Source organism: Pithys albifrons, chromosome 1, assembly GCF_047495875.1.
Source record: "Pithys albifrons albifrons isolate INPA30051 chromosome 1, PitAlb_v1, whole genome shotgun sequence".
Taxonomy (NCBI): domain Eukaryota; kingdom Metazoa; phylum Chordata; class Aves; order Passeriformes; family Thamnophilidae; genus Pithys; species Pithys albifrons.
In genome coordinates this window covers 85,333,839-85,475,450 of record NC_092458.1, presented here as the reverse complement: position 1 = coordinate 85,475,450, position 141,612 = coordinate 85,333,839, and the positions used below count along the sequence as shown (strand labels likewise).

The following is a 141,612-nucleotide window of genomic DNA, read 5'->3' as shown; positions in this document are numbered from 1 at the left end:
AGACAGATCATAAGAAGTGTAGCTGCTTATGGAACAAAATAAATTTACAGCATTCTCTGTGAGTCAGTGCACATACTTAATGATTGCTATTCTCAGATATGGACCAATGTTAGAATAAAACAAGATAAATAAATAAGAAATGAAAAAGGCAAACACACACATATATAGTTCCTCTCTTTGGTAGAAAGCCTGGTTTCACAGGCAGCATCAATCAGAAAGAAAGAGCAGGCTTGTGGTCTAGATGTTGGTCAGGAGTCTTTTTCCAATCAAAACAAAAGAAGAGGACAAGGCCTGAAGTGTTATAGGAAGTGGGACTAGGAAACCGTAGATTACTTTCTGGGGCTTGTTAAGTCTCCTGTGTAGCACCGAGATAGGTAAACGAAACAGAATTTTCAGTGGTATGCTACTGTTCCTGGTTTACTCTGTAGCATGTAGGTTTCTTCAGAACTATTTATTCTTTTAATAGAAGTTACTTCTTCTCTGTGAATATTATTAAATATTGGTTTCCACAGACGGTTTTTTTATAATGGTTACTTCCCCTTTGCAAGCAATTGTTAAAGTATTAAAAACTTTTTACTTCAGTGATTTGATTAACTGACTATGTTTATTAGCAAAGATTTCAGATATCAGCTCCAACCTACACTGCACAGTGGTAGAGGGCAGATTTAAAACTGACTTTGGTTTAACGATATGATTTCTACAGTTCTATGTCTATGCTCTTTCAGTTGGGTAATACTGTAACTTTCTTCTGTACCTCTCTGTCTGTTCATCTTTTCTTTCTACTCACAGGTTATCCTGTTTGCCTCTGGTATTTTGCTACTGCCTTTGCTTCTTTTTTCCTCCGCCTTGCCCTTCTAATCTGCTTTGGTACTTGCTTTATTTGCCTCATTACCTCTTTTTGTTTTTGCCTCCTGTCTCTCCATTGGCTCTTTTCTCACTCTAAACCTCTGTTGTTTACCGGCCAGCCTACATCCCACCCATCCTCTTGTTTCTTTCTTTTATCTTTCCTCTTTCCCTCCCCCCCACCCCCACTCCGTCTAACCTCCTCTCAACAATAAAAGTTACTCATGGCTTGAGGGGGAAGCATCTGGCCCATGCTGGCTCTCATTCTCTCTCCTTTGTTCTGAATGCTCTTTTGTTATAAACACAACAAACAGAAAAGCACAAAATCAGCTCTCAAGGCAAACACTGCATAGTAATCCTCCTTGTCCCCGCTCCTCTTATCTCTGAAGAATTTGTTCTCCAGGCAAAATAAGAAGAAACATGAGAAAGAGCTCGCTAAACTTGGAGGCATAATAGAGAGACTAGAAAGAGCTTCATCATATGGGGAGCACCACTGAACTGAAAGCTGAGCAGATTCGACAAAGCAGGTAATGTAAGGTGAAATATAGCTTGCCAGGAGCTTGGACAGCACAGTGGTTGATCAATTCCTGTTGATCAGTCTCTGTTCCCATTAGGTTGTGGAGGCATGGTCAGGATCAAAAATGTGAGGTTTTGCAACACCCAGTTTTTGGTGCCTCCTCCTTATTAGTGCCTTGAGCCAAGGCCTTGTGTATATGAAATGTGTTTGCCAGAGAACTATACCTGCTGGACCTGCACTGGCATTTTCAAAAAGCCACAGCAAGGTGATTCTGTGGGATCACTTGCCAGCTCCAGTCTCTTGTGATAAATTAAAATAAGAATAGGCTTGCCCATTGCTGTGGCTCTTGCTTAATGTTAGATACAGATTCTCTGCCTAAACCAGCTTTCCTCAGAAAATATAAGTTCCCTGGAAATGAAACGTTAGTTGGCATGCACTAGTTTAGACATGCAAGTGTTCTCAAAGCTAAAAAGAAAAAAGCTTGTTAAGCAAAAGACAAGTCTTTCCCAATCCCCATAGCTCTGTGGTTAGGATACTGGTGTTTAATGTGGGGCAGCCAGCATCAAGTTCTATCTCAGACCGGTTCTGCCTGGCCCTTCCCTTAGCAATCTTATGTCTGGCTGTCCACATGCAGTGGGCCTCCATCCTAGCCAGTTAATGCATTTTGCATAATTACCATTATATTCACAAAAAGATTAGGTGACTAGTTTTACTTGAGCAGTGTCAGATAGCTCTGCTAAGGAGGTGTTAAGGTACTTCCCCCAACAATGATCTTCAGGAGAATTAGCCGTGATGTGGGAGGTAGGTGTGTGTCCTAGGACAGAAACGAAACTGGTGTTTAGGAGGAACAGCCTGTGATGCAAATTTCTAATCTAAATATATAAATATCAGTCGACAGGGGCAAAACTCACTGAAATGGGTGTTTTCCCCACGTTCCTTGAGAAAATTTGTGTTTCAGTGATGCATTTTGAGCTTGTGTCTCTTTTTTCTACTGTTTACTTTGCCAGCTCTGTAAAATAAAGAAGTACTACTCAGTGTGTTTTAATTTAATTTTCAGCTAAACTCTTATTGCTTCTAAATTGGACTGGTAGTTATGTATGTACGTATGTAATCTAGTCTTGAAGTTTGGATTGCTCAGCACTAGCAACAGATTATGTGGGTTAAGAACAAGAAATGAGGACATTTCAGAAGATTGCAGTTCAAAAATTGACACTAACCAGTAAATTAGTATTTCCAGAGCTAATGCCAGAGTTTGAGAAGGCTGAGTGATCATATTCGAGGTGGAGTTTGCTATGCTTGCAAACAAATGGAAAATAATCTAGAAAAAGGAAAAACAAAGGTGAGCCAAGATTAGTCAAATGAAGAGTGTTAGGGAATTAGACTGGACACACCTCCTTGCTCCTAGGTGCAACGAGTAGCAAGGCTGACCATGTAGACACATGCATAAAAACACACATACACTACATATGCACATGTATATACACAGCTGCCACTTGAATCTACATTGACACACAGTGCATTTACACAAGCAGCATCAATGGCCTCATGGAACAAGCAGGATGGGGGTCCAGTAGTGGGAAATATACATATGTACATATGTAAATATGATAAAGTGAATCCTTCCAGGAGCTGGACTCAGTCTGACTCCAGATACCAGTTTCCCTGATGCTGGCACAAGGCTGCAGCCCCACTCCTGTTGCTGGTACACACATAGACAGACACATGGATCCAGGTGTGTGCATGTCTGGCCAGGACAATCCTGTAGCCAGTTTGCCATGGCCTCACCCTTAGAAACAAGCAGACACCAGTGGTTCTCAACCCTGTAGACCCCCAGACCCCACGGTCTGTCCAGCAGCTGGCTGGGATTGTCCTGGTCCCTCCAACAGGCAGCTCCTCCCTCACAGGCCACCCCTGCACCCAGGCACTTCACCTTCTTGCCAGCTCTCTGTCTGGACCTTTATTAGTGCTCATACCATTGCCGTACTCGATGCGCCCTGGGCACAGGGGCCACTGTGACCCGGCACTCAGACCTCCATACACAACACCCCACCCCTAAATAGACAGCATCTCACCAAGGAAAGATGTTAGAAATAGAAATTAATGAGACAGGACAAACTGTGCTAATCAAGTTCAGGACAAGGCCAGACACTTGTATTTGCCAGCTAAGAGTTTACATGCAACTGTCCCCTTTTTGCCCCTTACGTCTCCCTTTCCCCTCTTTGTTTTCTCCCGTAAACATCCCATAGTAAGTCCTGTGCAATCCCAGAATTCTCTTTCCCTGCATCCTGTAAGGTGTCCGGTGCCCTGCATGTAGCATCACCTCTCCCCCAGTCTGAAAGGCGCTCCAGCTCTGGCTTTGTGATGGGTTTCGCACCTGGACAATGGGGCTTATGGCTCTCCTGGGACGGCACCTGGCCCAGGCAGGGTGCCCCTTCCTCTGAGTCCTTAATTCTAGGTTGTCACCTGGCATTGTGCCTCTTTTCCTCCGGGTGTGTGAAAATGGGGTCTTTGATGTGCTAATGACTCTTGTGATGGGTCTCAGAGTAGCTGGGCCAGAGTCTTAGCTGGAGCCCTCCTGCCTTTGTCTCTCCATGCTCTTTTGTGGGTGTGAAGAGGAGCTTTTGTCACATAGCCGAAGAAAGAGGACTGTGCAGGCATCCCTTGCCTTTCTACACAACTCTTTCCGCTGGGAATATTTTAACAACACACAAACCTAAAACATAAATGTTCCACGAGTATTTATGAATCACACTCACCCTTATAAATGCCATAAAATAAAAAGGTTATTTATGAGGGTGAGTGAGGGAAAGCTTTGACCTGTTAATTTCCAGTTTATGTGTGGCCAAGTGACCAAGCCAAATAAACAGCAGAAGTGAATTTAAAGTGTGATTGTTTCAGCTCCCTAGAATCTGATTATAGAAGTGTCTGGTCTCAAGGTATTTTTTCTATCAATGAAAAAACAGGATAAGTCAGCTTTCTCCTGATGTCCTTTCCCCCTCCCTGGCTCTCAGCTGTTGCCATTTTCTGAAGTTGAAGTCCTTGACAGGTTCTTAATGCAGTGAAGACTTTTATTGTTTGACAGCAGTTTTGCCTGAGATTCAAAGCACAGCCCTTCATTATTCTCCTGGAAGAGTTTGGCAATTATTTGACTTGAAGGATAGACAGTAAATGACTATGGAGCACAGTAGAGTGGTTTGATTTAATCACAGAATGGTTTGTGTTAGAAGGGACCTTAAAAATCATCTAGTTCCAATCTCCTTACCATGGGCAGGGACACTTCCTACTAGATCAGGTTGCTCAAAGCCTCATCCAACCAGGCCTTGAACACTTCCAGGGATGGGGCACCCACAATTTCTCTGCACAATCTTTGCCCGTGCCTCACCACCCTCACAGTAAAGACTTTTTTCCTATTATCTAATCTAAACCTGCCCTCTGTCATTTTGAAGCCATTCCTTCTTGTCCTGTCAGTACATGCCCTTGTAAGGAAGGGTGCAAGTCTAGGGCTAGATGCAGCTTCAGCTTTGCCCCCGTAGATTCTAGCATCTTAGGAAAAAATATTTTAAAAACAAAACATGCAACCAAACAACAGCAAAAAAAAAAAAGTCCCCCCAAACCTAACTGTGCCTCATCCACAGCTTTGGGAGGTGGGATAAGCACGCACAGAGCAGAGCACTTGACTTCAGGCTTCTGCCCGTGCTGTTTGTGTGGCTGACTGCACCGTCACTGCCGGCCTTGCTGCTTTGGCTTACAGACTGAATAATAAATATATTTATTTTTTCAATACAATAAATAATAAAGATGTTGCTTTACGTCGCGCAGCTGCTTTCTGCACAAACCACCAGCATTGTACCATTAGCCAACGTCTGCGCGTGGCATCCGAGGTGTGGCGGGTCCGGGTCCTTGTCCTTGTCCCTGCGCTCCCTGCGGAGCGGGACGCAGATCGCTCCATGGCCGCGCCCCCGCCCGCCCCCCTGCGCTCCATGACCGCCCGGCCGCCCGGCACGCAGATCTCGTCAGAGAGTGGTGCGAGCTCGGAGGGATGTTTCGTGATTTTTGGGGGTGTTTCTTTTTTTTTTCTCTCGCAATGACAGGATGCTGGGCAGCCCCGCCCCTCCCTCCTCTCCCTCCCGCCTCTCCATGGCAGAGCTATAAATCCGCGGTCGGGCGCGGGGCGGGTATGCACCAAGTCTCGGGCGTGGGCGGGCGCGGAGCCGCCTCTTGTTCGCGGGTTCCGTTAGGTGGGGACGGGCGGCCGTTCGCCCTCAGTCGTTATTCGGAAGCCGCCGACGATGGATGACAAAAAGGTGAGATGAGGAGCGCGGGTTCCTTGTCGTCCTCTTTTCCCCCTGCCGCGGCAGTGCGAGGCGATCCCCGACGGGCAGCCGCCGCTCGGGTCCGCGGCCGCTTCGGCGGAAGGTCGGGGAGGGGGGGATGCGGGGATACTGTCGCGACCGACGGGCGGCCGGGGTTCCTTGCCGACTCGGTGACCGGTGCTGCCGGGTCTCTGTTGGTTGCAGTGAAGATGGATGCGGTGGTGGTGCCGACAGGGCCGCTGCTCGGCCCTTCGGTCAGTGCCTCTGGATAAGCCTCCATGTGCGGGAGCACAGGCGGCGGGGACGGTGGGGGCGCACAGTTTAGAAATGGTTGTTGCAGGTCGCAAGATCGATTTAGTTTTATGCGCGTGGCCTGATGATGCACATGATGCTGCCCGTGTTTTAAGGTATTGATCACGAGGTTTGTTTTGCTGGCAGCGCCGCACTCGGCTTGTCCCAGCGTTTAGGATGCTGAAAGGACGATTGCTCTTGAAAGCTTTTTTTTTTTTTTGGGTGGTGGTGGTGTAGTTCATAAAGGTATTTTTCAATTTCAAGAAGGTGGCAAAGCGTATCCTTCCCCTCTTTCCACTGTGGAGAGTAGGGGACATTTGTCGGTATCGTAGTTGCCCTGCAGCTGTGAGTGAGCTGTACAGCAGTGGCGTGAGCTTGTGACTGCGTGTGTTTGAACGTATCTAGCGGAACCGGGCGCGGGATGCCGGGGGATTATAGTTAGACGCGAACAGCAGAATCGGGGAAGGCCGAGGCCTTCATCGCCATATTGATGGGAGATGTGGGCAGTGCGGGAGGATAAGGCAGAGAAAAGAGGAGCGTCCGGTCAAGGTCGCTCAGAGGAGTGCGGCGGGGCCGGTCCCGCCGGACTCAACAAGTTGTACAGCTCTGAGGTTCCAGTCAGTGGAGGCGAACTGATGAGGAGCATCTCCTGGATACTGAATGCTCCTGATGCCTGTGGTCGGAGGGAGGGGTGGTGGTTTGAATTCCTTGCTGGTGTACAGACCTCAGTCTTGAGCCTTTAGATAGAGTGGGTGTAGCTGTACTATTTCTGAGCTCCCTGTTTGCCTTTAGGGAAGTGAGGCACTTGCGACAGTAACAAATGATCCATACATTAGATCACGGTCTGGGTCTGGCTCTCTGGAGTGGATAGGTCATGCCATGTGATGACTGGGTGGTTAGGATACTGGGTAGGAGGGCTGGCAGCAGCCAGGAGAAGGAAGTATGAAGGAGGGTAGTACAACTAACCTCCTCATAGCTTATGTATGTACAATTTAGGTAAGGGGTACCCTGTGGTCCCTGCAGTCAGAAGAAAAGGGCCAGCTGTGATCACTGCGAGCCATGACAAAGCAGAGTGCTGGGGGAAGGTGCTCTAGAGTTGAAGATGTGGAAAGCTGAAGATTTTTGTTTGAAGCTTAGCTATACCTGCTGGCTACAGATGACCTGGCCTAGGGTCCTAAAAGTGCTTAGATACCGTAATGCCCTTTTACAGGCATCCAGAGGCTTTGACAGAGCTGTGTCCTTGTGGTTCTGTGCCACATTTCCTCAACACAAAGATGAGTGGAGCAGTCATAGGGTGCCAGGGAGAATGCCTATAGACTGCTGCCAGGGTGTGTTCCGGTGTGAATGCTGCCTCAGTGATTGTCTGGCCCCTGGCCCCTCTTCTCCATTACTGACCTCGGCAGGAAGAGAACTCGGCCTTGAAACATTTACATGAGTAGGTGGGGGAAACCATGCCTGAGAGTAATTTCCCCAGTTTCTCTTTAGTGGGGCCAAACTGGTAGATGTCTTAGGTTTGTGCAGGCCAGAAGCACATACATGCTTGACTTGAAAGATTGGTGAAGGTGGTATGAGCACTGGCAGAAGCCTATTGTCAAAAACCTTTTGGCAATTTGGGCAATTTTAGGAGCTCCTATTCCTAGAGCTGGACCAGAAAGTGAGAGACTGGAAGAGCTATGACAGTAGGCCTTTCCAGGTACTTTATTCTGCCAGTTTAAGTACAATATTTGGTAAGTCTTTGAAAAGGGACAATATTTTTGGAAAAGCCTCCAATCCCTCCTGAGACAGAAACATGATCTTTCCAAATTGTGCCAACTCAAACACTGGTCGTCTAAGTGCCAATTCCTGAGTCACCTGCTCCCCCACACCTCCCTCACTTAGAGCTGGCTGAAATGCCACAAGCTTCAAAAATGAATAAAATGTCAGATGCTTTTCACTGACATATTTCTCAGTATGTGAAACTTCTGAGGGTTGGACCTTCAAGCTTTCTCCATGGTTCTGAGGGCTCAGCAGTTTTTATTTTAGTTTAATGGAGATTCACATATACTGAAATTCCAGGGAGTGTGCTTCATTTTAAATACCAACTATTGCCACAGCGTCAAGAAAAATAAACGGGAAGGTTGGCAGCAGCTGCCACCTCTGAGGCAGGCTGCTGTGCCAGCTGCCCTGGGGCAGGGTTGGGAAGCTCTAGCCTGGGAAAAACAAGCCTGGTGCTGAAGAGTGCATGTTGTAACTGTTACGAGTGACTGCTAGTGTAGCTCATGGGCAGATCTGAGTTTATGGGAACTTGTCTGCTGTCACAGGGAAGTTGGACCCTCCTTTCATGACATGCCAGAGATCAGCAAAAGCTTCTGCAAAGCAGATCAACTCAAAATAACAGCTACTAATGCAGCCAGTGTATTCATTACTAATGAGCTGAGAATAGTTGCTGAAGGTCAGGAGATAATAAAGGGGAGGCCCTGACAAGCCTTCCTACTTGTAGTCACAGAACTTTTTTTCCTTCTGTACAGTTGCATTTCCTTTTCCAGGGCGGGGGTTCCAGGGGATGCTACTGGTACTCACACTTGCTGGATAAAAGCCCATTCCCTGCCCTCAGTGCACTTGCATGTGGCACTTATATGCTGCAGATGCTGTTTATGCTGAAGAGTAACTCAAGCTGTATAGAAAGACATATTAACAAAATAATTGTTTCCTCTCTCCTTCCACAGAAAATCACAGCACCTCTTGTCTATGCTGTTTGCATTGCTGCTATTGGATCTCTCCAGTTTGGGTACAACACTGGTGTAATCAATGCACCTGAGAAGGTGAGAAGAATGAGCTTGTATGAGTGAGGGGCTGATGGGAAAACAATGGTGTACAAAGGAGAGGAGCTATCTTCCAAGCTAATAATTTGATTCTGGTTTATGAACTCAGTAAGACATTTTAATCTTCCCTCCCCCCCCCCCCTCCAAATACAACAATGGACAAGAAGGGCAAACTTGGGGAGGAGATAGAGAATTAACCTCTCTGTGTGCACTTAATTAGGAGCAAGGGAGGGCAGAAGGGCTCCATCTGCCATATGTGGTATGTGGAGGAACGTGAGCCACTTCATTTTTGAGTCAGAAAAAACCAGCCATGGCAGAAGGAATGTAGAGAGCAGAGTGCAAAAAACAGTTAGGGTTGGTAGGGATTACAGTTGCCCTAGTTTAGTTTATTTCAGGTTTCTTTATTTTACTTGTTTGTTCATTCCTTGTGTTAAGTATAGATTCAGTGCTTGCAACAGAATTGTGACTTGGGTACTCTGACCAAGTAATCTCATGACTGTAGCCTAAGAAGGCGAGATGAAGAAAATGAGAGATGTGGTTTTCATGTAACTTTAAGATGGTTCCTTCCTCAAGAACTGAGTCACATCCACCCTGTCTCCGGGAAGAGATGTCACATCACCGGCCAATGGGGGATGGGGTCGGTCCTCCCTACCTAATGTCCTGCTGCCATCTGCTGGGGGCAGACACTCTGTCCCCCCCTAGCCCATGCAGAATTTCCCTCATTATCTAACAGGGTGCCTTGGAAATCAGCATCATGGCCCTGTTCCTTTTCCACAGGACAACAAAGGGTTGTTTTAAATAACGCCTTTTTTCAGGCTTACTTCAGTGAAGCCTTGTGTCTCTAACTATTTCCTTACCAGAAAGCCCATCTCTGCTGCTGGTGTTTTGGTTTTGCCAGAATGTTCTCCCTTCCATTCTCTATTCACATTTTCTTTTTCCCTTTCACTCCCAGCTGTCACACCTCCTCCCAAGAACCACCAGTGACTCACCCGATCCAAAATATTCAGAAGATAAGCCTATTATCCCTAATAAACAGTTCTGTCCTGTGTGTCTCCTGCCTGCCCCCTGCATTCAGTGATGCAATCACTCCCTCATACTGCTGCTTCCTCTTTCTGTACCATCATCTTCCCCTCATATGACTGGTGCTGTCTACTGGGTTTTTTGGGGGGAGTACGAGGTGCTCTATTGTTGTTTTCATGGCAGTAAGAGGCAGAAGGAAGACAGTAGTCTCTGCTCTCCCCAGTGCAAAATATCTCCCTCAGGATTGTGACTCTGTCTCCACCTGATCTCTTGCAGATCATCCGTGCGTTCTTCAACAAAACCCTGTCAGATAGGAGTGGGAGCGCTGTCTCCCAAGAGCTCCTCACCTCCCTGTGGTCCCTTTCTGTGGCCATCTTCTCTGTAGGGGGTATGATTGGCTCCTTCTCAGTCAGCCTGTTTGTCAACAGATTTGGCAGGTAAGCTGGGGAGAGGGATACAGTCTGTAAAGGTCTTTTTCCCTTCTATGATGAAGTGTTGGGAGGAAGAGGGCAGAGGTGAGAGGAAGGGAGAAGGAGATGCCTAGGGAGGAAACAAGAATGTGTAGGCCGCAAAAAGAAAGAAAGGGTTTCAGGGCAAGGTGGGAGTTGAATAGGAATTATTCTGTTCTCTTCCCATCCCTGAGACAGGAGATTATGGTCAGGTTTATCCCTCTCCCAGTGATTTTCCTGTTGCCAGTTTAAGTTCAGTCTTGACATCTTTATCCTTGCAGGAGGAACTCCATGCTACTGGTGAATGTCTTGGCCTTTGCTGGTGGCCTTCTCATGGCCTTCTCTAAGGCAGCAAAAGCAGTGGAGATGCTGATTATTGGCCGCTTCATTATTGGCGTCTTCTGCGGTCTCTGCACAGGCTTCGTGCCCATGTATATCAGTGAGGTCTCACCCACCAGCGTCCGTGGAGCCTTTGGCACCCTCAACCAGCTGGGCATTGTTGTGGGCATCCTGGTGGCTCAGGTAGGCTTGCCACAAGCTGATCCTGCTTGTGGAGGAGGGAAAGGAGGGCTGGGGGAGGATGAGGGGGGTTGTACTTGCCGTCAGGTGCAGTATGTTGTCCTGTAATACTGCGGTTGGAGTGAGGAATTAAGGTGTTTAAGTCACTCATATATCTCTCCAATTCTTGGTGTAGGTCTTTGGCCTGGAGGCAATCATGGGGACTGAAGCACTTTGGCCACTGCTTTTGGGGTTCACTGTCCTCCCAGCAGTCCTGCAATGTGCAGGTCTTCTATTCTGCCCTGAAAGCCCCCGTTTCCTATTGATCAACAAAATGGAAGAAGAGAAAGCACAAGCGGGTAAGAACTCATCTCAGGGGCAGGGCAGTGTTCTGGCTCCCAGCCTGCACTGAGCTTGAGTGGGAGGCCAGGACTGACTCTGGAGCCTGTGGCAGATTAGGGTGTGACTCCCAGAGGGCATCAGGCCTACCCTCCTATTCTTCAGGTTGCCAGAAAGTATGAGAAATCTGGCATTCCAACAGATGCTCCAGGTGGGATTAAGATGTGAGGAGTGGCACCTGGCCTGGTGGGAAGCAGCAGGAAAAGCTGCTGCTACTCTGCCACCTCCTCCTGAAAGGCAGGAAATAAACAAGATGCTTGGAGGGCTGGGATCAGCTCTGGCAAGAACATGAACAGAATTTGGGATCAAATATAAGCTTGGAGATCAATCAACATGAGTAGGGCCTGGGGCTGATTTCCATGCTGATCACGGCACCCTGACTTGTGTTGAAAAGATGAGCAAGGCTGCATGCAGAGACTTAGTCCTTCCCATGTAGCAGCCCCAAACACCAACTGGCAGGTGTTCCACTCTTTCTCTTGTGCCCTTCCTGAAATAACAGGGATGGATACACGCACCAATGGCCAGTAGGTGTGTGTATGACACCTGATGTTTTTTGATTCCTCCCTCCAGTTCTCCAGAAGCTCCGTGGTACACAAGACGTGTCTCAAGACATCCAGGAGATGAAAGAAGAAAGTGCTAAAATGTCTCAGGAGAAGAAAGCAACTGTGCCAGAGCTCTTCCGTTCCCCAAACTACCGTCAAGCCATTATCATTGCCATCATGCTGCAGCTCTCCCAGCAGCTCTCGGGCATCAATGCTGTGAGTTATCTTCCTGTTCCATCGGCTGGACCTCTCTTGTCTCTGGCTAAACTTGCACTTGCCACTGCTGCAGAGAGAACTGTACTTCCAAAAACCTTTCTGTGCCTTGACTGGAGGTCTCTGTTCTGTCATATGGCAAAGATGGCTGAAATGGAAGGTGGATATTGGCCTTCACTTTTCACGCACCCTGGCAAGACACTGTAGCCTTGCACCAAGTGAATGAACCTTGACTGGAAGCATGCTCTTTTATACTGTGGAGTGCTGCTTAGAAGCTCCCTGTTGGGGTGTGCAAGCCAATGAGGCAAAGAATGAGGGACGTGCTCTGAAACATGAGATCATGACTGTGCCTAACTTTTGCTTCTCTTCTCAGGTATTCTACTATTCTACTGGCATTTTTGAAAGAGCTGGCATCAAACAGCCTGTGTATGCCACCATTGGAGCTGGTGTGGTGAACACGGTCTTCACTGTTGTGTCGGTGAGTGGAACAGGGGCTGGGTCTCTTTAGGAGATGTGGCTAAAGACAAGTAGCCAGGCCATGGCAAAGCACTGAGCTATGCAATGACCTGTAGGAGCAAAGAACAGAATGCATCAAAGGCATTTGTGGGAGGAGAGGTGGGCAGATGAAAGGGAAGATGAAAAAGCACACGGGGGAGAAGTGATGAGAGAAAACAGTAGCAAGAACCAGAGCAGAAAAACTTGGGCTAAGGATAGAGCAGCTTGGTGACCTGCACTGAGGGTTACAGGCAGATGAGAAAGAAGTGCAGGACACACTGAGCAAGGGAGCCTGTCTTGCTCTTGCTACCAAAGTAATGGATTTTTCTTCTTCTACCATTTTCCCAGCTCTTCCTGGTGGAGCGTGCAGGGCGCAGGACCCTCCATTTGGTTGGTTTGGGTGGCATGGCTGTGTGTGCTGCTGTTATGACTGTAGCTTTAGCTCTGAAGGTAAGTAATCAGTGCTTCTGTCCATGGTTACCCCAGCAAAGGACATATAAGACTTTGCTCTGCTTTGCTCTGCTGCCCTGTAGGCAGGTAGAGCTGGCACTAGATCTGAGTGTGCAGTAGAGTGCAATTTTCTAACTCTGGGAGCTGCTACAGTGTCCACAGTGCAGCTGAGTTAGTTGTGACACTGGAGCTGGCATTGTGTTGTGCCATGTTTGCCTCAAACTGGAATTTTTTTGTTCCCTTGCAGGACATAGTGGAATGGATCAAGTATATCAGCATTGTTGCCACTTTTGGCTTCGTGGCTCTTTTTGAGATTGGCCCTGGCCCTATCCCATGGTTCATTGTTGCAGAACTTTTCAGCCAGGGCCCACGGCCTGCAGCCATGGCAGTGGCTGGCTGTTCGAACTGGACCTCCAATTTCTTGGTAGGAATGCTCTTCCCCTATGCAGAGGTAAGTCCTGGTTTATAGAGCACTGTGAGAGCACTGCAGACTTGGAATGGGTGTCCAGAAATGTGGTAGAATCTCCATCCTTGGAGACTTCACCACATGACTCCATGACCTTTATTAACTTTACCTCACCTGGAAGCTGTCCCTGCTTTGAGCAGAGGGCTCGTGCGTCTTCCAGAGGTCCCCAGGTCAATTGTGATTGTTACTGAAGGTTAGCAGTGCTGTTGCTGGTGTCTCAAACAGTTGAAAGAGCCATCTTAGCATATCAAGGCTTTCCCTTTAAAAGCCTCAATTTTGATCACCCCTAGGAACATTAAAGTTTTTCACAAGCCCATAGGAGCATGATTTCATTTAAAAAAAAAACTCTGTGATGAGAAAAACTAAGGGCATTGTTGGAGAAAGTTGTTGGAATGTTGCTCTGTCAACAGCAAATGGCCTTGCATTTAGATTTATTTTCAAATTAAAACCTCCTGGTTTTGTCTTCCCTGCAGAAACTATGTGGCTCCTATGTCTTCCTCATCTTCCTTGTTTTCCTGGTAATCTTCTTTGTCTTCACATTCTTCAAAGTGCCGGAGACCAAGGGCAGGACTTTTGAAGACATCTCCAGGGGCTTTGAAGGACGAGCAGCATCCAACCCTACATCCCCTTTAGAGAAGAACCCCATGGTGGAGCTCAACAGCATACAACCTAACAAAGTTGCCTAAGATTCATCAAACACCCATTCTTCAACTCTTACATGCTTAAAGAGTCATTAAAGGAATGAGCAAAGAAAACCATGAGAACTGGGACATTTTTCCCCTCCTCAATTGCTGCTATTTTCACCCACATGCTCGCCCATTCTGCCAGGCTTACCAGCATTAAGCAAATCTGATATGGGTGATCTGCCATACTGGAAAGCACCTGGCATTTGCAAAAATAATCTCATCTTCCCTGTCACAAATATCAGGAGAACAGAGAAGAGCTGGCAATGTTTTTTGCTTTTCTCACATAAAATTGCCATTTGAGGTTGACATCCTTATGCACACAGCAACCATTATGTATTTGAATCTAATTACTATTTTTGTAGTGAGTTAAAGTGACCCGTTAAACAAGTCCCCAGCCCTTTGAGTCTATTTTGTGTACATGTGTACAGTGTTACACTGGAGTTTAGCAAGCCTACCAAAAAGCCAGATTGCTTTTTCCTATCCAGTGTGCACTTTTTTTAGCCTCAGGTAAAAGGGGACCAAGTCACATGCATATTTTTCCTGCTCTTTTATTTTTTTGTATAGACAAACTGAAAACATACTTTTACTTCAGTTTATTTATTTGTATGTCACTTTGTAAATATTTATTTTTTTAATGGTGTACAAAAATGTACAGATAAAGAAATTGAAGACCTTTAAGAGAAATAGCTAATCTAACAAAAGATGCTGTAGACTTGAGGTGCAATAAGACTGTAAAGGAGAAATGTGGTACTAAAAAGGAGACTGAGCATTTTGGGTGGTATGTACAACAGAGTTAATTATGCACATTACCTTTAAGTTACTTGTGCCCTCCAGAAAGAAATTCAAAGAATTGTGTACTTGTGAGAAAAGGTATGTTTCTCCACCAAAATCCCTGTTCTTAGGGATTTTTGGTGGCTATTTGAAATAACTATTCCCAAGTGTTTATTAGAAAGTGTGGTATTGCAACTTACAATGGGTGTTGTTAGAGTATATTTTCAGACATGGTTTTAAGCATTCTATGGATGATTGAGGGTGGTAATTGCTAACCAGAAGGTAATTTTTCCTGCCTTCTCTTAATTTTATTTTGTTTTTGGCTTCTCTGTTGTATTCTAGTAGGTCATAAAGTCTGAAATTTGCAGATTGTTACTTAAAGGAGCGCAAGGACAAAAATTATTTTTCAAAGCTGTATTTTCTTAGCAATTGTTCCTATAAATATTACAGAGGCCTGTAGCACGACCCTTCTGGACACAGGCATGGTCAGTTATGGTACATGTAAATTCATAAAGGTAGAGATGCAGAACTAGAGAACAGAGCTACTGAAACTTGATAGTTTAGTAGTATAAAAGATCTGTAGTGCTCAGTCCCCTGCTTGGTCGCAGGCCAAATGTTTTTGCCCTGTATATCCTCTCTGGAAGATATGCATGATGTTGTGGTGCTCACCAGTGTGCTGTGTAGGTGTGTACAGCTCTATAATAGTGCCTCTGTTAAAAGGGATGTGGCAGACAATAATTGTGCATCAGTAAATGTCAGTCTCCCTGCTTGTCATACTGCTGAGAGTGTGTGTGCACCCACCCTGGCTGCCCAGAGAGCACAGTTCAGTTCAGGTAGGCAAAAAGTAGCACGTAAGTTATACTTGCAGTCAAGGGGTGGAAGCTTTACTTCAGTAGCTGCAGTGCTGTGTCAAGACTCCAGTTGTGTGCCTGTTCAGGCCTGCACAAGCTGTCTAAAGGTAGCACAGAGGTAGGTCCAATTTAAACTCCTGCTTTAAGATCAAGTCTGCATCCAGTCTGCAGTTTTGGACTTGATCAAACTCAGGTCTACCTGCTGGAATTTGTTTCTGGATGTCCTAGAAGAGAGGCAGGCGCAGAGATTCTGATGTAGGTAAAAGGAGGAAAGGCTCAGAGGGGTAGGAAGGACAGCAAGACTTTTGTGGCATGGATAGGCCAAGCTTTGCTGCCAACGTACTGCTTCAGATCAGGTTAGAGAAGTTCCCATTGATGTATATTCTGGGGGGTCTGTCTGACATTTTCAGTAACTAGTGATGACTTTTCTACCTTCCCTAATATGATACAGCTGCAAAGATCAGTTAAACTTGCTGCTGTGAAATGCTTCCTATGAATTAATTTGAAGTACCCCAGCTTTGCACAATGGAATCATATTACATCCACTTTTACCTAGCTTTTTATCAGGCTTACATGCCAGATATTTATTCTCAGAAGACTTCTGTCCTGACTTTGATATTTTGGCTCAGTTACATAGATTTCTATGCCCTTCCTTTGACCCTCCAACACGTCCAGACATCGTATTTCTATGTGGGGTATCTGTATGTTAGGAAATTACCCCTATGGCTGTGCATAAGAGCATTCCATACTTTGCATCAGATGTGTGTTGGCTTGGACCGGTGTGTAGGCCTTTCTCACATGGTATCTCTTTATTTTCTTTTTCTGTAACAGCATTGTGAATATTTTGGATGGATTTTATATGCTTATTAATGTGGTTGTTTTCTGGTTTTGAAATAAAAAATATGAAATAAGTGTCTGATTTGGATTTTGCCTTTACCCTGTAGGTCTTCTGTTTCTTATTCCTTTATCACAGCCTGGAACTACACCCTGAAATATCATCAGTGTCTACCCTGCAACCTTTTTGGCTAGGTCAGTACTCTGAATTTGCTGTTTTATTCCAGTGGAAAGGATAATTCCTCTCAGCCTCCATGCAAATCAACTTCAGTTCCCTTTCTATTATTCCTTAGGAGTTTTTAAACTAAAAACATTTGCACCTCTGGTTCCTGTTTGCCCAAATCTTTTTGTTTGCATGCAAATACTTTCCTAGTGTTTCTCAGTAACAGGGAGAGGGGATGTGGCTAGAGGTTAGGAATCTTCCCCAGAGCTAAATTACTCTGCCCCTGCTCTCTTCTCCACAGAGCAGCCAGTTCCCAGGAGCTGATCCCACAGCTCAGGGACTGGAGCATTCCTTGGCCCATTATTGGCTCTATGGACTGCTCTCATCCAAAGCTCTCTTGCCCAGGGAGCACTGGGCATCCACTTATTTTCCAGCAAGTCCGAGGAACCTATGCCTGTGTTTTATGGCTGAAAACTGTAAGAACAATTCATTAAAAAAAAAAAAGGAAATAAAATATGCTTCATAGGAAAAGTATGGATTGAAGTGAGAGGAAGAAAATGGTGGCAGAACCCAGGGTACCCTAGAGCAGGAATCTGGCTAATGTAACTCTGGAGTCAGCAGGCTGCAACAAGGAAACAGTAGGGAATAATATAAAGTCTGACAAAGCTCAGCATAACAGAGATCCAGTACAGACTTTTTGAAACCTGATGTTACTGGCTGCTGCATGTTGCTAGCTTGTCCCTATGTTTTGCTAAGTTTGGTATGCAACCAGCATTGGAGCTGGGGAGTGCTCTGGGCTAATCTGTCTAGGATTGTTTTTCAAATCTAGCTGAGCTGAAAAAAATAAAGCCTAGCCATCCAAACTCATAAGCATATCTAGCTCAAACTTAACTCTTAACATTTCGGTTTTCTTTGTCAAAATGGGAAGCAGAGAGCAAAATCATTTGAGGCCAAAGCATGTGATTCACTGAGCCCTAAATGTTCTGTGTAGTTTTTGTGATAAATGAGGCTTGGTTTTAGATCTGGGTATTTCTGAAAATTGCAAGGAAGCTTCAAAAGGAGAACCTGTTAGCAATTAAATGGTTTGAATACATGAAGATGTGTTGGTTTGGGTAGAAACTGTTCATTGCATCCAAGTGAGCATGTAGGTAATTCTTGTGGTCACCACAATTCACCATAGAAATGAGAAATTTGAGAACCCTTCCAGGAGTGAAATTGCTGCTGAGTGGACAAGAGAAGGCCCCATGGGTCACAAGTGACAGCAGGCTCATCAAAGGTTTCAGTACTTATTACAGGCTAGAGCATGATAGTGTCACAGCATCCCTGTCAACATTTGTCACTTTTTCCTTGTGCTGTTTCTGTTGAACAAATTTGTGTACCAGGCAAGAACAGCAGTTTATTTCTGTGAGAAGAAATGTGAAAAAACCCCACTGAAATAAAAGCAACCACCACATTTTATGGGAGGTAGGTTTCACTGCTGCATGTCCAGTGGACAAATCTATATATTTGATTTTGTGCTCTAAAAAGAGCACATTTGAGTTGCAGACATTTCAGTAGCTGGGCCTGCTTCTCACTTGGGAAGGTATCTGGCTGAGAATCCAAGCAGGACTGCAGTCTTACCTCCACAAAAAGTTGCTAAGCCCTTCATTGAGGACTACTCCAAGAAGGAACATCTGCTAGTTTGGTGGGGAACTGTGCCATCATTGGTTTCATTTGAGAGGAAGGAAGGCATGGACACACTGCTAATGCCATTGTGATGGCCCATGATGGAGCAGTAGCACAAGGTGACTCACTGCAACCTTCCTTTTCTCCTGCTGTACATACAAGAAAGGTCCTGAGACCAGGCAAAACAAACATGCATTTTGCTGCACAGAAAATTTGCGTTTTGGCTTTTTTTCAGGTTTTTTATAGACAAGACCAAGGACACAGTTCTAATGTTTTCTACACTTTTAAAAAGACACTGAAGACGTGAGATACTTGCTGGAAAACCTGGGGTACATGGCTCTGGTCTGTCACTTATGCTTTGGCCTGGCTCTGTCCTTACCATGTAAGTTACCAGACAAGAGACAGTTGTCTTCATAGTGTGCTGCTGGGAAAGACAGCACTCAGACTGAGTCAGACGAAGAAAGAAAAGGATTATGCTTCTTAAAATATATACTGCTAAGACAATTTAATTGTTGTTACTTGAAAGTATGCCATTTCTAGTGGAGACAGGCTGTGTAACTTCTAAAATAATTTGCTGTGACAAATCTTGTTTCTATGCTTATACCTCTTGAAATTACACAGTGTTTACAAGAACTGTCTCTTCTACAAGACACAGCTTCATCATGCCTAATAGAAACGACTGACCCGCTAAGTCTGTTTTCTGCTTGTGTTGCACAGCCGTTTCCTGTTTAGCAAATGGGCACATGGATTTATGTAAGGCAGTCACTTCAGTGCACCAGTCACTGTGGCGTGCAGTGTGGGACCATTGCAGATCATGTACTGACCAGTAACTGGTCATGCATGCAGTGATCAGCCTGATAAAACTGCACCCAGTCTTTCATCTCTGGTCTCTGTTTCATCCTGATTTTTAGTCTACTCCATCATGAACAAATTTGCCTTCCATAAACAAATTTGCATCTCCATCACAATCAAGCTCAAGTGTTTCGTCCTTTATTGTTGTCACCAACTGCTGAGTTTAACTTTTTGCATTAAATTCTTCGTGGTCTAGACTAGCTTTGTCACCCACCCTTTTGCTTTGCTGCATGGTATGGATCAAAGTTCACAGTGACAACCCTAGTCTCATAACTCAGCTTTGAGTCTGGTCTGTGACACAAGTCTGTGACCTAAAGAGTCCTCAAGGTTTAGGACAGAACAATAATTTTCCACTGAGGAATGCATAAGGATACAGAACCAGGAGAAGATGAAAGCTAGGATCAGTGGTGAAGGTGTGGAGGGACATGGACACAGTGCTGTAGCAGAAGAAATTTATGATAAATGGAAGAGCCTGTAGGTGTCTAACTATAGAAGGGAAACAGTGCAAACTGCATGTGAAGTAATCAGTAAGAAGAGAATGGTGCATTGCTGACCAAGGACAGAATCACAGAATGGTTTGGGTTGAAAGCTACCTTAAAGACCATCCAGATCCAGCCCCCCCTGCCATGGGCAGGGACACCTTTTACTAGGCCACGTTCTCAAAGCCCCATTTAACCTGGCCTTGAACACTTCCAGAGATGAGGCAGCCAGATCTTCTCCAGGTAACCTGTTCCAGTGCCTCATCACTCTCGCAATAAAGAATTTCTTCCATGTATCTAGCCTAAACTTCCTCTTTCAGTCTGAAGACATTCCCCATTGTCCCATCACTACAGTTCCTGATGAAGGGTCCCTCTCCATCTTCCTTATAGATCCTCTTCAGATACTGTAAGGTTGCTATGAAGTCTTCACTCAACCTTTTCTTCTCTAAACAAAGAATGAGATGCAAGGTAAAAAATCCCCAAGATGCAGAACGAAGATGAGGCATTCATAAGTGTGAAAAGGTGAAAGATGGTCTGAGAGAGAGGGACATGAACTTTGGCAGAAGCAAGTGGAGACTGAGGAAGAGAAGGACTGAAGACAATGTGTCGTAGAAAGGTGACAGCCATGGCACCAAGGTATGGGCCCCTCAGCTGCATGCAAAATAATATGAAGCCCAATAGAACTCCAGTAGCTTATGACTTACAGGCAAGGGGTCATCAGATCTTCAGGGAAAGAGAAGTAGAAGTGTTACCTCCACCATGCATGTCTGTGAGTATCTTTGTAGCTGAAACAATTTAACAATAACATCATCTGAAATAGCTATGTCAGGGTCGCAGTGTTCCTTGCAGTAGAACCTTATCTCTTGGTCTGCAAAGATTGAGTTCTGCTTGCTTGAAAGACAGCACTAATAATGCCTCTTAAGAGCCACAGACAGGGAAAACTGATGGGCATGCAAGATACAGCTGTCTCAGCTAGAATAAAGTTGTCAGAGTGGCATATCAGAAGCAGCCTTGCCATAAGTACAAAGCAGAGGTATCTTCTTCCCTGTGTCAGGTATTGCAAGACAAGATTCTGACAAACAGAACCAGCCAAGGCCAATGTCACCAAAGCCCAGTGTGGGCAGACACCACCACTGCACTGAAACCTGCAGGGACTTGTCCAGCTCAGAAAAACTGTCAGTGCACAAGTGTCAAGGGAAATACTTTCCAGCTTCCTCATGTCATGCCAGAGACAAAACTTGAGGGGAGTGAGGAAGCAGCATCACACCACCTATATGCTCTGACTGTTTTCTCATTGTGATGCAAGAGTATCCTTCACACTGGTCACACATAGCTGATAGGAATGGTGTGTGTCACAATGCTCTGGTCACATACACAAAACAAAAAGGTTAGAAGTAACATATTAGTGTAAATCTGGGGTGTTTCCAAGAACATGGTTCAGAGCAATTTTGTTCTGTGAGCAAGTCTGGTACCTTTCTCCAAATGTAATTGAAACCAAACCAAACAAACTCTGCAACCTTTGCCCACTCTGCCGTCCAAAATAAAACCAAAACAAACAAACAAACAAAAACCCCCAAACAGCAATCAAAAGAACCCAAACAAAGTTAAGAAAAAAAAGAGGGAGGATGGGAGGAAATAAGTAGAACTAAAGAGAGAGAACTATTTTTCCTTGGGAATGGAAAGTCCACTTCCTGGCTGGCTGTGTGTGTGACAAGAGCTGCCAAAGCATGGACACCAGGGCTGGCTAGAAATTAAGCTTTAGCAAAGATTTAATGCACAGTGTTGGCTCTTGAGAAGGTAGTTACAGCTTTTTTCCTTGACCAGATCTTAACTTTTCATTAACTAAACTGATCTGAGAGAGCATGTTTGGTCCTGCTGAATGCAGGGTCAGGACAAATTAGTGACAGTTTAAAAATACCAACTGAGAAAATCTGAAGCTCATGGGAAGCCTTAAATTTGTGAATTCTTCTGAGAGGTTTGGTAGGGAGGGAAAGGTGGGACTCATGCCTGGAAATGCTGACAGCTCTTGGGAGTCAAAACCAGCCACTGCAACTTAAACTGGGGCAGAAGAGCAGGCTGGACACACCTCAGTTGCCTGGAAGCCCTCACTGGACTGGAGGCCAAAAGGGATACAGGAATGGGCCCAAATGCACTCACTTGGTACCAGATACACAGTCACCAGATGTATTTTCTTGTCCAGTGCCCCCGCACAGAGACTGCAGAGACATAGTACAGCTCATCATTTCCTTATCTTGCCTGATGTGGAAGGGCAAGGTGATGAAAGAGAAGCACAAAGGAAAGAGGTTGTACTCTCCCTGGTACCAGTGCAAAGGACTGCAGGACATGCCAGGTGATTGGAAGGTCTGGGAGACAAAAGGGTTGTACTGCCCCTGCTCTCAGACTCTCTGAACCAGGTGCTCCCAGGAAGGTTTTTGGAGCACAGCCATAAAACCAGGTTTGAAGTGGCTTCCCACCAACACTGCAAAACCCAGTCAAGACTCATATTAATAAGTCCAGTCTTTCTTCTGAGATAAAAAATTATCTGATGTGTGGTTTGTGGGTGCGAACACTTTGGTTGCACAGATACAGTTTGCTTGCTCAAAGTAGGGCGTTAAAAGTGTAGTTGGGATAGGAGAGGTTTTAATGTTTAAACCAGACTTCCTAATGCTCCCATTTTTAATAATAACATCACCTGAAATTATGTCCTCTTGTCTGCCCCCTTGTTTCATGCTGAACCCATGAGAGACCTCAGATATGAGCCCTCAGAAATATTATCTCTTTTCTTACTGGACTCCAGATGCCTGAGAAGTGATGATATCTTCTTGGAGGAGATAGATAACAGAGGAATCAATCAGATAGACACAAAGACCAGCTGCATGTAGCCCTTTACCATCCCTCCCAGACTGAATGCCAACACTGTCCTTTCAGGGTTCAATGCTGTAGGTGTCTATGTTGTGACCACTAATGCCAGAGGTAGAGAGTAAGCAGTGTCTCAGGGAGTGAGGAGGGACTGAATGAGTGCTTAGCAGCTAGGTCTGTGCTTATTATGAAGAAAAGCACTGTCTCTGGAATGGAAGCTTAAGATGGACAGGTGGTGAGCTTTATGAGTGGATTGTGAGAAGGCCTCAATACTGGAGAAGACTTTCTCATGACCCTACTCTACTTCCTTATCTCTATTTGCCTATTAAAATCAAGTGTTCCCCCAAAATAGTTCTCCTACCTGGGTCTTTCCATTCTACCTTGATCATCCTAGAACTGAGAGCCATAAGCTTCCTCCTCTCCTTTTCTGTCTGTACCTTTTATACCAGCTCCTCATTCTCAGTGGACTGGAACAGAAATTTGAAGATGAGGCTTCTTTGCAGTAATGAAACAACAATGGCTATCTCTTTAAAGCACCCTTTCACATGGAGCAGAAAATGGACCAGTAGCTACTGTGGGGTCTCGTCTCCAGCCATTCCAGACCCATATTAACCTGAAGATATTGCCATGCTGCATTTTGTCACTCTATCTCACAGTGTCTGACCCACCTCCTCCAGTATCACTCTTGTCCTGTTCCACACCCCAGTGCACAGAAAAATGCTAGTAAACCTGTATGGCCTGCTCCCTTAGTTCCTACCCTCAGTACTGAAGCATCCTGTTGACTGTCCCAGCATGGCTATCACTGTACCAGAAGAGGCTAGTGGGCCCAGCAGCTTCTGCCTAGATAATGCACTCTTGGGGTTTTCTTACGGAATAGCCTGTGACTATTAAGTATGAACTGAAGGTAGTGTGAAGACTCTTTCTCACTCTGTCTCCCTGATTAGGAATTCTCCATTGACATATCCTCTGACCTCATGCTGCTGCTGAATATTTCATGGGCAAATGCATCACTACACATTATATGCTCAAGAAAAGCAACATTTAGTGAATGTATATCAACAGACTATCAGAAGTATATGATAGCAATAGATGGGTGTTACTTCTGTTTCCAGATATTGCTCATGAGAGGGTTAGGAGAAATCTGCTAATATTTGGCCAGTTGATTATGGGTTTGTATAGTCTATCTATCTGTACCTTTGTCTCCAGGTCAGTGTTCAGTGCTATAGAGTATTTTATTGGACAATCAGTTGGTGTAGGTGCAACACTTAACTCTCTCTGATGTATTCGACCCTGTGTCAGGGTGTGAAGAATGTGATGGGTTGCTCAAGACACTCTTTGGGCAATGTCACATTGAAGTCAGAAGGATCTCCCCAATTCCCAGTATGCTGAATAGTGGTTTGCTGCCATACTTTCCCCTCCTTCCAAAGGAATTATGCTGTGCCTACAGTGTAACTCACGTCAAAGTATATCACATCAACCACTCTCCCCTAATACATACAGCCAGCCCTATCATTTTAAAAGACCGTCAGTTTGCCCTTGGTAAACCAGTATCAACCTTTCCTGATTACCTTCTTATCTTTGGAGCATTTGGCACTGACTGCCAAGAGGACATAGCACTGAGGTAAGAATGGCTGGTCCAGGGTTCACCAAGACATCTTGTTTTCTTTCTGTACAGTTGAGGGCAACATCAAGATTTTCCAGCTGTCAGAGACGACAGATGAAAGACTGGTCTTATAATCACATCAGGCAATTCTTTCAGGAGCTTTGGATATGTTCTAGCACCCTTAATGTGTATCCTATACAATCTCATGCATTGTAATAAATTCAGCCTCTCTAGGTAGTATCAAGTCTGCTACTGCCCCACTCCTGGCAACCCCTCAATTTTCCAAACCATTATGATATGTTTGGAAATCTGAGAGCAGGCTTTGTTTCTACAGACTATTGCAAGAATGGCTTTGAGTATTTCAGCCTCATCTAAGGCTGAGGCATTCATCACTTGTTTGTCTTCCCCATTCCTCAGCAGACCTGTATTATTTCTGGACTGGCTACTAGGGTAGTTACAGAATCCCTCCTGACACCCATCCTATCTCATACAAGTTTTTGCTCCAGCTGGACTCTGAGAGGCCTCTCTGATTTTGTCCTTTAGTACCCAAGCAGTGCTTCTATCCTCTCCTTCATAGCCAATCTTTTATTTTACCACTTGCATACCTGCTTTTTGTACTTGAATTCATTGTGGAACTGCTTCCTTAGCCAGAATAGGTTTCATCTAAAATTACCAGTCTCCCTGCACAACAAAATAGTTCAAAGATGCTGTCTTTCACATTGCCAGCCAGGGTAAACAGTTGCTGATGTTGTGTCACTGTCTTCTTACAACTCTCCAATGCTGTAAATCAGTGAAAGAGTGACTGATGGCACAACTAGAACTGTGGACTTCTGGGACACAAACAGGTACCTACCTTCCTTTCCTGGTGTTGTTTGACTGTAAACAAGAAGGAGGCTGTCCATACCAAAGGACAATGTATTCCCAAAGCTCAGCAGCACTTTCCTCTGTCTCAGAGCAGTCACCATGGAGCTGGTGGATCAGAGCAAGGTTGAACTGAAATTGAAGATGATATTTTGGAAACAGAGTAAGAGGAAGCCAAGGAAGGATGGAACAGAGTGAAGCACTGAGATCATGCATCAGAAGGCCTGGCAGAAACAGTGAGTGATCCCAGAATGGAGTCCTAGAGCTGGCAGTAAGTGGTCACTGTAGTGAACTAGTCACAAGGATTATCCTATGCCCAGAGCATGCCACTTGCTGGCAGTGTGTCTAGCAGTTAAAGCAGGAGACAGCAGGGAGTTGTCTGTGTTAAGGAAACGGAAGAAGTATGCAGTGAAAAGTGGTCAGAACCACTTCACCTTTAAAGGCAAAAATGATTGAAAAGACCTTTAAAAGGAGAATCCCTGAAAGTGGTGTAGCCATAAGAGGAGCTGAACAAAGTGAGGTGGAGTAGCCACTAGATAGTTTTAGCTACCTATTAGGTGTCTTGGTGTGAGACCCTACTTTTTAGTGATGGGAATATGACTGCATGGTGGGTTGGAAGCAAGCAGCTGGGAGGCAGAGGATGTAAATAAACTCTAGCCTGTATTCACCAAGAATGTGCAGCTCAGCACTTGCTGTCACCCAGCAGTCTTTGTCTTTCTGTCACCGTGCTCCCTCCAAAACAGTTCTCTCATGTCCATCCAACGGTGCTCTGTGGGTACAAAGATGGCTGCCAAGCACACTGAGGTGGTGGGAATGAACTTTTGATGAGAAAGGTGGAAAACCATCAGTGAGCTTGCAAACATATTGGATCTTCAAGTGCAGTGCTGAGTCTGCTGGTCAAAAGCAAATAGCAATGCTAAAAGACACAGCATTTGTTTGAAGCTTCTATGCACTTCTTCCAACAGGTCAGAGGTAGGGGAATACAGGAACAAGGAAAGGGATGGAACAGATAAGGAGTGGAGTGGTGGCTGGGTATTTTGGGTGCAGCAAGAAGTTGTGCCAGTGTGCATTGCCTTTGCTAGGCTTTTGACCTGAGCAACCTTGTTGGAAGAAGGGACAATCAGGAAGAAAGTTTAGCAAACAGAACAAGGTAGATGACTTAGGTCTTATCATGGGGTGTTGCTTCTAACTGGAACTGCTGGCCTTGCCCTGTGGTTGTGCAAGAAGCTCGGGAGCTCCTGGCAGCAAAGCTGGCAGTGCCATCTCCTGGACAGAGGAGGGGCTTCGAGCAGAGAACCTTGTGTCTCATTCTCCTGCTGACCAGCTGAGTGATCTTGAGCAAACCACTGCTCCTCCTTGCAGCTGGATATTTTCATGAGCAAAGTGACGGCCCTAGGGAAGTGGGTGAGCAAAGTTCCTGCCTGTCTAAGTGAGATCTTGACACTGTCAAATGAAAGTGCAGAGCTACACCTAGTTGCCAGAGGAGAGGAAGGACAAATGTTGCCTGAGTATTTTCACATTTCTTATGGAGTTTCTGTACCCAGGGGTGATATATTTCTTGTCTGTGGATCTTTTTAACTGGGCACCCACCCTGGTGATATTTCCAGATATAATAGAGCAGATTTTCAGCCATTTAATGGCATTTTATTGACACAGAAACTGTACTGATTTTAAAAAGTCAGCACTGTCAAGTTGTAAAAAACGCCACCTATAAGGGTGTGGTAGGAGGTGACAGATGGCCTTTGAAAATTTTCACTAGCACACCATAGCTATATTTTCACTAGGTTATGAAAACAACACCTTTAAGTCTGTATCTTATCATCCATGTAGTCCAGATTGCATTTCAACTGCCCCACAGGATATGAGCAATCAACGTCTTCAGAAAGTTACTCATATCCTGCAGACCAGAAATCAGGATCCACAATTGACTGCAGTATGAGATTTTTCACATGAACCCAGAGAGAAACATGACCAAAATGCACACTTTTTACACAGCATCAGCTGCTGGAATTTATTGTCATCTGCCATTCAGAGCAATCTGCACAAAGGGCTCAATGGAAACTGACAAAATGCACAGGACCTCTTAAGAGCCACAGGCAGGGAAAACTGATGGGCATGCAAGATACAGCTGTCTCAGCTAGAACAAAAGTTATCAAAGTGGCATATCAGAAGCAGCCTTGCCATAAATACAAGCAGAGGTACCTTCCTCCCTGTGTCAGGTATTGCAAGACAAGGTTCTGACAAACAGAACCAGACAAGGCCAATGTCAGCAAAGCCCAGTGTGGGCAGACACCACCACTGCACTGAAACCTGCAGGGACTTGTCCAGCTCAGAAAAACTGTCAGTGCACAAGTGTCAAGGGAAATACTTTCCAGCTTCCTCATGTCATGCCAGAGACAAAACTTGAGGGGAGTGAGGAAGCAGCATCACACCACCTATATGCTCTGACTGTTTTCTCATTGTGACGCAAGAGTATCCTTCACACTGGTCACACATAGCTGATAGGAATGGTGTGTGTCACAATGCTCTGGTCACATACACAAAATAAAAAAAAATGAAAAGCATCATATTAGTGTAAATCTGTGGTGTTTCGAAGCACATCATTCAGAGCAATTTTGTTCTGTGAGAACAAGGAAATGTAGAGCTCATGGGTAACCTTAAGCAGTGATGCATACTGGATGTTCAGCTACTGGGTGTATTTGCTTGTGCAGTGCCCTGACATGAAGGAGACTGCAGAGGCATAACACAGATTGTGGTTCTTCATCTCTTTATCTCACTTGACGTGGAAGACGAAGACTGTGAGAGAGTGATACAAGGGAAAGGGGTTGTACTGTCCTTGGTGTGAGAGCCAAAGGCTGCAGGACATGGCAGGTGACTGGAAGAGCCAAAGGGATTGTACTGCCCCTGCTCCCAGACACTTTGAACCAGGTGCTTCCAGGCAGGTACTGGAGCACAGCCATGGTGACCACATATGTGGTGTTTGATCTGTGAGTGTGAGCACTTTGGTTGCACACACATAATATGCTTCATTCTTGCTGGTAGTGTAATGAAAATTTTCACTAGCACACCATAGCTATATTTTCACTAGGTTATGAAAACAATACATTTTAGTCTGTATCTTACCCTCCATGTAGTCTAGATTGCATTGCAACTGCCCAAGGTGTACAAGGTGTCCACACACCCAGCCATGTCCAAGAAGGCCTTCAGAGACCCTTGATCACAGCTTGCAGATCTGCATCCTCCTTTCTCCTGCAGGGAAAAGGAAGACAAGTCACTATAATCATACAACCATGCACACAAGCCCAGCTTTGCAATGCTCTTTGTGTGTGTCTCTGTGGCAAAGGGTTCACAGAATTCCCGTTGAGCCTGTAGTTTGCCTCTGATGTACATGGTGACTTGCAGAAAGAGCTCAATGCAGTGCAATACAAAGCTCTCTTCCAGCAGCAGCCAGAGACCTGAGATTGTGTGTTTCCATGAGAAAACCTCTATTACTAGATTTGAAAAGACTGCATATTCCTTGCTAACACTGTCTTAAGTTATTTGTCTACATCAGTGGCCCAGCTACCACAAAAAAGGGGCCAAATCAACACAGTGCGTGTGATAGAGGCTCTTCTTCCGTTCAGTGGAGAAGAGTCTTTTGTCCAACCCCACAAGCACCTCGTCTCTCTATAAGCTGAACATGATGAGGCACCAACCAAGCCCTTTCTCTGCTTTCCATGATCTCTCAGGGCCTTGGAAGTGGATAGAATTTTGCTCTTCCAGCTCTCATTGGCTCTTCTTGTTCCTCACAGATTCTCTGATATATCTGTCTCTGAATGTATTTGTGCATGCCCAGAACTAGGGATCTATACACTTTTGGGGTGATCTCTTCCCACTTTCACCAGGCTGACATCTCTCAGCCTTAGAAATGGCAGAGATGGATAAACTGAAAGTCTGAATGGAGATGGGCTCACATTACCTGGCCATCTTTGGGTTCTCTTTGGTACCTCAATACTTCCCTTGTGCCCCTGAACTTGCTTGGTCCTTCCTTCTACTATATGACATTTTTCCACTGCTTCTTGATACCCCCATTTCTACTGCAACTCTTTATGCTTCATGTCATGTGTTGCAGGGTCTGCCTGTATGCAGAGCTAAGGATGACCTGGTGTTACACTCCTTCAGAATTTTGGGGTGTCATCTACATTTTTCCTGATGTTTCAGCCATTTTCTCCTGCCCTTCCCTACTTCTCTTCCTCATCACCCCTTCAAGAGCCATTCTTTAAACCCTGCTTCATGCTACTCTTATTCCTGTCTCAGGTTCTCTTCAAGATGTATAGCCCTGTGGACAATATTTGGGGGTATAATGTGAAGGTTTGAGGCACATTATCCTGGGCAGTGACTAAACTTGCCTTAATCCCATCCCAAACTCTGCAGGACACAGCAGCCCTGCTGATTTTAAATCCATTTTAAGTCTCATAGGGACCATGGCATAGTGGATGCTCCCACTGCCATCATTGCATACTTCAAGTTCTGCTTAGTGCAAGGTCCCATTACCATGGCCTCTGCTATGTTGAAGAGTGAAATGCCTGGCAGGGATGCTGGCAGGACTGCCATTGGAAGCAGAGGTTTCTGCTCATGGCATGTTTGTGCCACCCAAGGAGCCCTGCAGCTTCTTTAGCACTGCTCCAGTAAAGCTCCTGAGCCTGGAGCTAGAAGAAACCCAAAGGGTTCTGCTTATGTTGGTAAGCCCAGGCAACTTCTGCCACGTGCTTCTTCTGCAAAAGGTGTTTCTTTACCGGGGTCCCTAAAGGATATCACAACCTTATTTAAAAAAAGTCTTTCCTGCTTTTGTTCATGCTGAGATTTCCATAGGCTACCAGCCTCTCAGTCCCTCTGTTTTCTTCCCAATGAGTTAACATTACATCCCCAAAACTGATTACCTCTGAGCCATGAATTTCCTCCTTGCTCCTGAGGTCTCCCATTCCTGCTGCAGCAGTATCCTGAAGGAAACACAAGCTACCAAGTGCAGCCTCACTGGAGGGTGCTGAGTATGTGTTACCATGTCTGTAGCCTGGAAATACATCAGATTATGTGGCTGCACACTAGCACCATGTATGTTTCCCAGGAGCCTCATACTTGCAAATAGTCCATATGTATAAACATATGTGGTTTGATATCCACTCCCACCCCCACAATTCCCCTTGCAAAGCTTAGATTCATCTGCATTATAGTTACCAGCAAAAAACATTTTTGAGCAACTTATAACTCATAGAGGTACATCTTGATATGCCAAAGCACAGGGTACTCCAAAACATGAATGCCATGCCACCACACCACAAACACACAACCCCTTCACTGCCCCCCAAGCCCTCCAATGCCAAACCACAACCTCAAAAAGAGTTGCTCAGCAGCAACTCTGTGGCTCCTGGTGTGCACCTGAGCCAGAACTACAGGCTTCAGAGATCAACGAAATTTTCAGCGGAGTTTACTGCCTTGCCCCTGATTGCCCTGCAGAGCTAACACAGCTCTTGTGGGAATGAGACCCATTAACACCATTGTTTATTAAGATCTAAAAATGATGTGACTGATGTACCAGTAAAGCCTGCTGAAGGATCACCCGACATAACCAACACTGATGGGGCAGAGGACCAGACCTAGCTTGGCCCTCCTGCTCATCCCTGTTCCTGAGTGGGCTGGTACACAGATGAGATGGTTGTGAATAACTGGCAGAGCTGAAGTGACACGCAACCTTTCATCAAAACCCCATCTCCTGTTGTGCCTGCCAGGTTAGCTCTTTCCACCTGTCCTCACCTGCTTTGGAGGAAGGGCAACTTGAGTGGAACTGGCAATGGGAATACCTTCAGACAAGACAGATCTCCCCCTACGTGTAAACAGAGAGTAGATCCACAGATTACTTAGAAGGAGAGAGGATGAGATGCTGCAATTCAGGTTTAATACTCGCTTGGCAGAGAGAAGTTATGTTCTATAACACTTCTGTGCCTGCTGCTCTTCCCTGGGGTTTCTCTTTCCTCCTCATCCCCTCATTTTGCAAGGCATACAAAAGAAAATGTAACCTTCTTTGTGCGATCTCACCATAATTGTGCCTAAGACTACCCTTTAGCTCTAAGACAAAGGCTTCCTGCAATGAGAATCTGGTGTTTCTGCTGAACCAAGGAGTGGCCAGTGCTACACAACAACAGGCCCTTTCCTGAGCCCATGTGCTGCCTCCGTTTTGCCCATTAATGAAAATAAGGTTACAGAGATTTTTGTCAAGTGATAGCATGTCTGCAAAACAGTATTGCTGTTGCCTGAATTTAGTATACCTCAGCTGGCAAACATGCATTTCTGTTGCCTACCCTTTATTTTTTTTCCTCCCAAGCTGTGCTTTCTAGACATCTCCTTTTGAATACTTATCTTTGGGATTCTTTCTCTTCAGGTGCATGACCAGCTCCCATTTTTTCTTCTTCCTCCCTGCCCAAGCAAGATAGGTTCTTTTTGCATTATTTCTTTGTTCTCTGTGGTATTTGCAACACCCTCCCAGCCTTGTATCACCTGTGAATTCCATTCCTCCTGGTTGTGTTTTCCCTGTCTTTTCAGCACTTAGAATTTCTGACGAAGCCTTTTATGCTGAAGTTGCTGCAATTGAACCTGATACTTGAAAGAAGGAGAAAAGGCTGGAATAAACTGCTCTGATGATTCATCCCCGGGGCTGAGAGATTTGCTCCTTTGATACCAGCCCCTTGATCAGAGCTCTGCTATGTTATCTCTGTCTGGGGAGACTTAATTCCTGGCACATTTGGGCCGGTGGAATCCCAGATACCAGAGCCAGTGACTGGAAAAGAAGCACACTGCATTCTTCTTCCTGTCTTGATATGTCAGTCTTCAAGGTTTGATACTCCAAGGCCTATAACCCCCTTAAGGGAGCCCTTTGTCTGCATTTGATGCAACTGAGAAACCTCTAACTTTCTTCCCCCTGCCAAAATCCATCACCTGCTTTCTCTCTAACTTATACCTCTTGCAGAGGTGTCCCAGTATATTCCTTATTCCTTGTCCTGTGGGCAGATTGCCCTACCAGCTCATCCTCTACTTGTGTGCCACATACTCTCAACATATTGAAGACCCTTTCACCATTTCTCCGTGACACTGCACTAGTCATGAAGGAAGATGGGTGAAAACCATGAAATGAACATGGAAAGCATAGCTTGAGCTCACTCTACCTCAAATGTCTTGGTCAAAAGCCTAATAAGAGTGAAATCTATTCCCAGGTATTTAAAGAACTGGAAGAAGAGCCATGGAGACCTGCAGATTGGCAAACTGGGCTTAAGTGGGAATTCTTTGGTAAATTTGCCTGGGAATAAGTTGGAGGGATGTCACACAGGGACCACATATCTGTAGATGGGTTTTCAGTAGTGAGAAAGAATTTTCTCTATATACACATTTAGATTAAGATGTTGTGCATTATACAAAATAGTTAAACATAATTTGAGATTTCAAGACTTCAGACAGCTTAGTGCCATGGCAATAACCACCATCAAAAATCCTCATAGCTTTTGTTAAAAAGAAGGGGAAACAGTTCAAGTACTAAAAAAAAAAGTTAGCATTAGAAAAACACTTATCAATTTTCTTTTCAGGGAGAAGATTTACCATGGATAACATTAATAGTTAAGATACACTGTTCTAGTGGAATTAGACATGGCAGACCTGAAGCAAAACCTTGCAAACTTATTTCTTCAAAGTCAAAACATGTATTGAATAAGAGGAAAGTCCACCTTCCATTTCTAATACTGGACTCTCACATGTTTCTGTTGGTGGCACACACATGGTATGCATTGAGAGCCTGGGAAGTGGAAAACACACAGCAACATTAGGCTGGCCATATAGCCAGAGAACTTGCTGTGGCCAGTAACCACAGATGCTTTTTAAACTTGAAGATAAGAGACAGAAGGTAGGCTGAAAAAGTTTTATGAAGGATGTGTGACAGCAGAGACTACATTTCAAGAGATGTTGGAATGAGACTGAAAGTGGTAGACATGGCCTTATTGTCCAGGCCTTCCCTTCTGTCTACACTGTTCACATATTTTTTTAGTAAATTGGGAAGTAAAATCCAATGGGTGAGACCCAGGAGACTGTGGGAGTACTGGCAACACTGGCAGAGTTCATTTCTTTCAATTTCATCTTCTTTTTGGCATCATGGTCAAACTACTCTTCTTTTAGAGGGCTTTGTTATGTGAAGCACTTCAAGAAGGATATATGAGCAAAAAATCCATCTCATGATAGTGATCAACAATTTATCCTAAACTGCTTTGGTGGAAACTAAGCCCATACATTTCTTGGCCCTTACATTTTTTTCACTACACATATTAAAAAAAAAAAAAAAACAAAAAAAAAACAAACAAGGGAGACAGGGAGAGGATTTTAATATATATGTATACATATATGGGTGTGGCACAGATTTTAATTTTTACCTTTCACTGATTTTACTGAAAAATTATGCACAGCAAAAAAATTTGAACTTATATTACTCTGAGTAATTGAAGAGAAGGGGCCTCTGCAGACTGTTCCCTTCCTTCATTAATCAAAAACATGTGAAGTTGTCTCCTAAATTACATTTGCAGAAGGAAAAATTGAAGGCAAGTAGGAAATACTTAAGAATGTTATTTAAGGTTTGCAGACCTCCTAGCCCCTCCCCCAGTCCTTTTTAGAGAGGTGTTACTATAGCTCTCTTTACATCTTTCAGCCCTGAGGGGTTCTAACTTACTTTTTTTCTGGCTCTGGCTCGCTGCTATGTACAGTAAAATACCAGTTCTGGCCAGGTTTAGGCCCAACATAATGGAAGAATAGAAAGGAATTCCTTTTCATTTTTCTTTGTGATCACCCAACTGAAACTTTGTTATATTCCTACACTGGGAATTAGTTTCACTTCTTTCAGAATTTTTTAGGACTAGCTCAACACACCTAAACAAGCCAAGAAGTAGCAGCATATTTATGATTTTTTTGAATAATTTTCCCTTTCTGCTGCGTGTCCTCAGTTCAGTAAGGACATATGTGTAAGGTCGAAAAATCTCCTTTTCTGGTGCAGACTCATGAACAGTATTTACAAAGAGGACAAGGTCATTGTGACACCGGGCAAACACAGGCATTTGACCAGATTGCAGCACAGTCTTACAGAAAGCAAATTAAAAAAATGTAGAAAATCATCAGTCACCAAAAAGGAAAAGTCTTTGGAGAAAAATATGATGCTTTAGAAGAACTAAATTCAAGTTCAAGTTAAAGAGTTAACATGCTGAACCTCTGCAAATGTTTAAATAAAGTAGAACATTTGTTTAAGACTTCAAAGAAAGGAGAAATACTATAAAACAATACTGTCAAAGTCTTTTTCTTAAAACAACTGCGTTAACTATCTTTGAATAATTAACCAAAACCACATTCAGCAAGCTCAAGGACTGAAAAGCGCACTTTTTTAAAATGCCAACTTGGACAGAATAAAATACTTGTTTTCCAATATTGCTATTTGCAGAAAGAGACTGTATGGCCCCAAAAGACTGTGGAGGGTCACCAGATTCTCACCTGTAGCACAGGTCCCTATGGGGAGAGGTGTTCCTCATGCACTCCCCAAGTAGGGTCTGGTGAGGCCAAGCCTCCAACAAACCTGGTGTTTTCCTGTTATAGTGGTAGCAATAAGGACTTCTAAGCTGTCACAGCCCAAACTGCCACAGCTCTGCCAGCCAAAAAGGAATGCAGATGTAGTGATACTTCTTGTGATGCATCTACTGCATCTCCATACAAGAGGCTGCAGGGCAGAGCTACACTAAAAAGTGGTGATCCACAAGGACTCAAACTGTGACTGAACATCTAAGTCTACTCAGGATGCCGTCAGGTTTAACTTTCAATTCTTGCTTTATTATGTCCACGCCGAGCTGTCATGGGACACTGCCAGAACACAGCCATCTCAGATTCAGGTCCACCCAGTATCTTTATTCAGACCTGAGCTTTTCCATTTAACCCTCTCTGATTCCTTTTATAGGAGAAACTAATATCCCAGAGGGACCTGCTCTGCAGGCTTATCTGGCAATTGATAGGCTACTGTGTGATTGCTGTGACTGTTGCAGAGTTCAGTGCCATCTCACGAAAAGTGAAGGACTTAACTGTTAATGACAGATCATGGTATTTACACGCCTGTGGAGAATTTACCCTCTTTTTAATGGAGTGCATTTTCAGCTTCATGGTACAGAAGAGCAGACAAAGGTTGTATAAGGAAGCTCTCTGAGTCAAAAGCAAGAGCCTGGGAATGGTTTTGTGGAGATCATTGTCAGATAATGGTGAGTATTTGGGTGCAGCCTGGAATAAGACAGTACCAAACCAACCCGGAACTGATGCCAAGTCACATCTCTGTTACATGCTACGTGGGGGAAATAAGTTACTCCCTCAGAGGTGGTGTTGTTCTGAACCCAGGGGTGAGACCCTGAGGTTCCTTCAGCTTCTCTGCCCCTCAGTCCCCCTCCTGCCCCCAGGGAGGTGACACCCTCTGCGCTGCTCCACTCACTAGTCCAGTCGGGCAGGTGGCTCTGCTCCCGGGAGCAGCACCACCCTCCTCATCAGCTTCTGCCCAGAGGGACTTTGTAGTGCAAGTGACTAAGTTAGTTTATTATGGCCTCTGGGCATATTGTAGGAAAGATCCCAGACACCTTCAGAAGTAGGTGAAATCAATGCGTTCAAGTGTGAAGTGCTCCACCAGTGAAACTTCCAACAAGCACACAGACATCCACTGCCACCCATGCCAGCACCCACCATGTTTTCTGCCAGTTCTTCAGATTCAACAATCCTAAAGGAGATGTTGATATCCTCTGGGTGTGCTACCTTATTTTCATATTCTAACTGCACCTAAGGCCATGAAAACCTGAACACCAACATATAGTATAGCTCATGTCATTGGTGTCTCTTGCTTTGCTTAATCAGCTAGGGCCTGGGAGAGATATGAGGGGCAGGGATCTGAGCTCTTGTGGCACTGAAGCTCTGAAATGTGGAATGATTCAGAAGGGAGACATGAGCCAAAACCACCTCGTAGAGGCTGTGGCAGCATAATCAACATGTTCAGGACGCTCTTGGGTTTTTATTGAGGCAGATGTGCTCAAAAACACATTTTTGCTTTAAGTTTTTCAGGTAAAATTAATACATAAAACTGCAGTTCTTGTGCAGAGATACGTCAGTCCCTGCAGTTTGTAGTCATACGAAAGTATATTAAAACTGAGTATAAAGAGACCCCGGTCTGCACCTTATGGAAAAGTGGACGGCCCCAAGGCAGCAGAATCATGCTGTGATGTGGCAAGTGAGTTGAATGGTCTGCCTGTGATGGCTTACAAGCAGCTGCATTGATTTTCAGGTTCACCCACCATCCAGTCCTGCATTTCCTCTTGGTATCCCATGTAGGGATGTCAGAAGGTTCCCAACTTGCTCCCTCTCTATAGACAGGGAAGCCAGGACTAGTAATCTGCCATGGGGCACAGAGCAGCAGCAGAAGTCCTGGTAGAAGTGGTGTTCTGCATACTTTTAGACTGATCTAAATTCTACTTTGTATTTCTCTTGTTCAACCCCACCCATCTGTATCTTTTTCCTGCTGATACTTGAACGTTCTCACTGCAAACAGGTGCCCCTCTCTGGTCTGCTGGGCAGGTACTGGGGTGCTAGCACAGGCTTGGGACAAGCACCTGTGAACAGTAAGGCAGAGAGGTCTGCAAGGACTGTCCAGGTTAAATCATTTTACACTTCTTTGGATTGGCATCCTCAGCTCTGAGCTTCAGTCATGAGGAATGCACATGTCCTGGTGCCAAGGCAGGGCTGGTTCTAGCAATAAATATTTTAATTAACTCTGGAACTTCTGTTTGTGCATTGAGAAATAGACATTAGTGAGAGACTCAGAATATCTTTTGAGATTAAACTGATGAATTCTGTGACTCACTTACCTCTAGTTATTTAATGTACAGCTCTGAAGGTGCCTGTCCTCCTGGGGTAGGCCGTATGTCAGCAAATATCAGCTAAGCCTGGCTTAAAGGAAACTCTTCATCTCCGTTACTCCAACCAACTTGTAACATCCTGGCAAAGGCCACAGCCAAGGCCACACAAACAAAAGGATGTGCCTTTAAAAGGCCCTGGGCAAGAAAATCTGTATCTGTGGACCTTATACACAGTAGATCTTTTCCTACCTCCATAGTGAAAATGTCTCTTCTGATTGTCCCCTTGTAGATCAGCCAGCTGAGATTTCTGAACCTGCTCTGCAAAATGAGATCCAGTGCTGGATGTGACTTGCCCAGTGTTGCTGAGTTTGCCCTAGCAGAGGCATGTCAAAGATGGGCCAGACACTTTTTCAGCTGGCTCCCTCAAATGCCTGTGTGAAGGAATTCTTTTCTCAGTTAAAAAAAAAATTTAAAAAGCAGGTTCTAGCCCCCAGGTCTAATTTTTACTTGTTTTCCCCCTTGTTCCATCTCTGACATCTGCACCAAGACTGTGGGAAGTGCTACCAGGTCAAAGGGTGTGTGCATGTGTGTGTGGGTATTGGAGGGGTGTCATTGTGACACAAGTCACAAAGTAAAGGTCTCAGAACCCTCCCCCCAACTTGAGACCAGGGTTTGGGTTTGCCCAACACGGTACTGAGCAGCTCAGCACCAGAACTACCTCCTGTCCACTACCATGTGGAGGAGATTGGTTGGGATTTGTTCTCCCAATGCAGTGAACAGCTGTCTTCTACAGGACATCTGTGCTTAAAGGATTTTGAGATAGGACAATTTCAGCAGAGCCCAAAGAAGCAAGCAGAAGTTTTCTTGGGCCTTTGGACCAGACCTTGCTCAGGTGTGTCTGAGGAACCTGCAGAATAGGAAGAATTCAGAGAGGACATATTTCAGTCCTGATGCCATGTCCTACTTTCCCTCCCCCCTGCTCTGTCCCCACCCCACCGATCAGCTTGTTTAACATGACAAAGAGCCTGGAGGAGCGGGCGATGGTGAATATTGCAATCCCAGGCAGGGAATGGCCAGCTATAAAGGTAACTGCCTGTCTGCGCTTCGGGGCTACCTCAGTTTGTTAGTGGGACCTGCCCCCCAAGTGAAGGTGGCTTTTGTCAGAAGGTGAGGGATCCACCCCTTCATCTGCTCCCCATGAGCGCACACTTGGCTCTGCCCCCTTACCAGACTTACCCCAGCGGGACTGGCATGGGGTACCTGGAGTTTTACTGGAACTCGGCGGGGGAGGCAGGACATGCTCCCACATCGGCCGGAACAGCGGGAGCTGCCAGTATCAGGCAGTCTCCGGAGACAGGAGGGAAGAGGCACATAGCAGGTAAGGAATTTCAGCTAAGTCGGGGAACTGATCCCCAGGATACCTCTGTTCCTAGGTCAGCCACTCGCTAAAGACTTTGAGCAACGTCTTCTCTCTCCCTGCCCAGGTTTCCTAATATGTGACCTAGGTACAGTGCGATGTGGTAGGCAAGGAGGGTGGGTGACCTTGGGCAATCACACCGCCTATTCGTGCTACTTTTCTTTGGCGACTGTGAACTGGTTTCCTGAACGTCAACAGAGACTGCAAGAGCCGAGACACCGGCAGGTCTGCTCCAGGGTGAAGGGCAGTGTAACAACGTGGTCTCGTGGAAGTTCATGGTTCTTGGGGCAGGGCCTCCTTTTAGTCAAATGCTGTCATGTGTGTTATGGAGAGGAACAAATCCTGAAGATACTCCTTGTGGCATCCCTTATCCCCTTACAAACTCCTTGCACCTTTCATGCACTTATTAAGCTTGAGTCAACGCCTGCTCTGAATCTCTGTGCCGGGAGATTTGCTTCCTTTAAACGTTGTCACATTCCGCTTCTTTCAGTTTTACATTTTCCTCTATTTACATCTCTTTCTGTGCTTTTGTTGCCTTTCCTTTCTCTTTAAAGAAGTCCCAAACCCCACCGCAGTGGCATTTTCTATTCCTGCCATTCCTCTCCCACTCCAGTAAGTGGCAATAGAATAGCTGAGGAAAGCAGGTTTTCGCCCAGCCCCGTTGTATGGTCAGCCAGACAACACTCTAGCAAGGTAAATGGGTGGGAGGAGAACGAGATTTTGGAGTGTCAGGTTCAAGCTGTCAGTTGCTATAGAAAGCTACAGGCTCAGCCAGAGTGACTGGTGGCTACCTGGCATATGGTTACCTGCCAAGTAGTTTGAAGAAAGGCTTAAATTCTCTACATGCTGTCTGCCCTACAAATGCAGCAGGCAGATGGACTCATCTGTGTTCCCAGTGAGCCTACTTTATAGACTTAAAACCCATCTTGAAACACTCTCCTCTGTTACTGCTCTCTCCAGAGAGAGTCCAGTCTGGAAGTGAAGGTCTACAGATGTCAGGGGCTTGTAGGAAGGGGTATGTCACATGTTTTCATATTTATGTCTGTTGTACTGCTGTTTGTGTTTTTTGCTTCCTCTCCTCTTCACTCCTCATGGAAAAGGGAGTGCCTTTGTCCTGAGCTCGAGCTGCATATAGTAAATTACATAGGGGATTGGGATGACAAGCCAAGCAGGAACGTGTGGGACCTTTAGTTCTATGGTGTCTTGCTATGGTTCCTGTTTTCCAAGCCTGCATTCCCATCATAGTGACTTCCCACCCGTAAGACATTTAGTGCACAGCCTTCAGGAGCCAAACATCCTGTGATCTTGCACAAAATTTTACCTTCCCATGCTGCCGAGTCACAGATGTTCAGCTTCTTAAGACTCTGTGGTCTAGCCCCATGCACATAAAGGCTCTTGCACCTCTTCTGTTGACAGCCTTTCCCCCCTTGTAGGCAGAATCCCTTTGTAATCCTCATGGCCCTGTTCTCCAGCACCAGAAACCTGCCCCACTACACACCTGGCTGTTCATTCAGCCCATGCTCAAGGTGGTGTAATCTCCTAGGGATAGCGAATGGCCAAGAGCAGGCAAGCCTAGAGTGGCAGGCACCACAGAGACAGGCGTACCTCTGCAAGGAGCATTATGAGGGAAATGATGTCATGGATGTGGCCACCTTTCTGAGGTCCACAGCACCTCAAGGCTTTTCAGTGATTTACTAGTAGCCTCTCAGCCTAGGACAGAAGTAGGAAAGGTTTGGTAGGGTTGATGGGAAACCCATTCCTTGGGGGAATGTCAGTACTTTGCACTGGACATGCATTTGAGAGGTTGAGGAGAGTGTCCCAGTGGGCATCAGTGTCACAGCTCTCAGGGTGACTGGGAAGGAGGCTGGGAGATACTGGTTGGGCTCAACAGTTGGAAGATGTGTACTGTAATGGCACTGCCCCATTCACTGCACCCCCTCTCTCCTGAAATGTCAGTAGAAGGAGAGGGGATGGACCATGCAGAAGGGTTTGCAAAGGAGTAGCTGGAGCAAGGAGAAATGGGCAGATTTATCATTGTAGTTATGGGGAAGAGGGCTGTCTGGCATCACAACCCTTCAATCAGGAGGGCCTGAGGAGCTCTCAGCCTCTCTCAGACCCCAGTAAACAGGCATCTGACAGAAAGGTGCAGGGGTAATCTCTCTTGTCTGCATTTTCTTATTCCTTCAGCCTGAATGACTTTGCATCTTGGCAGCTTTGGTCTGCACTAATAGCCCAGACTGATCAGGAAGGTTTGTCTTTAGATCTTTATCTCAACTTTGTCATCAGCAGAGACCCCTTAAGACATGTACCAGAACAAATGAGAAGGGGCTTGGATGCCTTCCTCTGCACTCTTGAATTTTGTCCCCCATTTCCCTAGTGCAAGATTAATGGCTTTTCTCACCTGGCCCACACATCAGCATTTCCTGTCTCCTTTCGCACTTCCATGTCCAATTTCCCTCCTTCATTCCTCCTTTGCCAAAATCCTCCTTAGCCAAAAAGGAACCTCCATCTATACATGGGTTTCCAGCAGTGGCATGATCTGTGGTGGAAGATGCAGGCACAGACAGAGCCTGATGCTCTACACCCACCACCCCATCATTGTAAGCATCATTGTAAGCATCAGCTGCTCTGCTGCACCGTACACCCTGGTGGGAGGCTGCTTTCCCACTGACTATCAAATGTCTTGATGTTGCTGGGCAGGCAGTTTTGGGGAGCCCAGTCACCAACCCAACGCTATGCTTGTAGTCACGACCAGGTCTCTTTACGCCACACCAAGAATGAAATATTATTGAGGCCTTTTGGAGGAAGACAGGAACACTGCGAACCAGTGTGCACCACTCTCCCTTCTTAGGCCTGAATTTTCTGCCTGGTGAAAGGGAGCCACAAGCATCCCAGAGGGGACTGAGCTGGGAAATTGTTCATTGCCAGTGCTCACAGATCCATAAAGAAAGGAGGATGACACAAGCTTTAGCTTCAAGAAAGCTTCTGTCTGGTAGACAAGGAGCTCTACAGCAAGCAAGGAGCATGCTCATACCTATATAGCTGTGTATTATGTCTTGTATACCTTCTCTCATTGTCTTTTTATCTGTAGAAGTATCCCCAGCTTCATCCAGTTCTGGGAATTTCAGCCAAATCACACCAGATTCAGCCACCAGTCCACATTCGTCATCTTCATCCCCACAGCCTACAGCTAAATCTCAGAAGAGCAGAGAATATGGTGTGGAGGGGATAAGGAAGACCAAAAGCCGCACAGCTTTCTCCAAGGAGCAGCTGCAAACCCTGCACCAGCGGTTCCAGAGCCAGAAGTACCTCAGTCCCCAGCAAATCCGGGAGCTTGCTGTTGCCCTGGGACTCACCTACAAGCAGGTGAACACAGAGACTTTGATCCATGGTATATCTGCCTCACAGATGTTGAATGGTCACTTAAGACAGCAACAGGATGGAAGAATGAGTCACCAGCAGAGATTAGAGCCAAAGGTGCCAGCTAACAGTTGCTCTCCTGCTTATTCATGCCCAGAGATCAGAAGTACTTTTGTGGATGGGAGAGGCACTGGCACCTCATCTGGGGCTTCTCAGTCAGGGGTCAGTTAAGGATTCTCTTGGCAATTCTTGTAGTAGAATTGCAAACCCCATGATGAATATGTTTTTTGCTGTGAATAGTCTCTACTCTGGGCTTGACAGCATTTCACAGCTTTTTCCATGCACTATGAGCTTCACAGAAACACTGGCATGTGTCAGTTCTCTGAATCACAGGGCTGCAACGTGCTGAAAGCTATTGCTAGTGTTTCCCAGAGCTGATCTTGTCCAATATGTAATAATATTGCACACTCAGCACTGCCCAGCTGCTTGACACCTGTTCCCTCTTCCATGTGGGTATTGTGAAGTTCACACAGCACAGCCCTTCACAGTCTCTGCTGAGTTCCAGGTAGGTTGTAGTAGTGAAATCATGCTGTCTCAAATGATGCCCTCCTAAAGCAGAGGGGGCTGGGCAACGGGGCACAAGTGCTCACAGTTACAAGTCCAAAATATGCCTGGAACCTGGATACCCTGGGACTAAAAAGTTATATGTGGACCATAGGTGAACACGGAATAGGCACACGCTGATCTGGTTCTGTCGGGAACAAGACAGGTGAGACAGTCTGCTCTTTGCTTCAATCCACATCCCTACAAGGCTGCTTTCACAGTGCAGACACAGCCCTGGGGGGAAACAGCTCTGGAATTCGGCCCAGCAAGGAGCTTTGAATTCGGGAACTGCTGGCTACGAGGAGCAAGTCTCTTTCTTCCTTCACAAGCATGCAGAAACAGGGTCTTCAAAGTTTGTCTGTAGTGCGGGGGTCTTGTAGGTGGGTCTGATTTGCAACAGACAATAACCTCCATGATGGAAACGGGTTGATTTGTCACAACCATCACTGTGCCTTGACATAAAGCCACCCCCTCCCCCATCAAACAGTTGCACTAGCCACCTGCTGAGGCTGCTAGACAGACCTCTCCCCTTGGCAACAACGCCAGGGAGCTCTTAAAGGCTTTTATCTGCTGCCGCCCTTGTATCTACGCTATCTGGTCACTCTCTCCCTGGTTCTTCCTGCTTGTGAATTTGGTAACATTTGCTCTTCCCTCTCCTTTGCTGACGTTTTCTCGGCTCTCCCTTCCCCACCCAGGTGAAGACTTGGTTCCAGAACCGGAGAATGAAGCTGAAAAGGTGCCAGAAGCATAGTCTGTGGACTGAACGGGCTCAGTGCCTCACACAAGTAAGAACACAGCACAGGGCTCATCATGGCTCTTATATCTGGGCAGATCAGTCCTGTAATGTATTTCCTCCCTGTGGGCAATTTAAGCATGCCCTGCCCTCTGCTTTGCTCAGCACAGAGGCACAGACTTGGCATGACTATACATGTATTGTACATAGCCTAGGCTGACTATGCCATGGAAATCTCTTTTCCTCATATGTATATATATGTATATTATATATATATATATATATATATATATATATATATATATGATTGTGTATCCATCCCTGAGCTATGGGGGTGGATGTGATTCTCCTTGCCCTGCATACAATGCTGCTGATCAAGAGACAAGGTGAAATGGGAAGGGGCAGAATACCAGAATGCATCAGGCCTGTGTACACCAGGCTGTGTTCTGACTCACTGTCTTTCCCTTTCAGAGTGGCTTGCAGACCAGTACCTACCTGGATGTGCACCCCAAATTCCACCAGGGCTATCCAATCACTGCAGCTGGCAACATCCAAAGCATGCCTGCCCCTTGTCAGCACTATGGAGCAGGGCAGAATGCTTACACGCTTGTGACCAGCAAGAATGGAGGAGTCTTTGGCAAAGGTGGAGGTACCTGCAGTGTCCAGCAGACAGTGGGCTTCATTGCCCAGCACAAAGTAGACTTTTATCACAGCTGTCCTGGCAATGTAGAATATCCAGGCTCAAAGACAGGTGATGGCTGTAATTTTCACCACTCAACTACTATGGGGTCTCCTTTCCCAACCACTACTAGCCACCATCTCTATCATTCCTAAGCACTGTGGATGTGGGGTACTTGGGCAGGGAGGAATCAAATCTTATTCTCATCTCTCCCTTTGTTATTCATGTGCTCTCCAGCTCAGAGGCACCCTGTAGCTAGAACCTGTTTTGGCATCTGAATATGTGCCTCCAAGCATGTGTAGATGCATGGACACCCATTGGCCCATACATAGACATACAGCCCTTCATTCCTAGGCCCTTACACATGCACACACACACACTCCCTTCTTAATTGGCACAGACAACCAAGTTCTCTTACTGTGAGACCTGAGATCTGGCTACATAGCTTATCTCCTGGATCTTCTAAATTATAGATCTTTTAACTTGTCTCAGAGGAAGCACAGATTCCTTTAGCAATCTCATTTATATGTACCACTGTACATGTGTATACATAACACAGAAAGCCATGGGCTCTATGGAGACGTGCTGGTCACACACCTTTAACTGAAGTTGGAGAAGTTATTGCCACGTGCCAGTTATCCATCTGATGTTTAGACTGCCAGTTCTGTAGGTCAGACATGAGGTATAGACTTGATGAAGTTTGTAGTGAAGGGAGGTGTGACAAGAAGTTTACAGAAAGGCTGGTAAGATGATCTTATGAGCATCATGATCATAAATAAGCCCTTCCTTCTAGTGTGTACCTTTCTGTGCCTCCCCTTGAGAAAATCTGACAGGGCATTCAATTTGGCCAATCAAAAAAATATTTTTTTAAGATCCATTATGTATTTTCTGAATGATTTTTCCCCACTGCAACAAAGCATTGCAATACAAAGAGCAGATCCAGCATAAATAGCCATAGCAACCCTGTGCCATTGTTGTTACTGATTTGATGCTGAAACTTGATCAGCTTCATGACTCTTGGCAATGACAAGTATCTACAGTCAAAAAACCACGGAACTACCACCTACCTTAAGGATTTACCTTACCCAGCAATATTGAATATTGGGATTGTCATGGAAGTGCTATCATTTCTAAACTTAAGACCATGTAAGTGTCTAAATACCTAAAACCAGGTGTGTGTAGCAAAGTATACTTAATAACAGGCCTCAAGTTCCCTGGATCACAGGTTTTCTATCACTTCTTGATGATAATGACTTTTACTTAATGCAATGAAGTACTGTCATGTTTTAAAAAAATGATCATAAATGGAAACAATGATTTCTGTGACTGGAGTAATGAGGCATAGTTTTCTAGTGGCCAAGCTGATTTACCTCTCTGAGCCTCACAGCTGATTGTTCCCTCTCCCATTCCCTCAGGCAGACACTCTTTGACGCTACTGTATATTGTATGGTGTGCTGGTTTTGGCTGGAAGAGTTAATTTTCTTCACAATAGCTAGGTTGGGGCAATGTTTTGGATTGTGCTGAAAACAGTGTTGATAATAAAGAGATGTTTTCATTAGTGCTGAGTGGTGCTAAGTAGCGTCAAGGCCGTTTCTGCATCTCCTTATCTCCCTGAAAATGACAAGGTTGGGGTTGCACAAGGAGTTAGAAAGAGACACAGCTAAAACAGCTCACCCCAACTGACCCAAGGGATATTCCAGACCATATGACATCGTGTTCAGTGTATAAAGCTGAGGCAAGAAGGAAGAGGGGGACTTTTGGAGTTACGGTATTTGTCTTTCTAAATAACCATTATGCGTGATGGGGCTCTGATGTGCTGCAGGTGGCTGAACTCCTGCCTGCCCATGCGAAGTGGTGAATTAATTCCTTGTTTTGCTTAGTTTGTACGTGTGTTTTGCTTTACCTATTAAATTGTTTTTATCTCAACCCACGAGCTTTCTCACTTGTACTCTTCTAGCTCTCTCTGCCATCCCAGTGGTAGATAGAGAGCGGCTGCGTGGCTGCCTGGCATTCAACCACAACATCTGGCAGGTATGATTTGGGGAAGGGTAAGGCCTTCTGGATCGTGAATTTCTAAGTCATATAATTTTGTCACAGCACCCCGCCCCACACCCTACAGCCAGCAAGTGGCTAAGATTGGGAAAGACGTGTTCTTGCAACCAACAGAGGGATGGGGATCAATTAAGTTTACTGAAAAGGTGCCGGTTAACATTTGAAGATGAACTAAATAGCAGCAATTATCAGTGTTCTCACACCTGCTTAACGATTTTTTTTCAGTCTTTCTGGAGCCAACAATGCTGTTTACACACTTGAATATCATCTGAAAGCTTTCCATGCCACCCCGTCAAGGGCAGCTGTAGGTGAAAAAGTTGAGTTTGTGACTGCTTTTCACTAATAATTCTCTGGAAAAGGAGACGGGTATCATGCCCTACTCCTTCAGAGGTGCTTTAGGACAGGCAGAATCTTGCTGAGAATTCTCTGGGACTGGCTTGCAGAAAGATGCTGTCTGTAAGAGCAAGGGTTGTGATTTCCCTGCTATTGACCTTCACAAAGTAATGTTAACAAACACTACCAAATTTGGCAGTTTCCTTAGACACATAAAATTTTTCGGAGACCATCATTCAAAGACAGACCTTACTGTCAGGGGTGATTCTGGAGTCCAAGAGCCTGCTGCAGTTCCAAGGGGCAGGTAAGCAGCTTTCAGGGAGTCCATTGATGTCTGCTATATCAGGAGCTGCATTCTTAACGTCCTGTGTAAAAACGTCAGAAATGCAGCTTCTGTTAGATGCAGTCCCTCAGCCACAGCCAGCCAGAGGGTCACTGGGGACTTGGTTTCTTTTCTGGTCCTTCCTTAGTATCTAAGCAATGGCTTGGCTGGATCTTGGGGCTCACCCAAGGCAGAAGTCCCAGTGTTGTAACTGGTAAAAAACTTAATAGTTCAAACAGCCCAGCTGTGAAAGGCATCCTGTCAGCAGATGGACTTCCATCAAATGGGAGAAATTAATTCTAGCCTGGTTATAAAAGAGATTCACAGATCTGACCTGAGGTTGCTCTTCAAATCTTTGGACAGCATAAAGATAACATGGCCTTCACAGGAAAGAAAAGACTTCTTTAAAAAAAAATATTTTTAACGTCTAATACCAGTGTCATGATTTTGGGTCCTTCATGCCTCTTGACTATTCACTATCAGCCAATATGCTGCTGCCCTCTTATGATGGGCCAAAGGAAGAAACATGTGGCAACACTTAACCGAAAATTTCCCAAACTCTGCTAGCTCAGCATTTGAATCATGCAATGTAGTTAGATAACTAAATATGTTTACATATGCCTGTAGGGAAGAGCCTATTAAAGCAAAAATCATGACTTTTATCTGCACTGGAGAGAAAACTGGGGCACAGAGCCCTTGTTCATGGGCCACTCACAAGAAACATGGAGCTTGTAAAACATCACTGCAGGCCATGTTGACACGGAGAGCAAGGAATCAGGTTGCTTGCACCAATCTACTTGCTTTATGTTTTGTCCGTGGGCCAACAAAGGCTGGAACTCAGTAAACTAAAGAATAAACCCTGGTGTACATAATATAAAATAGATCTAATTTCTTCTGTTCGGGTGGGGTTCTCTGGATCACTGAAACTACATCTGCAGCATTGACAAACCGGAGTGTTGACACTGCAGAAATACTGAGAAAGCACAGTGTATTCCCACAAGCTGTAATACATATGAAGAGCTCCAAATGATCTTACAGCTTGATCCTAGAAAGAGTTGCTGGGGAGGCATATCCTATTTGAACCTGGAGAAGTCACTGGTACACAGCACAGCCAGGAGAAACAGTAGTCCTAACAAGAGATGTAATGTATCATAGCCAAAAGAGCTTTTGCTGGCATGGACTTAGTTACTCTTGAGGAACTGATACAACTTTTGTGCAAGTGTGTGTCTGGAGGGATTTGTTACCTCTCCACCAGTTTTTGTAGTAGTACCCATTTACCTGCGTAGTGTTTCACATGGTGATGTTATTCAGGCATGTCAAGGTAAAAGAGGAGACTGCCAACACTGGGGAAAGGCAGAGTCCTACTTAATTCTACAGCCTCTAGAAACACTTCCTGAGCTATTAGCAGTCCTTTCCAGCCCACCTGCTAAAATTCCAACAACAGCTGCTCTGCATGTTCCCTACAACTACATGTGTTTACCAAACCTGCATGCAACCCAGGCTGATCAACCAGGGGATGTCCAGACCTGTGAAGGAACACTCCATTTCCACAGAACACTCCCGTGGTAAATGCAGTAACACAAACCACAGCATGCAGAGCAATCCATCTCAGCCCCAGGGCTGTTTTAGCAACAATATGTGTTTCTGCAGAAAGCTCCCTCTACTGGCAGATGTCCATCTCCTTACCTCTGGAGCAGAAACATGAAACAAAACATATCCAAGCAACAGAGGTAAGCTGCAGCAAGCATCTTCTGCAATCATTCTGCAAAATCCTGTATACCTTGGATATTTCCATAGAACTAAAGATTGCATCTTAAAAAACAGTAAATGCACAAGCTGCAGATTTCAATGCTGAAAGACAAGGCTTTAGTATCTATGACTTTTGTAGGTGTATGGTTCAGCTCTACTTTTCAAGGAAATTGTTGAAATTAATACTATTGGTAGAGAATTACCAAGAATTCCTACAAACTGATGTTGTGATGTGAATCTCCAGTCATGATGAGGAAGGGATCTCTCTTCTGTAATACAGAGGGCATTTCCCCCCTCTTCCAGGCCAGATTTGCAACTTTTTCTACTGTTTAGGGTTGGCAGCCTGTATGCATGGATGACTCAGCTTTTATTCTTCTTCTACAGGCTCAATCCTCCACTCTCTCGTTCCTGTACCTATTGTACTCGCCCTTGGAAGCAGAGAATTACCATGTTGGAAAATGAAAGGGGTTATGCCTTGACACTCACACAAGCAGGTTCTGTTCAGCAAGGGACCTGTAGCAGTTTGAACCTGAGCAGTCAGCTGTCAGTTCAGCTAATTATGCTCGCTGGGAGTACCCACTGAACCGCCCCCCTCAGACAGATGAAGGCTTCAGTGGTGTACTGTACTTTGAAGAACCTGAGATTAAACCCAAACCACATAATTTCTGCTAGTTTAGACTATGGCTATTAATGGGAGCTTGGTTCTGTTTTTGTTTCAGTGCTGGAGGCAGGATTCAGTTACTGACCCAGACTTCTGTCCATTTGAGGTTAGCTCAAGCACCCCAAGAGAGCTGCAGCCTCCATGAAGCAGGATCCTAGACCTCTAATTGTGTCCTTCTTGGAGCAACAGCAGGTTACCACACAATCTCAAAGACACTTTCTTTTGCTCCTACCCTCATTCTTCAATACTTCTTTTGAAGCATTAGTTTAAGGATACTACCAGCACATTACAGGGCTGCCCATTACTTCAAGCCAGCAAGCTTTGTCCTTTTTCCCAGCACTGGACCAACCCCCCCCCCCCCCCCCCCCCGCTAGCACTCCTTTTAAACAGTTGCTTGATCCTACTTCTGGGAGAAACACAGTAAAGTTACTTCATTCCTTCTTCCCTTGCTACAGGTCTAACCTGCGTAGAATAACATTTCTCATAGCAGTCTGTTTCAATGCAAGCTCGTGGCACAATTTTAGCAGTAAAATAAATTTATTTTCAATTCAAACAAATTGGTAATAACATTAAGAACATTCAGCAGAAACAATTTAATAAAAGACAACATGCACATAACATAAAACATGCTTGATATCACTGCAAAAAAAAACAACAAAAACCGCATACAATGAAACATTCTACAACAATAAATGTTTGCATTTTTTGCAGAGAAAGCTCTGATTCAAGACACAGGGCAAGGATCAGAGGTCACCTGCTAAACAGGCAGCAAAGGAAGTTGAGTCTTGAACAACAAACAGACCTTTACAACATCTTCTCGAAGCTGTGGCATTGCACACTGCCCTCAGTGAATGAGGTTTCATCTTATCCACATGCAAAAAAACCAACCAAACAACACTTTTGCCAAGAGTTAGCAATGGCTAACTGGCTAACACGCAGTTTTAAACTGAAAAATAGCCCAAGGCAGCAGGGTGCTGAGCTTCTCCTCCGGTGGTTAAAGCAGGAGAAGGGGCAAGACAAAGAAATAGAATATGTATCCCTGAGCCAAGACCCTGGAAAGCCCATGAGCGAACACAAAACAAGAAAGCAAGAACTACTTAAGCATGAGACTCATAACCACTCTGGGTCCCCATGGGGTGCCAAGGGACCTGGCATTGGTGCTGTATAGAAGAGCTCGATAATGGTGTGGCAGTGTCAGAGGTGCTCTGGAAGCCGTAGGTGTCTTCTGACTCCAGGCTGACATAATCCACATTGTCAGAGTAGCTGTGATAGAAGTTCATTGGCTGGCTTAATAAACCCACAGCTTGCTGGGTGTTGCAGCTTGTTCCACCTTTTCCAAAGAGCCCTTCATCCTCCACAGCCATGAATGAGTACAGGCTCTGCCCATTCCCGTAAGTCTGTCCATTGCTGTAAGCCTGGTGCATGTTGGTCATAGCCTGAAGGTTTCCGCTGGCACTGACAGGGAAGCTCTGGTGAAATGTGGGGGTTATATCCAGGTATGCAGCCTGACAAACTCCATTCTAGGAGAGACAAAGAAGGTTGTTCAGTAATGCAGAGCACCACATCAACTGCCCATTCTTTCGGATGGGTCCTTCCATTTTCACCCGCCTCTCCTCCAAGCCAAACAATAGCACTCATTGTTCCCCCACAGACCAGTAAATGCGGAAGATGGCAGGTTCTCAAATTAGTAATGTTCTGCTCAATGGGTCTGAGAGCACCATACTGAGAAGAAAACCAGTAAGTAGCTTTGCTGGCACTCTTCGGCTGTATCATTTATAACTCAAAACTAGGAGATAAGTAGGCTGGAAACAAAGCACTTTCAGTGCCAAGCCAAGCTTAAAATAGATGCCATTGTAAGTCCTACTGCAATAAATGCTACTGGCTTGGTAATACCGAGTCCTGTACATTGTTTGAATTAGCATGTTGGACATTGTGCACTTCTCTCCCCAGATTGAAGGAGCCATGCCTGGTGGTGACGGGGAAATTTACTCACCTGTGGTAGATACATCCCTTTTCCCACCCACTGGCTCTCCTTTTGGCAACGTTTGAATTTCATCCGTTGATTCTGAAACCATGTTTTCACCTAAAAGTGATGGGAAAAGGACATAAGAAATTAGAAATTCATTATCAAACTTTACTACACATCCTAAAGATGTTTTTCCTTTTGCTTGGCTTTTAATACTCTACATAATTTCAGCAGCTAAAAACAGGCAGCAGACAAGATAGCTGGGAAATCGCAGAACTGACACTCCTACTTCAAAAATTCTAGCCAAAAGACAGGCCAAGTCAACTGCAGAAACAGCTTACACAGCATCATCTTACTGCTGTGCCAAGATCAGTACTCAGGACCTCAGGAGCGAGTCGTTCCTTCAGTCAAGACACGAGCAGCTGGTGAGGCAAGGACCCTTTCACTAGGGAGAGGCCCAGATCCACTCTGACCAAGAAAGGTAACGTGCATACGCAGCAAGTGTCTGACTTTTTACATCCAGAGATAACACATGTCCATACAGGACAGTAACCTGACTGTTCATAGCCCTGCTTTGCTGCTCTGCGTGCCCTTTCAAACACCTGCATGGAGTGGGTGGATAGCGCTTGAACCAAACACAAAAGGAAGACTGAGTCATAAGTTTTGACACCCTCTTCTCTCTCACGTAAGCAATAGCACAAACAAGATAATGAAAGAAACTTATCTCTGGGGTCTAAGAAAAAAGAAAACCACCCAAAACTCCCAACACTTGGCTTGCAAGGTCACTTCATGCCGAGTGCAACTCAGCTGCTCTGAGCAAGATGGTCACCTGCTTGTAGGTGAGGTCAAGGGCAGCAGCCAGCTCCCGAATCTGCTGAGGGCTGAGGTACTTCTGGCTCTGGAACCGCTGGTGTAGGGCTCTCAGCTGCTCCTGCGAGAAGGCTGTGCGTCTCTTGCCCGTCTTCACCACACCCTTGCCTTGCGCCTTGACATTCTGGAGAGAGGAGTGGGGAGATGGGCTGGCCGCTGTGGTGGGGCTAGTGGCAGAGTCAGGGCTGTAGTACTGGGTTAGCGTCCCAGAGGTAGAGGAAGCTGGAGAGTCATCTGATGAGAGAAAAGAACTGGGGTGAGCAGAATCAGGCGGGAAAGACTCAACAACTTCAAAATCCAGTTTCTCGGGGGAACTTAAGGCTGTAGTTGCCCTGGGGATCCCCAGGTGCTCCGCAGCCGTGGGCAGCGGGCACAGGCAGCCCCGGGGGCAGCGAAACCGAGACCCCCTCGCTGTTCGCCCCTCTGTCCCGTCCCACCCGGGCAGAGGTGCCACGCTGGGGCCGCCGGCAGCAGCGCCCAGCTCTCACCACTCCTCCCCACGCATCCGCGCCGGGGCAGGAGGCTGCCCGCAGCACCGCATCGCCCCCCATCCCGCAGGCACGAGGGGCACGGGACACAACCACCCCAGCCGAGGGCAGCCCGATCGCTCCGCCGGGCCCGTACCTGAGGGGCTGGGCGTCTTCGCCGCCGCGGGCAAGGGGAGGCCGTCCGTCGTCGGAGCCACCTCGGCGGGCACGCTGTCCGTGTTCCCTTGAGAGAGCAAGTAGTAGTCCCCATACGGGACCGCGCCGGGGTAGGGCAGGTAGGACGGCATGGCCAGGTGGGTGCTCATGGCCGGGCCAGGACCCCCAGCCCCGAGCATGCGGTGATGTGTGGCGGAGGCAGCGGGCAGCCCGCGGTCAGGTACCCCATTGGGCGGAGGTGGGGGGGGCGATGTTTTAAGTCCTCCCCAGCCTGGCCTTGGCTGGAAGGTATTGTCATAGCCATTGTCATGTTAAAAGTTGGTTGATTGGTAGGGAGGGACTTTGGGGGTATTCAGTGACTGGGGGAGGGCTGGGACACGCAACTTGGCCCCTAGATGACACGGTGGGGATCAGTACACCCCTTGCTGCTAGTGGGGGGGAGGAAGAGCCTTGTTTTCCCCTTGGGGCAAGAGGGCCTTACCAGAGTCGCCTGGTGAGTTGAACAGGGCTTCGCAGACACCCCCACCCCGTACTTAACACTCTTTCTCTCTACCTCCGCCTCCTCACCGGTCTCCACCCAAATACAAAGAATGGACCCAGAGGCCGCCGCAGGGCATATGGAGATTTTGTGCGTCTGCATTGCAGATCGCAAACCATCACTGCAAACAGATAAGCCCTCCATCTCCCCGCCAGTGAATCCGGACGGGGGGCAGGGGGAACGGCGCTACAGAGCGGTGTCTCTACTGCTGGGAAGAAAGCTCAAAGACAGCCAGGCTGCTTCTCTCCGAGGCTAGCCCAAGGCTGTCAGGCAGTCCTGCTCTGCAGTGGCGCAGAGAAGTGGCACTTCACTTTTCCCAAATTTCTTTCCCCAGCCATTTGAACTTTTAAAAGAAAAAAAAGTGACAGCTTAAAAAGAAAAAAAAGTTCTTTGTGCAATGCACCAGGGAGAGGCAAGAATCACCCGTTCAGATTCAAAATGAAACGAACACTGTAGCTGTAAAAAAGTCTTGTAGATCTTGAATTTGAAGTCGGGGCCTAGAGACTTCTCGGGGAAGATAAACTGCTCCCCTTTCCCCTTCCAAACATTACAAATTACTTTAAGGAAATTAAAAACTTATCAGGAGGATTTCACAGCCCAGGGAGTTACAAAACCTGGAAAACCACATGGGAAGTACAAATGAGGGCATGTGATTCATTAAGCAAATTCTTCACCTCTACCAGTGCAAGGAAACAGGACACAAGCACCTACCTGTGTACAATGACAAGATAGTAGCTACTGTCACGTTGCAAAACATCTTTAGAAGCTGACAGAGAGGGCCTTCTTTTTACTTCCATTTATCACCTCCTCCCATTTTGAGTCATGATAAGAAATGAGCTCCAGCTGGTACCCTGAGCCAGCTGGAAGGGTTCTTGCCAGCCCACTCGATGGCCTCCTAACTAATGGTGATTTCCTTTCTCAGAATCCGAATCGGATCCAGTCAGACAGATGATTAGGAACGGGCAGAGAGAAGGAAATTATAATCGGATGAGAAGGATGACATACAGAGCTAGAGCCCCGATCCTGCTTCTGGCCCTGAAGCAAGCAGTGCCAGTCCTGGGGCTGCCCCGGGCTGTGCGTTTTGGGCAGGCCACTTGCTCGCTGCCACCAGTCCAGATGCGTGCACGGAAAGGGATTATCTCTCGGACGAGAAGCCATCGTACTGCCCTTTGCGGCACAGGGGGTCGTCGGTCCCCATGGTCCCCTGCTGACAGGGCTGCCCCGGGACACACGTGATGCCTGTGAGAGCTCTCCGAATTCACCGAAACAAGTCCTTTGCAAAGACGAAGAAAAACGCAGGGTCTCTACAAGGCACAGCCACTGCGTTCGGTCGTCCCAGAAGTTGCAGAAGCCCCCGAGTCACCTGAGGGGACACGGCTGGCGAGGACCATCCGCGGCAGAGGGGTTTGAATTTTACAGAGCGAATAACACCGCCTTCGCCAGCAAATCCTCCCTCGGGGAGCTGGGTATGAGCGTGTGTGTTTGGAAACGCTGCAGAACTGCTCACAGTTTGCAATTTTCATACACAGACCCCTTTTCATGTATAGATCAGATTCTGTTCCGCAGTTAGACCCGCTTTATAGTGCACAAGGAACGTTTTTTTATTTTTTTTGGCCTGTGTTCATATTTTTTCATCCCACTTGTCCTCCATTCCCTTTGTTTTTATGCTTTAACCAGGAAATCTCTTTTCTTTGCCATATAATCTATTCCAGTGAGAATAATTTGCTCCATCTCGCCAACCATACCTCTAATCAAGTGACTTTAACATACGTCATTGTGAGTGAAACAAGACTCGTGTGAGTGTATAAAACCATACCATCTAAAGTCACAATTTATTTAGGAAAAGAAGTCAAGTTATTTTCTCCAAAATAAACGATACACATAAAAACACATTGGGAAGATAAATCCAGAAGTTACACAGATACAGAGAATGTTATGGGAAACGTGATGTGGATGTTTGGGAAGCCCCCCAGGGTGATCAGGTCTGGAACATCTGCTTGTGACACCATCAGCCTTCAGACTGGCTATACTGCCTATGAAAGTCTAGAGCTGCTATTCTTTAAAACAATACCTGTTGAGAATGACTCAGAGCAGATGCAAATATCCACTCATGTTTCTTTTGGAGCTGTTTTCAGCTGGAGCAGCAACACAGGTCAGATTTAGTCTAATCCTGTTCTTGCCAACAGGGCCAAACACCAGAAGCAATTTCAGTTTTGACCCAAGGCTATGTCCCCCTCTCCCTATAAGTTGGCTTGTTAAGTATGTGGAAGTGAATGCAGCCACTCATTGGGCTGTAGCATGCCCTAACAAACCCTTTCTGTAGCACTTCAGCAGCAAAGATAGAAGCTCATATCCAAAAACAGTCTTGGCATCTTGTCCTAAGCAGGGTGAGACAGGACTGTTTTCATGTTTTCATCCAGCAAGTTCCCCCTACAAAGATCCCCCATTATTCTCAGTAAGGGAACTCCTTCACAGGACTGGAGCTCAACCCTCCTCTGAAGTGATGCAAATACATCGGTGTACATAGGCTGGAGCTGGGGAAACGGTAAATACTGTAAATCCAGCTCTGGTGCTCACACCACTGAGTCAGAACTGCTATGGGTTCCTACCTCAGAGTATTGCTAAACTCATTTACACGAACGGGATAATGTTACAATAGTAGAAATTGTCTCAAATTTTACATAGATTAGGTTCTCTTCTGCCCTCCTCTAACTAGCTCTAATGTGTGTCGTTGTATCATTCGGCTCGTGTTCCTGGGGCTCAGTGAGGTGTCAGGCTGCTGGCTTGGTATTAGTGAACAGGAAACCACGGCCTGAGCCCTATTGCCCCTCGGAGGTTTTCCTGAGAGCCATGATCCTGACAGCAATGTGTGTGGTTTGGGAAGGCAGGTAGAAACCTCTGCTTGTGTTTTGTTGAGCTTGTCTGAGCTTTTCTCCCAAGCATGAACGTTTGATTTTATTATTTTACTTTTTGTTCTAACTGAGTATTCCTCAAGTTCAGTGTATGAAAACACTCCTGCCCTGGAGCCCCCAGTATTCACTCAGCTCTTGGCTCTGGACAACCTGTCCCCTGTAGCTTGGTCGTAGCTCACAGTCTGGACTAAAAATTCCAGATTGTGGAAGGAAGGGAATCAAGAAAGAATAACAAAAATTAGACTCTCATTCATATTAAAATAGTTTTCATTTCTCTTGACTTTAGGGGAGCAGGTAGAGAAAAGGACAAAGCTTTTGCCTCTCACTGACAGCCCAGCCTCTCAATGCCCTGAGAATTACTGGAGGATGTGGCCCACTGTTAGCAGTGGAGAGGCAGACTGGTGCAGAGGAGCCATGATACAAAACAAAGTGACTCCCTGAAAAGGCAGAAAAGCTAGGTGTAAAAAAGCAGGTGGGAAGCAGGTTATTGAGACAACCCAAATTTCTGGGATTTCATGGGTCTGTTCTTTAAGAATCGTTCATCCATGCCTGCCGTGTGCATGATGCCACAGTGCTGTAAGCACTCATCTCAACAAGCATTCCTTACCAGAGCTCGTCAGCTGTTAAATGGAACAGTCTCCCCAGGGGAAGTCTTGTGAGTAGCTTGGAGTCAGGGTTATGTGAAGTCCTGGGGAATATGGGGAACTGTGCATATCGGAAAAACCCTTCCAAGCATCCTCTCTGTTTGAATCCTTTCCTCTTCCACCTAGCCCTAGTGTGGTTGTTTCCACAGGCTCAGTTAGAAAATGCTTTCTATCATCTCCCCCTTAAAGGGTGGGGGAATAGCAAATCCTGTGTTTCTCACTGTACCAAGGCCATATGCAGCCTCAAAATATGAACCATCTCTCCCACTCTCCTCCAAAGGATAATCTGCATGAGGCATGTTGTCCTTCATTCTCCAAGCACACACCACTTATGAACTTTGAAATGACACAAAACCACTTCTTTTTTTTTTTTTAATTTTCCCCCTGAGGCTTCTTTGTTTTTCTTCCACACTCTGATAGGGACAGTTTCCTACAAAATCCATTGTTGCCAGAGCCTTCGGTTCAAGTGGGACACTGAAGAGGTAGCTAAATTTCATGCTCTCTCGAATTCACTGTCTATTGTGGCACTTACTTTCTTCCACATCTCTCATCTGAAGAGGAACCCATATATTGTCACCACTGTAAATGAACATCACAACAGGACTAATGAGGATTACGTGCCAAGTGGGAGACTGAGATTACACTTGCACAGGCCATAAGTAGTCTAAGGACCATAACTGCTGCTAACACATCCCACCAAGCAAGTTTTTCCAAGTCAGCACATACTTTTCAAGCAGATCACTGTGTCAAAATCTAGGCTATCTGGATTTTTTTAAGCCCCTCGAACTCCCTACAAGAGCAGTTCACCTGTGAGGCAAGTGTGCCGATTAGAGGGAAAACCTGGACTAGGAAAAAGGTGCTCATTTTTCAAATCTATTAGGGGCTGATACGGATCCCCTTGCCTGGCCCTTGCCCGCGTCTCTAAAATCACTTCTTTTCTCCAAGACTGGTTCTTGCACATGCATTCATGAGTGATTAGCAGGTGTTTGAGCATGAGGCTCCCTGGCTGGCCACCTGCTTTACATCTGAATAGTAGAGCTGGTAAGCCCAGGGCTGTGGAATGGGATCTGCAAATGGATGTTGTCTGGGACTGACGGAAGAAAAAGATTTACCTGCTTTTGTCTGACAATATTTAGTGGCTGACTTGGCTGAGATGGAAAGAGAAAGAGACAAAGAAGAGACAGTGAGAGGCTGGAGCTTTTTAAACTGGGTGTAATTTGTCTAGGAATTGAATCCAGTGAAGAGTTAAAGCTGAGGAGAATGTTGCCAGCAGCTAGCGGTGTAAAAGTTAAAATTATCTGTGCTTTATTATCTTTAAATTCTATGGAATTCCTGCTCCTATTAGACTGTGAAAGCACACTTAGGGCAGCAAAGAAAAAAAGCAAAGAGACTGTATTATGGACTGCTTCTTTTCCCTGGGTGCAAGGTCAGGAGAAGTCACAGAATCATATAGTGAAAGAACTCCAGACCCCAGACTATTGTGACAAAATAAAAATGCTTCTCAGGCATAGCTTAATTATGAGGGAGCCATGAACTGTCTGTTGAGAAAAACATTTTGCTAAAAATTGTTTTTCTAACCCCAGTTATGTCCTTCATGCAAACTCTGGGGCTAACATGGGCCTGAGAACAACTTCTCTTAACCTCACTCATGACTATATCACTTTACTATAGCTGTAAACAGCCTAATAATAGTGTCAAAGTGCCTGCAGATGCAAAATAACCTTGCAGAGTGTTGCATGGCTTTGGTGCAAAGGTGCAGGTGTTGACTTGTGATCCAGCAGGGCTCTCTGACATGGCAAAACCTCAGATTGTCGCTCTTCACTCACTGCACCAATCAAACCTCCCCACCTCTCCAGCAGAGATGGTCAAGCCAGATGTAATTCATCTCTCCTCAGCCACTGCAGTCCACAGACAGCATGTTGATGCAAAGCGCTGAAGATTTCAGTTTCTATCAGTACCCACCCACTCTGTGAACCTATGCATGGGCACTATTTTTCTGTGATTTCATCTCCAGGGGATAGGTGTACACTGGTCCTCACAGGATTCAACATCTGTTGCCTGCATGTGTCCTTCAAGTACTGACCTTTCAGTGGCTCAAGAGAGCTGCTTGGAGCACCTGAAGCAATGCTGAATGATGCAGTCATGCAAATGCCAAGGGCTGCTGGCAGCCTGCTTAACAGCAATCTGCTACAGCACCAGGAACAGGAGGAAAAGCAAATTTTCAGAATCTGTCTGTTCTATGTAGCATCCTCTTCCTAGCTTTAAAACTTCCCATATGGTGAAACATGTGAACACCTAGTTTCAACCTCCTGAAGTTAAGGCAGAAAGAGAGGAAATCAGTCCAGTAGCCAGGTGTTGATTTCTGTTCCCTCTGTGTGACCAGGAGAATTGCTCAGCAGGGAGGGATTCTGGTGTCATGACAGTAAAAATACACATTGACTTGGGTAGCACTGAGGTTTGAGTTTGTTCTGTGCTTGTAAAAGTGTATCTGAGTGCATAATTTGACCCTTTATTTGTGGCAATACAGACGTTCCAGGACAGAGGAAAAAAGTTAGATATAGTGAGAAAAAGATGAGCCACATTAAGCAGAGGGGAGGAAAGAGAAAAAGAGAACAGAAAACCATTTTATTAGGTCTAGGTTCCTAGATTGCCTTCATCTATGTCTGAGCATTTTCCGGTGAAGTATTCAGTGCCCTGACTCAGATCTGCCACTTGTGGTTCTTTGTCTCTTTCTCATCCTCTCCACAAGGACGCAACTGTATGTGTTGTGGAGAAATTAATTTTAGTTTAGCAGGCTTGGTTTAGGACTTGTTCATAGCATGCTCACAGTTGTTTGTATCTGAGGTGTATGTTGGAGATGTGCACCTTTTACTTGAAAGCAAAGCAGTGAGATTGGGATGTAGCACAGGCTTATTATGGTCCCTGAGACAACTCTGCTTCATGCTTAGACTAGATTTTCCCAGGGTTAGAGAGCTCCCTGCTATTAGTGAAGTGAAACTGCTGAGATCAGTAGATGTCAGCTTGTGACTTCAGAGCTGTAAAGAAAACTATATAGGCTGGTCTGAGACAATTGGGTACATTGAGGAGATGGTGAACTGGGTTGTTTCATACATAAGGGCCAGCCTCAGTTAGAAAACACAGCTCAGATACAAGAAAAACAGGGGTGGGTGAAAGACACTCCAGTCCTGTCCTTGTGCTGTAGTTGACTGACTTAAGGGGCTGCCTATGCTGTTTGCTGACTGATATTGGGAGGGAAGGAGAGTTTCACTTTATATGAGTTGTCAACAGAAGGATAACTGGGCTGATCCAGTAGTCTGGGGAGCAGTGCACTTAGAATACAGTAAATGTCCAAGCTAACTGGGGGATCTCCACCATTCCACTGTCCTGAGTCCGTCACAAACCCATGTTCCAGCAGACTCAGCTCTAAGCAACTTTGTGTATCAGAGAAAGACCCTACCTTACCCCAGGGACCACTGTTCCAGGGTACATCTCCAAATCAGAACTTAACTCTGTGGTTTGATTATGGATAATGATGGAATTTGGACAGTTTGAAGCCAGAAAGCTCCAAAACCCTGCTGAGATGTTGGTTAGACACTCTGGCAGAGACCTGAAGGAGTGGTATCCGAACAGCAAGCAAATGCAATGTGATAATATTGGGTAGTTCTGTGGCAAAATGATCTACCCATGACCTGGCTTGGCATGAACTAAATTACTGGCTATGGGGAAGGACTGAAAATAAAATACATCAACTCTTCAGTATAACTGACAAAAGAAAAATCCAGTCTTAATTAGTTGCTTCCCACAAACAGGTCACTGCCTACCTCCCCACCCTCAAGAGTGCACATAGCAGTGGGAAACTGCTATGACTTTTGTTTGTTTTTCCTCCCCACATGTCAGGAATCTGAGGCACAAGGCTGTGTGGTGGCACAGCCATCCTGCCAGGCCTGGAGCAAGCACCAGGCAATTCACATCTTTGAAAACTTGTGTTCTTAGGCTGAGCAGAAATGAAGATCTGTATTCTGTGTAAGTGAGGATTACATGCTGGCAACACCTCCTGTCCAGACTGCAGTTTGTATTTAGGGAAGGAGTATCCAGGCCTGTGACACTTCTGCTTTCTGTGCCCCAGCCTTGGGCACCGCACAGTCGGGCATGAGGCTGTTTGGGTTTGTTGCATACGTGCCTGGACAGCGTCTGCCACAGAGCTTGGCTGGGATGGATGCGCCCCGCCAGAAGAGCAGGGTAGGAGCTAGCTACTCCCTATCCCAAAACGCAGCTACAGGGAGCTACGGCGCTTGCCTTGTGTGCTCCTGTCTTGTGCTGCAGCCCAGGGAGAAGGGCATCCTGGCCCTACCCGGACTGGAGCTCAACTCCCCCCAGACCTCTGAGGGAACGCCATTTTAGGCAGTGAGTGAGTCACTTCACATCAGACCAAATAACCGCGATGACCTGAGGACGCCGCTCCTCAGGGGGTTCTGCGTTATGCGATCTGTTCCATCCCACTTCTAGAGAGAAAAAGGTATAACTCTCTCTGCAGCCCAGCGCCGTGGCGTGGATCCCGCCCTGGCTCGGGGTCTGTGAGGGAAAGCCTGGGACACAGCAACGGGTGGAGAAGAACCTCGAGGTCAGCCTTTTGCAGATCAGGTCGCATCTGGGAAACCTGATTCTCCTCCGCCCCGGGACGGCAGGTTGCTGGGACACGTCGCGGGAAGGCTGAACTCGAGGGGCCGGGCGGTCTCTCTCCACCGCGGGCTCTCCTCTGCTTCACCGTCCGGTGGCCACCGAGCGGCAGCAAACAGTCGTGACGGGAGCGGCGGGGAGGCTCCTGCAACCCTTATCCCACCTCCCTTATCCCGCCCTTCCAGCCGACAGCGGGCAGCGAAGGAGGGGGGGGGTCCATCCTACCCCGCTGCCCCAGCATCCCCGCAGCCCCCGAGGGGGCGAGGGCCACTGTAGCCCCACCGATGTCTTCGTCGTCGCTGAGTACGTGCCATAAGACTCCCAGACAGCGTTGTGAACCCGAACAAGATATGCAGTGGTATCAGCCGTAATAGCACATAAATCCAAGAATTTCTATTTTCTCAGTTTTGTAACCAAAATAAAAACTTGAAAACACAGATGCTCCTCCTGCACAGCGTTTCTTGTGCCTCTCTGCAATTCTTTTGCTTGATTTCCCTTATTTAGGTTCAGAGCAAACACCTGTACTTTGGGCAGGATTTTCTGTTGGTGGCAGCAAATCCCAGACACAACCTCTATAAACTGGCATTTGCACTGGCACCAATGTAACTGGCTGCAAGCTGGCCTGGCTTAATCAGTGCAAAACGCACATCTTTGCTTGTCTGTGTAGAGGGAGGGAATATCATCCTTTCTAGGATGACATGCCAAACTGTAACTGTTGTTTTTGCAAGGGAAAGACTGAATGTGACACTAGAAATCTTGCAGAGGTTCTGTCTTGGCTGTTCTGTTCTCATTGGTAGATGAGATATTTCTGTTGTGTTTCTTTCAGCATTACACAGTTACCAGCTCCTGGCTTTACTGTAGGCCATTCAAATCCTCCATGGATGCTGTTTTTGCTGCCTGTGCTGCCGGTAAGTAACTCGTGCACTAGAGTTTCCACTAGACAGATACCTGCACAATAAAGGCCACAACTGAGAGAAATTCCCCATGCAAATAAGCCCTTAAACTAAAACAAGTTCTGAAGATGTTAATCTGTAGATGTAAACCTCGAGTGTATGTGGTCTAGTTTCTGGAGGGCTCATTAGCCTGGGAATCAAGCAGGCTATACAAAGTGAGGCTGAACTTTCCATCTTGTAGGATAATATTGTTGCTAACAATTCCCAGCAGGGCTGGGGCATAAGCCAAAATCCAGGCTGACAAAGATTAAAGGCTTCAGTTGCACTAGTAAAAGGATTTCCTTTCCCTCCACCACCTTTCATACTCTCCTGATCTGTGTCCCCTGCACATGGACTGAGTGAGCCTTGTAGCAAGGACTATCTAAACTTTTCTTTCCCTAGCACTGACAGGATGGAAGTGTGGCTATCTCTGGTCTATCACTGATCTCTCCTCAGGATTTTTTGCTTATTCTTGTTCTCCGTTGTATTTGCTTTCATTTCTATCCTGCATTTTTCCTGTTAATTTTCTTCTCTAGATGGTCTGCCATTTTAAATTCTTATCTTCCTATATTTTTTCCTTCATAACTCTATCTCCTTTTTATGTTTCCATGATTCTGTGTGATGTGCAACAATCTGCAGCCACTAACCAAAGCAAGCTTCATTTGAAGACAAACATAAGCCCTAAGAGAGCTGATTTTTAAGCACTGACTGCTTGCAGTTGCAACCGTAGTTGCCACCAGATATAAGGATGTGAGCATCATTTTTATCTTTTTTCATGGAGAAGGAGAATTCTTTTGTGATTTTACAGTCCTCCCTCATTATTGTCCATTTATATCATGGGAATAGTTAGGTGCCCTCAGCATGTGGGGTATTGGCGCCAATAAGGACATCAGTGCTGAGAACTTTCCACGAGCCACATTGCTGCGATTGTTTCTCTGGCATGGTGGAACTCTCTCCAGTCAAACTAGGGAATAATATCAACCTGGCAGCTTCATCTGTTTTCCAACTCTGCGTCCTAAATCACAGTCAGATTGCATCACGCTTCTTCTGCGTGTTTGAAGGAGCCAAATTAACAATAGCTTTTTAATCTCCCACCTCCAGCTGTTTCAATGCTTGCATGTGTGCCAATGCTCTTTTTTTTGTGTCAAAATATGTTGTATCTTCGAAGAAAGCCTCACAGGTACTCCTTTCCTGCCCAATGGTAAGGATGGCAGGATCCCAGGAAGGTTCTGTGGCTGTAGCACAGTGAGGTTTAGGAGTTCATAGATATTCACTGTTGAGGGCAGGGCAACTTTCCTACACTGGAATGTTGAATATCCATACCATTTTCAGTGTGCCATGGACACTAACCAGCTCAGCAGTCCCTTTAGCTGCAACAGTGCTCACACTTTGTCTAAAACTCAGAGACTTGCCCTGGGGAACTGTCCTACCCCAGTAGTAGTAATGGGCAGTAGGGTTGAGGGACAACAGAAGAAGAAATGGTATGAGCTCTACAGTATCAATGTCCGATACTATATTTAAGAAAAGCCTCAGCCTTCTGAGGAAGCTGTCAAAAAGTAAAATTCCAGCCTTGTGTGGTCAGCACTATCATTCATTCTCCTCAAATAAAGACAATCCACTTCTGCAGCCCTTTGAGTTGCTTTCTATTTTGGAGACACAGCAGTGCATGTAAGAATGATAGTTGACCTGGCCAGGATTGTTTGCCTTTCACAGAGAAAGTTTGTTTGTACAGAATCAAAAGGTTTCCGTGGAAAGACGGAGATTAGCTGGGTAGCCATTCTTGGATCAGACTCAAGTTCATACCTCTTTTTAAGCCTGGCTCTGTGGCATCCCAGCTGCATGCCACAGGCTATCAGCTGTTTCACAGGACAACACAGGATGTGGGGTAGAAGCCAGTGAGAGTGGGAGGGAAGGGAAAGAAGGACCCTATTTGTGCTGTGAGTCAGAATAAAAGCATCTCATTAGAGCAATGCTTTTCAGGAAACCGAACTGCTGGTTTATGGCCAGCTGTCTTCAAGCTTGGCTAAAGTCAATCAGGGAAGGTATTTCTAGGAAAACAGAATTTCCCAGATTTGTGGTACCTGATTTTTTCATATAGCATTTTGGGTTGCTGACATGCCTGGTTATTTTTTGCCAAAATCCATCTGTTCCTTTGCAGAACTGCTCTCCAAACTAGTTTACTAGCTTCTGCAAAACCGACTGAATTAGAATTAAATATTCAAAAAAATCTATGAATGAGACCATTCATCCTGTCTTTCCCGATAACAGAACTGCAAGAATGGTAACTGGCAGCAGAACAGCAGTAAGAAATAACTGGGGATAGTCCTTCTGCAGTCCTATGAACAATTTGTGCTGTAGTAAGTGGAGTCATCCTGCTTCAAAACATCTGCAAAAGTATGATGCAAGCCCAGAAAGCAACTTGGACTGTTTGGGGATTTGGGCTTGAGTCTATTTCACAGCTCACCCTGTTCCTTCTTCCTTCTTCTATTGCTACAAAATCCCAATATAAACACAATCTGTTGTTTGAATGCAAGATAAAGCTATCCTGGCTCATGTTGTATTTTTCTAAGGCTGAAGACTGGGACAAACTAGGGTCAGGGAGAAGAAAATGAAGTTTTCTTCCTCGTTCTGAAGCAGAGCAAAACCCAGAACCTAAAGAGTTATGTAAAATAACCCTTAAAAAGTAGTTAAGACAGGAAAGTACCCAACATTTAAACAAGCCAGGCGAAAAAGATAAGGCTTGAGACTCATCCAAAACAGGACAAAATATGCATACCTAGATATATAACAGAACAGACTGACCTGAAGAAAGAAGATAAGAAATTCAAAGCACCATTTTTGGCAAAGACCCATCCTAAAGTCAGCAAAAACCAAGCAAAGTTGAAAAGTTCACTGAGGATGAGGAGCTGAGATATGACCCCTACCAGAGGAAGTAAGAGGAACCCCCACTGTAATATTCCTCAAAAAGGATGACTCTGCCCCAACTCCGCCCGAACTCCACCTGTTATGAATGTTATAATCAAGTGTTGCAATAACGTGAATATGTATGCAGAAATGATGTACCCTCTCACTAAAAATATGTAAATACTGTGGCTTTGCACTGTTGACTTTGGAACTCTGCTGTCCGATGCTAATTGGAGAGTTCCCCAATGTTGCATCAATAAATACCTTTTGCTGTTTATTGACCAAAATTATGTCTCTAAACAGTTTTATTCTTCCTCTTTGGGCATCAGTTCCTTGTCTTACAGTAGATTTCACTTGAATTGTGATTTTTCTTTCCCCTTGCCTTGGGCTTTGCCAAACCGTTTTGTTCTAACATCCCCTGCACAGCCACCATGCCCTTAACCAACCTCTCTGTTCCCATCTCTCCTTTAACCCATCTACAACACACTGCTGCAGCTTGAATTTTCCTTCCAGAGATGCACAGATTCAAGAGAGGGTATGGACATATGGTGTCTTAGGGACAGAGATCAGATGCAAACTCCACTACCTCGATACATCGCCTCTGCTATTCTCACATATCTGTGTCTGAAAAGAAGCCTCATTAGGCTAGAAGAACTCATGAGGGTTGAACCACAGGGCAGGCAAGTGTTTCCCCAGAGCTACTGGGGCTGCTGCAGCAAAAGGCTGTCTGTAAGCTGGAACAAAATGGTACATTTTTAGGCTGGGGATTGATAACAGGCAAAGCTAGCGTGGCTTAGTTGATGCACCTTGCCCTGAGTTGGAAGGATATAATAAGCCTAATATTTGTTCTGCCTGTTTTGCTAGAAAAGCATTGTAGAAATACTAGTTAATAACATGTTCTGTTTTAGTTACCTGGACCAAAGTCTTCTCATCATAGAAAATATTATGGAGTATATAAAAGAGACCACTGGGCTATGAATCACATAACTTAGATCTTTAAACTAGATATAGGAAGGCTTAGAGCCAGGACTTTCTACACTTGAAGCAGCTAGATCATCGAACAGAGAAAAGTAAAGAAGTCATTAATATGTATAATTCAGTGTTGCAACCATGCTTCTAAAATGTATAAAATGGCTTGCTTTGTATCCTCAAGTCGAGCTAGTGTGTCCAGCGAGAGCTGGTTATCTTCCAGCACTGCAATAAATACCTTTGCTGTTTAAAGATAAATTGTCTATAAACAGTTCCTTATTCTGAGGTTTGTCAGCTTCATAATAGGAACAGCAATGGCCTCAGCATGCTTAGGCAGGCTCCCCACTGGCTGTGCCAAGTGTGGGCTATCCCAGAGGCAATAGCAGGCATCAATCCTGCCTAAATCTTCTTAGCTCTGCTGGCTGATTCCTCATACTGCTGCGCCAAGGTTGTGCAGGGAGCTGTGTGCTACTTCTGTGGTGTCATGGAAGCTGGGTAGTGCTGAGGGCTGGACTGGCTTCTGTTACAATAAATGTCTCCAAGAGATTCCTCTAGTAATGGAAGGGCCTTGCAAATGGACAACTAGAGCAGCATGGAGATGTGTTGTACCCCAGCCTGGCTTTCTTTGCCTTTGTCTCACTCACATTCTCTCTTTAAAAGAAGAGTTTCCTTGGCCAGCTAATTGATGTGGAGTAGCCAAAGGCAGTACCACTATTCAGGGCAGTTTCTCAGCAGGAAGAAGTGTCCAGATAGTGCATGGGTGATGCAGAAAAAAGAGAACCTTCTTTGAAGAGTGAGGGACAATCCTTTATGTTATTGAACTGCTCAGGCAGACTTCCTTCAAATACCAGTTTTCAAAAAAGAAGCTATTTCATTGTCTTCTCCCATTATCAAAACTCTTTGAAAATCATTAGGGAAGCATATGCTTAGTAAATCAAGGAAACAAGCTTAATAGCAGGGATAAATAATTTTTCTGTGGTATTTATTTGCCTCTTGTTTTTTGAGCTCTGAACTGTCCTTCCTGTTCTTTGTCCCATGGGCCTGAACAAATATATAATGTCAGATGAGTGGCTGTGACGCAGGTCTGAGGCTGGAGGGGCTGAGATACAAGAAAAGACTTCAGAATCTGACAGGAAAGGTCAACAACATCCAAGAGGCTACAGAGAGATGTACTGGGGAATGCTGTAGTTTTTTGATACCCTGATTCTGGTGACAATTGCCTCCTATAAAGCTGCTGGCTTGTATGGATTCTCCCATCCTATTCAACTGTGAGGTGATAAAGGCTCCTTAACAAGATTCATAATAGATGTGAAGTCACAAAGGCCCAGCTGTTGGTGGACCAGCATCTAATAGGTGCATAGGAAATATTCCCTGATATTCTGCAAGCTTTTAAAATTGGAAAATAAATCACAAAAATGCAATTATGTTTTGGCTTCTATTTCATTGATTAATAAAGATAAGGAGCAGCATAATGAATGGGATAAATTGAACTAAGACATTATGACTCATGTTCCATGACTGAGCTGTCAGAACAAGAAGTTTTTTATTTCTGGTTGAGTTACCGACATGCTGATGATCTCACATCATGTTTTTCATTCTCATATCCAAGGTTTCACTGAAATAACAAATATGGCCAGAATGCTTAAGAGGCAAAATGACTGTGGGCACTTCAATCAAAGTCATCGTTTTTCTTTTTTTTCATTGGCTGTCTACCAATCTAGTCACCTAACTTGTTTTATTTATAACCCCATCAGACCCCTGTAATGAATAATGCTTATTAATTACCCAGCAGACTCCTGACCATTAATGCCAGACCCAGGCACTGCTGTTGGTGACTAGTAGGTGCTGTGGATTTGTTCCAGCTCAGGCATGGGTCTACAGCCATTTTCTGGCAGGGCCCTGCAGACTCCTCCTAACTGTGATTCTGTTCCAGCATATTTTTGTGCCATGACCTGCACGTGGGTAGCTGATGATCCAGGTGGCACTGAGCATGGCTTGTGCTGTGCATTGTGAGGGTGCACTCCTGTTGCAGAGAGCAGATGTTTGGGCAACTTCTCAGAAATTAACTGGCTGTTTCTGAGGGCAGACACTATCCCATGACACAACCTTAATTAAAGACATCCCATTCTGTGGTGAAAGGGCTAAAATGTTAACTCAGCAGTTCATCAGGTCATTTTCATTCAGTTCTAGGACACCACAGCTGCAGGAGGAGGCGGTTCAAGCCCTGGATGTTTGGAAACTGAAAGTCCTCAGCAGCCAGTCTTTAGTTGCCAGCTCACTCACAGAAATTTAGCCTGTGGCTTGACAAGATGATGTGGAGCTGTCACAGCACAGCAAAAGCATACTGCCTCCAAGCTGTGGAAAATCCAGATTAGCATGCCACACTGCTGTTACAGTACACAGGAGGTGATGAAGCTTGGAAGACTGAAAGAAAACCTGACCTAGGAAATGTCATCTTCTTGTATCTCAGGGTGCTAGTTTCATATCCCTGTGTCATGCACTAATGCTATTTGCATAATGGAGAGTATTTGAGTGGGAATCACAGGTAAATTTATTAATCCTAAGAAATTATAGCTGTTGCAGTTTATGTGAGTGTGTGTCTGTCCACTAAGGACTTGTGGGGTCACAGATACAAGCCATATGGTCTGTGGAGCTAAAGGTGAAGAATGAGAAATGGCATCTGGAGAAGAGATATAGGCATTGCTTAGTTTCAGCCCGTCACATACTGCTTAGATCTTTGGAGGAAGCTGTTGACAGGCACATTCTAAGAAAGAGAGCTGCAGTTTAAAACAGTACTTATCCTATCTCTTTACTTTATCTCAGGTGATGTTTATTGCTGTCAGAGCAGGGTCACCAGAACGGATCATGGAAACAAACACATATCGCACATTATCCTGCAGGAAGCTTTCTCATCAAATCTCCACTGAGCCCATTACAGGCTAAGTGCTACCATCTTATTCTAAAAGTGTCATGCAACTCAATCTGAAATCTACAAAGAGGACTGTTCCTCAGTAATGTTTTTCAATCAAAATTAGGTGAGTTTATCACAACCCTGAGCTTCATGAATTTCCACCATGAACTTCCATTTGTGTTCTGTTTCTGTGAAAGAAGTGCATTCCTAGCAGATATCTCCTGGTAGTATCTGTGTTACTTTTCAGCTTTCAGAAAGTTGCATTGTTGCCACAAATACTTAAAATGCATTTACAAACAGCCATGTAAAAATGAAAACACTGGTCATGCACACCTTGACATCCTTTTCCAAGCCACACACAAGGTTGCCCATCAGGTTAGGGTGGTGTACATTGGTTATCCAAGATCCCACAGTCCCTTACAGAGAGATACAGTTTCTGACGCAGCCAGCACTCAAGCCAAGTGGGTTAGACAAGCTGGTGTCAACATCTGGCATTATCTTCAGCATCAGTCCTGAAATTACTGAAACTCCTTGTCCCTCAGAAGAGAGAGGGCTCAGCACTATTGTTCAAGTATTCCATACAAAGAGAAATGGAAGCTAAAATCCTCATACTGTCAACTCATGCCATTTTGGGATATCCCAAGTAATGGAAAAAAAATAAAAAGCCAGTTCCTGGAGGATCAAATAGCTCTGTCACTCTACTAGGCCAAAGCTGGCCCTTCCTGGTCTCTTTGAAGCCACTTGGGTCCCATTTCCTGATGCTTGCCTGGCTCCTAGTCTGAGTAATGTGCCTGCACAGTCTCTGCAGCACTCCCTCTAGACACTTCTGGTCCCTGCTAGATTAAGCTTGGTATCCCATGACAGTATTTGTGATGTTTCCAGATCTGATTGGGCATTGCTGTGCCTCAACTGATGAACTCAGCCAGGCTTTGCAGGGAGCCAGCTGAGCTCTCTGCACTCACAGTGCAGTTAATCTCCAAGCAGAATATGCACTGCCAAGTGACTGGTAATTGTAGCTGTTCCTTCAAGTCATCGTAGGATTGTGAGTCTTGCCAGTTTGGTCACATTTTTGGAAGGGGGCTGCCATTGTTGCTGAGCTGCACTGTGTTCTTCCAGCATAGCAGTTACTAGAACAGCAGTAACTGAGTGGGACTTGGGAGCAACTATCATTCCTAAATATTTCCATAAGAAATTCCTATATTATAACAATATTTTGAGTTTAACAATACTCAAAAATACCTTATAGAAAAGGAATGTGAGTTTATTTTACAAATAAAATAAATGGATTTTGCCCTCTTGCACTCATCCATATGCTCACCAGCACCATAGGATCATAGAATATCTTGTGTTGGGGGGGACCCACAAGGATCATTCAAGTCCAATTCCAAGTTGTATGCATCTCAGTGGCTTTGCCAGGATCATTTATGTGCAAGAGAGGTGATGCAGGGTATGTAGTGGTTCTCAGTAAGGAAGGCCTGACAACACATGACTTAATGAACAGCTGTTTTAATAAGACTGAATAAGAAGAGGAATATAGACAGGAAGTAAATCCAACACCACTTTAGGTGCTGGGCACTCTGTGTTCAAGCAGTGCTGGACAAGACCATGGCTGGATTTCCCCACAGCACATTGTGATAAGTGAGTAAGATGAAATAAAATTTGCTTCTCAAATTAGGTTCCTAATTAAATAAAGCTTTGAATCAATTTGATAATTAAATAAAGATTATGCTAAAGTAGGGTTAAGTTGATTGCTAAAATTGCAAAATGTTTGAATGCTTAACCACAATGCTTAACCGGCACAGTGGGGCTCTTTCCATATGAGTACATCAGAAGACCTATAACAATGGGAGGTGGACATATGTGGAAAAAGCTTGCTTAGTTCATGTAAGAGATATGAACTACGCATGCGCAAAGTACCTGAGGAAGACCGGCAATCTTCATCCCACCACCACCCAGGACCACGCAAAAGAGGAAGGACCTTCCTGGTTTCGTTCCTTAATTCTTGCAAGATCAGCGACTTTGTGTGGGGGTTGGGAAACGAACCCAGAGGGGGGGAGCTGCTGAAAAAGGGAACTGGCAAAGTGTAAAGTTGGCGAAGAATTTGTAACCTTTGCGGGCCTGGCGGAGTAGGAAACTCCTCGGATGCCCAGCGTGTCTGCAGCACGCTGCTTTGCTCATTTGCCTACCTTAATAAATTACTAAAATCTAAATTCTAAAATGTGTTGACTCAATAATTAGGTCTAATCACCTATAACAACATTGTACAGATCCTGCTTGTGAAGGGAAGCTGCCCCCATTTGGTAATTTGAGCTATTATAGATTTTGTTACAGGGGCACACTTCTGTTCCTAAGGGAAGTTCAAACTGCCTGCTGCACATAGAGCTAAGCAGTGGCCAGTGACTGCCTAATGGGTGGTACAGCCACTGGTGCCAGGCAGGAGCTGCCCCAGGCTCCCTTGTCACGATATATCAGCTACATTTCTCCTGCAGCCAAGGGTTCTGTGCAGCCTGAAGGCCACGTTGTACATGCAGCATGGTGCAGCACAGACCCGTGTATGGAAATGACAGATGAAATTAGTAATGTGTGGTTTTCTCAGACCATAAGCATGAGTGAGCAGACACAGTCTGTTTGAGACAACCAGCTCCTTGATGCTATGTCTGCTGCATGGCTCCCAGTACATGAACCCTTCTCTTCGCAGGGGAGAGTCTCCTAGGTTTGGTAGTGATGCCGAAATTCCTGGTAAATCCCAGTTGATAAAGAGCTGCTCAGAGTTTTGCTCTGTTAAGCAGCAGGTATTTGCTTTTATTAACGCCAGTGGGGAGAGATGGGTTACCTATGCGTGACCCACTCCTCCTCCTGTGCTGTGTCAGCTTATGCATTTACTACATATACAAAGCAATGGACTAAGGAATGTAATACATATGCATAGAGAACTCTTCATACATATGTACATCTGGGCATAACTGGAGCAGCGCTTTTATGTGCGCCTGCTCAGTTCTATTCTTGCGTGGTGGTCTCGCTCTTCTTTAGCCTCATTGGGTGGTCATTTCAGCACTTCTTCCTCGCTTCAACTTTCAACCCTCTCTGCTGGACGCACGCTCTGTTCCGTTGCTTTCCCCTGGAAAGTCCCTAGCTTGTTTTATCAGTTCTCTAGCTGTTTTAGCTGCATTCTGATTGGATAACCTTGAATTAAGTTTTATTTTAGCTTCTGCTAGGCCTTGTGGCATCTGGAAAAAGATATATTTTCAGCGAGTGAATTCCATAGCTTGTAACTTTTCTCATATGTACAGTAGAAAGACCCCACCCTCCTTAACCAAAACTTAAATCTTATAACTAAAATCCCCAAAGTTATACCAACCCAATCCCCCAACTCCTCCGCCCCTCCCCAAAAATTATTTAGGCTGAAGTGTCTTATTTATACAATTTCTTATCAGTAGGGAAGGTAAGCTTTGCCGACAGTTTGTGTGTAGGTCTCTCATCAGTAGTGTTTGTGAACACTTTGTCCTCAACAAAGCTGTAACAGCATGGAAAGTTCTGGCAACATGTGAGGCAGAACCACTGTGCTTTACACAGAGCTGAGCTTCAGGTTCTTTGGAAGAACAAACAGCTGCACCCCTGGGAGGAGTGTCCTACACATGTTACATAAGTCCATTCTTCTATTAATTTTTATACTTCTTCCCTGTTATGTAAGTCCATTCTTAAATCTAAACTTTGCAATTATTAGTTCTATAGGCTATGTATCTTTATTCCAAAAACAATGAGTGGTCAATTCTACTTAGCTTTGCTAATTCGAATCCTTGATACGCAGATTAAGATGGGAGGGGGTGAGGGGGGTTCCAAGCAGCATATATGGTCCAGTAACTTAACATACATGGTCCAATAACTTCTTGGCAAGGTATCCATGTCTGCATACTTCAAACACAACGCTCCTTCACAACTCTACACACTGTGCCTCACAATTTTCTACCTTTACTCAAGGAACTATTTATTTTATACAATCAAATCGATTATTTTATCACAACTACTTCTTCTATAAAATTAAGTCTTGATTATTTATCAGACTATTTGCAACACACGGAGGAATAAATCTCATTTTTCTGCCAAGGAAGCATTATCATCCCTTTGAAACTTAGAAGCAGGCTTCAAAGAGATTGTTCAATTATTACGTTTTTTGACCTGAGACGTGTATCAGCCCTTGCTGCGCAGCGTAGGGGTAAAGGCAGCGGAGAGAGCACTGAGAACGGGAGGCATGTACGGACATGTCATTACGAGGTCAAGCAAAGTTTTCCTGTTTCCTCTTACATCACCCTGTGCCAGCGGAGCCTGGGGTGTGCTCCATCACCGGCCGTGCGCGGAGCCCCGTCTACAGCAACAGAAAGGAGGACAGCACCGGGAAGGTCCACCGGGAGAGGAGAAGCCATGTACAAGGAAAAGAAAAGAGGGTAAAAGAAATTGATGACTGAAAAAAGCAGCTCAGCTTCCGCTCTGTGTTGTTGTTGCTTCAAGCCACTGGGACCCCTCGCTTTGCTGTCCCAGGGGGATGCTTTCTGTCTGTGCGGAGTCTCTGCCTTGCTTGGGGAAGGGTGAGGGTGAGACTGGTGCTAGATACCCGGGTAGGAACCCTGTCTGCAGAGTAACTGCGCGGGACGAGGGGCTGCACCCAAGTCTGAGCCTGTTGGGTAAGTTCCCAGTGGCATAAAAGCTGTCACGGGAGCCATAAACCAGCGAGAAACAAAAGGCACTGACAAAAAAGCAAAGATGGGGCTGTGCTGAGGAAGGACTAAGGCAGACTCACCCCCAAGGCTGGGCAGCAAGAGATTCCAAAAATACCTTACCCTGCTCGACAGTTTCGAGGGCTTGAAACTGCCTGACAGAAAATAGTGGTGACACAAAATAGTGTCAGACCAAGCATTTTCTGTTCAGTAGAAAGGAAAAAAGTTTTCATGCAGAGTTTAGTAAAGAAGTGCCTCGGTTGTGCAAAGAATTAGCAAGGGAGGAAAAAATGCAGATTAAAGAAGTTTTGACACATCTATGGTCATGTATTTTTAGACATTATCATTATTACTATTATTACCTTGCAATGAGCAGAATTTTAAATAGTTTCTAATAAAAAGTGGTAGAGGAAGGAAGGAAAATTATGAAATATCTATAATGATACAGTTTATTACACAAAGTTTTAATAAGAGAGATACGGTTTTTTGGTAACATTAGTACATTTTGAAATAATCTCATTGCATTCCTGTTCAAGTTAGGGATGATGGGATACAATGGGAAATGTATAAATAACGCATTTTAAAATATATTTGTAATCAGTCAATTTAATTTTCAGGTTTCAATACACACTTACATAGCTGCATATTAATGATAAAGGAAGTAAGGCCTAGGAGATAGTTATGTTGGCTGACATCCCTCTGCCATTTTTTCCCCTAACTCCTCTAAACGTTTTGGGGTACAATCCACCTTTACAGTCTCAGTCACTTTCTCAGTCACTCTTTACACCTGGTGTACTCCCCTCCAGCTCTTAAATTTTGAAAATGTTTTAAGTTCACCTTCATGAGATTGATGAAGCAAATTCAGTAAGAAAACTAAAAATGTTTTCTTTTTATTTATTTCATTATTCACTATCTCTTAATTTTGTGTCATCCGTATCAAGGAACCATCTGTTAAGCGCTTGATTTTTTTTGAATTAGGCTCTGTGTGTATATGTATGTGTATGTATGTGTATCATACGTAACACTGCTGAACAGGAAGGACTGCTTGTGGTAACTGTAACAGGAAAAAAAGGAAGTGATTGCACAGCTTTGGGCAATTTATTTGTAAATTCACACTTTAAGTATTCTCTTACCTGGTTTGGGGACAAAAAGGAATAGGTGCTGTGATTGTGTATATGTTCTATAGCGTGTGAATGTTTTATGATTGTTTTTAAATTTGTTGTCTGTCCTTCTGTTAAAGCTGTTTAAATTTACATTGTTATTTAAAAAATAGCAAGTTACCTCTGTAGCAAACACTTTATGAGTATACAGACTTTTGCTTATATTGCATTAAGTTGATTACACCATACAGTTCTCTTGGCTGAACATGTCTAAGGTGGCTGTGTCTTGAAGATTAGTGTATTGCAAGACGGAAATGACTTTATGTCCCTGAAAATACTGACAGGACACCCACTTACCCGAAGTGCAGTATTTTATGGTCAAAACACAGGCAAGAGGGTTTTTAAGACCAGTTTAAGTAAGACTTGGGAGATTTAACTTGTTTGTTTGTTATAATCAGATGGCAACATCTACATATACCTCTGAACAAATCAGATCTCTGTAATCTGTTGTAACATTGCTTTCCAAAACCTTAAAGATACCTTCTGTAAAAATTAGATTAACTGATTTGGCTCGAGTATAGGGAGTTCAGTGTGTTTTCCTTGATGAACTCTGACCAGTCACACCTATTATGTATTTATTGTGAACATATGATATAATTATGTATATATGTTCCCTAAAAATCAAGTTTTAAGGAAATTTTTGCTAATAGACATTAACTTCCAAATAACATAAAATAAATGGAAAACCCACATCTCTTTAACACCTCAAAGGAGAAAGCATAAAAATCAAGCGTGTGCTTGACGTTTGTCTCTCTTTGTTGTTCTTTTAATTACATACTAAAGAAATTATGTATAATAAAAAAGCTTTTCCTGTACTGGAATGAAACATTTGGTGACATTTACATTTGTTACATTTGCATAAATTCAATAGAAAGTCTGATAAAGGAATCTGCATGCATGGTGTCTGTGGTTTATATAAATGGAGTTTACATGAAGAAAATAGAGAGATAACATTCTGTGGTTTATAAAATGGTTTGTGTACATATGTATTTTAGTGTGTAGGAGGCTCAGCTGAGGTAGACAGGATAAGAAGACAGAGACTTTTGATTGACTCAGATAAATAAGATGATTTTTAAATAGGTGATGAGTCTTGCAGTTAGAGAATGTGTGACAGTTACTTGATCTGCAAGATTTCATTTGTACTTTGTTCAGATTGTGTTTTTCTGGTGGAGGATTTTTTTGTTTGTTTCATTATTTGTTTGGGTTTTTTATCAGGAAGTGCTAATCTATAAAACAATCTACAGGCTTATTGCTTCTCTGTTAAGAGTTTGTTCATTTGTCTACTAGGCTTACTCTGAATTACTCTAATGTGGAAAAATATATATATGACGTGCATTCTCATATAAATCTCTATACAAGGCAATTGGGCAAAGGTGACAAAGGGCCTCTGGAGACTTCATATATTATTTCTGTATTCTGAAAAATTACCAAATATAATGGATACATTCATGACCAACGCTGGCAGTCTTTGTATAGGGACTTAATTGACAATATTTACAGGTCCTTTCTGAACTGGAAAGGACTGGATTTAAGAGATGGACTATCTGACAGAAAATATCATTCCTGGGAGCTGCATCTTTTTGTAAAGAGCACTTCTTTTTTTTTCCTCTCACATAGGATTGTGCTGACTGCCGTAATCCTTATGAAAATACAAAAGCAAGAGAAACCAAAGTTTATCAGTCTCCTTGCCTTTCCTTGTCTTTGTCTTCACCTTTTCACAATATTTCCAACGGCTCCCTACAGTGAAAAGGGCTACATAGGGGCCCTGTAAAAATTTTTGACAGAGAAAAAAATACACTAAGTTTTTACAAATGCTCATGCTGATGAAGAAATGACAACCATAGGGAGGGATGAGGCGGTGAAAATTCTGCAGACAAAGTGAGGATTAGTGGTTTGGGATTTAGCTCCTTTACCCTGCCACGGTGCCTACCTCTCTGTTCTCCCTGCACTGCTCTCTCGTGTTTTGCCCTTGTCGGTTCTCCTCTCATTTCCTCCCCTCTCCTCCTATTTTATATACTGGAGTACTACTGAAAGCAAAGTTTTAACCAGTAATTCCTTAAAGTTTCTCTTCTGTTTCAGGTGGCACATACCTAAGGAGGTGTTAAAAGAACAGTTTGATCCCTCTAAGTTTCCTAGGGAGACATATCTACTATGTAAAATCCAGTGGGGTGATACTGGCACACCTTGGATACACTGGGTCAAAAATTATGATGATGATCGCCATGCTGAAATCTGCTTCCTGGAGGATGTCTTCCTGATGAAAAGATCCAATAATGTCAACTGTAACATCACCTTGTACCTGTCCTGGAGCCCCTGTGCAGACTGCTCCCACAGCATACTGGATTTCTTAAAGCAACACTTGAATGTGACCATAGGTATTTATGTAGCACGGCTGTACCGCGTAAACGCTGAAGAAAATCAAAAAGGTCTGAGGAGACTTGACCGCTCATCACAAGTAAACCTTAGAGTCATGGAAATGAGAGGCAAGTGCTTTGTGGGACTGGGGAAGGGTGAACTGGTGGACTTTGTGCATGGGTGAATCTGTTATGGACTTGCTTCTGTGCCCAGTGTCCTGCACAGCCTCTCTGAGGGCACATCCATCACTATTCAGTGACCGAGCATCACATCCAAAGAATGATGTTAAAATATTGCAGGAGAAGAGGGACAGGATTCTTAGGAACCAGACCTGTGTGAAAATTCTCCCTTGTTTAGAGACACCATATTTATGTCACTCCTGACAGAACAGGAGATAAGGTGCTTCTCTCTTGTCCTGGGGGACTAAATGCAGTTACTGGGGTAAGACAGGCTGAAGGGCTCCTCTGCAGTTAAGAGAGGGGAAAAAATGGCCTGGAGAGAATGATATTGGTTCCAAATATGAAGCAGACAGCATCCATCAGCTGACCTATCCCTCGCTAAGCTGTCTTTATGACATGGGCACAAGGAAGAGGTTAAAAAGTCTTGTTTCCATGAGCTTTTTTGGTATCTGAATAAACTCAGGTTAATCATCTTGCTTCTCTTTCTCCAGACTACAAGTACTGTTGGCGAACCTTTACCCGAGGAGGTGATGCTTATGATTTCTGGCCTAGAAACAATAAGGCAGAGATAATTGTGAATTTGGTTACTCTCCACATCATCTTAGAGGTTAGTAGACTCTGAGGGGTAGAGGGAACCACATGAACAGATTTTCAATTCAGGATGACTGAGCTGTAAAGAGCAGGAAAAAAACCATTCACATCTAATTGGAGTTTAAAGAGTGCTGCAGCAGGCTTTTTGCAAAAAGTAATACAGTAAAATCATGGGAACTATCCTGTCCCATTGGGAGAGAAGCACTGCTTGATATTATGAAGCAAAGGCTAAGAGTGCAGTTTTTCTCCTTCAGGCTCTGGAGTGGGAAATCCCTTGATTTTTACCTGAAACTCCAGTCTCATCCCAGAAACCCTACACCAGATTCTTTTCTAACCTGGATCTGAGCATGGGTTTCAGTTCACCAAATGGTGCTACTCAATCTCCTTCTGTCAATATCTGCAGTGGTCTGACACCCTCCCAGTCACTGGGCCCCTCTATAATACTTAACTGAAGTCCTTTCCAGATTCTATTCAGCAAATTCCATGACTGGTTGGAATGGTACAGTTTCTGTGAGATGAAAAACACTGTTCAAAACAGGATGTCTGTTCCCTGGGAAAATGCAGCCTTTGTTTTTGTTTTGTGCCAGACCTCATGAAAGGCAGGAGACAGAAGAAAGAGTGCATTCAACAACAATGTTGAAAGTTTGTGCCCTTGGAGACAAGAGGCCATGTTTGAATGAATAAGTCCAGATCCTTGGCCTGGAAGGACATACCAAAAAAATAGTATAAAAAAAATCTAGCAAAACTAATATAAATGCTGCAGCAGTTTGAGTTCACTGTATTAGTTTTCTCACAAATGCTACTTTTAGTGAAACAGAGTGAAAGAAATCTATGGCTAAGTGGATCACTGATTATTTGGGAAATCCACTTTATATGGCAGCTGTGGAAAAATAACATTCTGGGCTATTATAGCTAATAGACTACTTCTGCTAAGTCCATTTCAAATCACAGCAGGTCCAAACTGTCATACTTCTATTTTCATTTCAGGATCTTATTGGTAGAATAAAACAGTCACACAATAACTCAAGTTGGGAGGAACCCAAAAGGATCATCAAGTCCAAAGCCCTGCTCCTTGCAGGATGGCCTAAAACTAAGGAATATCACTATATCATCACTATATATCGCAGTATCATCCAGATGCTCCTTGAACACTGACAGTCTTCGTGTCATGACTGTTTCCCTGGAGATCCTATTCCTGTGACCAATCACCTTCTCAATGAAGAATCTTTTCCTAATGTCCAGGCTGAACATCCGCTAATGCAGCTTCATTCCATTTAACCCAATCCTATCACTGATCACCAGAAAGTCATCTTCAGGTTTACTTCAACTTCAGAATTACCCTTTCCCAACTGGATCATCCAAGACTTGCTCCTGTTAAATTTCATACAGTCAGTGACTGCACAGCTCTCCAGTCTATCCAGATGTCTCTGCCGGCCCTCTCTACCCTCAAGGGAGTCCACAGGTTCTGTTAGTTTATTATAGTGGGCAAAATTACTTAATTTTGATTCCTGCATTTGATTCCTGCATGCCAATAATTTATAAAAGCATTGAAGATCACTGCCTGTAAAATTGAGCCCTGAGGAACCCTAGCAGTGACCCATCACCAGCCTGTCACTTTTTGAGCTATCAGCCAATTGTTCACCCAGTGCTCTATGACCTTGTCTAGCTGTGTGCTGGACATTTTATCCTGCAGAATACTGTGAGAGTTGTATAAAATATTTGCTAAAATCCAAACCCACCACATCTACTGGCTTCCCTTGGTGAACTAGGTGGGTGACATTTGTAGTAGTTTTAGCTAGGCCTCAAATTAGTGGGCTCAGAGAATCTACATAGATTAGGAGAGACAGGTATCACCTGACTTTAGTAACCAAAGAAATATTTCATACCAGATGACGCAAACCTAAGATATGAGTACAGGAGTAGGAGGTGTTCACTCAGTTCCATCATGTCTGCAGTAGAGGCAGGACACCCTGCAGCTGTCCTGCTGAAGTGGGCCTTGCTGTGGCTGCTGCTACTTTGCATTTTGTTTGAGTTCAGGGAAGTAGAAACATTTTGTTGTTACTCTTTCTGTTCTTTGCTGGGTGTCTTTTGGTGTGCCTATGGATGTAGAGTGATGGAATCTGCGGTGTGAGGTAGAAAATTGTTGTTATATCTAACTTGTGTAAGCATGTGTTATATTGTAGTTTTTGTTTTAATTTTTTCTGTATAAATATATATAGTTAGTTTTAAGTTTAACCTGTTTTGAAGGTTCTTTTTCTTTTCCTCCCTTTTCTTGGTGGAGGGAAGAGAGGCTTTGACTCTGTGTTGGGCAGTTGGCATTGTTGCCAGCTCAACCCAAGGCACCTTATAATGAAATGAAGTTGGTTAAGCTGGACTTCCCCCTCGTGAACCTGTGCTATGACCAAGGACTGCATCCTTATGAGAGACTGAAAACCTGAAAGAGTTAGTGTGAACCTGAAAGAGTTAAAGTCTCAAACATCTGGCAGAAGAGAAAAGGAATGTTACCATGCCAAGGAGACAAGGTGAGGTTAGAAAAGGGGGTCTTGAGAAAGCAGGATAGGACTTTTCTGGATCCAACAGACAGCTTGTCACTGGGAGTCCTGAATATACTGGACACTGCTAAACATCCCCAATTAGAAACTTCTGGATGTGAAAATGGAGGCAGGTAGCAGCTAGAATGGGGAACAGTGTCCCAGGCTGAAAACTCTCCTAGTTCTTCCTCTGATGTGGCCTAGGATGATGAGAAAAGGGTACTTAAAGAGGACCACTAAATTAGCACCTGAACAGTTGATTAATTTACTTTAACTGAGCCATTTTGATGAAAACAGACAATTTCCTTCACTGAGGAAAGATTATTCTCTGGCAAGAGAAGGTCAGGATGCCAAAAGGAAGATCTCTGGAGGCTTGCTGTCCCTTTGGCTAGCCTTGTCTCCTACCTCATGGTGCAAGAGGAACAGAAACAAACCTGAAAGGACAGAAAATGCCCCATCAGGGCAGAAAGCATAGTCTAGACACCATATTTAGCAGTGGCAGAAGGAGATGTTTTTCAGAGAGAGCAAACAATCCTGACCACTATCTGTGGCTCATTATGATCCTGTCACACCACCTTAATACTAACAATGACTGTGTTTGGGAACCTTGCATCTTAGCTTTAGTGTCTGTATAGGGACTTTTTACCATGACTTTCTCAGATCTATTTTGACCCTGTCCTGCCATCTGCATCCACAGTTTATGAGGCAGAAGTTTCCAGAAGTTCATAGTTAGCCATGTAAATAAGCAGTTGTCTCTGTTTTAAACTGATCAACTTATCACAGTAAGTGTCAGTTCTTGCTATACTGATATTTCATCATTAGTCACTGAATCAGTAGTCTGCATTTTAAAGACTATGCTAACCTAGAGAATTTTCCACTGACTCAGCAGGAGCTATAGCATATAACTAACAGCAGCATTTGATCCTAAAAGAGCAACTTAAAAAATCCACAGATGCTCCATTTGACAGAAGGAAATCCTCCATCCACCAAAAGGTGTGACTGAAATGATAATTACAGTATCCATAGTCATTGCATTTCAGCATCTCCACTCAGCTAGCTAAAAGAAGTGAGAAGGTATTTTTATCTGCTAGTTCATCATAGAACTGGACCACTAGATGTATCCACTGAAAACCCCTTGAAAAACAAGTCTCATTAAGCTGCACAAAGAACTGTAGGAACGCAGCTGTATTTCTTGCGGTAATCAAGCTGGGTTATTGCTGCTCTATCCAGTTTGTTCCTCTGTCATGTGCAGAGCTACATGCCCTGCTTTCAGTGCTGTGCTTGGGAATAGAACCTCTCTCCACGCCTTCTTTTTAGTTTTGCAATACTAGGATCAATACTCATAGACTTACACTCATGTTAGTCATTGAAATCTAAAGCGATGTTAAGGCCTGATTCTTCTCTCATTTGTACTGCTAATCTTTTAATAGAATTAATCAGAGTTTTGGACCAGTCTAGCCAAAAGATAATCTGGCTTATGGAAACTGAGATATGATAACCTGTAACTCACAAAATGGTATCACTCCTTAATTAATAATGTCCACTTTGGTAGATGTGTTCTGTTGTTTTGATATGGGTCTTAACATCTAATACGTATGTTCAGGAGCCAGTGCTTTCAAGGTGGTTTTAAATATGCAGAGAAAACTGATCACACAAGTTGTTAGAGGGGAAGAGAAACATAGACAGTGTGAAACTGCTAAGCTCAATATATGAAGTGGACCAAGTGTCTCTCCATAATCTTTAATACTGAAAGTCTTTGTAACTGGTTATTGGCACAAGCTGCCAATCAAATGATATCACAGTATACCTTCCCAGCAATTTTGAGAATGGTTCTGTAGCTTGTTAATCCACTGTTTGTGCCAAGGCTTATGATGTTTAATTCTTGTTTACACTATCCTGTTGGCCCTGACTTACTACATTCAGTCCTTGCTTTCATTGTAACCAGCTCTTGCCCAAAGCAGGGTTGTGACATTCCTAGATCACAAGCAAGCAAAAACTTCTTTTGTTTCACAGTAAAAGCCAAAGACAATTATTCTGGTCTGTGCCTCTCAGGGCCCTGAGGACTTTGAAAAAAACCAAAATTGGTTGTCTTGACCACCTTCACTTTGAGCTTCTGCTGTCACACTGCCCACAGATAGCTCAGGAATGACATTTAAGCTCAGATCTGCACTATTGGTGCCTGGTGTAGGTGTGCGTGTTTCCATCTCTCACACTCAGGCCTATGGCCATGCCCATGGCCAGCCATGGATCCTGTTAATCTGTTTCCTGACCTGTGAATTGATTTTCTGGATTAATCTCAGACCTGTCTCATCTCTGTGGACCAGCCAGAGGTTCACTGTGTGTATGTGACTTTGATTGCTGTCACCAGGACCTGATCCTCACCTAAGGATTGACTCCACAGCTTTACATAGAACCTGTCTCCTCAGTATGAAAATCTGGACTCTTGGTTGATCCTGGCTGCTAGCCCTAGGCCTGGCCTGCTCTTTTTTTCCAAGTACAGCAGGATGGGCCAGAGTCACAGAAAACAGTTACTCTGGACACCCAGTCCCCTGTCTAGGCTCTGCTTGTCTATAATACTATGGTGACATTTTTATTAGAGGTTATGTATGATATATAGAGTAAGGCCTTATCCAGCACCTCATTCTGCGTGCCTGGTCTGTTCACATCTTCCTCACCTCCAGCCCAAGCCTGTGTCCTGCCACAGCATGATGTCTGCTCTCCTCATTGTCTGTACAAAGGTGCTGCTAGCTTTTGTTTTTCTCCTGCAACATCTCTGATGAGGAGCAGATCTTTCGGGTGCTGCTGGGGTTGGAGCTCTATCACTGGTTTTGCCTGGATTTTTCCTTCAGCAGATCAGATCTCAGATCAGATCAGATCTCCTATGTCAGTATGTGCCACCCCACCTGTGCATCTGGACGGTCACTTTGTGGTATCCCAGATCTCTGGACAGACCCAGGGAGCAGCCAGAGTTTTATGTCCTCAAAGTAGCATTGGGAACTTGGCTTAGTTTTGCCTCCTGATCTGCAGCCCCAGAGATATCACAGATATCAGAATATTCTGAGCTGTAAGAGGCCCACAGGAATCATATAGTCAAACTCATAAACTGTCATAGTTACAGTAGCTGGAACGAGTTTATCACTGTGTGGGCGTAACCAAAACTGTGTATTCTACAACCTCTGTCATTTCTGATGAACTGTTAATGGATCGTTTGCAGCAGCCCCCCGGGGGCACACCTGACACCTTGGGCTACAAGTTGGGTGTTAAGGAATCCTTCAAGAGAGGGGAGTGTTTCTGTCTTCACACCAATGACTCAGCTGTGAGTCATCATCACCTTCACACCCAGCCTGAGGGGTCATGTCTGCTAATGGGCTATTAGGGACTGGCACAATAGACAGTTGCAATGACCTAGACCATCAAAGATTCCAAAAACATCCCGTGATTTACAGAATTAAATCACCCATTGTGAAACTCCTTACCTGGGGGAGGTACTGTGCATTCCCTCCTGAACCTGAGCATACACAATCTTCAGGTTTTGGGACTTCTGGTAGCACTCGTCGGACCCAGAGGAGAACCAGAACCTCAATAGGACTGTGACTGCCACTCTTGACAAGACTGTGACCATCATCCTCATCAACAGATTTTTCTTTTTGTTTTACTTTCCACCCAGGGGGACCACGTGGCGCTCAGCACAGGAGCTAATGAACACCATTCGGTTCATGTCCCAGGGTACTGGGTTATACCTATGGTTTTTATGGGTTTAAACCAATTTTTTTCCTCTGTATCATTGTTTTTATTGTACTCTTTTTAGTAAATTGTAGCTCTGACTTGTAATCTCTTTTGAGTTGGGTTCATTTCTCCTGCTGGTTTACCTTTAAACCAGCAGATAAGTGAATGTGACACAGAGACCAGTGCTTTGCTTTGGCATTGCCTTGTTTGTGCTGCATCCATTGCTCACAAACTTTGCTTAGCCCCATATGTACCTGTTAATCCCTCGCCTCTCTTAAATTCTACTTAGATCCAATGAACACAATCCATCACCATCACTGCAGCAGATATGGCTCTGCCTTGCAGTGCTGACTGGCCTAAGCAACACAGCTTCAACCTGGATTAAAGTAGCTAGGACTCAACTACTTCAGCTTCATTTCCAAAATGTTTTCCCTGGAAGGGTCATCTTGCAGCTGTACCAGGTGTCCCCTGGACCTGTACCACATGCCATGACTGTTCAAGTTCAAAACTGTCAATACTTGATCCCCTGGATTCTCCTGACTCTACTATGAGGAATATTGTAAAGGACCTAATGCCCCTTAAACACACAAGCTCCTATCTCTCAGTCCTGCTTCAGGCCAGTGATAGGAGAGAGTGATTGAGAGGCTATTTACATAGTAATATAGGGCCTGAATAGTGAAGATCCTGGTAGAGCAAATCCATATCTCTGAAGTCTTCAGAAGACTTCTTTCAAGACCTCTTTAGCAGCTTATCTGTGGAGACCCAAGTAGGGTGGATTTCTAGCCAAAGTGTGGACATGTAATGGTGAGGTGAGTTAACCCTGTCAGGCAGGTATGCATGGCACAGCTGCTTACTTTCCTCTCTCCCTGTCCCATGGGGTGGAGGAGAAAATTGGACAGGCAAAAGTGAGAAAATTCATGCATAAAGACAAAGGTGGTTAAGGGAACTAAAAGAAAAAAAGGAAGAAATCCCCCAAATGATGCAGAGTCATCAGCAGACTGATGACTAGCCAGTTCCCAAGCAGCAGCAACTTCAGAAAAGATCCTCACAGGTGCTAGTGATGAGTATACTGTTAGACAGCATGGGAGATCTGTGCAGTCAGTTATCCCAGTTGTGTTACCTTCCAGCATCTTGCCCACCCCCAGCTTAGTCACTTGGGGACACAATCAGAAACAAATACTAAATGTTGTAGCTAAAATGTTGGTGTGTGTAGGGGTAAATAGCTCTTTTCCAGAAGATACTGCTACTGAAGAGGCAGTTTTTGCTGAAGAAGCTTTCCTGCCTGGAACGAGGCGTCTTTCCCAGACACAGTTTTGGGATGATTCTCTGCATACATTCCACAGAAAGTTACTCCCTGGGCACAAGAGAGGTAACACTTTTACTGCAAGGCCTTGGCTGCCAGTGGGGGAGCTGAGGGGAGTGTAGTGATGATAAAGCTGAGGAACAAATGAAAGCCTCATCTTTTTGCCTTTGCTCTGAGGCCTGGTGCTGGATGTACAGCCCTTTTATGATCTATAAGTTTTCAGCATTCTTGCCTCCGAAATAAACCTTTTCAATTCTTTCCACTGCTTATTGTTCTTTGGGGGAATACCTGAATATATTTTGCTTTACAATGTGTTATCAATACTCCTTTGGTCACCAGGTGAAACCCCAGCACTATAGGGGCTTCTATGAAGAAAATGAACTCCATCCTTGATGGTGCCCAATGGTTGTAATGCTTGATTCTGGTGGATGTTTTCTGTTTTAAATGGAGATTTTACCTTCCACAGGAGCTACAACTTCCAGGTGAATTTGGGGAGAGTTTAACCATGGTTGCCATTGAGCAATCCCTAAGTGCTTGGAAAAGAAAAGCTCAGAACTGAAAGTTTCTGGAGCTGCTCTGAACACTCTCTGGTATGACTGATAGAGAGGGAATGGATGAATCATTGCTTTCTCTCAAGTGAAGTCCATCTGGTTATTCTGTTCCCCTCACTATTTTAAATTCTGGTTGTGTGATATGTGTATGACAGACTCAAGCTCTGAAGGGGAACATGGACACTGATGCCCACCAGGTTTGAAGTACTTACTCTTCTGCTTAGTGCTTTGGCAAAACATGTGCATTGAAGCAAAGACATAGAAATGAGGCAAAGTCAGAAAGATTAATAGACAGAAGTTCTGTAATGCAAAGTAGTGTGAGAAGACTGTTGAAGGCCTGCTTAGAGTACAAAAATATGTTCCCAAATACAGATATCTTCACTTGCAGCTTTTCTTTCTTCACAATGACTCCTCATGAGATGTCTTTGGTCCACTTCTCTGATTTCTACAGCCTCACCAGTTAATGTGAAAGAGTTATATTACAAGAATATCAGGATGTTTTCTTTAGCTAAAAAAAATTAATACTGAAGTAAGCACGTAGGTCAGTGCTTCCTACTAGCTGGCTGTTATTCTACTTTGCCTGGTTCGGGGCTCTGCCTGCATGTCCTTGTGGCTGACTGTCATTCTGCTTCATTGTACGGAGTCAGACTCATAAAGCTCGCCCAGCAGCAGCAGTGTGTCACCCATTATCTTAAGTTTCAATTTCCACATACAGAGGCTGAACAAGAGCCTCACTAAAGTCTGATGATGCTGTGCAGCTTGCAGAGGAATGGAAACCAAAGGTTCTGGGAGAGAGAAAATAGCCAAGGGTGAGTGTGCTTATCAGTCAGTGTTGCAAACGCATGCTGCTCAGGAGGTGTATTTGTGTATCTACAAGCTTGTTTTTATATGCATTATTGCATTTTTGTGCATACATAAATATGTGTAACATACATATAGATTCATACACAGAGATGTATTTTAGCCTTTTTAAATGTGAAGTTCACAGAGTAAATCTTAAAAGACTCTTGTGTGGTTTTTCTTTGCTCCATAAAAATTATGGATATCTACTAAGAAAATGCCATTAAATTTAAACGAACATGCAGTGTATTTTGCTTTTAGTGTCAAATGTGCCAGCAGCAGAACACTTTAGCTAACAAGGGATTTACCATTTCAAATTAAGACCAGGAGGCAACCTGTAGGCAGAGATTGAGACCTAAGCGTTTGTGGCATAAGCCCTTGACTTTTAGTCACCTTTAAATTTTGCTTTCCTCTTTGCTTCCAAACTTCCACTGGGTGATCAGCACCTCTTTCCAATAGATTGTTTAACCAGGGAAAAGAAAGCTCAGTACCTGTAAAATTCTCAGAAATTGGGATCTGGGCTGATCAAAATCTTGTCCCTTTCTGTCTCCTTTGATGTCTATCTAACTTCCCTTCTGTGCTTCTTTTTCTTCTCCCTAACCTGTCTGTCTTTCTTAGTTTCTTCCCTGTTTTTCCATTTCCAGGACTCTACCTCAGCCCAAATTTGTTACTAGATGCACATCTTGAGTTTCAAGTGTCAGATAAGCCAAAAGGCATGAGAAAAATGCAAACTATGTGCCTGTCCTTTTGAGACCCAGGTGGCTTAGTGATATAAATTTGGGGAGTGGTACATCAGTAGACACCACCTCTGTAATACATCTTGCTGCACAACTGTTATGCTGCATCTGTTTCCTGGGAGACATCTGTAGGGAGCTAGTTGCCTGTTTCTCTGTCCCCCTCTGTCACTTCATGTGTATCCTGGAGGCCCTCTGCAAAGTGTTCTGAAGAAACTGTGAAGCTTCTAGATTGTTATCCATGGTGAATCTTGTCACATGTATACAGCATAGCTCCACTATCACCAAAGGGAACATTCTCATGAAGGTCTAAGGAACCTGGTGGCTAAAGGAGTCATGAGTGAGTGTATGTCCATTATTCCATGTGCCCTTTGCTGTGTATGGCCCTCCAAAATGCATTTAGGTTCATGAGGCATTCATATAAGGGTGCTGGTTATTTAAAAAAACCCCAAACATTTACTGGAGTGTGTGAGATATATTCAAATGTTATCAATAGCTCAGCATCAGAAATCACCTTCACATCTATCTCAAATATTGCCTTCTGTAAGCAGCTTCTGTAAGGGGACACAGTTGGCTGTATGAATAGTAGGATAAAAATTTTTGTCACAGGTGTTTCAGTAATACGAGATCCCATCTATATATATGACCTTTGCTACATTCACATAGCAATTTGAAGGTGTACTGGATTATACTGCTGTTTGCTGATAAACATCAAGAAACTCATTTCCCACCCAGTAAACAACCTTGTGGAGGCCATCATTCTCCTCTGACTCACTGAAGTTTTTTCTCCTGTAAACAGAATGTGCAAGTTCTTCTAGAATTATGAAAATTGACTTGTGTGGTAACCTTGTCTTTCTGATTTTATTAAGGTTAAACCAGCAACTCAATTTGGAAGGGATTCCTCTCCTCACATTAGACTGTCAGGAATGACTGAACAATATTTCCTTTTTAAATTTCTCTTTTTTTGCTTTCGGTTTTCCACCATTTCATAGAGCACATTAAGCTTCCTGGAGACACCTGAAAATATTGTATTGCTAATTCCATGATTCTGCCTGGACTCGTTTTTCTCTCCCTGCTTTCTGTGGCACGTTGCTGGTTTTATATCAGGGACTACTGCTGCTAATCAAGCAATTTCTTTCAGATCAATTCAATCATCTCAGAGCCTAATTTGCACCTGCATATTTGTAAATATCTAATGCAGGGCGAAGGCAATGAGGAGAGTACTACAGCAGCAATGCATTCCTGATCTTTCTGAGAATTATGTCCATGAACTCAAAACCACAGTAGTCAATCACTTTTTTATTTCAAGAGTCTCTGAGTGTCTGAGTCGATCCTATTCACTCTTCCTAAGGTATGAAATAATGCAACCAATAGGGAACAATTCTACACTGTGAAGTGAGGGGTGACCTTGCAGAAGAAGAGCCCCTGAAGGCAGACTCTGTTGGCACTGCACTGCCTGATAACGTGCCATGACTAGTCTTGTCCTTCACAGAGAGTCCTGAAAGTGCCTGAATCCCTACTCCCTCTGAACTCCACCACCATTCACATACACTTCTGTTTGGTCTGCCCTGTCAGGAAACACAATAACTTTTGACAACAGAATACTGAGACATGGCTGCAGAGAATACAAATAAATCACTCCTCTAGCTTTACAATCCCACATCAGACTTGGCACTGAGGAAGGCAATGGCTTTATCCTCAGGGAATGCACATTACTGGATGATGGCTCACCAGGGATCCATTTCTACAGCTTGCACCATGCCACAAAATAATTGTGTCACGAAACCACAGAAAACTGTAAGTGACAGACTGATTCCAACTGAACCGTATGAAGAATGCTTTTGTAATCCTTTTCCTCTACTAGTTTTGGGTGTGTCAGAAGAAATCTTCTGACTAGAAACTGGCATTGTTTCACTAATTTTTCGGACTAAATGGAAGATATTCTTTTGCTGCATCTTGTGTGAGTTACAAGACTGATCACATGAAGGTGATACCCAATTCATAATGCTTAGCAGATTTCTCAAGGCCCTGGAAAAAGTCTGCCCTTTTTACATCATTGACCTGATCTGTCATGATATCTGCAAATATTCCCCAGCCGGCTCAGGTCTTGGTCTCAGGGTGTCCATGTGAGTGCAGAGCTCTTCTCAGTTGTTTCAAAAATATCTCACAACTAGGTGTCCACTGATAAAGCTCTCTTGGATGCTGAACAGCTTGCTTAGAGTTCACCTGAGGGTGTCTGCACTGTCACTAACCACAGCTCAGTGGTCACACACATTTGAGGGTCTTCCTTGTTTACATGAGGACCTAGGTTCAAGGGGGTATGAGTGGTCCTTGGAACTCCACAGGGATAGTCCCATAAAGGGAAATGGGAACAACCATCAGCTAGAGTACCACAGACCCACAGGGGTTTGCATGTGATGTCTTCTGTTTCCTTCTCTCCATTGGGTTCTGCTTAACGTCCTTATACTGAGTGTCAGAAAAGTTATCTGCCATTCCACAGCTGTGTGGCTTGATGCCATTTGTGTAAATGCTTCTGTCTCTCAGCGCATTTGAGTTACTAGAGAAGATTTGCTTTTCTATTCTGGAGCTAAATGTAACAAAGAGATGCAATTTCTTTCTGCGCTGTGAAAAAAATGGCTCACATGTTAATTCCATCTTCTGGAAAGTAACCCTGTATCCAGGGCTAGATCCATTTCTGAATGGCCACATTCTCATGTACATATTTTTGCTGCCAGGAACCTGCTTTCAGCTTCAGCCAGTGGGGTAGAGCAAATAAGCGTAAGAAAAAGTCACCATAAAGAAATATTCAGCTGAGTAGCATTAGAGACGCCCAAAGTTCAACATTCAGGAATAGAAACCGAAACAAACCTAAGACTAATAAAGGCAGATCCATCACTCAAGGGGTGACACATAAAACCAGAAATACCCATGGCTGCTGCTGGTGGCAGAGGTATGTACATTTATGTGAAATGCAGGCTTACTTCTCCATGTTCAAGTGTAGATATTTACTGTATATAGTTGTATCTAAGGAACTGGAGAATAGAGACAAATGTGTTTTGTTGTCGCATGAGGATATACAGGAGACACTTGTGGATTTGTGTACTATCTCTTTGAATACATTACCATATCTTGAGTCTTAGGTCTATCTTCAAAATATTAATATGATTTTGTTAACCTTGATGTGGCAGGAAGAATTCAAAATCCAAAAATACTTTTAATGTGAAAAGAGACCTCAAAAATTATCAAGAATGGAGACAATTAGTTAGCTTATCTATTCACTTGTTTTATTTTCATTGTGATAAACAACTAGAATATTCTTAAAGAATCAGGGCAATATGGCTGTGCAAAGAATTGATCATGTCTGTTGATGTGGAAGACTATTTTATTCCTGCTGAAATGTAATTTCAGTCCATATATTTCATATTTCTTCAATTTAAAGAGCTAAGCTGTGGGAAAAGTACCTTTAGTATCTTAGTCCTAAGTAAATTATTTTTATTATATTATATATTATGTGTAAAATAACAATAAAAAGAATTATTTTAGATTTTAATTATATATAAAATACATGTATAAATTTGAAAAGGGAAATTAATTTTTAATCAATTATTTTATGAAATAAAGTGACAATTCCTTGATCCTTAAGTTTGGTATGGATGGACTTTTATGAAACAAATAAGTAGCCTTGATCATCTGCAATTGTTTTTCTCTAGACCCTCAGTTGGGAAGGGATGAATGAGTCATGGGGTCAAAGTTGATTGTCACGTGTACACAAAATATGTATAATTAGGCAGCTCTGCTGTGCCAGCCCATGGATATTTGTCGGTCAGGAATCACTCTCTGTTCTACACTGATATTTTTTCCTTGGCACTGATATTTTTTTAGCTTTTGAAACAGTTTCATAATAAGTAAAGAAGGGATTGTTGGTTGTGAAAATGTTGTTGTCTAGACTGACATTATGAGTACAAACAGGAAAATAGCTCAAATTTTGCCTGTCTAGTAGAAGTGGTTTGGAAGATTTAAAAGATTAAGAGATTTGATTCTGCTCTTCAATTAGTCAGGGAAAAAAAGGATGAAGTACTGCTGAAGTCAGTGAAGTTAAACTCGGTGTTTAAACAATCAACACTAATGTATTAAACCAAGTGAGGGTTTATGTACAGCATAGTTTAAACAAACAATCAAGTTCAACTCCCAGCTAGGAATCCACCTCTGCTGCATTCCAGAGTGCTTAACCTGCTCTGCGGACATTACTTATTACACCTTTTTAGAGAAAAGAGATTTGGAAGGGAGTGTATAGACTGAAAGGGGTCTGGAGAGAAAGTGTGGGGGAAATTTTGTTTTCTGATCTGCCATCCTCAATGACTTTCAGATCTTTTCTGTATAGATCCTGCACTCAGAAGGAACAACCAAAGGTAAGAGATGTAGCTGTATCCCTGTGTGCTGCCTGAGCTCCAGTGCAATTTCCAGAGATAGTCTTGTCTCTTGTTTTCCTCCTGACATCCCTTCTCCCAGTCTTCCTTTCCTGTTGTCTTACTGCTTTGACTGCTGCTGATCTCTGCATGGTGATGGGGCTGCTCTACTCCCCCAACAGTTCTCAAGGAGGTGCTGTGGGTATCCTCAAGTCTTCATCAAATTCCGGATTTAGATCATTAGATTGCAACATCTATAAGCAATCATTGGTTGCTTATTTATGATAGGAAAGGCTGAGAGTGGGAGGCTTGACTGATCCTGAGAGCTGGCAATGCACAATGGGACCAAATATAATTGAAGAGCTGGGATCACAATACTGCTGCTACTTTTGTCACAGGTGGAGGATAAACCCAAACAACTTCAGAAGAAATTATTTGCCAAACCAACATCCACAGGTGGTTTATCTGCTATATGAAATCAGGTGGAGAAGAGGTTCCATCTGGAGGAATTGGTGCTCAAACAATTGTAACCAACATGCTGAAGTCAACTTCTTGGAAAATTGTTTCAATCATGTGCCACCAGCTCCTTGTTCCATCACCTGGTTCCTTTCGACTACTCCCTGTGGAAATTGCTCTAGGAGGATTCTGGAGTTCCTGAGGTCACATTGGAATGTGACCTTGGAAATATACGCAGCTAAGCTGTTCAGGCACGAGGATATCCGTAACCGGCAAGGTCTCTGCAACTTGGTGATGAATGGAGTCGCTATACGTATCATGAATCTTGCAGGTAACCCAGCTACTCTTTGGCTTTGTCTGGGTGTGGATTGAAAGTTCTGGGATTATGTGCACTCTCAGTTTGCAACAGAAGTGATGACTGGTATTGGGGACTAGTGAGTGCAAAAACATCACTCTCTTCTGCCTTATTTCTTCCCCAATCCTATACAGCAGCAGGACCTGCATGGTCATTTCCTCTTGCCAAATCTCAACATGGAGAGTTGGGGTTTCCTCTAGCCATCCACACCTCCTTTATATGCAGTGAAAGATCCTGGGCTTAAGATAGAAGCTGTCACTCATAGTATATATATCTGTGGATCAGCTTATCAGCTGCAGCAATTAATTGCTGTCCCTTGATATCTAGAGAAGGAAACATATCTAAAGGAGACTTTCAGATAATGCATCACAGAGAACATGTCTTGCACTTGTGCCTTTTTTTTGTGTATACCACGCTTGCCTGTTGATACTTGGCTGTAAAAATAGTTCAGACAAGCAGCTCACAGAAAGGAATGTACATTTGAAGAGATGAACATCACACACCTGTCTGGACACTTACTACTGGAGTGTGCAGCTATGAAATCCAACAGGTCTAATATAATCCTAAAGGACATTGCTTATCTTGTGGAACCTATTTCTGGGATTATACCACCAGAGCATTGACAGAAGCTCTGACAACCCTATGAACACCAAGATCAATCTGAAGCTGCTAAATATTAGAGTGTTCACTCTAGGTTTTCCCTGATCATTGAGGTAAGTCAGACAAATCCATGATTGAAGGAGCTTGTCTTACCAAAGCTGTGTGTTCAAGCATAAGACTGCCAAAACTATACCTGGCCAGCTCTGACTTGCATGTGCCACTTTCCTTTTCAGTCCTGCCACTTGCTGATTCCTTCTCTCTCAGGAAATGTGCTCTAGCTTTATGCCTTGATGAGCTATTCATGATAGGGGATTGCCCAAGACATCACAGTGATTTCTGTCTCTGGAAATTGTTTTGCAGACATGTTGCTATTTGTAGAGTTTTGGTTCCCTTTCCCACTAACTTATTTGTGGAGTTGTGTAATCCCTTGCATGGATATTGTTCTCCTGCCCTTTACTGTATTCTCACTGAGAAAACAAGTGACAAACTGGCATGTTAACGAAGAAAGAACTGGTGTCCTTTCATCAAGAGTGACTGGGTATGTCTCTTTCTAGATTACAGTTACTGCTGGAGAAGTTTTGTTGCACACCAACATGGAGAAGATGACTATTGGCCCCAGCAATTCGCTCCATACATCTTTCTGAATTGGAGAGAGCTTGGTCATATCCTTTTGGTTAGTAGACACCTGAAGAACACACTGAGAATGAAAATTAATGTACAATCATGGCAAAAGGAGGTTTGGATGACCCTGCCAATGGTGCTGGCAGAAATTATAGTAGAAAAAATAAGCATGGGCTTGATGCTACATAATAGAGGGCCAAACAGGCAACAAATTGCTGCTACTTTGTGCCTTCGTGGCCATGAGTAGGGAAGAGAAGACATTTAGTAGTACTCTCAGGTTTTTTACTAAGGAAACAGTACATTATTTCAATCCTTTACATGAATCAGCTACCAATTCATTAACTTGCAGGTTGCTAGATCTATTTGACCAAAAGCTTCTTCAGCTGTGTAATCATGATTCAAGTACTCTCTTTTTGCCTCTTGGGATAGGGCCACTGATTTTAGTTAAGTTCTGAGCAAGTTCAAAAGCCCAGATGGGTGGATTTGCTTTCAAGATCAGAGTTTATATCTAGGACTATCATGCAACTGAGATCTGCATTCCTTATTCTTGCTCTCCATACAACTGCAGAAGTTATTTGTACAGCCTGATACCCACAACATATAAGAAAGAGAAGATGGTGAACTGAACTGGACAGATGACTAGGACTGGAATTAATTTCCTGGCTCACCCACCCTTTGTGGCCCAAGCCAGTTCTTGCCTGAACCGGTCCCGCTATGCTGAATGGATGGCAGGAGATGGAGATGATTCCTTAGGATTTTATATATTTGTAGATTTTTAAATAGGTCTATAGCTTCTCACATTTGAGGTAGTAGCTAACAGTTTCTACCTCTGTGCTACATTCCTGAATTTCTGTGTTAAGCGTAAGATTGCAACTAGAACATCTCACATGGGACACATGTACCAGGACTAGAATAACAATACATACGGTAGTCAAAAGAATATGGAAGTCCCAGGCGCCTTGGAGGTGCTCCAACACGGCAGTTCTGGGAGTGGCACCAGAGTGGTACCAAAGTGGTACGAGGGGCGAGGGTTCTAAGATTAGATGTAACCTTCAGTTATGGTAATTAAGTAGTGTAATAAATTTGTAATACCCCTATACTGCTGCACACGCCCATGTACTGTCTGCACCTACATGTTGGTTTGTCCATATACTGGGGGAAGGCAGGGCTGGAGTGGAGCCCCCCTTTCCCCCCGGGCACTCGAGCCATGGAGAGCCTCAGGTCGTGCCTGAAGAAGCACGAGGCTGTCACTGGACACAGGGAGCATCTCCCTCTATACTTTGTACACTGAAAAGCCTTTCGGTAAAGAACTGCTCTTTACTATTCCAGACTAATGTCTCAAAAACTGGAAGGGTTAAACAGAGGAAGGGTTGCACACAACTGCATTATACAGGCAGGAACTTATATTTCACAGACACAAAACTAACCTGTTTGTAGGATGCTATAAGCACCTGAGGATGCTATAAACTTCCTGACTGAGAAAATTACACTTCATTTCAGTTCCATCCACCCTAAACTTTATATAGAACTTTTAATACCTCAAGACCTGACCTTTCTAATTCCTGTCTGAATAAGACATTAAAGTGATAGGATACACAGTCAGTGACAGTATTCAGACAATCATCTGATCTAATGCATAGGCAATGCAGTGTAATGGTTTAGGAGACATTTTCCCTTTGGCTTTCAGCCTTTCTGAGTCTTCTCATGCTTGAGATGATTAAATAATTTAGCAGCTTATGCACAATCAAATGCATAGAATGATGCTTACCAGGGAGCTGAAGAGAGCTCCCTGCTTCCTACATGCTTGTGAGTACAAACTACAAACTACAGCTGATTCAGCACGGTTCCCTGTGCTGCAGCACAAGGTGAATATGCCCTTCAGGCTGACGTTTTAAAGAGCCAGCTAACAAATTACCTGTCCCTCCCAGGCAGCTTTGCTGGTTATTGTCCAGTCCTGGTGGCTCGGGAGTTTGCAGTGGGACAGTCATGATGAAAGTCAGGCACTCGCTCAGCTACTTTGCTGTCTCAGCCTAAACAAAGCCACTTCTAAAATGAAGGTGAATATGGCTCACTATCAGTAGTTCTGCTAACTACCAACCTCCACAGAAGGAATGGGAAGGTCAATGTGTTCAGCCCTTTTGAACATCCAGCCCTGTTTTACTAATTATACAGAGGTGTAATGAGGTGAGTGAGTTCCGGGCACAAACTCCAGAGAAAAACAGACTGTTGTGTCAAGTCCTGGCCCCTCCAGCAGAAGAAAGACACTGAGGACCCAGAAAGGGTTTGGTGGAGTACCACTGCAAAGGGCAGGAAGCTGGAGCACTTGCCCTACAAGGAGAGGCTGAGGAAACTGGCTTTGCCAGACCCAAAGAAAAGAAAGTTATGTGGCATCTAACTGCAGTTTGCCACTACACAAATGTAGTAAAGACATAGCCAAGCTCTCCTCAAAGATACACAGAGGGAACATGAGATAACATGCACAAGCTTCAAGAAGGGCAATTCCAACTGGGTAGAAGGAAAAAGTCTCCCCTGACAGTGGTGCTGTAATGGAACCCAGAGAGGCTGTCCGACTTCCATCTTTTGTGTCAGTGGGAACTTTCCTCTGAGCTGCCAGATCCAGCTTTGGGAGTTAGCCATGCTGCAAACATGCTTTGGACTAGAGACTTCTGGAGGGCCTTTCTAACCCTTGAAAAATCTGCCTTTCCACAGGGTCTAGCTCCACTTCACCAGCATTCAACTATGCAATCTGCCACCTTTTAAATGCTTCTGTTTCTAAATGGTCTGTCTTTCTAGGAGGGATGTACATGGCACAGTAAATTATGAGGTGCTCCCCTGTTGCTGGGAAAATTGTGTCCCAAGGGAGATCATCTAACACACTGAGGGAGGATCAGGGTGATCTCTTGGACTAGGTGCTGTATTTTCAAATTCTATATCATGATGAAGAAACAACTTAAGTTTTTGGCATCTAATTTTTAATGTCCATGTTTCTTTTTTCCTATTAGTGTCTTCCTCCATTGCTGGCAAACTGAATACTAACCAGCATCGCTGTCATGCTTTTAAGCTCATTTTGTGCATTGATACAAGACCAGAAAAGCCAGTCCCCGGCCATCTTTCCTGCTGCAGCCTTGATGAGTTTCCTGCTGCCACCAGAGAAGGCTCTTACCACTGTCTGTGCATTGCTAAGCATTGAACAGAGCATGAGAACCCATCAGGAAGTTCAGATCATGCAGCCAGGCATCCACAACACAGTCCTCTGGTTCTTTATAAGACTTCCTGAGAGTCCACTGGGGATGGAAACTATGCCCTGTAATCAGATATTCCACGTCTGTTGGTTCTGTAATGAGATTCTGTGTGTACCCTCTTGAGAGGCCAGCGAGTGACACTTTTCATGCTCCAATCTGTTCCAAAGAAGTAGAGCCATGCATTCCTGTTTTGAAAATTTCTTATGAAGTTTATGGGTACATGTATATGTTTCTGCAAACGCTTTGTGCTGTTACAGTATTTACACAATACTGTAATAATACCTTATTTTAAGATTTTATTCTCCCTACATTTATGACTGTAAAAAGACAGAATAAAAGAGTAAAATGTCAGGTCTGTGGAAACTTTGCTTTTCTTGTTCGATTCCCGGCCACACATCCCTCCCTTGTAACGCCACACTCTGGAGGCTTAGGTGTTCATTGCAAACTGGAGGAACAAGGTAAAAAATCTCTGCTTTTCCAGCTGGAAACACTGAGTGGAATGGTGAAGTAGAAGATATTGAAAGCTCTGAGGTATCTGTACAGGCAGAAGATAAAAAGAAGATAACAGGTGTGTTCGGTCTTGCAGCAGTTTTCCATTTGCACTGCAAATAATGCAGAACATCTGAATGAATCATGTTGGGAGCTCCATGTTTCATAATTCCCAATCCCTCCAAGCAGGAGGCCCATTGTGTGATCCAATGTGCTGATGCTGGAATCTGCAACATACAGGCACAAATGATGATTTGAAGAGCAAGGCAGGGGCTGGAGGGAACCATGCCTATCTCTACAAGTTTATTAGTGCTTTTAGCATCCATTGACCATGCCAAAATCTCCAGATGTTTAGCAGACAATCAAGACAGCCAGAAAAGCTTCAGGCTAAGGAATCAACTCCAGTCCCTGCAGTATGAGAGGGTTTGTAAGGGTGAGCACAGCTGGGTGGGGAGTGTCTCCTGCATTAACCAAACAAAATAACTCCAAGCAATGTACAGCACGGCTAAAGTATTCTTCCCCCTGTACAGGACCTCATGCTGGATGTCACATGCCCCCTTTCTGGCCTTTACTGTGTTTAGTCTTCATTTCCTTAGGGAGAAATCAAATCACTTGATTGGTGTGTAGTTGAGTACAGTCAGGTCCATAACCATTCATGCTCAGGGCTCAGGCGTTTCCCACTAAAGACAGGAGGACAAACTTCCTGTCGTCTGTTTGGAAGCTTGCCAGTTTCAAGTCCACTCAGCAAAGTTTTTCACACCAGTTTTATCTCTCTGAGTTTGCAATCTTCTGTATCCCTGCTGTGACCCCACGGGTATGTAAGGGCCTAGAGGTGGGTCTACCACACTCTTTGCCTATAAAGGTAACCACAGCAGGTCTGCTGGTCTGCTCTCATCCTCTTCCGTCCCTCTGGACTGCTAAAAACATTGTGCCAACTTATAGAGTAGGATAGTTCTTGATTGTGAATTAATAACAAGGTTATACTGTGGAGGCATCAACATCTTCCCTGCCCTGAAACTTGGGTGCATTCACCTCTGTGAGGACACAGGCACCCTTTAGACAGGAAGGTTACCTCTCTCAATATCAGCCCCTGCCTTCCAAAGTCCTAGCAGTCCTTGAGCTGGGGTGCTTGTTGTAGTTTGGAATTATTATGTAAATTCTCTCCCCTGCCACTAACTGCCCATGCCAGTAGTTAACAAAAAGAAGTAGTTAACTACTGATCATTTGGGTGGGGGCAGGGTTTGTCTCTTTTGTTCTTGGGGACTACACACGGTGGGGAGTTGGGTGTGTGTGTGGGGGGAGGGGTTGAGGAGAAGCCAGCTCGCTGCGGCTGCCTGCCCTGGGACTGCTTCTGGCCGTTCGTGTTTCTGCTTCTTGGCCAAGGTACACAGGGGGAAGAGACAGAGTTCATCTGAGAGCTCACCACTCGTCTGTCTCGCTGTAGAGGGACTGGAAACTCACTCCGCAGCCAGCCGGGCTGTGACATTTGACACTGTCTAAGTATAATTTTCCTCTCGGAGGAAAACCTGCTGGGTTTTATTGTTTGGTTTTTTTTTTCTTTCTTTCTCTTGTGGTGTTGGGGAAGCTGTTTGCACTAGTCTGTTTATATATAGCAGTTAAGAACAGTTATCCTCCTTGTATTAAAATTCCTTTTCTTAAATTTGACAAAGAGCGGCGTGATTATTGTGGAGAAGGCCCCCTCCCCCCGCTTGTGGGTAAACATTTTGTTTTTTCCCCTCAAACCAAGACAGTGCTTAATAACAACAATGACAACAGCAGCAACAATGGAGTTTTAGCTGTGTTTGATGAGGGTTTGGAAGCCTGAGAGGAAACCTGCCTATCATAAAAATGGGTGAGAGATTTAAAAGCCAAAGGTAGCCTTCAAAATACCTGCCACCTTTTGGTGCCTCCCTTTCTGCCCTGACCTCTGCTCTTGCAGCAACCCACTTTCTTCTTCCCCCTCAGAGGCTCTGTTCATCATCACTGGCATTGTCTGAACAAGTAATCTCTTCTTTGCCAAATCCCTCCAACATTTCTTCTGTGAAACAAATGTGATTTCAACTGCTCACATATGTGATTAAATAATGAAATTTATGCTCATAGGAAGACTAAAGGGTCAGCACCAGGGAGAGGACATAAAACTACTCGAAATAGAGGACAATGTTGGACATGAAGACATCTAGGCTGAAACCGCCCTGAAGGGACAAGTAGCAGAGGAATGGACTACAGGACCCTGAAACTCCTTTCTATCCTGATTTCCAACTGCCAGCACGGGGGAGAGAAAGAGAAAGCAAGCAGTGGGAAGATGTGCTTCTTTTTGCAAGGGTCTGGATTGTGTCTTTGCATTGTTTAATGGTAATCTGTTTCTTATTATTGCTCACTCCAAGGACGTTGTGTACTGACCTGGAGTAATGCTGTCTGCAGCTGTGGGAATGATGTTGGTGCCAGACACCCTCCGTGTACCAGGAGATGGCAGCCATGCCCAGTTTCTCACTCTGTATCCATAACCATCCCATCCCATTTATCCTGTTTCCTCTGTTATCAAAGACCTATCCTGTACAGCTATTCAGATGTGCCTGTGCCTTATTTATAGTTGCAAATTGAGGGAAGTTGAACCAAGTGAGACTGAGGTTAATGCCATACGCTCCTGCTGTGGCCATTCCCCACAGCCTGGGGGGGAAACATTCTCACAGAAATCATAAGCCCCCATTTCCCATAGCTTGGGCAATTGGGTCCTGAGGTATATTTGCCACAGTCCTCTTGAGATGTTACCTTCAACCCAGGTGCATATAAAGAAAGGACACACCTAGAATAGCACAGCCACTATCTCCTTAAGGCATAGGCTTTAAAGATACATGGTACTGAAAAGTATATAAGCAGTACTGAAATGTTCCCAATATACCCAGGCTGCAAAGCAAGTGAAATTACTTAGGTTGAAAAAGTAATGTTACTGCATAACAATCATCCCCCAGGAAGTTATTCTGGGCATAGACACCTAAAGCTTTTGAGGTTGAATTAATTTATAATGCCAAATTAGAGAATATCTTATAAAAATAATATTAATTGGTATTTGAGAACAGAAAAAGTATGGTTAAAAAATTCTCCATATCAGAAGATCTAAATTCCTATAGCTGAATCATCTTGAATAGCTGAACAGTCTACTTTGAATTTAATCTGGTTTAGATTCAGAAGAATGTATTCTGAATTCAGTCAATGTTTCTTTGCATTTACTCATTGCATTTATTCTACTGTACGGTGTCACCAATTGTCATGTATCTTCAACTCAATGTTAGTCAGACTTTAAGCAAAAGCCAACTGCTGGGGTTTCTAAACTGCTTTTTTTTAGGAAATGCTACTTTTTCTAGTAACTCTCCAACTACAGAGAAGGACAATGATGTTGTACAGGCCAAAATCAGAAGCTGAAAGACCGAGATCATCTACTTCTCTTCTTATTTTGTGAAGTATGTTGGCTCAGCACTTCTGTGTCCACTGTTGTCAATTACAACTCCTGAATGGGGAGGATAGGCTTGCCACCAATAAACATCTCAAATAACTTTTGCATCTACACCACATATTTTTGGTAGTATTCCAAAGTACCTGGGCAATTTATCTGCCTTGATCTGCTGGGCAACACTGTCAACACTTGAAAATTACAAGTCAAAGGACAAAGTTTAATAGCATAGTGCCAGGTTGTCACTCTAGAAATCAGAAAGAGTAGATGACATCAGTCCTTTGTGTCAACTTGTACTTCCCTCACCCACATGGTACCAAAATAATGACAAAATTACACGTTCATTTGTAAGACCTCTATTTATATAAATAATATCCACCATATGAAAAAAATATACAACACCATGTTTGCAAATTAATGCTTTGCAAGGAATTCTCATTGCTATTGCTGGTCAAAATTCCTCAAGCTGAGAGTGCCTCAGGAGTCTAAAGTTGTAAGAAGCTTGTGATGCACCCAGTTGTGACCTCTGCTAGCAGGAAAAGGCACTGTGGGAGCAGTCCTCCTGCAGCTGGCCTATGATCAGAAGAGGTGTTTTGAGGAGCAACTCAGGAGCCTTCAGCCTTACCCAGAAAGAGGAACAGGATGGAGTAGAGAACTTGCAACCATCATGAAGGAAATGCCAGAATAAACCCAGAATGTGGGACACACTTAGGCTTGGCAAAGCCTCAATCCATTAGACTATAGAGGACAATCCATCTGTAATTTCGGTGGTGGGAATGTGGTGGTGAGCAGATACGTAGTATGAACCCGTATCTTCAGCTTGTAAAGACTGTCCACCAGATCAGGTGCTAAGGGGGTCCCCTAGTGGAAACACAGTGATTGACAGGCAGGAGGATGGTTTGATTTTTGCCCCTACGGAAGGTTATCTATCTACAGGCTATAGAGCTTTGCTTATGCCAGGTGTTTTTTCTGATCAGCTCTCAGTACAGTCACCAACTAGACATAGCTGGCCACATTACAGGCAATAAAAGGTGTAAAAACAGAAGACTGTGGGACTGCAAAGGTGCCTCCAGCAGAGGACAGTTGGTGAAGGAGAGAGCATATTGAACATCTGATCTAGGTGAAAATGCTCAGGGGCTAAAAACTACTCCACACAGTGAGAGCTGTGGTGCTCTCATTCACTCTCATGTGAAGATTTGCTGACTTCCAGTGAGGTTTTCAAGCTGAACTACCAGGGCTGTCCAGGACTAACCTCAATACTCTCAGCTGATCTTTCCAGTAATTGGCCAACTTTGCTGTTAGTACCTGGGCTATAGCACTTCAATGGTCATGGTTTTCAGCTTCCTACCTACATACAGAAAGATAAATAAACCATTTTTTCACAGGGGAGGACAAAGAGTGGCTCAGTGTAGTGCAGCTCTAAGAGGCAGGAGACATGCTCCCTGGAGCCCTCGTGAAATGTGTAGGTCACTGCAGGGCCAGTGAGAACACAGTCACACAAATAGCTTTGCAGGCTGTCTGCTCCTGTGTGGGCAAGGCTAAATCCAGAACTCCATTTAGTGGACCACCTGAATTAGCTCTGCAGGGACCAAGGGAGAGCAAATTGCTCTTTGGAACTGCAGTCCTGGCTATTCCCAGCTAGCAGTGGATAAGGTGGGTTCCTGGGGAATGTGTCTTCAGAAGATCAGCCTAATTCTCCTTGGAAATTAAAAAGTAAGAATAGTCTTATCTCTAGACACAGATCTGGAAGGAAGAGAGATTTAAAGACGGAAGAAGGAAAAGATCTGTCATAAGGCAGAGAGCTGGAAATCAAAGAACAATGTTTGCAAAATCTTCCTATTGCTGATGACTTTCACTTCAAAGTCCCAGGGTTTTAAAGGCATCTCGTAAATCATCTACTTCATACAGTGGCTGCAAGACAAAATATAAATGGTAGGTCAGTTTTCAAGTTAGCAGGCACCTCTGAAGATGGAGAAAGAATGGCAGGAGATGGAATGAGAGGTGGCAGAAGAGGAAGAGAATGGGGAGATGACACATGAATGAATTTGGGGGGAGTGGTATGAGAGACATAGAAGGTGAAGACAAATGAACAATGAAATGGCAGATGGCAGGGATGGGCAGCAAGAGCTGAGAGCAACTGTAGTGAGGAATAAGCTGAGAGAAGAGGTACCAGAAGAAGGAGAATTGGTACTCACCAGGAGGATCCGTCGAAGTTTCCTGGAGAGATGGACTGAATTTTCATGCAGCCCTTCCCAGCCTTTGAATGCCTGTTCCCTGTTCTCCACAAATGTGTTCCAGCAGTAAAAGAAATCTGTGCAAGGCAAGGGGGAATTACAGGGTGCTATGAGGACATTGACCTCTCCTAGGATCACTAAATCATCACACCCTTCATCGTCTTCTCTGGCTCCTTGTCCTACCTTCTCCCACCCTCTTGGGTCTCCCTAACCCCCCCTCCCAGATCTCCATAATCTCTTTCTTGCCTCTACATCTCACCTTTGAAGGTCATGATGGCAATCTGGGCCCCTGCCTTGTGCAGGCGTCTCAGCCCCTCTGGCTCTGCCTTGCGGTCTTCACAGAAGTAGAGGCGGGCCGTGAAGATTCGGAGGGTCAGGTTGGGATAGGAACGCAGGAAACTGGCCACGTGCTGGGCACAGTCGTAACAGGGGCTCCAGGAGGTGAACCAGGTGATGCGGTAGCAGCGTCCTGGGTCCAGGTCCCAGGCTGCGATGTAGCGCAGGAAGAGCACCTCCACATGACAGCCCATCTTTGTGAAACAGAGAGAGGGGCAAGGCGTGAGGTGGCAGGGAGGGAGCAGGGTGTAAGAGGCGTGAGAAGGGAGGTGTGAGCTGATTGGGGTGTGAGGGGAGGAGAAACAAGGTGGAGACATGTTCTAGGGTCAGCGCACAGGGGGAGAAGGCACATAAGGTACATAAAGGAAAGACTGGCTAGACAAGCACAAGAGCACACTGATGTGAAGGGATGTACAAGAGGAGTGTGTGGGAGCTAAACAGCACAAGTAGATAGACTGGTAAAACAGCAGGCAGTAGGGATGTCTTGCTGGTAACACACTTGGGTAGCACAAAGTAGAGATTTACCTGAAGCCTGCATCCCCCAGGCAGTGTGTACCAGTACAGCATCCATGCTCAGGACACATGACCGGTGCTTGCATTGCTGTTGCAGCCCTCCTTTCCCTGCTGCCCCAGGCAAACTGGAGCTGCATCCACCTCAGTATGGATACAAGAACAGGGTGACAAGGTGTTCCCCATACCTGGTTGCGCAGGTATCCAAAGTCCAGAGAGCACGATGTAGCACTGTCACGACGTTTTACAACATAGCAGAGGTAGGTTTCACGCCGGCCCTTGGCCCAGCGCAGGTTCTTGAAGTTGTAGAGGAAGAGTTTCCTTTTCATCAGGAGGCTGCAGAAGAAGACCAGAAAGTATTTACAATAGAACCACCCTGGAGCCAGCAGTTTACCATGTCTTTGTAGCAAGCTCAGCACCAAAAATATCCTTCTCGTGTCCAGGCCTCTCAGTACGAGAAGAGCATCAGTAATTTGCATGAAATGTGTTAGGGAAAGGATGCAGACGTGACTGTGGGGATGAAGCAGGTGACCTTTTGAGTGGAAACAGTAAGTGAATTAGTAGCGATTAGTCAAACAGCAACTATGGCTGAGTAGAGTGTGAAAATATCTGAAAATATCCAGAAGATGGACATCAGTGAAGGAAAAGAATGATGGTGCCTGAGAAGACCTATGAAGATGAGAGGGTATGGAGTTCAATCATCAAGAAATATTATTTTTGCTGTATCAAACCCTGAAAAACTGGGGCAAGAGATGGATCAAATTAGAACCTCTATAGTGAAGTCTGGACTGAATGTCTTCCAAGCATTGTCCAAAAGAAGAGTATGGTTGAAAGTGTGCAGGGCTAGGGGCTTGGGTAAGATGCCATGCACTAGTTGATGGAATACATAATAGGTAGGCATGCTGACACCTCTCCAGGCACAAGTACAATTTCCATACCAGACAAACATTGAAACTGGCATGGGCCTGGTCCTGTGCCCAGGGATCCTGCTGGGGAGAGGCAGGAGCACAGGAAGGGTAAGGTAGTATGAGCCATATCTAAGAGCCTCACTGCCAACTGGAGGCATATAGGCAGCTGTGTTCATTGAGGTGAGATGCTCACCTCCCCCGCAGCAATGCAAAACAGAGGTGAACAGGTTAAAAATAATCACATCCTTTGTCAGCTTTTCCCTCTGATAAGTTCAGATGATGTTCAGTGGGGAGATGGTGTAAGTTTAAGAGATACCCAGCTGGGTTTTCTGGAAGGTCTCGAATGAGGTTTAAAAAAGGGGAATTTGGGTTTCTTAGGAATTTAAAACTGATTTAAATCTGACAGTCTAAGCACATATATATATACCCCTTTCATCTGTTTGCCAATGTCATCATGAAACTTGAGCACTGTAAAGCACTTATCTCCAGCTAACAGGCATCCTCTCTGCTTCTCCAGGAGTTTCTGTCCCTTGTTCATCGTCACACATGGCCACTTCATCACAGGTGCTCATTCATATAGTCATGCACATGCTCTTGCCTTTTGTTACCTAGAGCATGTGGTTTGCTCTCCTGTAACACTCCCTATTGCACCTCACCACATAAAAGACTGGGGAAAGAGGATGGATTGTTAAGCATCTTGAGTTTAAGTATGTATGTATGCACCCTGATTGTCCCACAGATAGGCAAGAGACCCATACACATCCTCTTTCCTGCCATGTCACCCTCAGCCTGCAGTGCAAAAATACCTGTCCTGCTCACACAGAAAGAGCAAGCACTCACATATTTTATTGTGCCACTCTTTAATACAGATATGCTCCTGGAGAAGCAGATCACATGGAAGCATGTTCCTGTTAGGAGAAAGTCCATAGAGAAGACAAGGCTGTGCAGAGCCCTGCAAACACTCAAGAGGGCAAAGCATGCCTATTAAGCATTTCATGCAGCCCAACAACAGTCTGAGGCAGTTCTTGGAGGTCTGGCCTGTAAGCACTGCTGCAGTCCTGCTCTGTTGAGTTCGCAGGTTGTGTCAGGAGTAGAGCACAAACTGATCCCACTCCATTTCATCACCCCTTTCTCTGGCAATTCATCTTGTGTGTGTGTTTCCCATACCCACTGTATGTTCTTCACCATCTTTCTCACACTTTGAGCTGATCCCTCTACTACCACCTTAGATTCACGCTATTTCCCTGCCTTCACACAAACACTTATGAATGAACATGTGTATATATTCCATAACACACACACACACACGCGCGCGCGCACACGCACACACACACACACGTTAAGTCTCCTTACAAAATTGACAACTAGTAGTTCACCTCAGGTTGCTACCTCTTAGATGTATGCTGTTGCAGGGATGTGGAGAAGATTGTCATCCATAACAGGGATGCAGGAGAGGGAACACCTGTTCTGTGGTGACAGATCTTCAGGTTGTCCAGAAAAGACAGCCCAGACAATTGCACAGGAAATAAGCAGGTGTGATAAAAGCTCTTACCTGGCGTGTGCCACAACTGCAGAAAACAGAGCAGAGGCACTGTGCACAATGTAATTTCTTGCTGAAGAAACGTACAAGCCAGGTGAAAAGCAATTACCTTTGTTCAATTACAATTATGTTCATGTTTCATTAAAACCAACAAGGAAAAATACTTTTCATCATATCAAAAACATTATTGAAACAGGCTTTCCCCTTCCTCTTTTTTTTTCTTGGTGATGTTTTGGGCAAAACCATTTGCTTTCAAAATGTTTCTGATTCTTCTAATTGTCCCTTTTCTCACTTCATCTCATTTTTCTCTATTCAATGGTTTTGCCCCTGCAGAGCAACATGTAGATGCAAATAAGGGTGAAGAACAAGAAATGATGCCAAACCATAAAAAAATAAACTTATGATCACTTAGGTTATTTTTCTGTGTCAGAAAAAAGTGAAGACAATTTCAAATCACAGAAGAGATTTGTTCAACTATAATTATTCATTAACATCATTTCTTTTTCCCTCTTTCCTGTGGAGTTCACTGTCCTAGCATTTTTTGCCAGGGAGGATTTCAGAATATGGCTAATACAAGAAGAATAATGAATGAACAGATGTTGTGGGGAGCACCTGAGCAGATGTGCAGTTAGGTATAAACTGCTGGATACACATGCAACTCCTATGGCTATAGCATAGCACAAGGGAAAGCAGCAAGGACACAGGAGCTGTGATTATACTTGGGAAATGAAGAAGCAGACTGAACAGAGATGTCCTCAAATAAAGTTTCATGAAATCAGAGTGAAGACCCCTGAATGTGTGAATAGTGTGTAATTGTAGAGAGTAATTAGGGATAATTAGCTGATAGAGTAATTGCGGTGCAAGTAGAGGAGTGAAGTGCTTAAGCAGCAGACAGCATCCGAGCATCCTTCTGTTACCATGTTCTGTTTCTAGAAAAGAAAAACAATGAAAGGAACAGAGAACAGCCACAAGAAAGAAATTACAGAAGGGAAAAAGAGTACAGGTGGCAGAGAGTCAAAGAGAAAGGACAACAGAGACACAGTTGCGAGGTGCAAGAGCAGGATAGGGCAGGGGAGTTAGATCAATGAGTCAGATGGTGAAAGAAAAAGGGATGGTGAGCACCAAACAGAAAGCAAGTTAATTTTAACAGAAAGACCCTCATCTCTTATATGAGCTGGAAACTAGAGGCACTCATTTTACCTGTCCATGATTGCCAGGGTCTCTCTCAGGTGATGGGATTACAGGGGGGTTGTCTTGCTCTGTCTGTGTAGCCCTCTGACCTGATGTCTCCAGAAATGTGGATTGATCTGTGTGTTCCCTCCCCATTCACCCCTATGTACCCCTTGCCTGCTTTCATCGGGGTGTGGTTGAGGGAGGAGTTAGAAAGACCTGTGGAGTTGCAGGAGCTGAAGAGAGAAAGTGTTGAGATGCAAAGGGGCATCAGTTCTGAAAGATGCTCAGCACCCATTGGTTGCCATCCCCCACTGCACTCACCATTGGGCCCCTCTGCCTGCAAAGTTATTCTGAAATAATATCAATAGCATAACAAGGCAGGAAGCATTGTCTAGTGGTTAGAAGGGGGCCTGAGAGTTTGCGTATCAGTACCGTGAATGTGGGCAAAACCATGCTGTCCCTCCAGGCTTCACATCACGCAGCTGTGCAGTGAAGGTGGTGAGCCTGTCCTGCTCCACCACAGAGCTCTGTGAAGTGCCCTGCAACCACCCAGCTGGAAGGAGATCTGGGAACACCAAATTACTGGCAGGCTTTCTCCACTCCTCTGTGACCCCCTGAGAGATCGGGCAGTTGCTTGGCAGTATGGGGCAACACCAAAGCTGAAGATGAGGGCAAGAGAGACCCAGCTCCCAAGGTCTGATGTGGTGTGCCTGGCCCCACTTTGGGCACCTGAACATGGCCATGGGTGTCTGAGCTGTGTCAATATGCCAAGAGCAGTGATGAACATGCATTGCAAAGCTGTACACAAAGGACCAGCGGGGAATAACTCTAGACCTGATCCTGCTGTTCCGCATGGTACTGGCACCCACCCAGACATCTGCCAGTGGCAGGGTGACTGCAAGAACCCTCTGACTGACAGCTGTGCTCAGCAGGCGTGTGGTTGTGCATTGTCACGGCCGGGGTCATGCTCAGGATGCACACGTTTTGCTCTGCCAACACCACTCTCTGCCACCCAGGCTCTGCTCCTACCCTGGCATCCATCCCCTCTGCAGGGCTGAAGGACAGCCAAGGAATGGGGCAGTGGCTTTGGCTGGGTGGGGTGCCGCGGAGGCAACAAGGGGGCATTCTGCTTTGCATCTACCTCAAATGGGGCATGGCTGAGAAACAGGGCTTTTGTTTACCTCACGCTAGGGCAGTTCGTTTTTTTCTCTGCTTCATTTACTTTCCTTATTATTTTTACTGGTTTTCAGCATGCTAAGACTTTGTGAAACCAGTATATGCAAAAACATGAAAAGGATAGATGAGTTGCCAGAACAGAGCAGACTCTCTAGCCCGGCACTTGGAGAGTACTTGCCTTTGAGAGCGGAGGGCATGGTACACTTCAGGAAAAGGAGAAGCACTCCTGGAAGGTCGAGGCATAGGCTATCCAACTCCTTGGGGAAATGCCTGGGTAGGACACACAATCAACGAATCCACATTTTGGCAGCTGTATTGGTCTCAAGAGTTGTGGTCTCAAGCTTCTGTTTGAGGATCTGGCTCCTTGTGTTTGACCTAAGCCAGAAGAGCCTGCAATCCTTGACAATCCCTGTCCTATTTAAAAGAGTCTGAGAGGACACTCTTGCTAATGAAACAGCTGTTCCCTTTCAGCCTTTACGGTAGTAACACCTTGTGACAAATCTCCTAGGTCTGATGACCACATTACACTTTAATACTAGTTTTTTCTTTTAACAAGGCAAAGAGGACATTTGTTACACAGAACATCAGAAAAAGAGAAGAGAAAAAAAAGGCAACACACCCTGGGAAATCTGCTTCTTAAAAATCATAACTGTTTGTGTTTCATCCAATGAATTAAGGTAACTTCTGGTTTATTCTTGTGCTGGCTCACAATTTTCATCACCAAAATATTGCAGAAAATTTTACATAACATTTTCTGTTCTGAAAGAAGTAATAAAATATCTTTATGACCAGCCTGGTCTTCCCCAGAAGTTAAATTTTTAATTTAATTAATGAAACTCAAAGGCTTAACATGTCAAGTCTTATAAAACATTTAACTAGATCCTTTCTCTGGTCCTGCCTGTAAGTGGAATTCATTCTTCCATATTTAAAACATGCTCCTTTCCTCAAATTTTGAGTTTCTTTGCTCTCCATAGAGATAAAAAGGAAAGAACAGATGACCAAACAGATGAACTATATTTATGTTACTTTCTGTCAGGGCTCTCAAGTCTAAATACTGTTGTAGGCTTTCTAATGCCCTTCATTTAGACTAGCAACTTCCCTCACTTGGAAGGTGCAAGTGCACAAAGTCATTGGTACTGATTCTCTGCCTCTAGCTCTAATCCCCAGAGCAGAAACATGTTGGTGTAGAAGTGTTTTAGTATCTTATAACAAGTCTAGAGGGACATTTCAAGAGGGATCCTCAGTTCCTCTGCAGTTCTGCCTAAAGCTGGAGCTGCACTTTCTTGCCAAGGCAAGATCCTGCTCATTAGCAGGTATCATCTCTTCTCTGGTTAAAAACCCTGTAGTTTGGAAAACCATGGACAGGTTGGTGATTCCTGATCTAGTTGCAGTCCAACTTCCTCCCTAGTTGTAAAATGCCAAATCTTTAATATATGGTGGGCCACTTTTAGCTGGGAGCTGGAAGGAGAGATGCTGACCATTCCGGTTATTCTTCCTTTCTGCTCAGTGCAAACTTATATGAAGAGGGAACTGGAGGTGGAAAAGAAAAGCAATTTTACTGAAGATGACTTCATCACTGTTTCTGACCAAAGCCCAGGTCAGGTAAAGGCTAGCAGGGCAGGCTAGAAAGTGTCCCTGTCCTGGTGTGTTTGGAGTGTTATCTGGCATGAGACACTGCTCCAACTTATCAGGAACATGGAAGGATGACCTAGCACCCCTTCAGGTTTCTGGTGCTCAGGGCTTTATTCCCTGTTTTGGAGTGAGAACAGAGGAATAACAGCAGGATGAAGAGCAGTGGTCAGATGTTAAGGAGGAGGAAGAATATCACTATTACTTTTACGAAAGATCCAGAAAGCAAACTGCTAAGAAATTAGAGAGCAAAATTGCAGTGAATAAATAAAAGTAATGACAGAGCCCCAAAGCAGAGGAGAGGTTGCTTGTTTAGTCAACAGGAAGTCATGTGCTGGTGTGTATCATTATAAATACATATTTAATTTTTCCATTCACACTTTGCTCAGAAATCGCCTTTTGAAACTAGCGCCGATATCACCAGTTGGTTGGTTTTACACAGAACACAAGAAATGCAGACACCTGCTTCCCCTCACCCCAAGCAAAAACCTCAAGCAGAAAAACTTTCTCTGCTCAACAAGAGCTGATGCACCAGACACTGACTTGCACAGAGACCTCGAGCAGCAGAATGGTAGAGCTCATTGCAGTTAGGCACAGGCAGATACATAAGCTGAAGTGCTCATTTACTATAAGCACATATAATATGCTTACTTAATATAAGCATTATTAAGCATAAGCCTACATTAAAGTGTTTATTTATTATACACACATTACACTGTGTTCATTCCACAAAGCTTCATTACTCTATTTTGAACAACAGATCCAAAATACAGGTACCACACTTGCTTGGACACCTCTGCCAGGCATATCACTCCCAGTCCTGAGTGCAAAAAGCCCCTCCACACTAGATGTAGAGACAGCAGCTTGCTATCTAGGACATGGGGCAGAGGGCCTTGTCCCTAGAGCTGCCAACTCATCTTGTGATACGGCTGTGGGTGTCATGCCTGGGGGTGAAGGTTTCAGCAGTTGCATGACAAAGCACTGACTTTTGTGATTTGGAATATGCAGCACCACAGAGATATATGAAAGCTGTTAGGATGTGCTGGGAGTGAACATCACCAGAAAGGGATGGTGTCGTGATGGGATTTGCAAATGCAACGCTAAAGCCCTGTGGAGTGTCACTGAGGCTGCATGTAAGTTAGATGAAAGCAGGGATCCCAGTTTATGAGAAGGAAGTGGGAAGTAGAGAAGGCAGGAGTTCAGACTGTGTGGGAGTGCCACTGGTGGGGGCTGGGCTTATAAAACTTGTACCCCTGCATAGTGTACTGCTGCATGATGCAGGTATGTCAGTGAGGCCACTGATGCAGAATTTAGGGCATCTGGTTGCTGAGTGTGTGCTCAGATCATACATTATTTTGTGTTTTACTAGTAATTTGGCTTTCCAGGCTTGCACTGCAAAACCTTTTCTTGGAGACTTGACTCAGAGTTTAATTTTGTTCCACTGTTGAGCTTGTTTTGGTGCTGTGGGATGAGGCAAATTAGGGTGAAACTATAGAATTGAGTAAACATTTTACAACCGCAGCCCCATGAGTGATTCTCATTCCTGTCCTGCAGCTCTCTGTCAGCCCAGAGTTGGGCTTCTCATGGGAACTAATGATCCTTAACCCTGTCTCTGTGACCCCATAATTTTTTTCTCTCCCTGCCTGTACTAATACCCCCCTCCCCACCATGTCTCTAGGCCACAGCATTTCCAGCCCTTGCAACCAGAAACTGACAACTGCTTGGATCACGAGGAGAAGGGAGGAAAGGAGCTGGATTAGGCTGAGGAGTTTGAGATCTAGTGAATAGTTTCCCCATCATGAATGTGGGTAAGAAATGTTACCAAAGTCCACATATTTATGCTAAATGTTCTCTAGTGCCTTCTCTAGCTTGAGGCTGTGAGCTGGTTGGCAGCTTATCTCAAGTACACTAAGAAAAACATATTCTGCAATCAAAGCAGAATGTGTTTTACCCTTGCTGAGAGCTGGGGGGATGAAATTACCCACCAGATCTTCTTGTGCCTTGATGCTTCCCATAGTAGAGCCTGCAGCTTCAGGCTCCATGCGATTTGTTTTCTGACACCATGCTGCACAGACCAGGAGAATATCCACTTCGTGCACAGGGAGCTGCAGGCTGCATTCTAGTGTTACTCTGTTCTCTTACAGTTCAGGCCGCCAGTCTGGGCACCTCAAGACCCTGCTCCAAATTACATCTTCCTCCTTTTTAATGGAGGTCACTGGCTCCGTATCTCTGCAATCATCTGCTAGCCACAGAGAGAAATTCAGTTTTGCACTACATTTTTTTCACAATGAGACTCACCTTCTAGCTGTGGTTATGGTTTTGCAAACCAGTGTTGCCTGTGATTAGTGCCTGTTTGTGCAGTGCTGCAGCTCATGCTACTCAGTGTAAAAAGAGCTTGTACCTAGGGCCTGGGTCGTATATCCTTATTTTAAATTCCCCGTTGTCTTTGGAAAGGTACTTTGTTGGAGAGACTGGAAGTGCTTGGGAGTTCACTAAAGAACAGCATGTTGCAAGCCCCTTGGCTGACAGTCATGTGTTGAGTACTCTGCAGTTGTACAAGATTTCCTTTTCTGGAAGTCCTCATGAGCAGTGCTCTTGCATCTTAGTCTTCTTATCAACAAAGCAAGCATTTGCAGAAGATTCAAGATAGCCTTGCTACTTTCTGTCTTCCTTCACTCAGAGTTGTTTCTATGCTCTCATCTATCACTGACCATATCCAGAAGGCTTGTGACATGCCACCACTAACCTCTACTCCCTAGTACCCAAGTGTTTGCCTGAGAGTCTGATCCTCTTCTGGGAGGCCCAGTGCACTTGGCAATGGGAAAACCCATCCTGAGGCCCATGAGAAGAGGGAGAAGGGGGCAAAGAGTCATGCAATAAGAATCCCCTCTTTTGTTGTGATATCTGTGCTGTCCTCCTTCCTTGCTGGTGTATTTCCATGCCTGACTGTGCTGTCTGTTAGCATCAGTTATTTCTTTAGCCATGAGCATGGGAGAGGCTCTGAAGTTTCTGCTCTAAGCAGGGAGGTCAGAGTTGGGACACTTTTGAGATAGCTGCCCAGGCAGGACAGGGTATCCAAGAATCTCAGAGCTTCCCAACTAATTTCACAGGCTTTAAAGATACCCTGCCATGTTCCAGCCAAAAGCAAGGGTTCTGCTTGATGAAAAGGCTGGTAGAAGCTCCTAGAAAGCAGAGAAGAAAAAGAAGAGGAAGAATTTGAAGAGGAAACAAAGACCCAGGGAAACTACTGATTATGAATTATTACCAGAAATTTTGATTCACTGGTTCCCATTGGTTGTAGCATTGCTTCTGTTTCCCCACTCAGATGTGGCCCCAATCTAACTATATTTCACTAAAATACCGAGTTCTTACCTTCACATACACAGCCAGTTAATTTTTCTTTGCCCAGTCTGTATTCAATGAGGGGACATCAGGTCCACTTATCTCTTCTACAATTTCTGTGCAAGTACAGGTTGGGTAGGGCACAGCCACTTTTAATTTAAAGTTACTAGCTTGGTCTCATCTCAGTTTGGAAAAGTGAGGACAAGACTAAAAAAGCTCACAGATTGGAGAGGCAAAAATCTACCCTGAAGCAGCACCCCTGGGGACTCTCAGGGAACAAAAGTGGCAAAGAGGCAGAGTTCAGATGCCTTTCCTAAGCAGAACCAAAGACAGCAGCTGCTGGACAATGAAAACCAAGAGACATTGTGTGTAATGCCAGTGCTGGGCTCAAGCAGAGCTGATGAGAAAATTACTTGTCACCACAGCATGGAGAATCTAAGGAATGACTAGGTTCCCACTGCACCAGGCAGAAAATAAACTCTTTTGAATCCATCCTCCACATCAAAAACCAGCCTGGAAGTTATGTGTAGGCTGTGAAGGAAAACAAGTTTTGTTTGTTAATCCATAATAACACCTAATGAAGCTTGTGCCAGCTGATCTGTGCTATTTGATACCAGAGAAGACACATAGTGAGATGCATTTTCTAGTGGGTGTGTTCTCTAATGCCATCTGACTATGGTGTTGTGACGGAGCAGTCTGAGCAGAAAATTCCACAGCAATACCTTCAGCATGGAAAGGCTTTGTAGGTATGAGGCACCCTATAAAAGAGGTGTCGTGCTGACTTGGGCATCAGCATGAAACCAAAACCTTGTTCAAAACATCACACTGGTGGGCTGTGCTGGCTGTCATGTCTGAAGCAACTGCTGCTGCTGCACGTGCCACTGCTGCTCCAGCCTCTGAGATATTGTCTAAGATGACAGACAAGGTGGAAAGAGTATCCAGGTCCTTCAAGCTACCAGTCTCCAGCTGGGCTGATTTCTGAGGGCAATGATTGTTTGCCAGAGGCACAGAACTTTCTCCTACCGCTTTGAAAGAGATCTGAACTCTGTGTAGTACAGGACAACAGCTGCACCAGGCTGGGGTTCAGGAGCGTGAACAAAGGCAGCATAGGAGGACTTGGTACTTTCAGCTCCTTTGAACTCAGCAAGCCAAGAGAAAGGTGCCAATAGGGTAGCAAAGGCCAAGAACCACCTGGCCCTTGACTGGCACTGCCAAGAAGCCCTGATTATCTGTGGCCATGAAGTAAGACCCAAGAAAAGCCAAGAAACTGGCAGCCACCATGACCAAGAAAGCAAGCAAAAGGTACAGAATATGAAAACTGACAGACCAAAAGAGGCAAAGATCCAGCTAAAGGCAACACAGTGAAACCCACAATTACCAAACCCAAGGCGGAGAAATTGAAAGTGACCTCAGGGTGCAAAAGCAGTGCACAAGAAGTAGGTGCTTAGAAAAAGTGACCTGCTGCAGGGACACAGATTGCAAATCCTTTAATTGAACCAGTGTTTTTTGTCATGTTTTGCATTTTTAACACAGTTTCCCCAAAGGAAGAGAATTAATTTTAGTAATTTAAATGCCTTGTTTTGCAATAAAAATTTTTGTTAAATGTCTTTTCTTTCTGTTTTCTTCAAATGTTTGCAACAGTAATGTAGGAGAGATACAGTTTGCTCAGAGAGGCACAGCAAAAAGAACAGAGGCAAAAAATGAAAGCTGCAATAAATTTCTGATCTGACATGAGGAAACTATTCTGTCTTAAGCATGGTGCAGCACTGGAACTCCATCCTTGCTGACATTTCCAAAATTCACCTGGACAAGGCTATGATTACCTCTGTGTACTAACTTCCAATGTAATTTTATCTATGATCTAACTGGAAAGTTATACTATCTCAGTATCCACTTTTGTTTAAAAAAATGCACAGATTCATGTACATTTATTCTTATATTTAAGTAGGTGAGATCTGACATTACTTATTACGTAGAATTCAATTACATTGAATTACATGCTTCTTTATTACATCTTTTTGTTAATGTCTAATTTGTGACAGGCTGTATTTGTATGGAAATTTCAATCTTAATGTCCAAAACAGCATTCTGATAGATAATTTATTCATTAAATGAATGTAATGTCTTTCACCAATTTACTTTTTTTATATACTTCAGCATAGTAGCAACAAGTACATGCAGCTTGCATTTTAACTGATACAATTTATATTATTGAAAATGTTTTAATTTGAAAAAATCATTAATAGCAAAAATAGACAATCAAATCCCCTTGTGATGTTTCACACACTTTTTTTATCACTTTTTTAATGGACTAAAATCCAGCTCTCTGTTTTGTAGGAGTTTGTTCCAAATTGCAGCATTATAGGGGCTAGAGATGGCAGGGAACAGAGAGAAGGGAACCATATGCCAAAGATGGGAGAGCAGGAGGTGAAGAGATTCAGAAATGGAAGTCAGATTTCCTGTGCCCCAGACAAAGATCTGGACAAAGGTACACTGTCAAACAATGTCAGATCATGTGGTGCCAGCAGTCAATGATAAGACTGTGTACCTTTAAAATCTTGGAGGGGGGAAATCCCCTCAAAAACCAACTTTTTTTTTTTAAATCTAATTTTAAATTAAGTCCCTTTTGGTTTCAACCCAGCTATTCTTTTTCTAATAGAGGTGTTTTTTTAGGATGGGCTGCAAGCACCAGTTCCCTCTGTGAAGGACAAGCCCACAATCCCCAGACAGTAGCATGATGTTAAGGGATTTTCCAGCTGAGACGCCTGATATCAACACATCTTGTTCATGCTGTATGTTCCTGTGGACAAGATGCAGGCAACAGGGAGCTTCTGGGCCACATGGTAGCTGCTTCCAACACGGAACAAGGATCAGAACACTGGCCTTGAAACAGTAGCCTTCAAACTGGCAACACTGATTGGTACTGGGAAGCAGTGACAGCAAAAGAAGTAGGAAAAACCAGTGTCGGGAGTGACCATAGGACACCTAACTCCTGCTCCAGGTCAGACAAGTTTATGAAAATCAGTCACAAATGCAGGACTGTGCTTTTAAGACAGGCCTCTGGCAGCTTTCCTTGTGGCTAGCCCAACTGCAGGAGCAGGAGACCCCACTGGAGCTGTATTTAAAACCACTTCCCTGGCTTACAAGAGAAGGCTCTGTCCAAAGACCAGCAGCCATGGTAATTCGGGTTGGAATGGCAGGGAAGGTCAATCTGTGTATGGGACAAGTGCTAATGAAGACGGGCAGTGTGTCCGCAGACTCCAGTACTGTAAGAAAAGCAAAGAATAAACTGAATTGCAAAAAGTTGATGGCACACACAGCCAGTGGAAAGTGCCAATAGAGGGACACTGCAAAGGCCAAGAGCTCATGAGACAGAGCACTGTAGGTGGGAGCAACATCTACAGTCACAGTGGCTGAGGCTGTTTCCATTATAACAGTGCAGGATAGGGACACCACAGCATCAGGCCAGGAAGGGCCATTGATTCCAGGGAATAACATTGTGCAATAATTTGCATTGTGTGGTTTAGTCCTGAAGATCTATGGGACACTGTCAAAGGCACTGGAATGGATAATTTGGGCCACAGCCACTTTTGTTCTAGAAGTACCATCTAAATGCAGACCTCACTGCTTGCACAAGAAGATGCTGCCTAGAGTGCCCCAAACTCTGAGTGCTTTATCTTTTCAACCAAAATATGATGTACAGTCAGTGCCTGATGAATCTATGAAAAGGTAAAAAAAACAAAGAGAAAATTTTCTAAATCCTTTTGACCTAGATGTGTGATTTTCCCATTATTGAGTTAAAAGGCTGTAGCCAACGAATTCTTCTTTGCTTATGTGATATTTATCACAGTTCTCTTATTTCAGTCATCTTACAATTTGATTTGGAGATGTTAATTCTCCACTGGAAAGTCATGGCACATGCACAAATTTGCTGAGCTAGGAGGAGTTATCCCTGTGTTCAGCAGCTACCAACTGTCAGGAAAAACTAGCACACCTATCCATGGGAAAAAAGGGGTGCTGAAGAAAATATTATGTTTCTCTAGAAAAAATAATGATTTCCCATGAAGACCTGTGATTCATGAGCGAAGGGAGGGCGGAAGCAGATGACTAAGCTAGCAGGGAGTAAAACAGTCCAAATGACAGATTTGGGTTAAAGTCAAGTTTCCCCATAAATCTGGAGGAAATACAGTGAGACAAATAAACTAAAACACATGAGAGTGCCAAGAATAACAGGAAATAAATTTTCTTTTAATATGCATTATACAAACTCTAGCATTAAAACAGTGTTCTTCTGGACAGGAGCACCTCTTCCTGACCCAGCTGAAGGCAAGCAATAGAAAGGCTTCTAACCACTTCCCAAACTGTATGAATGTTACATTTCTATATGCTGTGCAGGAGCTATGTTCCACAGTTATATATCTAATCGACTTATATTCAGCTCTAAATACAGAGTGGAGACCTGGCCTAATCCAATTTTCAAGATGTCTCTGTAATATCTCTTCTCCATCCTACCTTCCTCCACACAGGCAGTTTTCACAGGTATCTCAGCATGGAAGTCAGTGGCTGCCATGGGCTTGAATGTCTGAGATTAAACTCTCAGCACCCTCCTCTCTACAGAAACATGCACTCTCTTAGCACAGAGATGTTACTCCTTCATACCTAGTCTCTAGAGTCTAGACTACTTAAGAGAAGCATCAGCCTCTCTGAAGGGGTGCAATGCTCCCATGTATATGATGAAATTCCAGTCACCATGTAACTTGGAATCCTTTCTCCTTGTGTACTGGATTAATATAGAAAGATTTAGCCCATCTATGGCCAACTTTGACCTCATACAAAACAAATGTGTCTGTCCAGGGTGTCTTCCCCTACAGAGAGGATGGAACCACTTACTGATGCATACAGCAGAAATCCTAGTCCTGGTGAGATGGTCTTACATTAATTGTTTTGCGCTTTTTCCCAGAGACATCTGCCTCTGTGCAGCAAACTGTCCCTGATATTGTGTGACCCTGGCTCTGTGCAGCAGAGCAGTGTCCCTGCAAGGCTGAATGGTACTCTGTTCAGCAGCAGACTATATTAGGTGACAGGGTGGATGTTTAATCTAGTGAGCTGGCTTTCTGTTAGTTGGGAACAACACAGAGATTATAGAGACAGGGTCTTGCTGATCTGCTGCAGTGCTCCAGTGCCCCACAGAATCATGCCACTGAGAATCACACAGAATAATTAATACACTTTGGACTGCTCTTCCCCACTTACCCTACCCAGTGTCATCATGAAAACTGCCCATTTACCTGGAAATGTTCTCCATATATCTGTAACCCAAAGTTCTTGAGCAGATCAGACATCCAGTGCTACCAGGGTAATTCTCCCCAGACTGCCTGCGTCCGTAAGTGCTTATACCTGTAGATATGTTTACTTTCCTCACCAGCACCTGGTTCTGTGCAGGTCAGCACAGTCATAGAACTTGCAGGAAAACCCCAGGTCCCAGATAACCAGGGAACCCATATAATGATTCTTCTCCCATATCTGATTCCAATTTGGGACTCCTTTCTGCTTTATGCATAAGCTTCCATGTCAGGAGGTAGGAACTCAGCTTGGAGATACTGAAAGCAGGCTCAGCAACTGGAGTGTGTGGAGGTAGCCAGATCAAGACAAGACACCAGGACTAGCTAATTTATTGCAAGTTCCCAGTACTGTCAGGACACACAGGTTCTTCATGGGCTTTCTTGGGCTTAGGAATTGAGGCAGCCTTAATTACTGCTCCCTGGAACTTGCCTGGAATGGACATCAAAAGATGTTTTCAGTGGGAAGGGAGGGCCAAGAATTGGGGAGAGGAGACAAGAGAGTGTTAAGAGGCAGCACTCTGCTCCAACATAATCTTCTTGAGAAAAACATAATGCCATACTAAATCCAGAATTCTTCCTTTTGGTAGCAGTTGTGTATGAGGGAGGCAATGGGCTTGGGACAAAGAACTTCCCAGAAGGGGATTTATAAATGATCTGTTGCCATCCAGGGACAATGAAGTTTGCCCTGGGTTCAGGACAACTCATCTCCCATTCCTGTCACTTCTCTGATGTCAGTAGACACAAGGAGGAGATTGTGCTACCACAGAACAAACCCAGTGGCTCAGGAGAATCAGAGAGGCTCAGGCAGACTAACAATATCCGAGCTCATACTGATGACATGCAAGAAATCTAGGGCAGGAGTCCTAGGGCATAAAAGTTTGTACTCCTTCATATGAAATGCAGCTTAGTGTACCTGTATCATTGGAGAGGACAACATCCTGTCCCCATTTCTGTATCCCTCTGGGGACAAAGCATGAGAAGATGCAGCACATTTATAAGGACCTCTGGGAAATGAGGAGCTTATGGCCTGCCAGACAGAGTGTGAGAGGAAAGGAGGGAGCATATCATACCCTCAGCAACAGATTTTAGAGATGACAACAGTAACCACAACAGAGTAGCAGAGTACACTGTACTGCAGCACCTGAAGAAGAGGATGTGCAGGAAGGCATAAAAGCAAGGAAATGGTGGGGGAATCACAAACAAGAAGGATTGGTCTTGGGCTATAGGTAGCAGATGATGATTTTTCTTCTCTCCCTTCCTTTTCCTCTCCTGCTGTTGGTAGCTCACAGAGCATCAGGCCTTCCATGCTGCTGTTCCAGGAGCTGTCTGCAAGGGAGAGGCAGGGGTTGCCCAGATCGGCGGAGACGTCGAGGAGGAAGGCCAGCCAGCTGGCGACAGATCTCATCTGAAGACATAGCAGACACACACAAGATGACAGATAATCAAAGCTTCCTCCAAATTCTTCACCACCAGAATAGCTAGAAGTACATCCTTCACTGTGTCTACAGAAACTGTTGAAAATGCTGAATCCTCATATACATGAGGTAGGTGAAACAAGTCCTTAGACTCTTATGAATTTCCTTCTGGCTTTACTCATGTACAATACATATTAAAATCACTTGTAATTTGCTGCAACAAAGACTGCATAAAAATCTAGACTGGATCTTGTTTCTATTAATGAACAGAAATACCGAAATTTACTCTTTAACCTCAAAGGAATACAATTTTGAGTAAGGGTGTGTTTGGGGCTAGCAGAGCGTGATCAAGATGAAGGAATACAGAGTCATCATACTTCTTGGTAGCACAGTATCTACTTCCCAGTTTTTTTGTCATGGCATGTGTACTGGATCTAAGAACGCATTGCATTAGAGCTCCTTCAGATGAAGTCCAGGGAAACTACTACATATGGAAGGGGGTCCAAGCTAGCTAGTTAGCTAGTTAGCTTGGAGACTCTATCAGATGGCTGCAGCTATTCTTCTAGGCTAGCTTGTGATATCACTTACCTTGCATGACCTCATTCTCCTTGCAGACAATGCGAGAGCAAACCTCCTTGTTTATTATGTACATGCGACGGACACTGAGGGATCACCAGGATCAATAGTGAGGCACAGGAACCCAAAGAAAGATAAAAGGGATAGAGGCAATAAACATATATATTCACTGATGAGGAGGCAAGTCCTAAATTTTTATGATTAGTTAGCCTAGATTAAGGTTGCTGTCAATAGCAAAGTAATCTCTGAATCATAGAAGGGTTTGGGTTGGAAGGGACCTTAAAGATCATCTCCTTCCAATCCAGTGTCATGGGACATCCTCCACCAAACCAGGTTGCTCAAAGCCCTGCCCAACCTGGCCTTGCACACTTCCAGGCACTGGGCATCCACAGCTTGTCTGGACAATCTATTCCTGTGTCTCATAATCTTCTGAGTAAAGAAAGTCTCCCTAATAACTAATCTAAATCTCTCCACTTTTAGTTTTAAAACCATTCCCTCTTGTCCTATCACCATTTGCCCATGAAAAAGCTGCTCTTGCTCTTTTTTATAAACCCTCTTTAAATACTGGAAGGCCCCAACAAGATCTCCCTGGAGTCTTCTCTTGTTCAGGCTGAACAACCCCAGCTCTCTCAGCCTGTCTTTGTAGGAGCGGTGATCCATCCATCTGATTACCTTCATGGCCTTAATAATGGTCAAATACCTTAAATATGGATTACAGTATAGAGTACATTACAGTTCCTTAATGCTGAAGAGATAATAGTAATTGTGCTGTTTTAAATAATCACACAAAAAGGACACTCTGGGGATAGGATTCATCTCACCAGCTGGTTCCCAGAGACCTCTGGTCTTCAAAGGGAAAAACTGCTGAACCTGACATACCATTTCTGGAGAGTTTTTAAGGTATTTCTTAGGGACTGCTGGTTTCTTACCTTGTAACACAGAGGTAGCTGATACACTGCTTTACTGGTTTGTGAACAGAGTACAGGCGTGTGCAAGGGAACTTTTCTTCACGACAATCTGGGAACACACACACACAAACACAGGTGCAATCCAGCATCATTGGCAGGTGAACTCATTCTGGAACAGATATCACTTCATCACTAAGTACTGTTCTCCAAGCTTCTAGGGAAGTAACTAGCCTGTATTGACCACTCTCTTGTGAGAAATGGGGGTGGTTTAGAGAAGAGGAAAATAATGCAGACACTTCTGATCCCCTTGCCTCATAAGGCAAAAGTAAGGGAAGGGTGAGTGAAATGCAGAACAGACTCACTGAGCATCCTGACCACAGAATGCGCATATTATAAAGGGGACAGACACAAATAAACAAAATGTAAATTGCACTTGTGTATTTAAGATATGTTTCTAATAGATCTGCAATATCACATTTCAGGACACAAATCTAGTTCCTTTCTTTTCTGTGGCTAACTGTGATGGGTTTTCTTGCATTTCTTTCTGAAATGCCAGGTATTGGCCACTGACAACAACACAGTATTGACCCAGTGTATCTGGTCTGGTGATCTGGAGTTCCTCCCTTTCCAGGCATGCCATCCAGGAGAAGGCTGCAGCTTACACCACCATAATTCTCCAGTACCTCTAACTCAAGAAACAACTGAAAGCAATTTTCCAGGAGACAAAACTCAGTGCTCGGCCAGCACCTGCCTGGAGAGGTAACAGAATGGGTGAAAGTGTGTTTGGGAGGGGATGCAGGCCGCAAACTTAAAACATACCTGATGAAGCTGTTGCAGTTTCACTGTCAGACAGAGCTGGAAGACAGAAGGCAGCAAAGTTAGTTGGTTACCATGATGCCTTCCTAAATATCAGCTTAATCAAAACAGATGCCTGGAAAGCTCTTTCAAGAGCCCTCTATTGTAACTTCTAATGTGGAAAAACATTTCATTGTTACTGACATGAAAACATAAGAAAAGGTTAAAATCCAATATGAATCTAGTCCATTTACTCAGTCAACAATGCTAAAAATCTGCCCAAGCTTTCCCATAAATCATTACCACTACTGTTCAGAATTACACTGTAAGGACATCTTGACTGAAAATTCAAAAGGTCAGGTAAATTTATTTAGTTGCTGTAATTTCTGTTTATCTAGACATGAAGTGAAGGAGTCTGTGATTACTCCTTTCTAAGGAATAGTGGCCCCTTTAAAAAACAGTATCCCCAAGACTTCTGGTTCTTTAATGTCCATGACAAGGGATCAAAAGGAGGTTGGTTTGTTATTCCCTCTGATAAAGTAACCCATCTGTACCACAACAAACCAGTACATTTTATAATTTACCCAGTAACAGATTGGAAAGGAATTCAGAGAAGTGACTGCCTGGGGCAAGATTACATCAACAGTTATAGATGACTTTTATTTCTGCTCATGTGCCATAGTGTCAGCCAGAAGCATAGACAAAACACACAAGTGCAATGGAGAATAACCCTTTTGGATGTCAGGGCTGTTCTGAGGGGCAGTCAGAGAAGGCAGGATTCTGGGGCAAGGGACTGTGCAAGGACAGTGATGGAGGGTCCACGATACGTGGCTGTGAACTCAGAATAAACTCACCGGAAGGAAGAACCACAGGTGGTGTAACAGCTGCAGCTGGAAAAAGAGAAGATGTTTTGAAAGATCTTAATCTGAGCTTTCAGGCTGTCCTGCCACAGTTCTGCTGATAGCTCAGCACTCCTGACCAGTAGCCATCTCACATCTGGTTCATAGACAGTGTAAATCACGATGTTATTATTTGACTTGTCAGAGTAACTGCAAATATGCTGTGTGTTCTAGAGATGAGAGGATGCTGAAGAGCAAAGATGGGTTCCAGTGGCACGTCCTTTGTGAAGAATTTCTTCTTGATCACTCAATAATAAGCGTTTCAAAGCCCAGGTTTACTGCAAAGGCTTTACATTTATTTTCTTCAGTTTTAGATGCAGGTTAGTCACCACCAGTTTGGTCTAGGCACTAAGTCTTATCTACACTCCTACAGACGGTCAGGCCTCATACACTGAACACAGTTGCTTTTACCTCCCATCCCAGTCAGGAAGATCACTCATCCTGTGTATGCAATATTGTGATTCCAGTTTTCCCTTCCAGTGTTGTCCCATGCCAGCTTGAGCCACAATAAATGCTCTAGCCAGCTGATGACCAAAGTCAGGGCAGAGGACAGACTGTGGAACTGATGTCCTGGAGAACAAGACACCACTCTCAGATAAGCTCTCTTACACACACAGCACACTTCCCAGAAACAGCCATGCATAGCTGCTTCTCTTTGAACCATATCATCGACCAGATGTGTTCTCCCTCTCCCTGCCTTGCCTTGTCTTCCCTGCCTCAGAGGCATGTGCTTGAGAGACTGCCCCACAGAGAAAGACACCATTTCCAATGCCAGTGGTGCCAGATTTAAAACCAGACTCATATGGAAGAAGTGGGGAAGCTCCTTTCCTCCATTGTCCATTGTCGCAAATGCTTACATTTCCATCAGTTATGTGTCCTTCCCCTGAGGCTATCTCCATGCTCTAAGGATAGACACTGCATGCAGTGCTATCTTCCAAGCCCTTCATCTACCCAAGCTTTCCCAGACGTTTTGCTGCCCCCCAGTGACACAGCCGCAGGCACAGCAGGGAAGACAGTACTAAAAGTACTTCCCCATTCCAGCACAGCTCGGAGTTTGCTTTACTATTGTCTTTGAGGGGTTTTTTTGCCACTTCTGTCTCCAAAGTACTCAAACACATTTGCTACCCCACAGCAGATGCACACGCGACCTTGTGGTCCCAGTGCTGCTCAGCTTGAACCTGTCCAATTTCTCACCCTAATAATTTAAATCCTTTGTTCTTGTCACATTCTCTGGAAGCCAATGCTGTATAAGCTTGAAATTTCATGGCTTCCTGCAGTGCAAACATCTTCAGAGAGCCCTGGTACACCAGGCTGGATTGGCATTTCCTTGGAGGATAGGTTAATAAGTCACCCTAAATTCATCTTCCTGCATGGAGCATGGAAAGGATTCCCAGACAGCCATAAACACTGGAAGAACACTACTAGAAGTCAAAAGTGGGAAGAGATGTTTCTGGGCATAAAGGGTAATTTCTGAGTCCGCATAGGCAGGAGTACTAATGAAAAGGAAAAAAGAAACATAAAGATAGGAGATAGGAGATAGGAGCTTACCAGGGCTGCTGAGAAGAGAGCCGGAGGTCACATCACCTGTAAATGAGAGAATGCCCTTAAGAAAGTTTGTCTTTACTTTGCGGTCCTTTACATAGCCATCCATAGCTACCTTGAATTACTATGGCTGCCATCACAGCCTCATGAGACAGTGGGATCCAATCCACTAAATAAATAAACACAGTGCCCCCATCCCACCAATATTTATTGCCTTTTTCAGTGGCTGGCCTGGGAGTGGACTTTTAGTGCATATGTTGCATTAACCCTTACTGAATTCTGGATGCATATTCTGACTTCTCAGATATGGCCACTGTAGGCATCTTAGTGGGAAAGAAAGATGTCTGAAATGAAGGTGCTAATGGGTCCTGCAGCAGTAGAACAGACAGCTGAGGCACCCACAGCAGGGATAAGGGAAGCAACTCCAAAACTTAGTTTTGACTGCAGAAATTTATCATCAGATGAGTTTCTTTGAAAGGCAACTGATGGCAAAGCTTGGGTAATGATGAAGGGAGTGTGAAGGAAAGGGAAACTTGGAGGACACGTTTTGGACTGGCTTCTGAGTTGTTTTCCAGGAAGCCCCAGATATGACATGATGGGATCATAGCTGGGAGATGTCTGAAGGCTTAGCCAGGGGCTTCAGTTTGAAGAAAAAGCAGGCCCTTGTGGTTCTTCTGGGTTCTGAAGCATGATGCAAACATATGCTCATTTTATATTACCATGTCACAGAAAGGAATAAAGGTCCAGAATGATACAGCAATTCACCCCCAACAACAAAGCCAATATGAAGACTACTCAATGTCCTTTGCTAGTGGCCTCACTGCAAAAGCACCATGCCACTCGTGCACTTCAGCTAAGTGTTCAGGACCCCCACACAAGCAAATCATTTGTAAAGAGCACACAACATCTAGCAGGTTGTCTTGGACAGCTTGTTCAATCTTCCCTGAAAAGTAAGCTCACAATGTCAGAAGCAAAGAAATGATGAACAGTATTTGCTAATAAACAGGCTGTAACTCCACAGGACAGCTGTGTCACATGAGCAACCTTCAGTACATAACATGCCTGTAGCACTTACCAGTTGCACTTTCCGGGTCTTGCCCATTGACCACCCATGGAAACCAGTCTGCAAGAAAATAAGAGAAGAGAGTGAAGAAAGACAGAGATTTCTATAGTCTGCAGGCTTTGTGAAATTTATATGAGATGTTTATCTATCTAGGAGACGCCACTGCCCTCTGCTGAGGGGGGAAACTCTCCACTCTGCCTCGGCCTCCACTGCAGGCTGGGTTTGTTGTTTAAAGACTCACGGACACAGCAGGTTCTGATCCTATCCCTGTTGCTTCCACCAGGGTCAATGGCTAGGCACAGGGACAAGTTAGTAAATACCTCCAGATCTGCTACCAGGCGTTGCATTTCTGAAACCCTATGTGATGCATTTTGAAGAAAAATCCATGTGGCCTCCCTGCTCTGGAATATGGTCAAAATCCCTATCTTCATTTTATAAAAGAGGAAACTGAGTCATGGAAATTATTTTCTTAGGGTCATGGAATGAGTCATTGGTACAGTACGAAACAGACTGCAGGTTTTGTATCTCCTTAGGCAAATAATCATCTGGTCCATCATCCTGCTTGGGTATGGAGAACAGAGCAGATTCCCTTCTCAGCCCCTGTGTGCACTGGAGAGGGAGAACCATGAAGGCTTGACTGTGCATGCTGTGTGGAAGAGAAGAAATTGAAACTGGGCTAGACTGTTTGTTTGTCCAAATATAAAGGGTGAGAGATCTGCTTCCTACAGCAGCCAGGAATAGGAAAGTATTTCCTGCCAGCCACAGAGAAGGGAAATGTCTGCATAACTGGGGTGGGATGAAGGAACGAGTTGGCAGGAAAAAGCCACAGATCTGGGGCACTGCAGGGATATGTGCATGACCAGCCCAAAAAACAGTACACCCCATTACATCTTGTGAACTCACCCTTTAGCTTTCTGTTCTTAATGGAAACACTGTGATGGTAAAAACTATCAGCTCTGGAGTTTCTCTTAGTTCTTCTACATCCCAAGAACAGTTACTTGCAGACTGCAGACAGAGGGGCTCTTGGGACCCCTACATAATCCTGCTTTGCAGCATTACAGGAGTTGTTGGACCCAGATACTCCCTTCCCCACCCAGCTGCCAGCAAGAGCTCAGCCGCTGGCGATTAACCCAGGGAGAGCCAGACATGTATAATAACTTAATTGCACAATTTAATTCAGCCCCAAACTTTCCCTGCTCTGGCTATTCTCTTAATTGTAACAAGCAGTGAAGCAAATGGTCTTGAATACTTTCTCACTTGTTTCTGATGCAAAAGGAAGGACACAAGTTCTGAAACCATTGTCAAAGCCAGCAGTGCCGGATTGGAAGAGACATGTAGAAAAGGCAGAAAGGCTCCCCTCTCTTTTCTAACACTGAAAAGTCAGCTTTTACTAGCTTGCATTTTTTTCCCTCCCTAAGAGCTAATTAGAAAACCAGTCTAATTCTAAAACAACAGGACATAAAGCGGAGTGAAATCTCTGCATATGAGGTGAGGAGACAAAATGGGTGACTTTCTTATCCCATTTTCAATCACTTCAATTTCTATTTGCTATAGTATCCAATACATACATTTTATAAATGACTGGATTTTATTCTCTAAGTTGCAGGAAATTCATCCCTGAGGTCTAAAACTGCAACACTAACTTGCTGAATCTGTAGCTTAACCCAAACCAAAAGAAACAGTGACAGACTACCTGTTATTTTCCAAGTTAAAACAAACAAACAAACAAACAAACAAACAACCAAACCAAACAAACAAACCAACAAACCAAAAGAGAACAGCTGAAACAAAATACACAAAAGTAAGAAATATTTCTTTCAGGCCTCCCTCATGCATCATAAAATCCACAGCCTTCTTCCCCCCCCGTAACATTGTAGGCTACCTACAAGCTCATCTCTTGGATGCCTCATCTCCCTGCTTCACAATCATAAATATGATACCCTTACAGGAAAAAAGTGCTATTTGGAGCAGGAAAAGGTACTATTTGGAGCAGAACCAGGATTCAGGATAAGGGGAGGATCAAGGAAGATATTGGAATAACCTGATTTGAATGTGTAAGTAGTCAGGTGGCCATCTCTCTCCCGCATAGAGTCTTTTGTGGGCAAAGTTCTATCTGTTTACTGAAATTAATCTTCTTTCATTGTCTGTCCTGAGTCTTCCAACTAGAGCATCTGATACTGTCCTCTTGTTTTGGGTTATATGTGCTTTTCTTGTTTTAAACAAATTTTATCCCATCTGAATTTTTGCCAAAGTAGCTCCAAGCAAACAAAACAGAACAACAATGTCCACCACCAAAAGCAGAAAATGGTCTGAACTACAGAGGTTAGATTTCTCAAAACAGCTGTACAAAAACTACAAAACCTCCCAGCAGCTGAGTGTCCTGGAATGGGGTCATTCCAGCAGGAACCACTAGCGACAACAAATGTGTCACAACTATCACCAAACAAATTTTGTGGAGCACTGGGAAATGTCCTGCACATGATGCATACATGGGTGGTACAGCAGTAAGCACAAAGCACACCTAACCCTCCTTCTCAAACTGACCTGGCTGTTTTGTTTACTTAAACACACCTGCAATGGAGGCTGTGGACCTCTGTCTCTTGTGACTCCCAGTACCTACTGGAGAGTTTCACAGATGGGAACATGTTTCCAGTTTCTATTTTTTCCCTTACAGCCTTATATCCACCTCACCTTTCCTGCTCAGTCCTTTTGCTTTCACTACCCATCGACATCTCTTTGTCTTTCTCCTTAGGACATTGCACTTTAGTCTGTGTAGGAAATTCTGTGGGGCCCGGGTGGGGAAGAAATCCTCCCCCTGGCATAAGGACTCACCAGCTGGGGACAAGGAGAGTACTAAGAGACACAGCAATATACAGGTTCCAGAGGTCTTCATCCCTGTGGAGTGGAGGAGAAAGCAGTCACAGGAAAGCTAAGACAATGCCCTCCCCTACAGCACAGCAACTTTGCTTGCTGCCCCATTTCCCTCACAAGACCATCTGGTCTTCCCAGTCTCCTTCCTGTCTCCCTCCTCGTCTGGCCAGTTTTCCAGGTGTTTCTGAAGTATTCTGGACTGAACTTACGACATCACCTGCTTTCTTCCTCTTTTCCATCTCCTTTCTCCAGTCATCTCTTTTCTCATCCAGGTGGCTAAGCCCTGCTCCATACACACACACACCCAGCATGCAAAGAGTTTCCCCCATATTATCTCCTTCCATTCTCTTCTACTTTGAAGTTTTTTTGAGGAGCACTGAGAGAATAGACAGAGTCCCCATCACTTACTGCAGCCCTCAGCTTCCACTCCTTTCAGCAGCAAACGCGCTGTCTTTCCCCTTTGGCGTCCCCCCCCACTTTGGCTATTGGGTAAATTACATGGAGCCACACCCAGAACACGTTCTCCTTTTGGTTGTCTTCATAATACAATTTCTGGGAAAAAAAAAAAAAAGAGAAAAGCCAGTGAGATGGAGGGACATGGTGTGATCATGCATCTGGAATGAGGGGGGGAGCGAGAAGCAGCTGCCCACACCCTCATTCCAGAGTTTATTGTCCTCCGAAGGGGCTCCTCCCATTCCCCCAGGATGATCCAGCACTAGGGATGGATTCTTGTGTCTGTGTTGCACACGGGTGTCCCGTTTCGTCCTGCCCTCCTACACAGTCCCGCTTTTCCTCATGCCGCTATCTCTAGCCACTATTTCGCACTCAGATGCTGCCTCTCCCTGCCCCACTCCTTCTGTCCTCTTCCCCGTTTCCCTGCCCGCCTCTCGCAACGGACACGGCAGAACCGCATCCCATTTGCCAACGGGACGCGCTCGCTCCTCCGGCCGCCGCGGGGACGGGGCGCGGGCAGCGGGACGGGTGGCGGGATGGCGATCGACAGGCAGCGACAGCGGTGACATCACCCCCCTTCCCGAGGGGGCGGGGCTGGAGCCTCCCGGCGGGATGGAGAGAGGAGGCTCCCGCCTGGACAGGGCTCGTGGAGGGGAGGGGACACGGGCAACAGGTACCGGCCACAGGGGCTCGTTTGCAGCGCTACTGTACGTCTGTAAAAAACACGTCTGTGTTTGCACGTGTGCAAAATATAGAAAAAAATCCAAACCAAAACCAAACCACTTAAAAACACGTTAAAAAGTAGGAAAATGAGAAAGACGCTGAGAAGGTAAGAATGAGACCTGACCTTCACTGCCATCCTCCTGACTCCTGTGCCTCCAAGCAGGCTGCATTTTATGAATGAGGGAGGGGCAAGCCCGTGAGCCCCACTGGAATAAAGATTCTCCCCTAATTCTTCCTCCAGCAACCCCTGGATCCCCAGACTCCTGTTGCTTTTGCTGACTTTTCCCTTTGCTGTTTCTGTAACTACTTCTCTGGGTCTGAGGAGGCACTGGATGAGCTTCCAGGCACAATCTTAGTTCTGAATCCAAGGAGAAGGCTAGGGAATGACCCCACTCCCTCCCTCATATTAGCAATGAAAGACAGAAACCTTGTAGGGGAAAGCTGTGTCCCCTAAGGCTTATCCTTAGCTTGGTAACCTTCACTTGTTCTCAACTAATTGTAGGCTAGAAATAAAATCCTACAATGCTTTATACCCAGTTACTAAATGAAATCCTCACAATGTCCTTGCTGCCAAAGGAGGCTCAGAAGACTGTTGCCCAGATGTGACAGATGAAGCCATCTGAGGCTGAGGACCTGGTGCAGCAGTGCTCAAGAAGAAAATGACTGCTCCTTCTTATTTTGGGTCCTCCCAAGACTCCTGGAGGATGCACCATGGGTGGACCCTACCAGAGAAGGGGTAGAGGGGATGGAGAAAGCTAGGCATTTCCCTGGTTCCAGGGCAGCCTTCTGAACCCAAACACCATCACTCTGTTTCACTGGAGACAACAACATTCCCACTTTCAGGGACCAACTACAACTAAGTGCATTGGAAATGCGTGTGAGGTCACTACACAACAAAAAGAATGTGATGAAAATAATAATCACAGCCCAGGTTGAGGAACCCTCTGAGATCCTTGGCTTTTTCTGGAAGTCCACATAGTAGTTCATTTGGGCTACAATTTTCCACATACCTTGGTTTATTTTTTGTTTTTCTCTGTGCCTTTGTGTTGTCATTCAAGCCTCTATTACTGCTTAACTGGATAACTAAAACATCCTGAAGACTTTGTGAGTTTTTAGCACATTTATTAGGAAATTTTAATTGATGTTAAGTACTTTGGTCTACCAATGTGTTGATGTGCCACCATCTCCCACAGAGCACAGAGCTTTCACAGCCAGTTCTGGGCAAAGTTTCTGCTGATTGCTTTTAAGCTTTAAATCCTTCTTTCAAATTGAAAGACTATGCTCTCCCCCAGATGCTCGGTGTGGGTAGACCTTTGCTGGCGGCAGCACCCCTCCATTGGAGAGCTTGACGAGGATGGCAGCGATGCTCCTGGTGATGAAATCGCTGACTGAGAAACAGTTCAGTATTTTACAGGCCAGACATGCCGCGGAGAAATAGATAGAAGTATCCTGCTGCTCTTGCTCGCGGTGGACACCGGAGGGAGCCGCAGCACAATAGCATGAGAACACCCCTTTTCCTTCTTGCAGTCCAAGCCTATTATTCAAGAGATATGGCTCTGCATCTGCAGGCCTCCATCTGGTATGAAGGATGGCCTCTTAGCTCTCCTGATTGTCTGCTGGATCCACAACTGTTTAACCAGTTTGCCTTTTGAGACATATGAATAATTAACATCCTTCTGCACCTTCCCTTCTCATTCATTCACGTTGCTATCTTGTGATTCGTAGACACATTGTGATTTTGGGACATCTACAGCTGATGACTCAGGGTGAAGCGCTCTTCCTTCTAAAAATTCAGGTATCAATGTCACAGTATGGTGTGAAGAACTGTGCCGCAGTAAATGGAATGGGTGACTCATAAAGGAAACACTTCCATACATGTATTCCCTTAAATGCTGACCTCCAGTGCCTGTAGGTGTTTACCTAAGATCAGAAGCAGTGACAGTAATTCAGCAAAAAGTTATCGTCCTTCCCAGTTGGTACTGACCCCACTATGTTACCAGGGATGCTACAGTGATGGCAGCATGGATAAGACATAAAATCAGCCTTCCTGGAAATTAAAATCTCCTGGTGCATTTCACCCCAGACAGCAGACGGGTAAGTGATCCTGGAGCATACAATTTGTAAAAGTCTTGGAGAGGCATTTGAATGCTTGCTGATTTCTTTCCCTTTCCCTCTTTGTCTCCTTGGCCTTCACATATCCTCATGGTAACTGGGCATTAAGTTACATCTGAGTGCTAAGAAATTAATGAACTGCTGTAAGATATGTGAATGTATCATGTCAGTAATGCAGCAGTACTAGTCATGTGAGTTGAGGCTGAAATTAGTTTCCTTAGGACATTGCTGATGGGCTCCACTAACACCTGAGGTCTGACACCATTCTGCAGTAGTTCTACTGATTTTGCTGAGGTCATCAGAGGGAAGGGGTGCATTGAAGGCCTGATCCATCTATTCCAAAGTCTCAGAACTTCACATCCAACTTTGCATCCAACCCATTGTAGAAGTGCAAACACTGCAAAGTACAACAGCCTGGACACAATTTGTCTCTTTTTGACTCATAAGTCATGCTTTTTGTTGTCCCATTTACAAAAATAAGGAGTTCTTCACCCCTCTATTTCCAAACCAACAAGGCAGTGCTTAGAGGGCAGACAGTCTTGCAGTCACAAAATACACTAAGGTAGTCCATGAAACTCTGATTAATACCTGCTCAGCTCCTTCAAAGCAGTTCAGCATTGTGAAGAACTGAACACAAGAAGAGAAAATCAGTGAGCCTTTTGCGGCTTGATCAGTGACTTGGCCACGTGCTTCAGGCTTCTCATGCACAAGGTGGTTTTGGTGAGTTGTCAGGATCTTCCTTCTTCACTTGCTGTGCTTTGGGGTTTCCTTCTGTGCTCTTTCTGTCACAAATATTGTTCCGTTCTGATCTGTTGTACTATCTCAGGGCCGTTTTTTCCTGGCTTTTTCACCTGTTCCTCCACACTCCCCTTTCTTCAAGCAGCTGAGCTCAAATATATCTACTCTAAAGGAACTTTTCCCAAGACTGCTCTCTCAGGGTGACAGGTAACACTTTAAGCTTAACAAATATATAAATCTCTCCTGTAACTCCAGTTATGTGTGTCCATACAGACTCTGGAGCACAGAGAAACACCATATTTAATTCAACTGGTGCCAGTTTTCCATATAGAAAAGGCTGCAGCCACAAATAAAATGCCAGTGAAGACATTATGGATTCCTTCTCCCCTTCTCCAAACTTTTCTGGACATCACAAACCCTGGAGCAAAGCCAGCAATCCTCTTGTTGCAGCACAGCAATCAAGCACTGGAGCTGGCTAAAGAAGTCACTGCTGCGAAACAGAGTAGTGTCTTACACCTACATAGAGGTTCAGCAAAGCTAGTCCAGCAAAGACAAAGTCATAGCTGAGCTTTCCAAACAATTCAGTATCTGTCTCACTGGAGGTCCAGCCTTTTGTACCATTTTTATTGTCTTTTAGTGTTCTTCCAAGGTGGAACAGATTTTAGTGGGTTTGTCTACTCTTACATTCTAAAACCAGGAGTGGTGCCCCTCTAGCCCTCTTCCCAAGAAAATCAGTTTCAAAAATCCCCAAATAGCACTGTGAAGGGGCTACTTCAGTGTTTAGTGTTGCATATATGCTAGTTTAGTTGTTGCTATACACTCTGAGATCCTCACACAACTCCATGAGTGCAGTAGTGGGGCTGCAGAGAGTACTGGATTTTACAAGATGCGATGAAATTGGGGCAGCTTGCAGTGCCTGCCTTGGACACACCCTTTAAGTTAAAAGAGGCATCAGGGTGAGGGAAGTATACACATGTGTGCTGAGAGAGAATGTTTCATGTGCACATAGAGCAGGAATAACAATTAAAAAGAAAATAAAGCAAAAGTATAGATATTATATTAATTATATTTAAAAATAGGATACCCTCTAAGTTTTTAAACACCATTGGGGAAGAGGGCAAAAGTGGCAACTTTAAAAGCCATTTGCTTTAAATTCTGTAACATTTAGAGAAGATCCTTTGTCAAAACCTTTTCTTAGACTGGCCACATCCAAAATACGTAAACTGTTGAAGTTCTTCTCAGTGTCAGCATTGACAGCACTCACCCTGCTTCTGAAAGGATGTAAGAAAGAAGAACAACAGTCGTACTGAGTAGAAGAAATGCAAATGAAGCTACCTGTTAGCAGACAAACTAATAAGAGTGTGTCCTGGGTTGAGCTGGCAAAACGCCAAGTGTACAAGACAGAGAGAAAAGGGTTCCTCCTCCCCCCCAACCAGCTAAGGGAAAAAGAAGAGGGAGAGGAAAAAAAACAACTCTCAACCAAGGTTTATGCTGAAACTAACTACATGTATTTATACAGAAAAGAGAAAATTAAGAAAAAACTACAATACACACTTACACAAGTTATATATATATATAAAACAAGGAATAACTTCCCACTCCCCAGTTAATACAAAGCCCATTACTCTAAATTCATAAGCACTCTAAAAGACATCTAGCAAGAAAGAGAAAGTATAATAACAAAATATTTCTACTTCCCTGAATTCAAACAAAATGCAAACAGAGGCAGCAGGAGCAGGAGCAAGGCCTACTCCAAGACAGAAGCCGGGGTCACGTTCGGCTTGTACCTCGGCCATAGCAGAACTGACTAAGCCACTCCCACACACTGGATTTTACACCCTTTGAGATGATGTAGTATGGTATGGAATACAATATTATTGGCTGGAAGAAGTCAGCTGTTAGCTAGCTCAGCCCAGCTTAAATCAGCTGACAATCCCAGGCCTAGCTGAACTTTAAAACCTAAATTTAGGCCCACCTGGCCAAACCCATAACAGGGTGTCTTATTAGTTTATATTCTGGGAGAAATTAGGAAGCACCATTTTCAGGTTTTTATCTCTCCATTTACTATACCTTCACTGGGACTGTAAAGTCTGACTTAACATTTATCATAATTTATGTTTTATTCTACAGCTGACATTAAAGGAATCTGAACAAAGATTTTGGGCGTTACTGAAACTGCATTGATATAAATCATTCTCTCTCCGTAGGTACTGCTGACTTCAACCAGATCACTTGAATTTTCTTCTGACTTTTTCCATGTATAGTCACTACTTTAACTCAATGGCAGACTGAAACTAAGGCAAGCAAGTTTAATGAAAATCTGTCCTAATGTGATATGAATATGCATAAAGGGCCTGCACTGCTTTAGCTTACCTCAATTTTTAAGAGATGAAGACAGCAACAAATGTAGACCATTCTATATCCACCTCAACAGCACCTTCATAAGATGCCTGTAAAAGGGCAACAACATTGGTAGCTGAAAAACCTAATTGGATACTATTCTAATAATTTCTTGCCTCTGTCCATCAATACAGCTGCCCTGATACATATCTTTTTATGAAAATACTTCAACTATTCACCCATTATGCTCTTGTTCTTAGAATAAAAAACATACTGGAGCTTTATTTGCATGCAGCTGTAAAGAATATTTGCATTTAAATCAAAGCCCGCTGGATTTGCTTGTTAAAATATCTAAATGTTATTTCATGTTACCCAAACCTCTTTAGCAAGGCTCCTCTGGCTATTATTGTATCCTCCTTGAGTTTTCTTGCCATGCCTGCCATCTCGTGTTTCTCTCCAATTTAATTCTTGGAGTTTTTTTGCCTATGTTTTCTTTTTCCTGCATCTAATCTTTTTTCATTCGCTATTTCTGTGTATGTCTTTTCTTTCTTTCCTTCCTTTCTTTCTTTCTTTCTTCCTTTCTTTCTTTCTTTCTTTCTTTCTTTCTTTCTTTCTTTCTTTCTTTCTTTCTTTCTTTCTTTCTTTCTTTCTTTCTTTCTTTCTTTCTTTCTTTCTTTCTTTCTTTCTTTCTTTCTTTCTTTCTTTCTTTCTTTCTTTCTTTCTTTCTTTCTTTCTTTCTTTCTTTCTTTCTTTCTTTCTTTCTTTCTTTCTTTCTTTCTTTCTTTCTTTCTTTCTTTCTTTCTTTCTTTCTCTCTTTCTCTCTTTCTCTCTTTCTCTCTTTCTCTCTTCCTCCAGTGCTTTTTCTCCTGTTTTGCTTCCTGTCTGAACAAGCGTTTCTGACTCTGGCATTCTCTCTGTCTCCTTGGTTTCCTTTCAGTCGCCCAGTCGCCCTCACTGGAATGTTGGCAGAAACATATTTTTCTTTGAAAACAAAGAGACTAAATAAGTAAATGGATAAATGAAATAGCTGGGAGCAGATGGGAGGTTTCAATTCCAAAAGGGTCTTGTCTGTATTCTGTGGGCTTTTCTCACTTCTTAGCAAAGGAGGAGAGAGTAGCACTCGCTGCCCACCCACCCCCAGCCTCACGGGGAGCCAGGCTTCCCCCTCCCCTGGCGTGAGGACCTTGCTTGGAGTGATGGATTGCACTGCAGTGAGGGCTTGAAGAACTGCAGGGAGAGGAGGGGGAGGGATAGGGAAGGAAGGGAGGGAGGGAAGAAGGGAGGAGACACGCTGGCATCGTCAGGCCAGGAAGGATGTAGCAGAGCTGATGAGAACAGAGGAGGGGGGATGCTAGAAAACTGGGATGGGAAGGGCATGCCGAGGAGGAGGGGGAGGCGTGCATTTCTGCAGGCAGCACTGGTCGGAGCAGACTGGTGAGCCCAGGGAATGATGGAGGCACAAGGCAGTGTGGGCAAGGCTGTCACTTGGCAGCAGGAGAGACGGGCAGGGAAAATGGAAAAGCAATAGGGGAAGGGCGGAGGGAGCAAAAGTCAGTGAGCGAAAGCAAGGCTTTGGCTGTACAGCAACGACAAAAGAACACAACTCTGGCAAACTGGATTTCTTTGGAGCTGTTAACAGAGGAGGCAGTGTTGATGTAGAAACACTCAAAAGGTCAAACAAGGCATGCAGCAAACCATACTGAAATGGGCTTTCATTGCACTCTGAAGGGTAGTAACAGCATGACCTTTTGGCAGTAGAGAGGTACATCTGTACCGCCGAGGCTACTGGCGATGGTGAGCTTGCAGCGTCTGGCTGCAGCAGCTTTATTGCCCTGTGGATTTTGGCAAGGCTGACGCGTCCTTTTGCCTGGGCACTGTGAGGAATGCAGATGACCTCCCCACTGCACCAATTGCAAGTGCTGAAACATCACTTGTCATTGTTTGTTGCCTTTCATGCTTCTCTTCTTGTTTTAATATACATTTCTCCATCTGTACCTTATTCAATGGCCAGATTTTTTTCTCCATTTCCACGCAGCCTTCTTTCTCCATTATTAACATCTTTTTTTCTCAATTCTTCTCCAGCCTTATCTTCCTCCCTTCCTTCCTCTCCCTCTCCCCTTTCGCGGACCTCCCCCTGCCTACCCGCAGGCGCAGCGCTGGGAAGGGGCTCGGCGGGCGCCGGGGCCGAGGGGCCGGGGGCGGATGGGGAGCGGGGACAGCTGAGCTGGCAGCCATGCCATCAGCGACCAGGACACTGTCCCGCCCCCGCAACTTCGCAGAGAGACCTCCCCGCCCTCCCTGCACTCCCCCGGCTCTGGCTATAGCTGGCTCTCCGCCCTCCATCGCACTGCACCAGCTGCGGCTTCCAGCTACACTGACCTAGTTCTGCCTCCCTACGAGACATCTCTGTCCCCCTCCTCCCTCAGCACCTGGACGCAGGAGGAGGCAAAGGGAAGGGTTCCCTCACAGCGCAGGGAGCCCCCCTGAGCGCTGTTCTCATCATGGCGCCGGACCCTGCGAGGGGAGACCAGAAGGGGAGATGCAGATGCAGTCGCCCGCCCCTTGGTCACCTCCATTGGCTCAAGGCAGGCAAGAGGAGCTCGGGTGTGTTGGCATACTCGCTGGTGGCGAGAGGGGGCAACAGAGCTAGATGAAGAAAAGATGAAAAAACCCTGCTCCTCATGAATGAGAGGTCTTGAAAAAAAAACCCAGATTGCCTGCTCTCATCAGATCTAGGTACAGAACGGCTGGACACAAGAGGATAACACCAGCACGACGAGGATATACTCGGGGACGTTTAACCTGCTGCCTGAAGCTCTTTAGTTCGCAGGGCAGATGTTTATCAGACTTAATGCAGTAGAGTTCCTGCGAGGTACAGCCACCCCGTGGTTGCATCAGATCCTTCCCAACAGGCACTGAAATCCTAAGTCATCACTGCAATAGCATTTATCAAAAGACAATGGAGAAAGACCCAGAAAAGGGCAAAACAGGAGTCGAAAAAAGGTAAAGGAACAGGAAACAAAAGCAGGCAGGCAGGAACTTTCTCAAGATGGTAAAGGAAAAAAGCAAACTGAGAAAAACAGCTGGACAAGGGGACTGGCAGACGACAAGGAGTGGCTGAAGGGAGATACAGAGAAAAGGAAATGTTTTCCTTTCAAATGATTCCATCGAAATCATATTCATCCTTTTGTTCAGCTCTTCAGTGCTGTTCCCTGTTTTCCTACAGCAGAACGGCAACTTAGTTGGGAGAAAGGCATTCCTGTCTTCTGGAATTGGGAGCTGCTGGTCATATACCAGCCTTTGAAGCTTACCAGCTGCTATTCACCCATTCCTTTGTTTCTGTCTGTAACTCTGCCGGCTTGGGTTTCTTTGTGTCTCGCAGTTCTCAAACTGCTCCCAGAATAAGGGTAACAGAAGCCTCTGACCTTCTCCAAAGTTACCTATTCAATCAGATGCGTGCTCTTCTCCCTTATGTCCCTAAATGTTGCAGTCTAGAAGGGAAAATCTTGCAATGCCCCTGTGAGTCCCTTTCTTCTGTCAGGATTGTACAAGCCTTGAGCCTCAGCCTCGTTTCAAATGATGGGAACAAGGGGGTTCCCACTCCTTCTATTCCACCACCTGCACAGACCACTGTTATTTTGTCTCAATATTTAGAGCAAAATGATTATTTCCCCCGCAGCAGCCTTCTGGTTCCCTTCCCACCGCCTGGCCTAGGAAACGGGCAGTCACGCCTTTCCCCTCCCCGCACGTTCGGCACTGGCCGCACCTCCAGCCCAGGCCCGCTCTCCACCCCAGGAGGGATGCAGGGCTCCCTGAACCGCGCTACGCGGTCAGCATCACCACACCACCCCCCCCTTCCCCACCCCACTGCCCCCCTCCCGGTTCCCCGCCTCGGGGCACTCCTGAGCCCGGCCGGCTCTGCCGCTGGCGGGACGGCGGTGCTGAGAGTCAGCCTGGCGGCAGAGACCCCCCCGCCGCCGCCGCCTGTGGCAGCGGGGCCCCGGGCAGCACTGAGTGCCCCGCCCGCAGCCGCGCCCGCGGACGGCGAGGATGCGAATGTGTGATCTGGGGTGCGGGTGGGCAGCGGTGGGGCTGGACCTCCCCGTCCTGGCTCCTCTGCTGCCCCTCGGTGTGTCCGTTCCGGCAGCAGCCGCGGGCAGTCCCCGGCGCCCGGCATCGGGCTGGGCTCCACCCGAACGCGCGTAGGAGCGCGGGGGGCTGAGGAGCAGCTCGGCACGCAGGGCATGGAGCTGTACGTGGGGAGCAGGGCCGTCTCTGGCACGGGAAACCCTTGTGCGTGGGGCAAGGGACAGGGTTTATTCAGAGACAGCGGTAGGTGCGGTGGGATGAAGCACATGGAGCCGGGCACATGTGTGACGGACTCACCTGCAAGCTGCAGTGTCGCATTCTGGAGGGCATGGTGATGGGTCAAAATACCTTTGGAATTGAGTTACTGAAACCTGGAACTTCCTGCAGACCCCTTTAGCTGAGAGTCGTTTGAATCAGCAGTAATTTCTCCATGATCTGCTATCTTACAGTAGTTTATTCAGAACAGGAATTAGTATAACAGGCAGAACCAATGAGAAACTTGAGGTTGTATGTAATTAAAGATGATTTTGCACCATTTGGCATAGTCCTCATTTTACAGGGTAGGAAACAAGAATGATACGGCCATTTTCTTGTTGAAACACAGTCCAGAACTTGTTTCCTTCCATGGGACCATCTGTGTTCATATGTGAACCCAAGCATTCATGTGTGAAGGCAGACATTTACCTTGCCTTATACATATTTTTTATTATTCAGTCATCCAAGCAGGAAGCAGAAACATCACTATGAAACTTGGCTGACCACATGAGTAGCTACTGAAGACACAGGAAGCACATAGTCAGCACACAGGGAAATTTGCAAGATGGACTTTCCACCATTTTTTCATCACAAGGTCATACACACAACCAGAGAGAGTATATGAAACTTTACAATGTGAAAAGTGGGACGATGTCCTCCAGACTTTGGCTTCAGGGCTAAACATCTGTTTTGCAGTTTTCATGAACTCAGTGACAAAAGATGTTTCATGGAATCAACCGTGAAATCAGATTTTGCATACATTAAGGCTTTGGACCAGTCCTTACATTATGCATTACAGAGTGCATGGGAAAAATCTCAAAAGAAAGGTGCCAGGAATCCACAGTGTTCTAGAGGCATCCATTCCTTGCTAATACTACAATTATATTTCTTCCCTAAAGGATGAAGCTTGGTATTCTGGACACTGACACACTACCCAATATTGTACTTGTACTATCAAATATTAAGAATATTGTCCTGAGAATAGATTTATGGGTAACAGGAAAGACCTCATCTTCACTGACATAAAAAAAATAGAAAAAAGAAAAAAAAGGTCTTGCCTAATTCTAGGGAAGTATTACATCTACATCCAACTAAGCTGCAGTGACAGCTCTTAAAAAGAAAAACAAACCTCAAAAGCTTCTGCAGCAGTGGACACATTCTGGGTGAGCATGTCCTGAGTAATGAATTGATCCTTTCTTCCACTAACTTTCCAAGAAATAGCAAAAGACTTTCAGGACTCATTCCAAACTCACTTAAGTTCCTAGATGATGGGAAATTGTTTTAGAGAGACAGGTTATCTGACCTGTGACAAAGTTCGACATACTACAAGTCCAGCAGCTCAATGAACAGTAATAAAAAGGATACAAGGCTACATTTTGCATGTGAGAGAGCTATGAAGGTAAATGGTAGTTGGTGGATTAAATTGTTAATGTTAATCATAAGACCCAGCTGAAATATCTCAAATGGTTAAAGACAAATATTGTTACCATGACGAGTGTTTTTTCCTGTACTTGTAGAATTACTTCCTCTCAGATGTCTTATAACCAAACATGCATTTGTATGGCCAGAAATCTACATTCCTGAATTTCCCAGCTGTGCAATTCTCCTCTTTCC

General features: G+C 44.5%; 7 protein-coding genes across 9 annotated transcripts; 4 read left to right on the top strand and 3 right to left on the bottom strand.

Moving 5' to 3' along the window:
• Positions 1-5,499: 5,499 nt before the first annotated feature.
• Positions 5,500-16,517, top strand: LOC139672898 (solute carrier family 2, facilitated glucose transporter member 3). 3 transcript variants are annotated; one of them, XM_071557642.1, is made up of 10 exons: positions 5,500-5,664; positions 8,670-8,765; positions 10,062-10,222; positions 10,516-10,756; positions 10,929-11,091; positions 11,702-11,889; positions 12,260-12,364; positions 12,730-12,831; positions 13,079-13,282; positions 13,847-16,517. In XM_071557642.1, the coding sequence occupies exons 1-10, from the start codon at positions 5,650-5,652 to the stop codon at positions 13,928-13,930; spliced, it is 1,359 nt and encodes a 452-aa protein (XP_071413743.1). In that variant the 5' UTR covers positions 5,500-5,649; the 3' UTR covers positions 13,931-16,517. The 3 variants fall into 3 exon arrangements, with proteins under 3 accessions (XP_071413743.1, XP_071413735.1, XP_071413752.1); XM_071557634.1 differs by having other exon boundaries at positions 5,501-5,664; positions 13,771-16,517; XM_071557651.1 differs by lacking the exons at positions 5,500-5,664; positions 10,062-10,222 and having other exon boundaries at positions 8,674-8,765; positions 13,771-16,517.
• Positions 16,518-38,048: 21,531 nt separating this feature from the next.
• Positions 38,049-43,798, top strand: LOC139679776 (homeobox protein NANOG-like). Its single transcript, XM_071571816.1, has 4 exons — positions 38,049-38,229; positions 41,360-41,634; positions 42,927-43,016; positions 43,436-43,798. Exons 1-4 carry the CDS (start codon positions 38,049-38,051, stop codon positions 43,796-43,798), a joined length of 909 nt encoding a protein of 302 aa, XP_071427917.1.
• A 5,546-nt stretch (positions 43,799-49,344) lies between these two features.
• On the bottom strand, positions 49,345-52,499 carry LOC139679769 (homeobox protein NANOG-like). The gene is made up of 4 exons (XM_071571806.1): positions 52,221-52,499; positions 51,556-51,830; positions 50,754-50,843; positions 49,345-50,280 (listed from the first exon to the last, which is right to left on the bottom strand). The coding sequence occupies exons 1-4, from the start codon at positions 52,417-52,419 to the stop codon at positions 49,858-49,860; spliced, it is 987 nt and encodes a 328-aa protein (XP_071427907.1). The 5' UTR covers positions 52,420-52,499; the 3' UTR covers positions 49,345-49,857.
• A 20,564-nt stretch (positions 52,500-73,063) lies between these two features.
• Positions 73,064-86,919, top strand: LOC139672892 (C->U-editing enzyme APOBEC-1-like). The gene is made up of 4 exons (XM_071557620.1): positions 73,064-73,169; positions 76,679-77,082; positions 77,625-77,740; positions 78,712-86,919. Exons 1-4 carry the CDS (start codon positions 73,147-73,149, stop codon positions 78,877-78,879), a joined length of 711 nt encoding a protein of 236 aa, XP_071413721.1. The 5' UTR covers positions 73,064-73,146; the 3' UTR covers positions 78,880-86,919.
• A 3,406-nt stretch (positions 86,920-90,325) lies between these two features.
• Positions 90,326-97,389, top strand: LOC139679763 (C->U-editing enzyme APOBEC-1-like). Its single transcript, XM_071571796.1, has 5 exons — positions 90,326-90,359; positions 91,791-91,818; positions 92,214-92,602; positions 93,781-93,899; positions 96,850-97,389. The coding sequence occupies exons 1-5, from the start codon at positions 90,338-90,340 to the stop codon at positions 96,874-96,876; spliced, it is 585 nt and encodes a 194-aa protein (XP_071427897.1). The 5' UTR covers positions 90,326-90,337; the 3' UTR covers positions 96,877-97,389.
• A 5,270-nt stretch (positions 97,390-102,659) lies between these two features.
• On the bottom strand, positions 102,660-118,447 carry AICDA (activation induced cytidine deaminase). Its single transcript, XM_071568516.1, has 5 exons — positions 118,390-118,447; positions 104,298-104,485; positions 103,523-103,793; positions 103,225-103,340; positions 102,660-102,940 (listed from the first exon to the last, which is right to left on the bottom strand). Exons 1-5 carry the CDS (start codon positions 118,445-118,447, stop codon positions 102,887-102,889), a joined length of 687 nt encoding a protein of 228 aa, XP_071424617.1. The 3' UTR covers positions 102,660-102,886.
• MFAP5 (microfibril associated protein 5) lies at positions 118,105-129,793 on the bottom strand. The gene is made up of 9 exons (XM_071557607.1): positions 129,697-129,793; positions 129,250-129,312; positions 126,430-126,477; positions 125,361-125,396; positions 123,768-123,803; positions 122,938-122,973; positions 122,140-122,227; positions 121,223-121,296; positions 118,105-120,624 (listed from the first exon to the last, which is right to left on the bottom strand). Exons 2-9 carry the CDS (start codon positions 129,308-129,310, stop codon positions 120,503-120,505), a joined length of 501 nt encoding a protein of 166 aa, XP_071413708.1. The 5' UTR covers positions 129,311-129,312; positions 129,697-129,793; the 3' UTR covers positions 118,105-120,502.
• Between the last annotated feature and the right edge of the window lie 11,819 nt (positions 129,794-141,612).

Coding starts and splice junctions, on each gene's coding strand:
- LOC139672898 (XM_071557634.1), top strand. Junction 10,223..10,515: donor TTTGTCAACAGATTTGGCAG/GTAAGCTGGGGA, acceptor TTATCCTTGCAG/GAGGAACTCCATGCTACTGG. Junction 12,832..13,078: donor CTGTAGCTTTAGCTCTGAAG/GTAAGTAATCAG, acceptor GTTCCCTTGCAG/GACATAGTGGAATGGATCAA.
- LOC139679776 (XM_071571816.1), top strand. CDS start 38,049: ATGAGCGCACACTTGGCTCTGCCCCCTTACCAGACTTACCCCAGCGGG. Junction 38,230..41,359: donor AGGGAAGAGGCACATAGCAG/GTAAGGAATTTC, acceptor TTTTATCTGTAG/AAGTATCCCCAGCTTCATCC. Junction 41,635..42,926: donor TGGGACTCACCTACAAGCAG/GTGAACACAGAG, acceptor TTCCCCACCCAG/GTGAAGACTTGGTTCCAGAA.
- LOC139679769 (XM_071571806.1), bottom strand. CDS start 52,419: ATGCTCGGGGCTGGGGGTCCTGGCCCGGCCATGAGCACCCACCTGGCC. Junction 51,831..52,220: donor GAAGACGCCCAGCCCCTCAG/GTACGGGCCCGG, acceptor TTCTCTCATCAG/ATGACTCTCCAGCTTCCTCT. Junction 50,281..50,753: donor AAGGGATGTATCTACCACAG/GTGAGTAAATTT, acceptor TGTCTCTCCTAG/AATGGAGTTTGTCAGGCTGC.
- LOC139672892 (XM_071557620.1), top strand. CDS start 73,147: ATGTACAAGGAAAAGAAAAGAGG. Junction 73,170..76,678: donor TACAAGGAAAAGAAAAGAGG/GTAAAAGAAATT, acceptor CTTCTGTTTCAG/GTGGCACATACCTAAGGAGG. Junction 77,741..78,711: donor CTCTCCACATCATCTTAGAG/GTTAGTAGACTC, acceptor TTTTCATTTCAG/GATCTTATTGGTAGAATAAA.
- LOC139679763 (XM_071571796.1), top strand. CDS start 90,338: ATGGCTGCTGCTGGTGGCAGAG. Junction 90,360..91,790: donor GGCTGCTGCTGGTGGCAGAG/GTATGTACATTT, acceptor TTTTCTGTATAG/ATCCTGCACTCAGAAGGAAC. Junction 92,603..93,780: donor ACGTATCATGAATCTTGCAG/GTAACCCAGCTA, acceptor GTCTCTTTCTAG/ATTACAGTTACTGCTGGAGA.
- AICDA (XM_071568516.1), bottom strand. CDS start 118,447: ATGGCAGCCACTGACTTCCATGCTGAGATACCTGTGAAAACTGCCTGT. Junction 103,794..104,297: donor TTGGATACCTGCGCAACCAG/GTATGGGGAACA, acceptor TGTTTCACAAAG/ATGGGCTGTCATGTGGAGGT. Junction 102,941..103,224: donor AACTTCGACGGATCCTCCTG/GTGAGTACCAAT, acceptor TTTGTCTTGCAG/CCACTGTATGAAGTAGATGA.
- MFAP5 (XM_071557607.1), bottom strand. CDS start 129,310: ATGAAGACCTCTGGAACCTGTATATTGCTGTGTCTCTTAGTACTCTCC. Junction 121,297..122,139: donor AGCTACCTCTGTGTTACAAG/GTAAGAAACCAG, acceptor GTGATCCCTCAG/TGTCCGTCGCATGTACATAA. Junction 120,625..121,222: donor GGAGAATGAGGTCATGCAAG/GTAAGTGATATC, acceptor CTATGTCTTCAG/ATGAGATCTGTCGCCAGCTG.